The following is a 121896-nucleotide window of genomic DNA, read 5'->3' as shown; positions in this document are numbered from 1 at the left end:
AGGGGATTGAAAAGGCAGCGTGGTCGCTGAAGCTGGGACGAAGGTGCAGGGGGATGTGGGGACACTGAGGAGGAAGGGGGTTTTGGGGGCTGTGGATGTGTGGGCACAGTGAAGGCAGGGGGAATCCTTGGGGCTAATGCCACGGGGGAAGGAGGGTCTGGGGGGCATTGAGAAGGCGGGGTGGTCCCTTAGCGGGGGCTAAGGAGGTGGGGGTCCCTAAGGCTGGGGCAAAGGTGCAGAGAGACGTGGGGAGTTCAGGAAGCAGTACAGGTTTTTGGGGCTGGGGATGTGGCGGCTCTGAGGAGACAGAGGGGTCCTTGGGGCTGGGGATGGAGTGGCACTGAGAGGCACGGAAGTCCTTGGGCCTGGGACAAAGGTACAGGTCGCTGAGGAGGCAGGGGGTTCCGTGGGGCTAAGGAGGTGGAGGGGGCGTCTTTGGAGCTCGAGCAAATGGGCAGGAGGGTCCTCGGAATAGTCTGAGGCTCTTGTGGCTGTCCTCCACCTCCTCGAACCCCCCCCCACCGAAGAGCATACCGGGGTATGTAGTCACAATCCCACTACGCGCATTCTTGTCCTCAAGGTGCAGCCCCGGACAGCTTCGCGGCCCCTCAATCAGCAACTCGAGCACCCTGAGCTCTGAAGCCTGATTGAGAACATCCATCCCTACCTGGGGACTTCTAAGGCGACCTGCCATAACAACTACAACTCCCAGCATGCCTCCAGCTTCCGTTCTGGCCTACCCGCCCCCCCAGCTTTCTGGGGCTTGTAGTCTCGGCGCGCGATTCACAGAGCCGCTTTCGCTCCCGGCGCGCCGTAGCTGCCGAACCCCTTATGGAGGGCTACGCTACGGAGACGGCGTAAGGCCGGGTTTCTGGACTCCCGAGCGCGCTCGGCTGGGCTCCTCAGGCTGAGGCAGAGGAAACAGTTTCCAAAGCGGCCGGGCGAGCGGTACCGAGCCGAGCCGAGCCGAGTTGCGGCGCGGGGAGGGAGGAGGGCGGGCGGGCGGCCGGCAGGGGCGGCGCTGCTCTCCCGGCTCTCTCCGGAGGCAGAAGTTGTGGCGCGGCGCCCGATCGCTGGTGGAGGGAGGCCCGGGGCCGGGGCCGGGCCCGGCTGGGCTGGGGGGCCCGGGGCCGCGGGGCGTCTGCAGGCGCCTCCGGACTGCGCGGGTGAGTGCGTCCCGGAGCCGGGGCTCTGAGGGCTCCAGGCAGGGCCTTCGCCGCCCGCCTCGGCCCCCCCAGGGGCCCCCACGCCGGGCCGCCGGGCCCACCGAGCCCAGCCTTGTCCGCCGCCGCGCGCCGGGGCCGGGCCGGGGAGGAGGGAGGGAGGGAAGGAGGGAGGGGATCCGCACCGCAGCCAGGCCCCTCCCCTCCGCACCCCCTCCCCGCCCCCGGCCCTCCCTCCGGCCGCCAGAGCTCTGGACCTGGGACCAGGAGGAAACGCGGGCTAAGTGAAACTGTTGCAGTCCCGGCCCCGGTCAGCCCCGCCCGGCGCGAGCTCTGTCCGTCCGTCCGTCCCGCCGCTGCCGGCACTCCTGGGCATCCCGAAAAGTCGGCAGGAGGTAGTGCTAATTTATTTATGACGGGAGCCTGTTGTTACTGTTGCTGTCGTCTTACTGAACTTGCCCGTCTTCTCCGGAGGGAGAGGAGAGGAGAGGACGGGAGGGGACGAGGATGCCCCGGAGATGGTGGCCGGGAGCAGCTGGTCTCCGCGGCCAAGGGCAGGCAGGTGTGGGCTCCTGATTCAGCTTCGGGGACTTGGGTCCTTGGAGGATGGAGCAGACGCTTGGGCGACCGTGGGGTGGGCAGAGCAGCCTCGGAGGAGAGCAGGGCAGGCGGCCAGCCCGCCCTTTGGTAACCCTGGAGCTTCCAGGGCAGGGAGCTGGGGGGAGATGTTTTTGAGCCCAGGCCAGACCAAATGGCCAGAGGGAGGATCTCTGTGGCCTCTGGCCAGATGTCACCTGGAAAGCTCCGGGGGCTAGCCAGAAGGTGTTCCTCTTACAGGGTGCTCTCACCTCTTGCCTGTCCTTGGTTGTCCTTATTCCTCAAATACTGTTTTTATTTATTAATTTAATTTTTGGAGGAGGGGGGAGGGGAACCAATCAATCTAGATTTATAGTTCCCCAAGTCAACATAAGAGGAAGTTTCAGCCTTCCTTACACTTCCATACCCTGTGACTCCAGGAACTACCGGAGGCCCCACAGATTAGGGGGCCCATCCTGTGTGGTGGCTTCCAGTTCTTCCTCTTTTATTTCCTGGTTTGTCTTTGGGGACGAAGGGCACCTTGCAATGTTTCTGAAGAACTTACTATTGATTAAAACAACATTTACCAGGGTCATGGGGGTAATGCCATAGGCCCTTGGGCTTCAGAGTCCTTCCGGGATAGGAGTATAAAGAGACCATTCTAGTGGCAACGGGGAGAGAATGAACTATCTTTGTTTTAGGAAGGGTAAATCAGGCCTGAGCCTGACCAGATCTGGGAATCTAACTACAGTAGTGAGGTCCATTGGTTTTTACTGCAGACAGTAGGACTAGGTAAGTGATTTATAGGGACCCCAAAATGAACTCTTGGTCTATAATGGATTTACCTGGAAGTGTTAGGAGTTTTAGTGACTTGAACTAGTAAGTTTTTATGTAGAGATCTGTGCTAGGCAAGGTGAAGAAAAATACTCTGTGATCTGGGTCATTGATCTCTATGAAACTGGGTCTCTACTCAGAATATCTCATTTGTGGAACCTCAGAAGCAATTTATTTAGCTGCTTCCTCTGAGTGGTGTGGTGGAAAGAACACTGGATTGGGAGTCAAGAGACTTGTGTGCAAGTCTCTCTTCTACTCCTAACCATCCAGGTGACTTTGGGTGAGTCATTTGACCTCTTTGAGACTCCGTGTTCTTATCTCTGAAAGGTGCCCTACCTGGATCACAGGGTGTTTGTTTGTTTGTTTGTTTTGGGGAGGGGTAAGTAAAGTATTTAATAAACCATGGAGTCTTGTATAAATGTTTGTTGTTGTAGCCAAAGTTGACCATTCCCTCGAAAGTATGGAAATTGCTCCTATACAATACCTGCTTAGGGTATTAAGCCAGTTTGCATTGTGTGGAGGAGAGTGTACAGGAGAGAAGTGGGGGTAATTTTATCTTTCTTCTTTTTTTTCAGTTCTAAGTGACTCAGATGGGAACAGAGTAGAGAACAATATTATTTTTTAGTGCCTGAGTCAGTAGAAAGAGTGAACCCATCACCCAATAGGTGTGGTTAAGATGACTCCATAATGAACAGATACCTGGTGGAAGCTGATATTTCAAGAAGCCAACTTAAAAATCAGGTCTTAGGGTCATGTGGCACTTTGTGCTTCATTTATCTAAAATTCATTCTCTTTTTTCTCTTCCAAGACTGAGAATCCCCCAAGCTGCTTATATTTCCAACTTTCTTATTGTTGAGAAGACTGGATTGTATTATATTGTTGTGTGTGACCTAATGGAAGATGGGTTCTTTGTGGAGAAGCAGGATGTCTTCGATTCCTAGATCCAAGATTCAGTGGCTACATGATTTTATGCAAGAAAAACATGACCTCTGTGTTCTTCAGCTTCTCTGTAAAGTGGAGATTCTAGTACCTGCTTTTATTCTTCTAAGACTCAGAGTTTTAGCGATCCAAATCCACCCATTTTACAGAGGAGCAGACTGAGGCCTGGAGAGATAAAATGAAATGTCAGTGGTGGCAGAGCTGGGACTAAGAATCATGTCTCTCAAATCCCAGCCTAAAGATCTGTTCCACTATACCTTGCTGTCTTCTTAATAGGGATGCAGAGATGTTAGAAAGACAAATGAGGTCAAGTTAAAGTAATTTGAATTCACAGAAAAAAAGTTTTTATATTAATGCAAGGTAGTAGTAATGTTACTGACAGGAGCCTGTTAAACATCATACCTATAGTTTAACTCTCTTCTGACCTTGATATGGCTAAGATTGCTGGAAGGTAATAGGTTCAGTGATATAATGGCAGGAATAATATGTGCTTCCAAATTTCCAGTACCTATTACAGGCACATAGTGAATCTTAACTGAGATTTGTTGAATGAACTATTCACTTCTTGGCCCCTGTTATCTATTAGTCTGGTTATCTATTAAGTCAGAGGGAATTATTCTTTGGCAAGTATGAATTATCTATGAATAATTAGTTCCTCCTCCTCCTCATCTAGGGCACTTGGAATCCCTAACTCCTACCTCTTACACAAAATCTGTTGTGATCCCCTCCCACTGAAATTACTTTGTATATGTTTTTGTATTTACTTAAAACACATCATGGTGTAGTGAAAAGAGGAGAACTTAGAAGTCAGGAAATCAGGAAGAACTGAGTTTGAATCTTTCCTTTGATGTTTAATAGCAGTGTGACCCTGAGCAAGTCACTTAACCTGTCAGTGTCAGAGTTGAAGTGGATGGTTCCCTTTTAGCTCTCAATCTATGATCCTATGGTTTTTGGACATATTCTATGTTCCATTAGAATGGAAACTCCATGAGGGAAGTTGTGTTTTGTCTTGGTATCCCTAGTGTCCGATACTGCAGCTGGAACTGTAGGCCCTTAATTTGTGAAATTGGCTTAGAATTTGTGGAAGGTGTGGTTCCAGGGAAAGAGCTTAGGACTAGTATTCATAAGACCCAGTTTCTAGTCCTGGTCACGTCATTAATTGTGTAATGTTGGGCAAGTTAGGTCACCATTTGGAACTTCTGTTTATTTCTTCACCTATCCAAATGAGGTTGCTTCTAGCTTTAATGATCAGTGAACTTGTATGAATATGTTAAGCATTTCTAGATTGTAGTAAATTGTTGGGGGGTCTGTGGATAACTGATTTTTAAGTGATTTGGAATGTTAGCTTTCTTATTCTTTTGGGATGGCCATCTCTCTTTTAGAACTCAGGGCAGATCTGGGCCAAGCAGTAGGCCATTCTTTTTAGCATCATTAGCTGGCGTGAGAGTAGATGGGTAGAAGACCCCTTTCTTTGCTCTGAGAGAAATAATGGAATGTGCCTTCCTTTTCATCTCCTGGGATAGGCTGGACGTGTCTGAGTTGACTTTGCCCTGCCCACCTTCTGTCCTTCCTACTTTATTGTGCAGTTATTTCTAGGTCACTTGTCTTACTTGCTCTATTGATTGGAGCCTCAAAGTAAATGCAGTAGATGATGGACAAGAACACAGTCTTGCCCCCTACATTTGTAGACATCAGGCTACCCCTTTTTATTCTTTTCAGGGAATTGCTGTGTATCGCTTTTTTACTTCTTGAAGCAGTCAACCAAGTTCTAGACCTGGAGTTGGAAGGGCTTGATTTTTCATTCTGGATTCACCCCTTACTGGCTGTGTAACCCCTTAGGCAAGACATTTGATCTTTCCAAGGCTCAGTTTGCTCATCTGTAAAATGAAGATAATACCGATCTCAGAAGCTTGTTGTATGGATCAAATGAGAAAGTGCTTTATAATCATAAAGTGCAACATAAAAATCAGCTGCTACTATTGTAGTGCTGGACATGGCACTCTAGGTCAACCACCTTTTTAGTTTATAGTTGTTTCTTGGGTTCTTCCAGTTAGAGTTGAGATGCCTTAGGTATTAAATAGGGTTATTGTTTGTTCTTAGTTCTTGAAGAGAATCATGACATCAGGAAGATGATGCTATGATTTGCAGGTGAATTAGATTTAAGTGAGAGAGGGTTGTGCACGGTCACCAGGCTCCCTTCCTCCTCTGGAGCCATCTGGGTCCAGTGGCAAGATATAGATCAGGATGACTGGAGATGGCCCCCTGGATTCAGTGGGAGACCTTGGCCTTTTTAAGCTAAGGTCTTTCTAAGTTCTCACTTTGAGTGTTAAATAGGGTGCTGAATGTGGAGAAGCAAGGTCAGACAGAGGAGGGCCCTCCAGTGTAGAGGTTTTGCTTGTAGTATTTCATTGTCTTTGACCTAAAGCTTTTACATGATAGCTTCTAGAACTCCCTGTGTTGTTTTAGGAAAAAATGTAGACCTTTCCCATGTATGAGGGTATTGCTATTGGTCAGCTGCAATAATGGTGTGTTTGGGGGAAAGGGGGAATTTAATCTGAAATTACTGGAGTAACATATTTAGGAACCTTGTAATGCTGTTAACAAAGATATGCCCAGGAGAAACATCAGAGTTTGGGTCTATTAAAGGATAAATCTTAAATGTTGAGTTAAGACTTCTTGCTGTCTTCTCACCATGCTGACCACTCCATGGCCATCATCCTTATCCCCTCCTCTCCTCCATACCTGGGAGTCCTCCACACCAAAGTCCTCCACACAATCCTGATAGGTGAACTTCTGCCTTATTTTATCAAGGCCTAGGCTTTCATGTTACTTTCTGCTGTCTCTTCATTATGCCTCCTCTCCAAGGTCATTTCCTCAGCCTTCCCAATACTCCTCTGTGTGTCTGTCTGTCTGTCTATCTATATCTAATTTTTATAAGATTGAATGAAAATTTGCAAACTATCTTATTCCCTCTGTGACTGTTAATTGTCTGGCAATTTTATCCAGTTTGGTAGACTTCTCTAACTCCCCAGCAGTTGAGAGGAAGGTTTGGTGGTTGCTGTCCCACCAACTCTTTCCCCAGAGTCTAGGACTTGGATGTTGGTTGTTAGTAAGACAGTCAGCCTGGAAGACATGCTTTTGAATGGGGGCTGGAAGATATCACAAGGAAAACAAGTCGATACCAGTTGTTTTAAAATGGCACTGGTGTGTCTGCACCCGATCGAAAATAATCGTTTGCAGGCTTCCTGATTCCTCTGCCTTTATGACTCCTATAGAGAATGGCTGAGTGGTCAGTTGCTAAGGGAACTTTTCCTTCTCTTTCCCTTTTTCCACATTTCTCAGACATATTGTCAATTCCCGTCTTCACCCTGAAATCCCTTACTGCCATGTTTCTTGAGCTTTGAGTTACTTTTAAGATATTATTTTCTTTTGGGGGTTAAATGGAAAAGCTAATCAGGTTTTAGAACTTGATCTGGAGACATAATGGGAGGAGCCCTGGACTTGGAACCAGTGGACCCAATCCAAATTTGAGGCCTGGCTATTAAAGCTCACTACACTATCCTATTGAGGTAATAGAAAAGCACTGGACTTGAAGCCTGGAGAGCTTGTACTTCATTTTTCTTCTTTCTTTAAATTGTGTGGCCCTCCCTGTATTGGACCACTCTATGGGATGAGGCAGAAACCTCAAGTTCTGTCTCCTACCAGGGTTGGGGAAGCCTTGGCCTTGAGGCCACTTGTGGCCTTCTGGGTCCTTAGGGTGACCTTTTATTAAGATCTGACCTATACCTTCCTCTAACTGCTTGTTGTGTGAGAGGAATTGTAGATTGGTCCTATCTGTGTTGTAGATTTTTTTTGGTCATTACCAATTCTAGACCGGTAAAGCAAAACTTCTGTCAGCTCCTCTGTGTCTTCCTTCACAACTTAGGACTAGGTTTCAGGTTTCATTTTTGAGTTTCTGAGAATGCTTTCCCTGCCATTGTACCTATTACTTCAAAGAGACCTATTTCCTCTTGCTTCCCCAGCACATAAATCCAGATGACTCAGTGAATGAATTGAGAATCCCCTGCCAACAGACGTTGCCTGTGGGCTAACCATAACCAAGAGAAATCTCAGGCTTAAAGAAATACTTTGAATAGAATTATTTTAGTACTGCAAAGAATAGTAATTTTATCGGCATGGATTCTCTCATCGATAAGGTCCTCACCTTAGTAGATAATTTTGGTAAGTTGCTGTGGCCAAAAATATCATGATCACCCTCTTGCCAGTCTCTCCAAAAGAAATTGACTTGTTCTCAGACAATAGATATAGCCTTTCCATCTTGGTAGGACCTACTGGCGTAGCCTGTAAGAGCTCTGGGTCACCTCTTCTTTGTGCCACAAAGCACCAGAGTGGACTTGAGTGGAGGTTAAAGATGATTAGAAGGTTGAAAATGAATTCTGAGGAGGTAAGTTGAATGTAAGGAAACTTTGAACCTAATTTTGAATACTTTGAGTCTGGCTTAACTCAGGCTCAAAGATTTGGGACAAGTTCTAGTTTGACCCTTTACCTTAAAAGACATTGTGACTCACGGCACTAAGTCTTAGAGTGTTTCTGGGTCTCAGTTTCCCCATCTGAAAAATGAGGTCAGATAGCACTGATCTGCCTCATGTGTTTGCAAGGAGATGCTAATGATTGTAAAATGCCAGGCCAATAAAGAGAGCTATAGAAATGCCAGATAACAATGGTGATTGTCTTGTAATTTGTTTTAGCCCCACTACCATCTCTGAATCTCAAGAATTTGAGGGATTGGATGCTTCCATTCAGGTTTGTTAACATAAAGTGCTAATTAGTTGTGTTTTTCAAAACCACAGCCATCAGCTTTTATTCTTTCGTTTTGATCTTGGGTAGCTGGTTTTCAGTTTTCAGCAAAACCTCTGCAATTCATTCTCCAGAGGTCAGAAGTTGTCAGATGGTGTTATCTTTCTGGCATTATAAATAAACCATTAATGAGCAATACTTCCTCGTAATGATAGTCTGTCTGATTTATCATTGGTGTTTTTGTATCTCTAATCATTCCTGTATAGTCTTGCGCCATCCTGCCTTAGAGTTTGTCGTGATTTGCCTAGAGAGAAGTATATGTGGCATAAAATGAAGAAATGGGTTTGAGGTGCCTTTTTTTTTTTTTTTTTTTTGGAAGAAGGAAGTGGATCAGGAACATAGTAAGGAGCGGTGTATCCTCTTCCAAACTGAGAATGAAGTCATTTATGCTTTTGTTTTGTTCAATGTGGTTTAAAGACCCAAATAAAAGAAAAGCCACCCTCATCCATGAAGTACCACTTATCATAATCAACAATGTAACATGGGGAAAATCTTTGACCCCAGCCAAGATAAAGTTATGTTTTATGACAGCATCAGCATCAGCAAGCAATATTTTTCCCTTTATCTACAGCACGCAGTTAAGTTTTATTGATACCCTTTTTTTTACATCACATTACTTCTAGATATTCTAAAACCACCATTAAGCACTCTTTTGTAATAAAGAAAAACAGTTAGCAAAAACCAACTAACACAGTGACCTTATCTGAAAATGTCTGCCACATTCTTCACGCATAGTCCCAGACTTCTCCAACAAGGAGAGAATGGTGTGTTTCATCGTCTACTATGCAGTTCCAAGATTGGTAATTATGATTATCTAGAGTTAAGCCACTTTTTATTGTTCTTTTTGTTTACGTAATTGTAGCTGTTACGTGTGTTATTTTTCTGGTTCTGCCTACTCCTCTCAACATCAGTTTATTTAGGATTTCCCTTGTTTCTCAGAATTACTTATTTATGTTTGTTATTTCTTATGATGCAATAACATACTGTTACACTCATATGCCACATTTTGTTCAGCCATGCCCCACTCATTGGATACCCATTTTGTTTCCAGTTTGGGAATATTTCCCATTTCCATATTTTGGGAATAGTTTCCTATTTTTCTTCCTTTTTGTCCTTCACCTGGAACCCATAGTGCAATCACCACTGGTACAGTTCTTTTGATCCTCATGGGCTTTGTCCATTGATGCCTTACTTGGCTTCTGGGGATGGTTTGTAGAACTGGCGAACCAATTCTGTTGGTGTTCATCGACCTTAGATTCAGAGGTCATCTAGTCCAATCCACATCCAAATCATAAATCCTATTACAGGGACTCTGACAAGTACTCACCTAGCCTCTGCTTGAAGACCTCAAAATGATTTGGACCTGACTACTTTTAGTGCTAGATAGCATTAATTGAGTGGATTTGTTGTCTGAGGCCCGTGCCTCTTTTTTTTTTTTTTAAATTAAAAATTTTTTTCAATTATCAAGCATTTATTTTTTCTCTCTCCTCCCTCCCTTCCCCAAACTCTCTCTCCTTTTCCCCCAACCATAAAGGGGGAAAAAAAGAACAAATATGCATATTCAAACAAAACAAATTCCTATATTAGTTAGCCATGTTATGGCTCTGCTTCCTGTAGAAAGAGTAAAGGGTACAGCCCTATTCCCTTGTTGTTTATGAGACCCATCATATCTTAGAAACTCTTACTAAGCCCTTTGTACTAATTTAGAACCTTGCCCTTGATCTTTTTGGCCTGGGACACTGAAATAGTGTGAGGATAGAACCAAGGTAGTCTATTTGGCTCTCAAACAGGGGCAGCTGTGTTTTCTTGGACTGGTTAAGACAAGTGCTGCTCTTCCTAACTCCTTTGTGTTCCCCTTGGCCTTCTAGTCCTCTCTGGTTGGCTGAGGACAGATTGAACTTCAAAAGACAAAGTCCCCAGGAGGGCATGTTCAGCTTTAGTATTGCATATCTTACTGTTGCTCCTTCCTTTTCATTAGGGTCATTTACAATGCCACCCTCCCCAAAATGGGTATGAGTGAACTGATTAGTTTTTTTTTTTTAAAAACACATATTGTATCAAATCTTTAGATTTTTCTGAAGAAGGATCTCCTTATTCAGCGTGCTAGCTTGTTCCACTAGTTGAACACTCCATCTCCTAGTGTCTCTGCACTGGCCCTGCACATCCCTTCTCCTCCCAGAGTCCTTTTCTTCCTTTAAAATGCAGCACAGGCATCTCCATGAGGTCTTTCCTGATCCCACAATTGCTAGGGCCCACTCCAGGACTACTTATATTCAACTACTTGTATTTATTCACTTTATATTCATGCCTTTTGTGTATATATTTTATATGTATTTTTTATCTCTCGCATTAGAATATAAGCTTATTGTGAGTAGGTATTGTTTAATTTTTTGCACTTGTATCCTCAGAATCTAGCACAGTGCCTGGCATATAGTCGGTGCTTAATAAATTCCTGTTGATTAATACTTAAAAAATTATGGAAAGCTGATGAATAATGTGCTGGGGTTTGTGCTTTGCACTTTTGGTCATTTCGATGGGATTGGAGGGGTGCTCCCACAGGACCCTTTCTCCCTCTGATTTGGATCCTACAGCATTGTTTTGCTGACAGTGAAATTTACTTTAAAACATTTACTAACTTTTAAAGAATGCACTTGTTAAGAATGATTAACCTGGGAGTTTAGTGTGTTTCTGTCCAGAGCCAACCCTGTTTCTAGAATAGGTAGTTGCTTGCTAAGGTGTTCCATGCCCATTCCCTTAAGTAAATATGGTATATATTAGGGGGTACAGAAAAAATTATTATATGCCTTATAGTATGTATAGTATGCAAAAAATTACAACCTTCAATACATAAATACAAGATGATTCTTCGTATTGCAAAATAATTAGTTCCAGTTTTTTTACTCAGTTCCTTAGTGCATTTCAAGTGTTTTGATTTACAAAAATACCAATTTCAGAGTGGTCCAGGTAGTATAAAATTGGCTATTACAACAGTCACCTAACCATTCTACTTGCTTCTAACTTCCTTCTCTTGTAACCTGTTATATTGATACCAAATTCGTCTTCTTAAAGTGCAGGTCTGATTTTTGACACTCCCCTGTTTAAAGCACCTCAGGGGCTCAGAGGTTGCCTGCTATATTAAGACCATACTCCTTTACCTGATATCCCAGGACCACTTATAGTTTGACTCTAACCTAGTTTTGCAATTTTATCTCATACCATTCACCTTCATTTACTACATACTTCTTCCAAACTGAATTGCTTATTGTTCTAAGGACACATTCTGCACTTTCCTGTCCCTGAAATTCTACTAGACTCTCCTTCATGTACTTCTATTGTAATTTCATCTATCCATCCTTTAAGACAGAGATGAAATGACACTTCCTCAGTGGACTCTCTCCTCATCCTCCCTACGTCAGAAATAATCTTTTCTTCTTCCTTGGAACTATCATAGCATTGTTATTTTCTTTTATATTTATGTATATCTCTTCTCTTTCCTATTATCAGCTCGTTGGGGGCAGGCACTGTGTTTTGTTCATCTGTCTCCCCTAGTAACTGACAATGCTATGTGCTAGAGGTGTCACACACATGTGCCATGTGGCTCATAACACTCCTTAGTGCTGTAGGAACCAATTATAATATAATTGGGAAATATTTAACAAAATAAATAGAAATACAATAAAACATGGATAATATTAGATTTTAAAAGTAAGTCAATAAAGTGGCCTGGGGGGATTCTGTGTACAGATTAGTGACCCTGTTTCTGTTTGAGTTTGACACCACTGCTCTGCACTATACAGTTAATGTATTTATTGTTTAGTTGATAGGAATTACACCCTGATAACCTGCTTTAGGATTTAATGAAAACTTAAACATCAATATCAGGTATCTTCTTGACTGCTCTGCTGTTGAGAAACTTTACAGGTAGCTTATTCTGGATTAACTTTCAGTAACAAACAGAGAGGTAGTGAAACCTCATTCATTTACTAAGATTTCTCAATTCACCTTTTCTTTTTTCCCCCTTAAGTTTTTCTCCTCTTTGTATCACACAGTTAGTACATGTTTAACTCTGCATGATATCTCTAGCATTTTCAACAGATAGTTGTTTCCCTCTGCACCTTTCTACTTCAGAATGCCCCAACTGGGCCCCATTCCTTGTTTGCCAGATTCCTTTCCAGCTGTTACAGTTTTTAAGACCCCCAAGTGAATGACAACAGATGGAGCCCCCCAGCCAACTTTAAGAAACAGGTCTCATTGAGTACAGGCAAGTAAGTCAAGGAACCTTGACTTCTATTCCTTACTCTGCCACTGACTTTCTGGGTGGCTTTGGACCAGACGTTATAACCTTTTGGTACCTTGGTTTTTCCATTTGTAGAATGCAGATTCTACTTGTATCCTGTTTCATAGGGGTTCTGGAAGAAATAATTAACTGAGAAGTGCATTGAAACAAAGTACTAAGTTACCCCCTGTGGCCCTGCCTCTATCCTCTCCTGCTGGTTGACTGTGTACGTACAATCCCTTCTTTCTCACTCCATTACCTTTCTTTGTCAGGTCTGACAGCTTGCATCTCCAACCAGAAAGCTAGACTCTCTTGGGGTGGGGTTGTAAAACCTCTGGTCTAGGTGGCATCAGCCAGCTCTCTAACAACAAGTTCTTGCCTTCTCAGTCAGTATTAACATCTTCCCAGAAGAACATGTATTTTGGGGATGTGATTTGGATCAGAGGAATTGGGGCTCAGTTGGCATGTCCCCAGCCTTCCTTTTTTCCAAAGGTGCCTCTTGGCTGTGATTGGTTGTTAGCACATTGGGAGGAGGGGGAATGCTTTAAATAAGTAGGTTTTCTGACCCTAATTATGTGTGATGCCTATTGATAATGGGTAGAAAAACCCTAAGGAGGGGTTCTAGGAAAGTATAAGATTATGAACTGGGTAAAATGTGATGAATTGAACAAGACTCTGTGGTTTGACCTCAGACGGAAGCATGGCATGTGTTAATTGGGCCAATAAGGGAGGATGTTAGCAGGATCCCTGGAGAAGACCTGAATAAATTCTAAAGTTCTATCAATATAATGCAAGGGAGAGGACTTAGAAAGTTCCCTTTCCTGTGAATGTTGTCCTGATGTTTCTGGTTCCTTTGAGGCCAGCTGAATTTAGGGCAGAACTTGAGGGTCAGTCCATATGGTGATAAGAAAAGTACAATTTTAGAATTCTCTTGGCTCTCACACCAATAGTACATAATTATAATAGCTTCATACTTCCAAAGCTCTTTCCACACAGCAAGCAACCCTGTGAGGTGAGTAGTATAAGTAATACTGTTGCCATTTTTTTGTCTGTGAGGAAACTGAGGCTTAGAAAGGTGAAGTAATTTTCCCAAGGTTACACACTTGATAAGTGTTATAGCTGAAACTTGAACTCTGCTAATTAGCACACTAGTGCTCAGTCCCCTACGCTGGACTGCCTTCCTATACAATTATAATGACTCACAGGACATATATCATTGGAAAATTTACAAACTATTATTCCCAAACTATTCTTAGGGTCTTGGCCTACATCTTTTCCCATCACAGTCTGAAAAAAATCTAGTTAGAGCATGTTGAGGGTACTGTGAATTTGGCAGAGAGGAAATGGGCATTTTTGGCCGGGACTGAGACCCTAGGGCTGAAGGGAAGAACTTTGAGCTTGAAGTTTGCTCTTGGCAACCCAAGTAAGGCACATTTTATCCTTCTATAGCTTCTCTCTTTCTCCAAAGTGGAACTTTGTGTGGGATGGTGAAAGCTTCATTAGTATTCCTGAAGCCATTTGAAAACATAAATGTGATTACTAATTATTGTTGTTGTGACATTAGCAGTGGGCTTGTTATTTGTAATGATAAGATTTGCTTTTTTTAAGATCCTTGGAGAGGCAGTGTGTACATACAGTGTCATTGTTGTGGTTGTCATCCTCATTATCTCTTCTCTTTGATTTCTAGGTGGGTTAACAAAATAATAATAACAACAACAACAACAACCAGCATTTATATAGACTCGAAGGTTTGCAAAATTCTTTACATATATTGTCACATTTGTTCCTCATAACCACCCTGGGAGGCTGGTGCTATTACTATTCCCATTTTACAGTTAAGGAAAGCAGACCGAGGTTAAGTGACTTACCTAGGGTCACAAAGCTAGTGAGTATCTGAGCCTGAATTTGAATTTAGGTCTTCCTGACTCCAGGTTCAGTACTTTATCCATTGATGTACCTGCCTTAATTACCTTAATTAAGGCAGTAATTAAATATGACTAGGCACACCAAGTGCCTATCATTATGCTTGGTAGGTCCCTAGTAGAGATTCATTCTGCTGTATCTATATTTGTGAGTTAGCTTAAAATCAAAAATGCATTTATGTGAAACCCTGTGTATCTGAAGATGACCTGCTGACCACCTTCAGTAGAGCTTGTGCTTCAGGTTGGATTTTTAGTAATATGGTTTTGTTATGTCACATCTCTCAGGAGCTAGAACCCAGGATAAAAAGGGGGCCTTCTCCTAGAACAATACTTAAGAATCATTGGATAGAGTCATTTCTTTCAAAGCCACCTATCTATACACTCAACAACTTAGGCACAGTTAGAGAATAGTACCATGGTGTTATCTATAGGGTTATGGGTTCATTTTCCATGCTGACTAGTTAAGTTTATACTGAAAATTCTGTTTTGTGGCTTCAGATTATATGCATGGTCCTAGCAAGAAAGCCAAGAATGGATTGTTGGCTCAATACAACTTGTAGCAGTTCCTAATAGTAATGACAATAATCCCTGACATTTATATTGCTCTTTAAGGTTTGAAAGGTGCTGTATGTACTCAGTCTCATTTGATTAGGGAAGTAGCTTATAGTGTGTACCTATGGACAATAGATGACATGTTTTGAGATTACAGAGCTGTGCTGCCAAAAATTTTTGGAGAAGGTCATGACCTTGATGTCATAGACAAACTTCTTGTGGTGAGATTTGGTGTTAGATACTAGTGGTGATTATAGGTATTTAATAGGAGCACCTTTATACTACCATCCTTGAGTGAATTAGAAATAGCATGCGGGTCCCAGCTTCAGTTCATTTAGAATCTGCATACTTGATAATGTCTCTTTTTTTTCCATGAACAGCTGTTCTTCAGGTGGGTTATATTTCTACTTTCATGACAAAGTATTTGATTCTTTAAAGGTACTGAGGTATCAATGAGTTCTCATCTTCTTCTTGGATCCACTTTAATTAACACCTTGAACGTATGCCACAATGACTGGCCTACCTCTGCATTTACTTTAGTCCAAATCTAGGCCACTGGTCCTATGAAAAACTAGGGCAATGGCTCCAGAATGAGGGCGTGAAGAATAGCATTTCAGGGAAGCACCAGATTCCATGGCAATGAAGAGACTTTTCTATAATTTGAAAACTCAGGATGCTATGTAAGTCATAGCTTCTGGCCAGTAGTTGAGCCTCTCCTAAGGCAGCCAGAGCTGTTGACTTTGGCAGCACAAAAGGCTGCTAATTACAGTTTGAGTGATGGAGCACAGACCTGAACATTGACAGCCCTGTAGAGAAGAGAAGAGTGTATCTTTTGGGTAAGAAGTGTTGTGCAGTGATCTTCTAGCCCAAGTGGTTAGTGCCACAACTCCTGAAAACTCATTTCTGCCTAACAAGACTTTCTCATGTGGGAGTTGTGGGTATTGAGTGAACTACACTGACTCCGTCTTGTGACTCAGTTCTGGATCTAGCTCAGTTTCTTTTGTGTTCAATTACGGGTCCAATCCAATTTCTGTCTTTTGAGAAGACTTTATTCAATTATGGGAATTGTGAGAAAACTTTGTCGCATTGTTTGAACCTGTGTGTCTGGGAAGCTGGACCACCTGTTGCTTCGAGACCCCTAACCAAGGACCTAGACTGTGCTGACCAGAAACCCAGTCATATCTGAAGATTGATCCAGGGAATTTTCTCACAATTATACATCTCAAGTGACACATATAAGTGTCTTACCTGAAAACTGGCCCCATTCTGGTCAATCAATTACTGTTTCCTTGTATCTTTGATTGAATATAGACAACTTGGGGGGACACCTCTTTTTCTGATTTCAGAGAATTGCACCTGTTTGCTCTCCCCGTCCCAGTTTGGAAAGTCTCTAATCTTTCCTCCAATTAGAAATCAGATGACCTAATCTTGTATCCTGGTTTATATCCTGTTAATTATTTTCCTTCAATGCATAAAAATCTGTCTTCACCTATATTCGGGGCCCAGTTCCAAGCCGAGGAGTCCTGGTCTTGATTTGTTATGCAGTTGGCATGCATTGCTTAATAAATCAGTATGCTTGGAAACCTGAAACTTTGATTCCTCAGTCATTTTAATCATTCGTCACACTAAACTTTGCATTTGAGTGGTGGTTGGCTGTCACGCTTTCATTTCTGTGAGCTGATGTGAAAGGGACCAAAGTCAATCTGAAGAATAGAAGTGGATATATACACACATCAAACCATTTCCCAACTGTGCCTTCCAGGTAAGGGGCAGCTTCAGGAGATTTTGTTTCTTAATTGGGTTTTCTTAGGTAAGTAAAACTTCTTAAGAAATAGAATTGAGTGGTATTAAGGATCTTCTCTTTGAGAGACATTGTGCTGGACATTGAGAGAAATACAAAGATAAGGCATAGTCCTTTTCTCAAAAAGCTTACAGTTGGTAAGACATGCACTCAGATAAATATTTGCAGTTGTAATGTAGTTTGGCTTCTGGAGGGTTTCCTCTGCATATTGGTCTACAAAGGATATTAGTAACTATATGTTTGCTGAGAGCTGATGACAGCACCTCACCCTGCTGGATGATGAGAGCTGTGTCTTTGGAGGAGAATTCATATTGATAGGCTTGGAGATAAAACCCTTGTTGGATAAAATTACAACATAAATGTTTTATTTTTCCATATACACACACTTAATTTCATTTAATATTTGTACTAAAGCATGTGTATAATGTGTGTGTTTTTTTAAGTGTCCCTTGTGTATTGATTGCTTTGCTAAAGTTCATTGTATATAGAAGTGACTGAATTCTCAAAGTTTACCAGCACAGAGAACCTTCTGGTAAATCTTAACAAGCTTGAAAGGCTTGAACTATGTTTATCAGGGGTTGGCCCAGAGAAGTTAAGAAAGGCTTGTCAGCAGAAGGTTGGCCAAGCAGTAATGATTTTTTCCCACCACAGCCCTTCATGAAGATGCCAGGCTAATAAGGTATAGATGGGCTCTAATCCATATCAGCAGAGTGAATACTTACATCATTGAAATAATGATTCCATTAAGTATCAAATTCTGTCTTAGGTTAGGTCACTATTAGTAGAGTTGTGTCTGTAGGTCAAAGGCTTATTCTCGGTCTGGGATTATGTGCTTAAGGTTAACATGGACTGTTTCTTAAACATATGCTTGTGGATATTGAATCCTTTTTGATAATGATTCCATGACCCTTAGTCAAAGATGCCTTCTGAAGCTTTGTGAGATAGATATGAGGCTATGTGAGAGTGCTGTTTGGTTAGATAGGGAATAGGAATGACTTCCTATTGGTACAATTTTTGTAAAGTAATAGGATTGTTTGTACATAGTTATTTGCATGTTGTCTTCCCCATTAGACTGTGAGCTCCTCAAGAACAGGCCCTCTCTTTTACCTTTCTTTCTATTGCCAGTGTTTAGCACAGTGCATGGCGCGTGGTAGGTACTTAATAAATGTTTATTGGCTGACTAATGGATAATATTTTGAAAGAGTATTCTAGTCAGCTTGTTTTCCAGTAACATTCCATCTAAATTATCTTTTTTTTGCATTTTTTATTAATTTATTTTGATTTATCAGTAATCATTTCCATATGCTTTTGAGTTTAAAATTTTTCTCCCCCTTCCCACCACTCTCCCCAGGACGGTGCAAAATCTGATATAGGCTATACATTTACATTCATATTAAACATATTTTCACATTAGTGATGTTGTAAGTAAAAATTAAAACCAGTAGGAGGAACCATCAGAAAGAGGAAACAAAACTCAACAGAAGAGAAGAAAAAAAATAGCAATGCAACTTCATAGTTCTTTCTTTGGATGTGGATAGCATTTTCCATCACAAAGGCCTCTGGAGATGTCTTAGATCCTTGTATTGCCAGGAAAGTTTAAGTTTATCAATATTAGTCATCACACAACGTGGCTGTTATTGTGTACAACGTTCTCTTGGTTCTGCTCACTTCACTCCGCATCAGACCGTACAAGTCCTTCCAGGTTTTTCTGAAGTCAGCCTGTTCATCATTTCTTATAGCACAATAGTATTTCATCACATTCATATACCACAACTTGCTCAGCCATTCCCCAATTGATGGGCTTTCTCTCAATTTCCAATTCTTTGCCACCACAAAAAGAGCTGCTATGAATATTTTTGTATATGTGAGTCCTTTTCCCATTTGTATGATGTCTTTGGGATATAGCCCTAGAAGTGCTGTTGCTGGGTCAAAAGGGTATGCACATTTTTATAGCCTTTTGGGCATAGTTCCAAATTGCTCTCCAAAATGGTTGGATCATTTCACAACTCCACCAGCAATGCATTAGTGTTCCAATTTTCCCACACCTTCTCTAACATTTATCATTTTCCGGTTTTGTCATGTTGGCCAATCTGATAGGTGTGACGTGGTACCTCAGAGTTGTTTTGATTAGCATTTCTCTAATCAATAGTGATTTAGAGCATTTTTTCGTATGACTATAGATGGCTTTAATTTCTTCATCTGAGAAATGTCTGTTCGTATCCTTTGACCATTTATCAATTGGGGACCATCTAAATTATCTTGACCAATGTGTTTTTATCTTATTTGTAAAGAATCCTTAGAAGATTCCACCATGACCCCTCATAACCTGCTACAGTATTGAATAATTTTCTCTGTCAGTTTTCCATTATATCTATTCTAAAGAAGTACATCTTGCTCTGTATGCTGTGCTACATAAGCCTGTTTTCTTTGTTTTTTTAGTGGATATGGAGAACAATTGATTTCTATTTCTGCATGAAAATCCTTCTGAGACGTAGGACAGTTAAACTTTTCCACTTCTCTTTTTCTAGTAAAATAATCTCAAGTCCTTTCCTCTTTCCCCAGAGGTCTTACTTTGCAACTCTTTAATCATCTTTATGACCTTTCTCTGAAGCCTTGCCAAATTTTCCTTTTCACTTATTGTAGATGTCTCTAGCTTGCTCAGAATAGGTTAGATTCTGGGATACCAATCTTTTTTAGGCTAAGTCTCTTCTCAAATGTATGTATTAAACCCTGACTAAATAATGGTTATTTTGATTCTGAAGTAAGACATGTCTATGAATGGTCTGAGAGGTAGACCAGAGGAGAGATTGTAGAAGAAAGGAGGTTTTCTTAGCATGGCATAATAAAGTACACATTTCTGTGGCACTTATTAAATGCTTATTAATTGTTGTAGAGGAGGCTAAAAAAAGTGGATTATTCTTTCAAGAGTTTGTACAAACAAAACTTTTCACACATCACACCACTCATATACTATATGGTTGGGGACCAATTACATAGTAGAAGGTTGCCTGCTTTCTCTGATGTATGTTATTGAGGCTACTCTGCAGCCACATTCAGCAGGCATTTGGCTTCTTTAAAGCACAAAATCAACATCTACTCAGCTTATGACCCTCCTGTTCTGCCAACTGGATGTCCAGACTTTAGGCACTTGTAGTTAAAGAGCATTGAGCAGTCATCCTTTCTTAGGTAGCCATAAGCTCACATTCTCTTTTGGAACACCTCATTGCACAGTATGGACTGCAGTATTCCCAGTTTTGTTCCTCTTAGCTAATTTCCTGTATTTTGGATCTGATCTTTAAACCCACTTAAACCGTGTGGCCGAAGACCATGCTACCTGCACTTCAGTCATTTTCCCTCCCACTGGACACTTGGACTCTGCCCCTGGGATCTGTTAAGTGAATTTTTGCTTTATCTTGCCTAGAACTGGGCTATAATACTACTTTCCACACATTTTCAAATGATGCCACTGCATGTGTACCTCCCCCACCTTTCTAGTTTCTCTTTGTTGTTCCCTGCCCTTGGTACCATTAGAATGTAAGCTCCTTGAGTACAGGGGCTGCCTTGATAGATTGTATTTATATCCTCAATGCTTAGCACATAATAAGCCCTTGCGCTTTGTTGTAATCGCCATCACCATCATCATGTGAAGAAAGCTACAAGAAGCCTGAATGGGGAGAGTCCTCAGTGAGATTGTTGTCTTGTTTTCCCTGAGCCCTAGGAGCATTTCCTTGCGCTTCCATTTTTAAGAGACACTTCAAAGCCCAATTCTCTAATTCAAGCCTTTTTCTGAAATATGAGCAGGATAAAAGCTCTCTTTTTGCCTCTCCACTCAGCAATTGAATGACTTGAGGGGAAAAAATTTTATTTGTTGTTTTAAAAATTGTTTTGAGGGATTCTTAGGCTTATTACTTGAGTATAACCATAAACTTCTCAGAATCAGTACCATGCTTTTTATTTACACGTTAATGATTAGTATTAGGCTATATTGCACAAAGGTTTTTGCTTGATTAGCATGATAGAATTAGATGTGAAGTGACAATTGACTTTTCTCCTGTAATTTTCAGTAGGCAAAAGTTTTATAAATCTTTATTTCCAATATTGGAAAAAGAAAAAAAGATTCTTTTTCCATCTTCCTCTTCTCTTAGGTAGCCTTCAAAGCTCTCTTCTTGGGGCAGCTAGGTGGCACAGTAGATAGAGCACTGGCCCAGGATTCAGGAAGATATGAGTTCAAATGTGGACTCAGACATTTAACGCTTACTCGCTGTGTGACCCTGGGCAAGTCACTTCACCCCAATTCCTCACAAAAAAAAGAAAGAAAGAAAGAAAAAAAAACAGAATAAAACAAAGCTCTCCTTTTTTTAAGCCACTTAAAAGTGGCTGCTCCATAGAAGGACAGTGGTGATGTCAGTTATCCAACTATAGTCAATTTAGAAAGAACAGGAGGATAGAGCTGGCCTCCCACATGTACTAGGCATAAAAACATACATGTTCTAGGAAGAAGATGAGTAAAACAAATTGAAGGAATTCATTATGGAACTTAAACACCTATGTATTTTGTTTCACTATTGAACCCTGCTTCCTGACTCTAGAACGAAGGGTTTTTAACCTTTTTTTTTTTTTTTTTTTTGTATCATGGTCCTCTTTAGCAGTCTGATGAAACCTGTGGATCCCATCTCAGAATAATGTTTTTAAATAATTGTGAAGGAAATGCTAAATTTCAGTTAGAAGTTTGTGAAAATAGATATCATTTTTTCCATCCGAGTTAATAAACATCTATTCATGGAGCTCCTCTCCTCCAATCCCAAGTTAAGAATCCCTGCTCTGCATCATGTTTATTTGCTTGCCTCTTGAATCTGTTTTTGGTCCTGCCCCTGACAGCTTCTAGTCCTGACAGTACTTTTTGCCTTTGATGACTCAGCTCAGCTCGCTATATCCCAGTTACTGATTCTAACTTATTGAATATGTATCTGGGCTTTACTTGCACTGAAACTTCCTGACTATGGCCTTTACATGGTCTCCAACCAGAAGTTTCAACTTGTGCCACTGAAAATTCTCAATTTTAGTTCATGGTAGGTTATGGGCATCTAGGGGCAAGTTGGAAGGAATAATATCTTGCACATAATTGGATTGAATATGCTGGTCCTATTTAGGTGTTACCCTATTATGACTAGGGCAGAGGACTTCCTTTCCAATATATAGTGCTGTAGGATGAGAGGAGGAATTTGATAACAGTTCATCAGAGATGGTTGGCAGCTTGGATATGAAGAAACTCATGCTATGATCTAACAATGAAACATCTGGATCACAGTCATAGAAGGTGTTCACTTGCTGACCTGGCCCAAAGCAGGAAATGCAATTGAATTACACCTTACCAGCACCTGTCACCAAGAGAGATAAATTCTTTAGCAGCAGAAAAGGAGAACAAGGCTCTTATGTCATGGAAAACATGTGAAAACTCCTTTTTTCTTATAACAGGCTAATTATTGCTAAATTATAATTATTTCGTGTAACACATTATAATGATTATAATTCATAATAATTTCCTGGATTGGGACTACTTAGTGATAGCATGGAAAAGAATACTGGACTTGAAGTTAGGAGAATGGCGTTTCAATCTTTATTCTGACATTTACTACCCTTATGATAAATGTGGATGAGTCATTTAACTTCCCCAGGCTCAGTTTCTTAATCTGTAAAATGGGAATAATAATAATGGTTAATAATGTTTGCAGCTCTTTACTTCAATAGAGTTTTTATGAGGAAAGCACTTTATAGAAATATGAGCTGGATTATTATTGGAGCACTAGGTGGGATGATGTGTATGAGATCAGATTAATTCCCCAAATTTATCAATTTTCTGTTGCTCTTCCCACGGAGCAATGACATAGAAATTAGTAGTTGTAAACTTCTTGGGCAGAGACTATATTTTCTATCCTGCTAAGTGCTTAGGACAGTGTCTTGCATATGGTAGATAACCTGTAACTATTTGTTAAATGGATGTAATGATGCAAATCAGCGAACACCTTTTCAACTCTGGTTTTCCTGGTATTTGGCCACCGTATTAACCAAGACTTTGTAATGTCTTTGACTTTTCTTTCTTTGGCTACGTGTTTGGTCTAATTATTGGTCAAGCTTTGGTTTGTGGTTTGCACTAGTCCTAGATTATTTGCAGCAAATCCCTGAGACGTGCCATCTTGGCTGGTCCAGCTGGTTTATCAGTTGTTTCAGCTTTGATTTAGGAAGTAGGACCCTCCATAATTCAGTCCATAGTACCTATTACCTCTCGGATGTACTTATCACATTTTAACTTGTATTATTAGTGTGTATTTTATCTTCCCTATCAGATTGTAAGTTGTTTGAGGTCTTTTTTTTTTTTAACTTTTTCCCGTCTTTGTAATCACAATACTTATCACTGTGCACATAGTTGAATTGAATATGCTGGTCATATTTAGGTGTTACTTTATTTTGACTCGGGCAGAGGAGTTCTTTTCCAACAGAATGCTATAAGATGAGAGGAGAAATTTGATAACAATTCATCAGAGGTGATTGGCAGCATGGATATGAAGATACTCATGAAATGATCTAACAATGAAACATCTGGAGAAAAACAAAACAAGACAAAACTCCTCTGTGGCTACAGAATGCACCCTTTGATGCAGGCCAGCTGTCTGTGAAGAGGATGAAACTGTAGTATGCAAGTGCATCATCATTACTGGAAAAAGACATCTGAGAAGGAGCACTGATCTGGAGGCTATAAGACCGAAGTTTCAGTTCTGGCTCTGAAGCCAACTAGTAGTATGACCTTGGTTAAGTCACTTCCCCTAAATCTTAGCTTTACTTCCCTCATTTGCAAAACAAGAGAGTTGGACTAGATGATCTTCAAGGCTCCTTTCTATTATAACAGCCTATGATCTTAATCAAAATTTTCATCCATTTATGAGGCACGGAGTTTTGAAACCCAGCTGGCCCATCTTTTTGACCATGAGTTAGTAGTATCATCTTATAGAAAGGACAACACATTTTTTTTTTAGTGCTTGCCTGTATGGAGAAGGTTATCTATATTTGTAGACATATCTATATAATTTATTTTATTTTGCAATTATACTTTTATTGATTGACAACTAATTAACAACAAAAGATATTTTCATAGGACAGAAAAACACAGATAGTATGAAAAATAACATAAATTAATATTTCTCACGTTCATCTTCCCCTTCAGTAGTGTCTGCTCCAACTTCTTCAGAATCCTTTATAGGACAACCATGTCCTTATGTGCTTCAGAGACCTTTCTCCTTTCTGTCCCCTCCTCTACATGCTGTTGAACAATGGTATGCTTGGCATACATCAAGTTAAACTTGTAGTCCAAGAAAGCTCAGGCCTCAGCAGCTGAAGAGTGTTGTTCAGCATGCACCCATCCCTGATGTAGCTTGGCCAGGTCTTCCCAGGAAACCTAGTGCAAAGCTGGTCATCAATGCCAACCTTGAAGCCAGTTGAGCACCAGTCCACGAACTGGATGCCATACCTTGCCTTGATGGTGACAGTAACATTTTTGGGAACCACATCACCACAGTACAACAGTCAGTAAGCCATATATTTTCTGTGGTGACGGTCATACTTCACCATTTGGTTAGCTGACTCAGAGAAAGCATTGGTGATCTCTGCTACAGTCTGCTGCTCATAGGAGACGTTCTTAGCAGAAATGATTGAGGCTTCTGTGGCCAGAAAAAAGTGAATCTTGGGATATGGTATGAGGTTGGTCTGGAATTCTGTCAAATTGAGATTCAGGACACAAAAATCAAAGAGAAGCAGTAATAGAAGACAAAATTTGATTAAGGTGATTCAGGTTTGTGTAGGTTGAGTGTTTAATGTCTAAGGTAGCGTGATCATCTGCCATGAAGGCACAATCAATGCCTCTGGTTGGTGTGAGTGATCAGTGTCGTTGATGGGCTTAACTATAGCTGTGGAAACCTGGGTAAATGGAGAACTCTAGCTTTCACTTCTTGCCATAATCAAGGGACACACAGCAGACGGCTGAAATCAGACCCAGTCCTACCTTCAAAACTCTGGAAAACAAAGAAGGCTTGAAGACCTATGCACAGATTAGCAAGCTCCTGTATCCTTTCCAGAACTGGATCAATGATGCTGATAGTGGAAGGATCTCAGGTATGGTCATTAGCAGAATCTTCCTTGTTGTTGATCAGCTGCTCAGAGTGGAAACTGGCAGTTTATCAATGACATTTGGTTCTATTTCTGCAAATACTGTTCTGGGGACCTGTTTACCAGAGCCTGTTTCACTGACGATGTTGAAGGAATTATCTTCTTCCTCAGTGGTACCTCACTTGGTATCTGACCATTAGACTGGATATCATTTTCCAGGCAATACAGCTTCCAGCAGGCATCACCAATCAGCACAGCAGCTGGTCCGTATATAGAGATAGTCTCATACATGGCCTTTGTCAAGTGAGCAGGGGGGCTTCTGGAACAAGAAGAAATGGAAGGGAAAAGCCACAAGTTTCTCACTGGCCAACCCTTGTTGGGGGAGGGGGTCCTTAGGAGAGCCAGCTATATTTCTCTTTCTTCCTCTCTGTCCTTCTTGTTTTTATTTCTCCCTCCCTCCATATATGTGTATGTATATTTGCATATACATATACATATACACATAGGCCCCATTGAGAAACCTATAAATGCTGCCTATAAATTACATATATATATATATATATATATATATATACACATATATATTTTGTGAGGGAGGGTGGCGGTGTTGGTGAAGACCTGTGATTCCATTGATGTGGGGAATTCCTAGAGAAGGAGACTCCCTCTATCTATGCTGATTGGCAAGTACTTTGCAGCTTATAATTAGAGGAGTTTCAGTGCTCACAGAGAAATTGATTGATTTGCCCAGAATCACATGGCCATTTTATGGCAGAGATGATAACGTGAACTCAAGTCTTCTTGATTCTGTTGCTGGTTGGCCATTCTGCCAGCTGCTACCCTAACTTGTTATATGCTTGCAAACACTTGAGTATATATCTTCATTCTAAATGCAAGTGAACTATAATAGGTATTCATAAGGTACTATGTGGTAGGATTTTGTGAGGGTGTCATGCAGTTGAAACTGGCTTTAGTAACTGGGGAAAAACATAAGGGTTCTGCTCAGCTGTCTGTAAGATGTAGAAATTGAATTGATAAGTATTTGGAAATTAGAAACCTAGGTGAAAGTTTATGGTAATTAGAGCACTGTTGCCTGGTGTATTGGGTTTTTTCCTCCTTTTTTGTGATAGCTTTTATGATATTTAGATCTTCCTAATGAGGCACATCATACCAACCCACGCTTGTTTTTGTTAGTACTTTATACAATATTCAAATGCTGTAGGTTGACATTAGAAATACCAGTATCCTTTTTATGTTAGTATTTTCTCTTGATGATCCAAGTGTTGACCAGGTTTTTGAAGTTGGTCTTTTAGGTCAGATGCAGTTGCCACTGGTTAAACTCATCTGGCCAAACCATGGTAACTTTGTGTTCACCACAGGGAAGAAACTTTAATATTGTTATTCTTAGTAGAGAGGGTCTTTTATATTTCTAGGAACACTGATTTGTGTGAATTTGCAAGATACATAATTTTCTCTTTAGGTTTCTCCTAGGAGTGGTCTTCAGGGCTTCATTCCAGACCTTACTTTTAGTGTCATTGGGTAGTAAGGAATATCAAGCTAAGGTGTATACTTCCAAATCTTTATTGGCCTTTTTGGAAGGGAACACCTAATTGTCCTTTATACACTCTGGATATCTATCATGTCCATGAATTTGTTTGAATGGTGATTCCAGAGAAGTCCTCAATTTTAATTACTTTTCTGCTTTGTGCTCTTGTAGAGGATATCAGACTGTCAACCAGGCATATAAACCTGGTCATAACATAGAGAAAGAAGTTGCTATGAGCATCTAAGAAATCTCTAGTTCAAAATTAAAAGTTGGTGATTTAGCACTGATCTTGCTATTTTTTTTTTTTAAGAGCAGGAGAAGTCAGTTTGTACATACTTTGATCCTCAACCCCACTGTCTTTGGCCTGAAGTGTGTTGGAACAATAACTTTCTTCTTTGGCTGTTCCTGGTTCTCCACCGCTTACTCCTGTGATTTTAAGCAACTTTTTCCTCCTCCCTTCTCCAATGACATTTAGTGTCATTTTGTGTCTACCCTTTGTATCCTCAAGATTTGCAACACAGGGTATTTGCTACTATGGATATTGTGTGGGTGGGGATATGTAGACTTTGTGGACACTTCATAGAGTATGTTCATGGACTGAATTCTCTAGCCCTAAGGTTAGAATTTTGTTGTTAGAGGCATCCAGGAGAGAGAGTGTATGGATGAAGGAGTGCCTCATCTCCCTTCAGACAATGGATTTCCTCAGCAGTCTCTCTTCAGAAGATATATACTCAACTGTTTGCAAGCATATAACAAGTTAGGGAAGCCCCTGGCAGAATGGCCAGCCAGCATCAGAATCAAGAAGACTTGAATTCACGTATCATCTCTGCCATATAATGGCCATGTGATTCTGGGCAAATCAATCAACTTCTCTGTGACCACTGAAACTCCTCTAAACTAGATGAAACTAGAAAAATAGGAAGTGAGTATGATTCAATCTCTAAATAGGCAGTGTGGGGCTGATGAGGGCTCCAGTCCTTCACCATTTCCAGACCTCTTAAGCCTTATTTGTATGTTCCTTTTCTCCTCAAAGCCCTTCTCTGCTTAATCAAGCAACTTTTACCTCTGATCTGCTTGCCGAGAAGGGAACTGGTGGGGCAAATCTGTGGGTCTCCTGTAGCTCTAGCTGTGTGATTGTGCAAAGCAAGTGCCCTCTCCTGGAGGTGACAGGTCACATTACAGAAAGGGTTGGTGAGAAAGACCCACACCTCCCTTTTGGGGCAGAATCTTCTTACCAAATGAAAAGCCTTCTATGAAAGGATTGTGGGATTGGTTGCATCATGGTGTAGCTGCCTTAAATTTGTCATACCTTCTTTGTGGGCATAGGCTCTCCTTATCTCTTAGAGGTAGTGAATGTCTGTCTGGAGAGGGGAGGATTTCCCCTTCACTTTTTCTAAGAGAGATAGTGAAGTGTCCATAGTAGGGAGCTCTATTGCTTGGCTTCTGCTATCACCACAAACCAGATTTTTGAGATGACAGTTGTGTTTGCGTGTATATTTTTTAGCTTCTCAAGGAAAGGGCTTTGTAAGTATCTCTAATTGGATATTTTTTCCTCCCATATTTCTGACTAGCACATGTCCCTCCTCTGCTTTCTTAACCAAAATCTCCTTTCCCATATCTCTCCTCTGAGTTCTGGTAGAAGGTATTTGGTTAAATCTGCAGCCTCAGAGAAAGCTTAGCTGGTATGGCGCCACTTAAACCATTTCTCCCCTGGGAAGTGGATTTAGGAAGATTAAGCATCAATGTTATTCATAATAATAGTAATAACCCAGATGTCCATAAAGCTTCACAAAGCACTTTCCTCACAGCAACCTTGTGAGGTAGATAGTTCAAGAGTAGCATTCCCATTTTATGCATGAAGCAACTGAACCTCAGAGAGATTAAATAACTTGTGTAGTCCTAAAGGGTTGGAACTGGGATGCAAATCCAGTCTTCTGACTCCACTGCTCTTTCTCCTCCACCAGCTTCAGGGGAAAGGCTTTGTGTTTCACTGGTTTCCTGGAAAAGTGGGCTGTGGAGGTGGAAGGGGCATGAGGACCTGGTGAAAGAACTAGAAGCAGCTATTGAAGTCTGCCAGAGGGCAGAGAACATTCCCCTCCCTGAGACACCTTTTTTGCTTCCCACTTCCCTCCTCCCACTGAAAAATGGGTCTACGGTTCAATTTTTTTCTCTTAAGGAGGAAGAGGGAGAAAAAGAAGTGGCAAATTACTGGGGGCTTGGAAGTGGGGGAGGGATAAAATCAATTTCTTACTTGGAAAATAACATTTCAGAAGCAATTAATGAGAACCTGTGAAAACCAGTCATCATTGTGTTTAGAAATAATAAAAGAAAGGAACTCTCCCTGTTGGTCTGTTGTTCCCCCTCCCCCCCGCCCATTCATCTCTTCCACTTTCCAGCCCTCCTAGAGCCTTCTTCCTGCTGCCTCCAGCCAGGGATCCTGCCAAGTCAGGGCATTTTGCTATTCACCATTTATCTGGTGATTTGTTGGAGGAGGTGGAATGGAAACTGGGAACGTGCCCACCTCGAACCTTGCCTCTCACTCTTTCTTTCCCACTCCATTTCTGCTCTGAGAAAGCAGTTCTACTCAGATTTCTGCATCCTCTCTTGTTAAAACATAGCAGTGCTGTTTGTCTCTGTTGGGAGCAACCCTTTGGTTCATACAGGGAGGGAGGTGAGTGGGAGAAGAGATGCTTACTGATTTGGGAATCTTACAAACCAGTGAATGTGAGGTGCTTCAGCACAAACACTGCCTCGATTTTGCTTTGTGAGAGGCAGATTCAGGTGATGAGTTATTCTTTCTGGTTCGATTTTATTTTAACCCATTATTGTCCAGCAGCCTTAGGCATAGAGAATAACTGTGAATTCTGTGCAGTCACCATTTTGTGGAACAATTTGGCTCATTTATTTGTAAATTTGAATTATTTTCCTCCTGAAATAGGCCTCATTCATTCAGTAAATATTTTTATTAAGCATCTATTATGTCTAACATGTTGTTCTGGGGATAGGAAGGTTACAAAGAAAAACAAGGATATCTTGAGATTAGGGAACATACAGTTTGTCAGCTTACTAGAACAGTCTTGTTGCAGGATTCTAGACTAACCAGAGATAAGTTTTACTGACCAGAGAGCAGTCTCTGTTTCACAGAACAATTGCTGGTGTGAAACTAAATCTGTCCCAAGAGTAACTCCAGCTTAGCTTGGGTTATCCTGTATCTATTTATAGCTCTCTTTCCACACCCAGCACTACCACAAGCAGAATTTTGTTCCTAAGCAGCCTTAAAGCAGGCCTCCTGGCCAAAGTCTCTTTCTTGGCTGGAGTGACTGACTTTTTTTTTCCCTCTTGGACTGACTTTGTAAAACCTGATGGTCAAGAAAGGCAAGGAGCAGGTGAACAGCAGGTGTAGAGAAAGGGAGCAAAGGAAGATGAGAGTCAGAGAGGAGGTCCCAGCAGTGTGTTTGCCAGCAGTGGCCTCAGTGAATCAACTTGACTTTCACATCTATTCAAGAGATCTTTATCACAGGGGAGCCCTTCTCTTTCCCTATTCCTCAGCTTTGCAGTGTGATTCCTGCAATGTGATACTACTAAATAGAGTGCCTAGAGTTCGAAGTATAGCAGTAATCTTATATTCCTAATTTTCAGTCCAATTCAACAAACATTTATTAAATTCTGCTAAAGTGTATATGCTCAAAGATGAAACAAGGCAGCCATTCTCAAGGAGTTTACAGTCTATTACAAGGGAAATAGGACATGTCTTTGGATAGCTGCAATACAAATTAGAATGTGGTAAGGGCAAAGGACAAGTTCAGACAAAGTATTAGGAGAGATCACTCCCCACTGCAGGGATGAAGAAAGCTTTCTGCAGGAAGTTACCTGGGTTGGTCATTGGAGGAAGGAAGGGATTTCAAGGGGGGTTGAGAGCTGGAAGCAGAGATGTGAAATGGAGGAGGTCCATTTTTAGGCCTAAGGGATGTCATTAACCACGAGGCACAGAGATGGTCAGAGAGCAAGAGGGACAGCCAGAAATTCAGTTGGAATGTAGAATACTCAAAAAGGTATAGATAGATAAGGCTATCAGAGGTTAGAGGTAGGCTGGAAAGAACTTTGAATGCCAGCTGAAGGATTCTCATTAAGGGAATAACATAAGGGCAGTGTATTGGGAGGGGCTAAGAATTGGCTTCATTTTCAAGAGGGAAACCTCAAGGTACCAAATAGGATGATACTCTCCTCAAATTGTATAGTAATGAGAACTACTGGGTTTTCTCACTTTGGTCAGCTATGCTGCTAGAAATCCAACTCCTTTCTACTGTAGGAAAGGTGACTAATATGGTGCTTTTCTTGAAGAGAAGGATGTGGTCCTTTTCTTACTGGCCTGTAATGTTGTACCATCTTTGATTAGAATTTTTGCCTCAGAGGTGTATGTGTGATGTGAGTTAGTGTATGTTTTCAAAGAGGAAAGGACACAATTACCTTCAGTTCTTTTACTTTTGAATGAAGAGTCCCTTCTGTTTGCTATCAAGAGTGAGCTGGAGTAGTCTCCTTTGTCACTTTCCAGAATTGGGCAGCTTTACCTGAGAAGTCAAAGGCATTTGCAAGCCTGCCTCCTCTGCTTAAGTCTGTTATCTTTCTTTAAATCTATCTGGCTTTGAGTTTATTTCTATCCCTTCCTTACATGTAAGTAAGCTTTCCCCACTCATTAGTCCCAGGTGGGTTAGAAGTTGCCAGACTTGATGATTAAATGTTTCCTGGGCCTTGAGGCACCAGGACTACTGGAGGTTTGGGTAATTTGGGCTGCATGAATGTTGTCAAAATTGTACGGAAACAATCGATAGCTCCTAAAGTATGTTCTGTTCCAAATTTTATTCTTAAGTTATGTCATTTGGATGTAAGACGCTCTGTTGAGTCAGTTAATTTTGAAGGAATAATAAATCCCCTTCCTTACTTTATTCAGTTTCTGGTTCTAGCACATGGATTTTAGCATTTACTAAATAGGGAGGGGGAATCTGGGGAGAAGAAATTGCTTTCTAGTTGTTTGAGAAGTTGAGGTGGATATTGTCCATGAACCTTATCTGAATACGTTGGCCACTAAGCAGCATGATTTATTGGGATGTATGCTGGGAGGAGAAGGCAGGAGTCCTGGGTTTGATTCCTTGATCTGATAATTTATTAGCTTCGTAATCGTGGGTAGGTCACCTACTTCTCTGGACCTCAGTTTCGTCACTTGTAAAGTGGTGATAACAGGTTGTTGTCAAGAAAATGCTTTGTAAAATATAAAGCACTCTATGAATGGAAGTTGCTGCTGTTAGTCACCCTGGTAATAATCTGTCAGCCATGGCTACCTCTCATGCCAGATGCAAGAGAATAGGCTGGGACACCCTTCAGAGTTCTCACTTGATACTCTCAAGCACTGCATTTTCCAGGTTCTTTGTCTCTTTGATTGCATTAAATAGCTTCTTCATAAAGGTCTTTCTGAATTATGGTGGGCAGTTGGATAAGCTCAGCTGTGCTAATTTTTTCCTTTGTTTCTCCTTTTTAGCTCAGTTATATGTTCCCTTGATCCTTTTATTCTGTCATAAATCTAAATGATATGATTCCTTTTCCTCCAATCAGAAAAAAAGTGTTGGTTTATTTATTTATTCAAACTCTTTGTATTTACCTATTCAGGAAATGTGACGCATGGCTGTATTAGAATGACAGTAAGAGATGACACTATGTAGTTCATTTAAGGTTTGCAAAGTACTTTATCTAGATCATTCATGTACAACTGGACAAGACCTTTGAGTTCAGTCCTCTAGTTTTATAGATGAGAAAAGTGAGGCCTAGAAAGGGGAAGTGACTTACAAGGATCTGAATTAGAGTTTCTAAAGCTAGCACCCTTTCCACAGTACCACACATAGACTGTATTATCTAATTTGGTTCTCACAACTATTCTTTGGAGAAGCAGCATGGCATAAAGAAAGCTGGCCTCAGTGTCAGGGAAGTCTGGATTCAGATCCTGTCTCTGAACCATGCTGGCTGTGTGACCTGAATGAGTCACAACCTCTCAGTGCCACAGGCAACACTCTAAGACTATGAGTTACAAACCAGTTGCTGGTCTCTGTTGGTAGAATGAGTTTACTCACTCTCCCTACAAGGATGAAATCATAGGTCTGGTAAAATAAACACTGTCTCTCACTCACACACAGATATATACACATACATCAAAACCCTCAAAACCTCCCTGTGAGGTAGGTACTATAGGTATTATTTCCCCAGTTTTACAGATGCAGAAATTCAAACTTAGTGAGCTTAAGTGACTTGTTTGTCTGTTGTCTGTCATGTAGCTGGTAAGTATCTGAGCCAGGATTGAAACCCAGGTCTTCAAGTTCTAAACCCTGGGCTCTTCCCACTACACCATGCTACCTCACTTCCAAACAGAGAATGAGAGGATTGGGTCATATTTTTATGGGAAAGGGTAGAGCAGGGGGATGGAGAAATTAACGTTCTTGTAATTTTGACTTTTCCTGGAGATGAAGGCAGTGTTTTCAGTGAGTTGGAAGCATTGTGTAAAATGCCAGGTTGAGTTTGGTTGGAAGAATTTACATTCTCCATGAGTCACCCAATTTACCTTGGGCTGATCTTGCAGTCCATAAGACCTTCTTTGGATCCTGCTACCTGTCTGCTTTCAACATTTAATACCCTACTTTTGCTAGAGAGCTGGCTGCCCTTGGGTTTGGAATGGTTTTAGTTTGAAGTTAGTTATAGGAGATGTGGGTTGATGGGCTTGGTAAATTGGGGAAAATATATGTGTGTATATATATGTGTGTGTGTGTATATATATATATATATACACACACACATAAATGCATGTATACATATAGGTATACACACATACACATGTACTCATATGCACATACATGTATGAACATGCATATACATATACATATATGTGTATATTATGTACTAAGTAAATATATGTTGAATTGAAATAATAGTCTCATTGCATTGGTCCTACTGCCTGTACCACTGCTGGTATTAGTCATAGGAACTAGTAGTGTGGAGGCCTATTGCACTGGGGTATGACTTATTGACTCTTCAGGACCCCTGTGCCCACTGTTTCAGTCACATGCCTTTATCTTCACTACTCCAAATCTTAAAACTTTGACTTATTTAGTCACCTTAGTATGCAAGCATGATCCCTTCAGAGAATTCTTCATGAAGCTTCTGAAAACTTTATTCATTTAAATCATACTTTGTTTCTTTTTTCTTTTTTTTCTTCTTTTTGTTTCTTTTCTCTTTTTTTTTTACTTTAATCAGAATCGACCTCCCTTTCTCCAGTGTTGGGAACTTTCTGCCTGTCCATGCCTCCAATCCTCACCCTTTCCACCCGACTACACGCGCCTGGACCTAATCTGGGATAATTCTTGGCTGGGCCCAGGTTGGGGGTGACATGGGGAGCTCAGCTTCCTCGTTGGCTGCAGAGACGGAATCAGACCACGGCTTCACTAGCCCATCCTATCCCGGGCACCCGGCTACAGGCTGGTATAGGAGTAGCCACAGTGGTCCTGTGTGGGAAAGTGCCCTAATAACTCGGCAGCATCAGCACTTACATCCCAGGGCACGAAGGTAAGAAAGTAGGGGAAGGAGGCTTGTGGCATACCTCTCAACTGGCCCCTGGCCCCCAAGATAGTGGGACAGCAGGGCTGGAATCAGCTTCAGCCCTGGGGGGAGGGGGTCTGTTCCAAAAAGGAGATCATTAAAAAAAAGATAGAAGAGGAGAGATTCCTCAGAACAAACCCCTCACAAAGGAAGTTTTTGTATTTTCCTTTGTGCTTCTTTTTTCTTCCTTGTCATCAAAGTATCTGTAGATAAATAGTATTGAGTTATTTTCAGGCACCAAGATCACTGATGCATAGTTCTCCGTTGTTATCTCCATCTTGCCCAAAGGTAGTCTGGGAACTCCCTAAGAAATACCCATGCTACTTTTTCACTGGCTATTTTCTTAGGATTTTCCCACCAGAGATGCATTTCAAGTCTTACCTTCCATTAGCTGACTGGCTCTTTTAAGCCTTCCCTGCTTCCCTCTTTCCCCAAACTATGTCATTTGGGGAAATTGGTTCCTAGAGGTTGTCCAGCCCTCTATTTCATCCCTGGCTAGTTGAGAGGTATGTTGAAGGCATCTTGATATGCTGGCCCTTGCTGATGAGGCTGCCATGTTTGTGCTCACCATCTGTGGGGGCTCGAATAAATGCCTGCTTTTTTATAGTTGCTTACTTCAAGAGAGAAGACTGGTTCTACTTAGATCTGAATAGTGGGAATGCTTTTTAGAAATAGCAGCTTGCTTTATCCAGTGTTTGGGCACTGGTGTGGCCTTATGTTGAGACTGCTTACTGTTGCTGTGTGAGCATTCTGGCTGGACTTGTCTCGTTGATGTAGCTGTTTTGCCTTTCCTCTCAGCTGCTGAGATCATTGCATGCTAGAGCCTCTTCAAGAGTTAACTGTTTGGACTTGATCGAATCTGTCTCTACCTTGTTTCCATGAAGAAATATTTTATTCAGTAATGGTTAGAGCCTTACATATCCCACTTTCTCTTTTAATTGGTAACTTATGCCATTCATTCTCATCTGTTTACTTCTTTGTAAGGATGGCTGGATTTATGCTCTTCTAAATTCTGAGGTTTTATTTCAAACCTTGGAAAGAAGCACAAACTATTAGCCCTCACCCCATTTCAGATGTCCGGTAACTGAGCAGCACCACGCCCACAAACCAGGCCTGGGACCAAGTAAAAATTGCCGAGATGAATGTCCCCGCAGCTGGAATCAATCAGATACTCAACAAGCATTTATTAAGTGCCCACTATGTGACAGGCACTGTTGTAGGTGCTAGGGATGCAAAGACATAAATAAAACAGTCCTTGCCCTCAAGGAGCTTATGGTTTATGGGGAGAGAGAACACATACCCATATAAGTATATATACAAAGTAACTGAGGGGTAGGGTTGCTAGCAACTGAGAGGATCCCAAAAGGCCTCAGGTAGTGGTTGGTATTTGAGCTGAGCTTTGAGGCAGAGGTGAGGAGAGAGTCCATCAGGGCCTCTGAGCAATGTTTTTGGGGAAGTTTCCCCTGAGCTTGATCTTATACTTGGAGACCATCTAAATTAGACTGTGTTAAAGAGAAGAGTGATGTTGATTGGGGCTTCTTAGAATTTCAGAAGAGGGCTCAACTTTACTTCTTTGAAATAAGGAGTTCTGGATTTCTGGGTAAAACTAACCCAAGAGAGGCTTGACCAGAAGTTCCTCGCTGTAATCAGGAGAAGAGAAGATACCACTGGATTGTGTATTATTTTAGAACTCCAGAGAAATCTAGTGGCTTTTTGTTGAAGAGTATATTATTCTCAGCTGTTATCTCATCAGCGTTGAACCCCAATGTATCAGAACTGGCCCTGTGGTCCCACTGCGGACATTGAAGATCTTAGACAAGTGAGGGGCAGAAACAGAACAAATAGCCCCTGAGTTTCTTATCCTGTTTAGCCCACTGAGCTTTATTGCTGATATCCGACTTCTCTTTGGAGCAAAGGATACAGAGTGACTTTTAGAGACATCTGCAGTGCATGTCATCTTTTCAGCCCATCTATCAAAGAACTTGCCGTTCCCAGGTGAAACAATGCAGAATGAAGTTTCAGCCAAACCTGTATTCTGTATTTGGAAATAAGTGGTTCTGGGGTTTTTTTAAGTTAATAGAAAGAGAAATGTTCAGCTCTGTTGGTTCTTGTTAGCTTGGCCCTGTATCCTGCTGGTCCCTGGGGCCCATCGAACAAGAAGGAAATAGAGTAAGGTACAGTCAATTTGAGAGTGCTGCAGTGTTCAGGGATTGATTTGGCTTTTCCTGCTGATTTCATGTCTGTACACCCAGCCCCCAAGATAACAGTCCTGCTGATCTTTCAAATGGTTCTCTAACAAATTAAGTACAAGCTTTTTAGCCTGGCATTCAAGGCCCTTGACATTCTGACCCTAACCTACCTTTCCTCATCTACTACTCCTTTTCACGTACTGTGTGATGTAACCAAGCTAGACTACTCACTATTTTATTGATGTTGCCTGCTTTTTGACCTCTGTGCTGTTACCCATACCATTCCTTGTGCTTGAAGTTCCTTCTCTCCTCTGCCTATTGAAATCTTCCCTTATTCTTCAAGGTGCATCTCAGATACTACCTCTTCCATGAGACTTTCTCTGATCCCCTCCTAACTGGAAGTAATCTCTCTTGTCTTTAAACTATTTTCTTACGTACCTAGTTGTTAGTACTAGTTACTGGGTCCTAATACCTCATTTACTCATTTGTCTTATAGTCTGCTCAAAGGACCTGAGTTTAAATCCTGGGTCTGATGTTTACTAGCTGTGATCCTGGATAAATCACTTAACCTTTCTGGGCCTTGGTTTCTGCCTTTGTCAAATAAAGAGACTGGAGTAGGTGCCTTCAGTGGTTTCTATCTCTAAATCCTGTGATCCTACTTTGTTATGTTTATTATCTATATGTATTATTTCTCTATTAGATTGGATATCCTTGAACACAGGAACTGTGTCTTCCTAAAAGAGTTATCTAAAATTAGAATGGTATGCCTTTGGAGATAGTAGATTTCCTTTCCCTGGTAGTCTTCAGACAAAGGCTGGGTGACCACTTGTTGTGTCTGATGTAGAGGAGATCTTTGGCTGGATACTCTTGGATACTCTTTGGTTTAGATGGCTTCCAAGGTGCCTTCCATTGCTGATATTCTGTGATTCTCATTCATCCTGTCTCCTTCAGAATACCTTACTTGGATGAAATAGATACTGGGTAAATGTTAAATGTTTTTTGAATGAGTGAATGCCATGTTTCAGTCTAGAGTCCACATCTCTTATGGAATACAATTTAGGGATCTTTGGCAACATTGATAGTCTTAGCTATATTTGTATATGTATTCCACTTAGCATGCTCATGTGTGTATTCCTATTGGCCTTGTATAACCTTGTCCTTTGGACACAAAGTGAAATAAATTGGTGATTGCATGGTAATGGAATGTTCTTAGAAGGGAGGAACATTTAGTCAAAAGTCAGTATATTTCATAGTGTCAAGCTAGCAAACAGATTCCGTGTCCTCCCTGGAGTCAAATTTTGCTCCCCTTGATATATTGATATGCCCAGGACTTTATACAGGGCTGCAACTGTTTATTTTCTCTTAGTCAAAACCAAGTGGATTGGGTGGCTACTGATCCTTAAGTGGGAGACTGGTAGGAAGAAGGATGGTATTTAATCAGAGCAGTGGTTTTTGATTCCAGATTCTTTGACCTATATTCTTTCATAAACTTGGACAGTTTTTGAAAGAACTTAGATGTATCCAGCCAGTTATACCCAGTAACCTTAATGTGCTTTGGTACCGGCTGAGTAATGAATATTAGCTCAGTTGTTATGATAGGCAAGAGCCAGGAAATTTCACCTCAGCCGTCCAAACCATACTGCAGAATGCATCTTTACTTGACTTATGACAAAGATTTTTGTTGGGAAAACAAGGAAAGAGGTTGGTCGTGTGTCCACTTATTGGCTTTATTTTGGTCTTTGGGACAGAATATTTGAGGAGGAAAGAATTCATGGTTCCAGTGTCCTGAAGATGTTCCAGGGTGTTCAGTTTCTTATCCTCTTTGCCGAATACCTGAGCAGCTGCCTTCTCAGAAAAGGAAGGAGAAAAAGAATACTCCCCCATTAAAAGGGAGAACATCAGGATTCAGGCAGCCCCTTATAGGCCCTGTCCAGTTCTTTGACAAGGCATTGGTCAGAGAATATAAGGCCACTGTAATTCTTGCCTCTTTCCGTAAAAACTTTCTGGACAAAACTGAAAAGGTGACATGGTGGTGCTTGGATTCTGCATTGCCCTCTGGCTCCTCTTCCCTCTGTCACTTGCTACTTTCCTGAGCATCTTTGAGCCAGTAAGATCCCTTACCTTACTCTGTGGTTGCAGAAAGCAGGTTATAAAGGGAGGGATACTGGCCATGCTTAGGCCACTTTTCAGTGTCAGGACTGGGACCTATGCTCAAAGGAGTCCCCACTTGGTATCATTGTGTCCTAGGCTGAGCAAAGTTTACCAAGCTGGATGATGATGATGAGGATGATGATGACGACGACGACAACGATGATAACATATTTGTTGCTTTCTTTACAACAGTCCTGTGAGAAAAAATAGCATAAGTATCATTAACCCCATTTTATAGATGAGGAAACTTTGAAAAGTAAAGTGACTTGCCTATAATCACAAAACTGTCTAAGATATGATTCACATCCAAGTCTTCTGACTCTGTTATGTCATATTGTCCCAGGCTGAAGGCTAAATTGAGTCACAGTAAAGGAGTAGGAAATACCCTCTCAATTTAGATAAACATCTGATCATGTATTCATTGAGATATTATTGGATATTGATGAAGATGCTATTACAGGAAACTTCTCTTGTCACTGAAAAAACATGAGATCTAGGGCTTCCTCTGTACATGTGAGAGTAGAGATTAGATTGAATCTAGTCACTTTTTCTGTGTGGAACCAAAAGTCAACATGGCTTATTACATTGAATGCTGCTTTTGTAATCAAAAGATCTGGGTTCAAATCCCACTCCAGACAATTAATCCTAATGTAGTCATGGACAAATCACTTGAACCTCAAAGACCTTACTTGTAAAATAGGTATGTAATAATACTTATACTCTATATAGAGTGCAAGCTCTGTAAGGTTAGAGACTTGTGTTTTTGTCTTTTTATCCTCATAGATATTTGTTGAATTTTTAAATATCTGAACTTCACAGGGTTGTTGTGAAGAATGCACTTTTTAATTCTTAAAGTGCTATATAAATATGAGTTATAATTAATGGAGATAGGGAACTGTTTCTGCTTGAGGCATCTCACTGTAGTCCTGAGGTATTCATTCAGAGACTGTACCAGTCTGTAGATAGACTGCAGGATGCTGGGGGAGGGGGGTCTGGAAGGAAAGGAGCTCATCTCTTGCCTTAGAGCTAATCTTGGATTTGAGGAATAACCCAGATTAAGGCAGAGAGTGTGGAAGGGGTAATCTAGGATTTTCATTCCAGTTGGAGGGTCAATTTAGGTCAGAAAATAGGTCTTTTTTTTATATCAGAACTGAGACAGATTTTCAGATAAGAGCTTTCAGATAACTATGACTTTTCACCGGTAAGATTTCTCTTGTTACTTGTGGCTTGGTTTGTTAAATCTTAATTTAGGTTTCTAAAGTAACAGGTAGAATCACCTTTGATTCCTGAAAGCATTTATTTGGTACTTGAAATAAAAGTGTTCTACACGCACACATGCACACATACGCACACATGCGCACACACTGTATACACACATATGTATGTATTTTATATGTATAATATATATACACATACATGTGTATGAGCTATATATATTTAACAGTAAACAAACAAGCATCCATTACATGTGGTGTTGAGAAGCCATCAGTACTAAAGAGGAGGGTCACAATAAAATAACTATATAGCCATTGTGGCTTTTGTAATGTTGAGAAGCTATCAATACAAAGGGTGCCATAGTAAATGTGTAGCCTCTTAATAATGAAAAGATCTTGCTCATGGGGGCATATTTTTTTTTATATATCTTCCACAAGATTTTGAGTTTCAAATTTTCTCCCTATCTCATCCCTCCCCCCACCCCAAGATGGCATGCATTCTGTATACCCCTTCCTCTAATCTGCCCTCCTTTCTATCTCTCCTCCCCTTCTCTTATCCCCTTCCCCTTCTATTTTCCTGTAGGGCAGGATAGATTTCTATATGCCATTTCCTGTATCTTATTTCCCAGTTGTATGTGAAAACAATTTTTTAACATGTGTTTTTAAAACTTTGGGTTCCAAATTTTCTCCCTTCCTCCCTCCCACCCTCATTGAAAAGGCAAGCAACTTGTTACAGGTTATAAATGTGTAGTCATGCAAAACACTTCCATAGTAGTCATGTTGTGAAAAACTAAGTATATTTACCTTCATCCTATCTTACCACCCCCCTTTATTCTATTCTCTCTTTTGACCCCGTCCCTCCTCAGAAGTGTTTGCTTCTGATTACCCCCTCCCCCAATCTGCCCTCCCCTCTATCATCCCCCTGCTCATGGGGGCATATTAAGGTGGGTGGTTTTATGTCTGGGCAGATGATCTCTCTTTCTCTGTCTTCCTCTCTGTCTCTTCCCCTTTTTTCTGTCACCGTATGTCTCTGTCTGTCTGAATCCTTCCCCCCCCGGCTTTCATAAGTATCACATCTCTGACTTAAGTCCAGGTATCACATAGGCCAGTGACAGCTCACCAAGCATGTCTGCCAGGTTGCTGTTCTCCTGGAGGTCATGGTAGCACCAGTTGTGCCTTTCAGAGATTCATTTACCCATATTTGGCACAGTTCAACATAACTTTGTGGAATATCCTAATTAGGGCATTTCTGGCCAGTCAGCTGATGGAACTCCAGGTGGTAGGCCCTGACCAATCAAGCAGGGGATGAGAGAGGCAAATGCCAGAATTCTCCCATTGGCTAAATTGAGTGTGAACATCAAAAACGATGAAGTAATAAAATTCATATGATAAGCATTGAGTATGTGAGACCCACTTAGTTTATCTGTCTAGTACAACTTCCCAGCTTGTTAACATGTTAAAAGTGGATTCCCTAAAATGATTCAAGCACTTTAAGATGCCTTTCTAGGGCAGACCACCTGGATTCTACTTTAGACTGCCTCCATGACTTTGAAAGAAGCCTCTGTTTCTGGGCTCTTTTTTTTTTTTTTTTTTGAGTAGGACTTCCTAAGAAGCTAGCTAGCCTTTCCATTCCTTTTCCTTTGGTGATGAAGTCTAACATGAAAGTTAGTTTTAGTCCCAGCTCTGCCACCAAACACTGGACCTCAATTTTCTCCTCTCCAGGATGATGATAGCATGTCATTTAAAGCTCCCTGCCTGCCACAACAGTAAAGGCAGCTTTTCCAGGCTGCTTACTGGAGTTCTCTGCTGCCAGGGGTCAGATAGGATATAAAATAGGAAGAAAACACATCTTTCTTAGTGCTTGAGAGAGACTGAAGTTGTGGATTTTAGGCCAGGTAAAGAAAGGTTTTGTGAAAGAAATAGAAGGGAACTTTCAGGGCCCCACTGGATATGAAGGAGCCACCTTTAGAAACATGGCTTGATGGGACCTTCTTTCCACAGCGTTTCTGTTGCATTTCAGATTAGTAGAGTGATTTGAATCCTGAATGAGTAGGGATACAGGCTCGTAATCATGTGCCAAGTCCTCATTCCACTGGGAAACGTGAGCTGGGAGCATCATTTTACCTGTCATACATTTTCGGAGACTGGATTATCTTAGGAACATGTGTCATTTAACCAGTGATACAATTCAGTCTCTGACTTCTCACTCCTAGACTAGTACCTAGGTCCTTGCACCATGTAATTGTGACTTACCTTCTTGGGCAATAAAGCCAAGAGAGATCATAAACAAAGCAGAACTGGGTGAGTATATGGGAACCTTTTGTTATCACACTCCCTCAGTGCTGTGGGAAGTCACAGTGAGTAGTAGAGACTTCTGGTAGAACCATGGCCTAAGGATGTATAGAGATAGAGAGACTGTTCCCTCTGAGCACATGCCATGCACCTAAGTGCTGATGCCCATGTGGGTACGTGGGCAGCTAATGATAGTGAGTACTGGGTAGATGGTGATCCCTGCTTTGCATCCTGTCCAACTGAAAGGGAACCAGAGCAAGGTGAGCCTGTGGTATTTTAGAGAGATTGGTGACTGGCTCATATCATCCTGCCTGCTGCTCCCTGATGGGATGTTGGATGATGGGCCGGTGTCGTGATAGGAGTCCAATAGTATGAAATCCAGAATGAGTCTGGAAACCTAGGCCTCTTGGTGCCAGGTCTAAACAGCCTATCAGTCCCTTCTCCCTTCCACCTGGGGTAAGCAATAGGCTTTTAGTTCATATTCTTTTTTCCTTGCATGCTGACAGCTGATGTCAATGTAAATGACAGTGTAACTGGAATTCTTTTTTAGGGACAGTAGGGTTATCCTCTTTGGTTCAAAGTGCCCTAGGCATGTGTCATGTGAAGTAGAAGCAGGTCTGAGTGGGATACAGGAAAGATAAGTAGCTAGAAATGTCTGTGGGTTATTAGGTAGAGTCCTGAGTGATTGGAGCAGACATTTGAAGAGTTATGCAGCTACCAGCGACCCCTTTTCCCTTGCAAATTTTGTTTAGCAACATGACACATTTCTTCTTTAGCCCCAGCAGAGCTAGAAATAGTCATCAAGGATAGCCCATGTCCTTGTTGCCCTCTTCCTTGTGGCAGAAGCCCTAGAGCCAATATATGGTTCTCCTTCTTGGACTGAAGCCAAAAAGTACCTGGTTATTCCTCTCTGTCTTTTGGGAGACTCTGCCTCCTGTGGTCTCAGATCTTCTGACCTTTCCTCCTGCTTTGACTTGGGAGAGCAACACCACCGGGTCTGTTTTGCTGAGCTTTGATGGCCACACATCTATAACCTGCCTATCACTTCTGGCCCTGACCAACTCAACAAGTGATATTTTCTGCCTCAATTTCTTCCAGTTTCTTCAGTTGTGGTACTGTCTCCATTACTTTCTCACCATTCAGATGTTGAGTAGACATGCAAATGGACTGGGAAAAGTAAGAAGGGGGAGGCTTTGGGGAGTCACAGATCCAGAGATTTAAGTCAGCCTCATCCCAGAGACTGATTGCCTTAAGATCAAATTTTTAGCTGATGTCCACTGATGCAGGGGTAATGAAGGTTCTCCATCACTGGAAATTTTCAAGCAGAGGTTGGTCACCTGTCAGGAATGTTGTAGATGAGATTCATGTTTCTGGTAGGGGCTTGGACTTAGGTGACTTCTGAGGTCTTTTCAAGCTCTGAGAACAAAGATGGCTCAACCCTGGTCCTTCTCATGGGCTGCTTCTCTGTTTGTTTCAACTTGGGCCAGTCATTTAATTCTCCCCATTCATAAAAAAGAGCTAGAAGTATGGCCCTCTCCTTTGTAGGCATAGTATGAAAAAAAAAAACTACAGAGCAATATGCAGAAGATAATGGACTGCTTATTAGCAGCTTTGGTAATAGTGCAACAAAATAACCAGTAATGTGGGCTAGCAGGAGTGGTTCTGGGCAAGGAACATTGGCCAATGGGATGCAGTGACTCATGGGAAAGGGTTGTCATTAGGTCTCTTAAAGCTTTTTCCCCTTTCCATTTAATTGTGGCAATAAACTATATGTCCATGTTATTTAAATAAAATAAATAAAGCTAAAGGAGCTTCCTTGGAGTTCCTGGGACTTCACTCACCATAAAAAATGAGTGATAAAAGCAGGCTTGTGTAATATAGGGGGAGGGGAGGAGACTAATGCTCGGTTTGTGCCCCTTTAGCTTGGATCCAGAGGGAGCTTAGATGGTGCTAGCCACCTGGCTGAGCAGTGGTCTGTCTAGAAGCTGTGGCCTTGATAAGACACGGGAAGGACTGACTTTCTTTGGCAAGTACTTTTTGAAAATATCCCATCATGGCTGGTGGCACATAACCCAAACCTGCAACATGGTCTATAGGGAAAAATCTGTTATAGGCTCAATGGCCTATTATAGAGGAAAGAATAGAGGGAGTAACAACTCATAAAGGCCAGGTGATTGGTCAGGCCCGTCTGATGTTCAGGCCCTAAGATCTTGTCAAGTCTAATGAGAGTGAAGCCTAATCGAACATAGCACTGGTTGAGGATGGGGGGAGGAGGTCATTTTGAACATAAATGTGATTTTACCTGACCTGAAACCTCTGATATTGCAGTGGTACTGCCAAGTGACCTGGAAATATTGCTTCTTTTCCAACTTATGTTTGAAGAATTTGGGGCTATTAAGAGGCCAGGCATATTCTGCTAACATGTTCCCTCCCCTTCCAGAAATAGTCATTGATTGGCTTTCTTACTTTCTAGCCTTTTTCATGCAGTTGTTAAGACAGGTGTCATGGCCTACACCACAGATGGTGGCATCCTGGGAAAGCTAATCAGTATAGACAGGTGGCTCCTGATAGATGCCTCTCTGACAGGTGCTGTCCTTCAATATGTATCAAGTGCCCACTGCTGGCAAGACGTGGTAGAGGGTCGGGAGGAATGGGTTGGGCAGGGAATCTTCTGGGGACTGCAGATTTAAACAGAAAGCCCAATTTATGACCTTGAGCAGACTACTTGAATGAAACTCACCAGTACTGTTAAAGATGAGTAAAAGAGCTAGGAGAGGATGGAGGGCAAAGGGGTACATGACAGAAAGCAGAGAATTGGAATGTGTAAGGGTGGGGGGATGGGGAATCTGTTACAGTTCTCTAGCTTCCTGGTCCACCTGGTTTATTTCCATCATATTTTGGGTAGCCTGTGCTCCAGAGTATAATGACCCCTGGCTTTTCTTTTAACCACGCTTTCCTCCACCAAACCTCTGGCCTGTCCACTGAGTTGAGTCAGAAGGAATTACCAGTGTTTTAGAAGTTTATTTGTTTGAATATCCTTTTGCCTGTGCCTAATCCTGCAGTATGAATCTGGAGGCTTTGGGTTCTTCGAGCTTCCTTACAACAATGTGGTTTGTACTCTGAGACTCTATTCATTAAATTTTGATGTGTTAGGTCCTTAGCTATTTTTCTGCCACCTTTGTGAGATGAATTAGAAAAGGTGAAAAAACTCCTTGGAGAATGGCCATGTGTAAGTACATACTGCTCTGCCTTCTTCTATCTTTCTTGATTCTTTTTCCAGAGCTTTATTATCTGCTGTCTCACTTCTTCTGCCCCTCCTCGAGGGCCCCCCCCCCCCAAGCAGTAATTGCTATGTGAGCAGAGCTGTCTGTGGGGTCTTGTGCCTATTGTAGCCTCGCTGCACACTCTGCAGAAACCCAAGAGTATCTCCCCCATGAGGCTGGGGGGTGGCTCTTGACTCTCTCTTCCCCAGGATCGGAGGCTCACTCGTTATGCCCCACCATTCCTCTAGTCTGGCTGAGCTTCACTGCTCTTGCCACACAGAGTGCTAGGTTAATTTTTTAGTCACTGCCTTGCTGTCCCAGGCCTTAACGTCCGTCCTGTTTGCTTCCAGCTTCTGCTGTAGTCTCACCTCCACTTAGTTGTTTTCTTCTATTCCTCTTAGCCCTTAGTGGTTTTGAAAGTTGGTTAGTGGTCACCTCCTCTCTGTAGGCCTCACTTTCCTCCTATGTACAATCAGAGAGTTGGCACAGAGCACTTTCAGTCCAGTCCATCTGACATTTATTAATCACTACCATGTGCCAGACAATGTGGGCAAACACTGGGGATACAGAGACAAAGTTTATAGTCCTCACAACAACCTGTAATGGAGGTATAGGAGGAAACTGAGTCTCAGATATTAAGCCTGTGGTCACACAACTAATTAGTAAGTTTTTGGGATAGGACTAAATCCAATTCTTCTCTCACTCCAAGGGCTGAAATACACTATCCAAATTCTCTAATGACACTTCCAAGTGCATAGGTCTGATATAACTACTTGTTTTCCTTCTTTCTGCCATGTCCAGAGCTCTCTTTCCTTTGAGCTCTGAGTACCACTGTAGAAATTCGTGGTTTACTGGAAAGACTTATATGAACTGATGCAAAGTGAAGTGAGCAGAGCCAAGAGAACATTATATACAGTAACAGCAATATAGTATGATGATCAACTGTGAATGACTTAGCTGTTCTCAGCAATACAACAATCTAAGACAATTCCAAAGGACTCATGATGAAAAATGCTCTCCACTTCCAGAGAAAGAACTAATGGAGTCTGAATGCAGATCAAAGCATGCCTTTTTTCACTTTGGTTTTGTGTGTGTGTGTGTGTGTTGTTTTTGGGGGTGTGGGAGGGGTCTGTGTTTTCTTTCATCACACCATGATTTAATATGGAAATGTTTTGCATGATTGTACATGTATAATCTGTACCCAAATTGCTTACTGTCTCAGGGAGGGGGGAAGGAAGAGAAGAAGGGAAAGAATTTGGAACTCAAAATTTTTAAAAATGAATGTTTAAAATTGTTTTTACATGTGATTGGGAAAAATGAAATAGTATTTTTTAAAAATTCATAATTTAGTGGAACGAACGTAAAACATGGAGCTAGTTGTCATGCATTCAGATCTTAGTGCTACCACTTCTTAAATCATGGGGTAGCTAGGTTGTGTAGTGAAGAGAGTGCTGGACTTGGAGCCAGGATGACATACTTTGAATCCTGCCTCAGACACTTACAAGCTCTGTGAATCTGGACAAGTCACATAACCTTGCAGCCTCAGTGTCCTCATCTCTAAAACAGGTTAATAGCAGCTACTTCGTAGGGTTGTTGTGAGGATTAAATGAGATTAAAAAAAATGCTTTGCATGCCTTTTGGCATTGTATAAATGTTAGCTGTAGCATATTTTTGTTGTTACATCATTTCACTGCTCTTAGCTTTAGTTTCCTCATCTTTAAAATGGAGATAATACTTATACAGCTTTACTGACATCACCAGCTCTGTTGTAAGGGCAGTGTTCCATGAGCTATGAAGCATTATGGCCAAGTGGACGGAGCTGTGGGCTTGAGGGAAGCTTGGGAATCCAGTCCCATTTCCAATCCTTCCTCTCTTGTACCACCTGACAAAGTGGTTCTGATGAAAGCATTCTGGAAATTGTCAAGTACTATGTGAATGTGTGTACCAGGCACCAACAAAGACAAGTCAGATTGGTCTTTAAAAAAAGTGTTTGTTGGAGAGATAGAAGATAAACCAGCACGCTCTTTAATTTTAAGACTTTTTGGAACACAACTGCTATTCTTTCTTGGATTAGCTCAAATTAATACATATGAAAGTATTTTGGAAACTAAAAGACTCTAAAAAAGTAAAAGGCATTAAAGGGATTAAGGAGTAAGGGAAGGAAACAGAGTAGCCAAAGACACAGCTGTGAAATGTTTCAGTGAAGTGAGGAGATGGGACCAACTCAGTAAAGCCAGATTTCGTCAGTTTGCGTGCTTTCTGCAGCTGCTGATTATGGAAAACCACGGGCGTAGGGTTGACTCCTCACTAGAAGGAAAATTGTCACGGGTTGTTGAGGCCAGAAAAAAATATAATAAAATTCAGTGGACAAAATGTGCTTCTCAGGTGATGAGCAGGGGCTCAGAGGCACCTGTGTCTCTTGATAGGGCACTGCTCTGCCTTTTTCTGGATCCAGACCAAGTTATAGAAGTCCCTGGCATTTCATTTTTTGAGTAGTGACTCAATTTCAGAAACTTGAGCTTTTTTTCATACAGATCTAAAGGTCAAGACAACAGTTTAATGACTTTGTTGCCCTTTGAGGCAAGTTGAAGGCACGAGATCTGGTTTTTTTAAACTAGGATGGCGTGAGGATGCACACATTGGGGAAGATGGGGATGGTAAGGCCAAGAGAAATGAGAGCAGACTGCTTGTTGTATCTGTTATAGTTGCTAGATCCTCTCCACAGCACTTAGAAAAGTCTCAGACGCCTCACTCTTAGGAATTGGAACTGAATGTTACCAACTCCCAAGCAGTTGAGGGGAAATCAGATGTTTTCTGCCCAAATTTTCTGATCTGATATTTCTTTGTCCTTTTCCACCTCTGCAGCTGTATGCATGCTGTCTCCTGTGCCTGGAATGGTTTTCCCCCAACATCTTTCTGCCTATTGAAAGCCATTCTTTCCTTACAAGATTAACTCAGGTGCTGTCTCTAATAATGCCTTCCCTGATCCAAGCCCTCCTCTGCTCCCACTTGTCCTCCATTGCATGTAATAATTTATTCTAACTCGCCTTGTATTTATTTCTGTACATATCTCATACACTTATTAGATTGTAAGCTCCTTGCGGGCGGGAACTGTCTTGTTTCATCTTTGTTATCCCCATTACCTAATGCCCAGTGTATTGAACAAGGTACCAAATAAATGTTTATTAAATTGAGTAATTGCCTCAATTTTCCATTTGGCTTAGCCTTTGTTTTCAAGGAGACACAGACCAGTTTCCTTTTGAAGTGTGTTTCTGTGTCCTGAAAAACCTCATGACTCACAACTGATCTGATTTTTTTTTGTAGTATCAGCATATGAATGTACCATTTCAGAGCCTTGCATCAAAAATTCTGTAAGCGTATTCGCTGACTCTTCTGTAATGTTGATATGTATGTTGTCCAGGTTCCTGACACAGCATTTTCATCGCCAGACTTCTACAGCTTCATTTTCTAGTCTGACCTCAAACGTAGACCTGTGAATGCTTCAAGGAATTTCACTTCTCAGTGCTCCAGCCAAATGTCTCCAAAGTCCCCCCAGCTTCCACATTTTATCAGAGAGACAAAATGAGAATTTATAGGATTTGAAGCAAATTCATTATGGAAGATGGCAGGAGACGTAAGTTGGAGAACAGTAATGTGATGTTTCCTGAAGATTCGGGGGGGGAGCTGATTTGGTAGTAACTTAGTTCTATAGAACTCCCTCATGTTACTTTGTTTGGGAAAGCAAACTCTTTCTAAGACTTAGAATTGTGGTGTTTCTGTCTTTTCCTTTTCCTTTTGTGTCAGTCATATAGTCACCTGACACATCTGATTGAAAAACTTAGCTGTAAGTCCCTTAGTATACTTTATTTCATCTGTCCCAGTGATGTGGATGGTATGATTAAACCAGAAAGCTTTCTGAGGTATAAACCTTATTATCACAACTTATTTATTGATAATTGTGGTAATTGCTGCTTAAAAATTGTGAATTGAATCTAATCCAGTTATTAAACTCTTCAGGCCTTTCTCATCTGTAGGGTCACATATGTGCTTGCATCCGTGCCTGTCTTTATTTGTAAGCCATTATGGAAACCTTCTGAAATCTTTGTGGTTTGATGAGAAGGAGATTTCCTTCTACTTAAAGCACGCTTCATTAGCCATATTTCTCTACTCTCCTACTGCCAAATTTGATTTCTTAGACTATTTTTTTCATTCTTATTCTTCCTACCTCATACCATTTTAATTTATTTTTTAAAATAAATTTTTATTGATATCCTCTGTGTCTTACATCATTATAATTATTCTAGTATCTGTTTTCCTTCCACCCCTAGCAAACCATCTTATGTAACAAACAGTATTTTTAAAGAGGATAAAACGTCAGCACAATTTGCCAACACATTGAAAAGATCTGAAAATATGTGCATTTTATAACACCTGTTCTCTTCCCACCTCCCCCAAAAAGGTGTGGTGAGTTAGGAGTGTCCTATCCTATCTGTTCTTTTGAGTCCTGCTTGATCTTTATAATTTTGTTACATTCACTTTTGATTTTTGTGTGTGTGGTAGTTCTTTCCATTAACGTTGTGTTTACTGTGTGTATTGTTTTCTTGGTTCTGCTTTCTTCACTCTGTACCAGTTTATATAAATCTTTCCATGCTTCTCTGTATTCATCACACACATCATTTCTTATAGCACAGTTACGTTAATGTATCACAGTATGTTTAACCATTTCCCAGTTAGTGGACATCCACTTTGTTTCCAATTCTTTGCTATCACAAAAAGTGCTACTATGAATATTTTAGTGTATATGGGGACTTCTTATCAATGGCTTTCTTGGGGTATAAGCCCAGTAATGGAGTCTCTAGTTCAGAGAGTATGGAATTTTAGTCTCTTTACTTGCATAATTCCAAATTGCTTTCCAAAATGATTGTACCATTTCATAGCTCCACCAACAGTGTATTAGTGTATCTGTCATTCCGTAACTCCTCCAACATTGGCTATTGCCAGTTTTTGTCATCTTTGCCAGTTTGCAAGTTGTGAGGTGAAACCTCAGAGTTGTTTTGATTTGCATTTATCTTATCATTAGTGATTTAGAGAATTCTTTCATGTGGTCATGAATACTTTGCAGCTCTTTCCAGAACTGTTTTTCATATCCTTTGACCACTTATCTTTGAGAGAATGACTGTTAGTTTTATACATTTTTGTTAATTGTTTATATATATCGGATAACAAACCCTTGTCAGAGAAATTTGACACAAAATTTTTTCCTCATTTAACCACTTCCCTTACTATCCTAGATGTATTAATGTCTTTGCAGAAGCTTTTCAGTTTCATGTAATCAAAGTTATCTGTTTTATCTTTTGTAATTGCTTCTATCTCTTGATCTCCTATCCATAACTGTGATCTACTTCTGTTCTAATTTTTTTTATGATATGATATTTAATATTAAGGTCACATCCATTTGGAATGTGGTACAAGGTGTTGATCTAAGCCTAATTTCTGCTAGACTATTTTCTAATTTTCCCAGCACTTTTTATCAGATAAAGAGTTTTTCCCTAGTCAATTTGTTTTCCACTTGTATCAGCTTTTTCTATAGGGTTATTGAGTTTCATTGTTACTGATTCTCCCTTGTCTAGTTCATTGATCTCTCTTTTAACCAATACCAGATGGTTTTGATGACTTTATAATATAGTTGCTTTATAATATATACTTTATATTATAGCTGCCTTATAATGTAGTTTGAGGTCTGGAAATGCTGTTCTCCCTTCTTCCTTACTTCTTTTCATCATTTCCCTTGATATTCTAGATCTTTTGCTTTTCCAAATGAATTTTGTTATTATTTTATGAAGTTCTATAAAGTATCCCCTTGGTAATTTAATTGATATAGCATTAAAAATGAAAATTATCTTTGGTAGTATTGTCATCCTCTAGCCATGAGCGTTTAATGTTCCTCCAGTTATTTAAGTTGTCTTTTATTTTTTAAAGAGCACTTTGTAATTGAATATATACAAATCTTTTGTGTGTTGTGGTAGATTGATCCCCAGAAATTTTATGCATTTTGTAGTTCTTTGGAATGAGGTTCACCTTCTATTATTGCTTCTTGTGTTTTTCACGTAGAAAAGCAATTGATTTTTTTAGTTATAAAATAACTTGCAACTTTGCTGAAATTTTCTCAGTTGGGGAAAGGGAATAAGCATTTTTATAATACCTACTATATGCCAGACACTATGCTAAGCACTTTTTATGAATGTAATCTCATCTGATCCTCACAGCAACTCTGAGAGGTAGGTACTATTATTATACCCATTTTACAATTGAGGAAACTGAGGCAAACAGGTTAAGTGACTTGCCTGGGGTCACACAACTAGTAAGTGTCTCAGGTCAGATTTGAACTCAGGTCTTCCTGACTTCAGGTCCAGCACTCCATCCGTTGCTCTACCTAACTGCATCAATGGCATTAGTATTTTGCTGATTCCTTAGGATTTTCCAAGTATGCTGTCATATCATCAACAAATAGAGATAGTTTTATCTCATCTTGATTTATCTTTATGCTTTTGATTTTTTTCTTTTGTTTCATTGTTGTTGCTAGCATCTCCAAAACTATATTAAATAATAGTGAGGAAAGTAGAGATTCTTGTTTCATTCCTGTATTTATTGTGAAAGGTTCTGGTGTATCCGCATTGCATATGATGCTTGTTTTGGGTTTTAGATAGATGCTTTTTATTTTATGCCTATACTTTGTAAGGTTTTTAGCATGAAACAGTGCTATATTTTGTCAAAGATTTTTTTCAGCATCTTTTGAGATAATCATGTAGATTGGGATGTTTTGTTATTAATATTGTTTTAATATTTAATATTTAATTATGTTGATTGGTTTCCTAATGTTTAACTTGCGTTTCTGATATAAATCCCATTTGGTCATAATGAGTAATTTCTTGGATAAATCACTGTTTGACAGGATTTTGTTTAAAATTTTTGAGTCAAATATGAAAATATGTTTTGCATGGCTGCACATGTATAACCTGTGTCAAATTGCTTGCCTTCTTAATGAGGGGGGACAGGACAAAGGAAGAGAATTGGGGCTCAGAATTTTAAAAAAAGAATGTTAAAAATTGTTTTTACATGTAGATTGGGGAAAATAAAATATTAAATACAAAGGGGAAAAAAATAAATTTTTGAGTCAATATTCATTAGTGATATTGGCCTATCATTTTCCTTCTGTGTTTTTTCTTTCCCTGATTTGAGTGTTAGGACTATATTTGTCTCATAAAAGGATTCTATTAGGGTGCTTTTTTTTTCAATTTTTTTATGATAATTTGTGAAGTATGGGCACTAATTATTCTTCAAAAGTTGGATAGAATTCTCCTGTGAATTCATCAGGACCAAAAGTTTTTTTATTTGGTACATCCTTTACAGCTAGATCTATTTCCTTTTCTAAGATTGGGTTAAGATCTCTTTCTGTGTCTCCTCATAGTTTGGATACTATATAATTTTGAAGGTAATCCTCTATTTCTTTTGTGTTCTCAATTTTGTTAGCATATAACTGCACTTGATATATTCTGAACATTTTTATTTCTCCTAGTTTTATTGAGATTTCACCTTACTCATTTACTGTTTAATTGATTTAATTTTCTGCCCTCTTCTTTTTAATCACATTAATAGGTTGATTGATTATTTAATTAATTAATAGGTTTATCAAAATTTTTGGTCTTTTCAAAGAACCAGCTTTTACTTTTATTTATTATTTCTATTTTTTAAAATTTCCAGTTTATTTCTATACTTTCAAATAACTCCTCTTGTGCCTATTTTAGGTTTATTTGTTGGCTTTCTAATTTTTAAAATGCTTATTCAGTTAATTAATTCTCTCTTTTTCTATTTTCTTAATGTATATTTGTAGGAATATAATTTTTTTCCCCCTGAGGACTGCTTTAGCTGCAACCCAGAAATTTTGGTATGTTATTTCATCATTATAATTTTCTTTGGCTTAATTATTAATTGTTCCCATGATTTGTTTTTTGACCCACTCATTATTAATATTTCATTTTAAAGTCACCACTTGCTTCTGTGTCTTTTGTTTGTGGTCCCTGACTGTTTTTTTTATTGTGTTATATAAATATATTCTATAAAGAATATATTTAATATTCCTACTTTTTTACATCTGTTTGCAATCTCTGTGCCCTAATACATGCTCTTTTTTTTAGTTACACGTAGTGCTGAGAAATACGTATATTCTTTTGCAATCGCATTTAGAAGACATCATAAGTCTTTTACCTCTAGTTTTGCCAACAGTTTGTTCAGTTCCATATTTTCCCTTTTCTTTATCTTACTGCTAGACTTCATCCCAAACTGAGAGCAAGATTGTCACTGTTGTGTTGTCTTTGTCCTCTTGTAGATCGGTTAATGTTTCCTTCATGAATTTGGGTGCTAAGACGTTTGGAGCATATAAGTTTTTTTTTTTTTTTTTTTACTGATAGCTGTGGTTCCTTTTAGCATAGTGTAGTTTCTTGTTTATGCCTTCTGATTTTTGAATGTTTTTACTTTGTGAGATAGCGAGATTGCAGCTCCTGCATTTTTTAATTCACTTGATGCATAGTAAATATTTTTCCATTCCTTCAGTCTTATTTTGCTTATGTCTTTGTTTGTTAGATGTTTCTTATAAGCAGCAAATTTCAGGGTTTTCTTTTCTTATCCAATCTGTTATTCTTTTTCATTTTGTTGAATTGTTTAATCTAGTCACATTTAAAGTTATGAGAGTTAGGTTTACATTTTCCTCCGTTTATCTCTAATATTTGGGCTGTTTCAAGTTAAGACCCCCCCCCCACTTCCATTGTAAACACAGTCTTGTTTCTCCAGTTATTTTAGCTTAATCTTTTTTTTTTTTTTTTTTTTAGTATGGCTGTATGCCTACTAATTATCTTCCCCTCACCCCCAATCCTCTCCTCCTGCTTTTTTTACTCTTTTCCCTTTGGAGTTTTTTTTCTTAATTCCTTTTTATTTCCTGCTTTTATCTAGTTATTTAATTCTTCCCTTTTTTTCTCATTTAGTCAGGTAGATTTCCTTTCCTTCTCTTTCTCTTCAATTCCTGTTCATTAGGTTTTTTTTTAAAAATTTCATTTTTTTCACCCCTTTCCAGAGAAGAGTTCTCTAACTTAATTATCAATCCTCTCATTCTATCTATTCTGGAACCTTATTCTTTGTTTCATGACCCCAATAATCATCTAGTCCCTCTCTCTTCTTCATATTCTTCATGGAATAAAACTTGCAGAGTTGTCTATTCTGGGCTGTCCCCTCTATGTAGTTTCTGCCACTTAGAGAGCTTGTTGTCTCTTGGATTCCCTTTTCATTGTTCCTTACTCTTAAAACAAAGCCAGACTCACACACCCCACCCTCATCCCTGATTATACAGCATATCACTGATTTATACTTTGCCCTTGGTTACTTTTTTTCCCCATTTGCCTCAAAATCTCCTCCCTGGGTCCATGCCCTCCCACTCCCCCAGATATCACTTGCTTCCAGAAGTTCCAACTCACCCTCTTCCAAGGTAGGATAAATTGTCTTTTCAAGCACCAAATCTCCCAGACATCACCCAACACAAGGTCCACATCTCCTTTCACAACATATTACTCTTCTCCCATAGGAATACTCTTCAATGGAATCCCCTTCTACCACCAAGGCAAGTCCTTTTTCCCTCTTTTCAGTCTTTCCTCTTTCTCCTCTGCAAGATCTTTTCCTCAGATACAATAGGGGTCACCTTCTCATTGATAGCCTTTGATTTGATCTGGGCACCTCACACACTCCCCTCTATGCCCCTATCTCCTTTCCCCTTTGTACCCACTCCCATTTTATAATGTAGTCCTACAAAAAACCATCGATTCTGTCTGTAGGCAGGGTGTCACCAGATTCTGTTCACTGTTCCCTCTTCCTGACTTCTACCTTCATCCTTGTCTCATGTACATTTAGAAAGAAGTCTCTTACTGTTCTCTGCTGTTACTCTGTTGCTGTTGCTGTCCTTGGATTCAGCATTCATTCACTCCTACAATTCTGTGTTTGGGGTGTTCAAAAAGCAAATAACCTCTTTGGTTTTGGTTTTCTTTCTAAGAATGTTTCAAACACCTCTCTATTATTAAATGTCCATCCTTTTTCATTTATGGTTCAGCTGAAATTTTCAGGGTAGAGCACACTGGGCTTAGTTTGGAAGTATTTATTCTTAGATGCCTGAACTCATTTACTAGATCTGCAGACAATATTTCCTTGTGCTGTTGAGTTTACCTATTGATTGAAGCAGTTCAAGGTTTTTGATTTTTCTTCTTCCTAAGACCGTTGGTAATTCAGCCTTTCCTCCCTATTTTTCCTTCTTGCTCACTTTCTGACTCTTTCCTCTCTGATGGTGGGTTCCCTGGGGGCTGGATCCAGAAGGTCTCAGCCTCCTGTAACAATGAGCAATTCATGGTTCACCAGCCTCAGTTTCTGTCCCACATGACTTGTGGTAGGGTGGAAGGGAGTCCAAATTGGCCCCAGCTGGATGCTTGGCTCTTACCTCAGGCTAGATAAAGCACCACACAGTCCTCTCTCACCCAGTGTCCTGTTCCAGGGTCTTCTCCCACACTTTCTGTTCCCCAGTTCTCTAACCTGTCCCCAGCTGGTAAGAATGCTGCCTTGCTGGTTCTATGGGGTTGGTTTCTATAGTTTAGGTCTCACTGGCTTTAGAACAAAGTTGGGCCCTATTTCAAGTGCCCAGCCCCTTTCCCTCCATTGTCCTGCAATGGAGAATGATACTGTCATAGCTGTCAGCCCAGATCTCCATGGCCTTGGAAAGAGGGTGGGGGGATCAGGCTGTAGGCATGGGTTCTGTTGCAAACCTGTTGATCTGATCTTTGGGTCACTTAGTGTGACCTTACTGCTCATCACATGTTGAGTGGTCAGGTAGGGGGTGTGAAATGAATTTAAAGGAGGAATCTTTTTTTTTTCACCTTCTTTTGGATTCTGGGTGTCCCAGACCAGGGAGACAGCTGACATTGCTTTATTTTTGGCACGTAATTTCTGTTTTAGAGAGGTTTGGGAGGTCATGGGCATGAGAGAAAATACCTCATCCACTATCTTGTTGCTCACATGGCCAGGAGTCTCTTCCCCCACCTCCCACACTACTTGTAAAAACTGTGTGGATCTTCTTGTACTTCAACACAACCACAAACTATTACCATTTTATAATATGATTTCACATTTAAACTCTTACAGTAGATCAGTAAACGCACTATGCCTTGAATTCAGCTACATCCTGGGAATGGACCTTGTTATGGTGTTGATTGCCAAGAACTAATGAATAGGTTCCCAGGCTTCCCATGCTCTCAGAGGTCTTGTGGGCACTATTGGCCAATTTGTCCTGCACTGACTTGCACACAGTGGGCCATGTAGCATTAGTGCATTTAAGTTGATAACTTAATAGTGAATACCATATGTTGCATGGTAGCTGAGGGAGCCTACTTTGCATTCCCTGTCTTCACATTGCTTTCACGTGACAGATTTGCATGCTTTTTAAGTGTTCTCCTTTTAAGATATTTTACCAAAGTTGTCCAGTTCATTTTCCCTACACATTTAAGAACCTCAACCTATTCTCCCATCCTTATTGATCAGGTTAATGGGTGACAATGATCATTTAAAGCCACAAATACTTCAAAAGTCTTGCTTTATCCCATAGTGTCAACTTTTTCTTTCTTCTAACTTATTCAAGACAGCAGATTGTGGAAAGAGCAGTAATCTTGATGCCAGAAGATCTGAGTTCAATCCTAGATCCACCACCTAAAAGCCATATGACTAATCAAATAAGTTCCTTAATCTCTCTGAGCCTCAACATTCTGTTCTGTAAAATGATGAAAATAGCAAATTACATACACTCCAGGGGAATCAAATGAAGCACTTCATAAAGTGCTTCTAGAAATTTGAGACAGTTTTTTTGCTTTTTTACTTACCAGGAGCGGAATTGAACTTTCATTTACCTCCTCTACCCTCCCTACCTTCTGGTAAAGATGGCAAATGGTGGCCAAAAATGATGGGAAGAACTAATAATAACCCACATTTATATGGCACTTTAAGATTTACAAAACATTTTGGAAAGAGTCTTGGGACGTTGATAAACTGGATTGTGAGTCCTGAGGCAATTGAAAGTTGGCATTAGTTAGAATGAAGGCTGGTAAAACTGAATCCTACTGAAGAAAATGACTTGGCAGCCATTGGCTGAAGCCTAAGATACAACAGGAAGAGCAGCCATTCTAGTGTCTCGGTCTCTCTCCTGGGTCCCTAGGTCCCCTCCTGGTCTTCTGCATTCAGGTTTTGCAAACCATTACTGGGCCTCATTCAGTGTAACCACTGTTGTTCCAGAGGACTAGAACCTATGTCTCCTGACTCCTGAAGTCAGTATATATGCAGCACCAAACTTAGAACATGGTTCTTCCATTTCTTCATATAAGGATGCTCAGTTCTTTCAGGAAGGGCATGGTGGAGAGGAAAGAGGATGATTTTGGTGTTTCTTTTCTTTGCCCAATTTCTGCCTAACCTGAAATTGGCTCCCGGGAAGCGGGAATCTGAAAGGCAATGGTTCTGTCTTAGAACTTTATAATCTGTGGGGTTGACCACCAAGATCTTTTGTTTGACCACAGGGAGGGAAGTCATGCTAGTCCTATAATCAATAGTCCCTGTTCTTCCTGTTTTCATCTCATTTCTCTTGGGACTCTCCTGACCCTTGTGGGAATTGTGGGAAGGCCCCAACTGCCACTGCTGTTTTTGCTAAGCTGATAGTTTCCCAGCGCTTTTTATTATGCAAACATAAATCACATCTTCTTCCCGTGGTGTGGTAGGTTTTCAGTGAAATTTGGCTGTGATGACTGAGCATCAAATGGCCTACACCTGAGGACTGGAGACCACTAGTTCACAATTGATCTTAGCCACAATTTCCAGGAAGATAAGTGATGTCCTTTGAAAGCTTGGGATCCTTTTTGTGTTCTCCCCGGGGAGATACTGAGTGCCTTTTAAACTCAGTTTGATTCATATTTATTGAATGCCCTTGGGACACATAGCATTTTACAGTATTGGGTGGTGGAAAAGGAAATCAATTTTAATTCCAAGCTAAAGAAGAGAAGGTTACTGGGAAAATCTAATTTTCCTTTAGTATAGAATCCAGTGTTGTGGCTGGATTTTTTGTTGTAAGAGGTATGCTTAAGAGGTTGAGACTTCCACCGGGGATCATAATGAGACTGCCCATGCCATAGCCCCTAGAGGATTTGCTATGTCCATAGGCTGTACCAGGTAAAGGATCTTTCAGGATTAATTCCTTTTTTATTTTATTTTTTGTCTATAATGCTACTGGGAAAATTTATTGGCATTTAGGAAAGTCATCCAGGTAAAGCCCATGGAGAGTTATTCACCTAGACCAGATGTATTTCTAGTTCTGTTCCAGATTAATAATGATGTTATTTCCATAGACATGGTCCAAAAGTAAATTGTTGAACTAACCAAAATAGCACATTATAACATTTCAGCACTAGAGGCTTTTGCTACAGTATAATAATAAGGACGTTAGTTATAAAGTTATGATCCTTCTTGTTAGGGTAATTTGGTGGTGAGGAAGTAGAACACCTTCCATGTAGACAGCCAAAGTCAGATGTTGCATATTTCGCATGAGCCATAGCTGTCTATTTCCTGTTGAAGATCTCAGGAGAGTTGTGGATTTGTATTTTTGGGGTGAACTTGTCTTGCTATGTAGTTTAGTGTGAGGAAATATTTGTTGTCTTTTTTTTTTTTTAAGTCTTTTTGCTCTGAAGATTATTTCCTGATTTTTTTTTTTCTTTGCTGTCTTTCCTCCTACCTTTTTGTCCATTTACTGAGTCTCTAGCCCATGTTCCAGAAATGTATAGCAGAGAAGAGAGTGACTCAGAACTCGGACATGAGGGATGCCAAGGCCCGTCCATAACTTTACCAATCCTACAAACATCCTGGAGTCACAGTCTGGAAAGAGATTTGCACACCTGCCTCCCAGGACTTGAGTGCCAAGGAGTGCATCTTGGCCTAATTGGGGAGCCTGAAATTTGGGCTTGGGGAGGTTTATCACAGCTGGTGGTCTGTCACAGCTGTGCACTTCATTCTGGCCCCACACACAGTTCTGCCTCTGTCCAATCGAAGTTTTCCCCATCCTCCCTGTGAGAGGATGGTGGTTACACTGAATGAGGCCCAGTAATGGTTTGCAAAGCCTGCATGCAGAAACTAGGGACCCAGGGGAGAGACCTAGACACCAGAATGGCTGCTCTTCCTGTTGTATCTTAGGCTCCAGCAAAAAAGGGATTATCACAGAAGTTTGGTCTGGAGCACTGGGAAATAGTAAAGTGTTGCTTGAGGGAAAAGCAAATGAGATTAAAAAAAAAAAAAGATAAGTTTTCTGCCTTTGTGAACCAGAAGGATTTGGCTGGAATGTATTGTGTTAGACAATTCAGTCTTCATACCTTGTTAAGAAGAACAATTGATTTTTCCACCAGAGAGAGTGACTACAACAGATTTAAAGGATGTTTTGAGGTATGGAAGGCCTTTTTCTCTCCTTTCTCCTCTTACCTGGATTTTACCATTGAAAATAACACAGAGAATAATCTAGCAAAGTCTGCCTTGCTCTCTAGGCAACCACACATTTTGATATTGAAGGTGGGAATGCCCAGATTTTGGATTCCCTCCACCCACCCCCCTGCAGTTCTTTCATGTTTCACCCTTTTCTCACTCAGGTTATAAAGCTAACATCCTGTGAAAATCTATCATGTTCCAGAACTGCCTTGGCAAAAAGTGTATTTGGCCACCTGGTCTCCCTGTAAATTGTCCTTATCTATAAAGAAGTCATGCAGTGTGAAGCTCCAGCCCCAGGGGAGAACTTTGCCCTCAGGTCCTAGTGGGTGAAGATGGCGTGAGTAAAGGAAAGCATGCTCCTTGCTTAACAGGGAGAAATTACTTTACCTTTTCTTGTCTCTGAAACAAGAAAAGCAAAATTCCCAAGAGTTGGACCAAAGGGCACAGCATGCCCCCAAACTCTGCCCATAGTTCCCCTATTCTCCCAGACATTTGAGACCCTCTGGAGCCAGCCAGAAGGTCTTAATTAAATATTATGGTATGCTTGTGTTGAGTCCCTGTTAACAATACAGCTGACCTTAATATTATTTTATTTTCCCTTGGGAGGTGAAACCAGGTCTGCCCTTCTGTTGCTTTACTTCTGGCACCTCCTCATCCTATCCTCTCACGTGGAGGTAATCTGCTCTGATGAAGCCAAAGGGTATTTGTGGGTCTTAACTTGATTTCTATTTTTGTGCTATGTTTTTCTATCCTCCCCCACATCCTGCTTTTGTTAGATTTTCCTGATGTGTGGCAATGCTCTAGAGTTGGGTGGCATTCCTGTTGAAATCTACATTTTAGCTTGTCATTTCCCCATACTGGTAATTGTTTTAGTCAAAATAAAGTTGCCCTCTGAAGTCTCTGTGGGGTCTAAGCCAGAATGACCAGGACAGCTCTCAGCCAGAGATCCAGGAGTATCTAAGAGAGAATGTGGTCTTAGCTAGATTGAGCTGTTTGTTGTCACATCATAATATTATTTCATTTACTCTAGGACATGGCCCCTATTGAGGCTTTGTCTTTCCTTGTTTACTCAAAAGTTTCTCTGATTACAGTACACTAACACTAGCCTGGATCTCCCGTGACCTCTGAGACCACAAGGAAGAAATATAGTTTCAGGGGAAATTTAATCTTAATTCCCCAGAAAATTCATTCTAGCCCCCATCTCCCATTGGATCAGTATGAGCAGAGAGGTCTTGCTCCTTCTCGTTTTCTCCTGCTTTCTAAGTGACTTTTGTAACCAAGTGCTTAGGGCCTGAACAAGCACTAAGTCTCATTCAAAGAAGGAGATAGTTTGAGCTGTGGATGCCTTCTGGAGTTGTATTGAAGCTGTTACACATGGCTTCATGGCTTCCACCCCCAGATCTGTAGTGTGTCCCCTTAGCAGCTTCCCTTCTGCATTCCCAGCCTTCTCACTGCCTCAGAACCAGAATATATATAGCCTCTTGGACACAGCTACAGAGACCTATGGAATTCAGAAAGTATTGGTGAATTAGACTGGCTCCTTGGGCCCTGGAAGCTAGCTTACCTGTAAGGTCCGAAGTAGGCATTAGCCATATGGCACTCACCCCAGTACCTCCCTTCAGACTGAAGCCCTGTGAGGATGAGGGGGACGTGGCTTCATAGAGTGGCAGCCAGACATAAAACAATCCAAATCCTGCTACTAATTTCCAGTGAGGCTTTGAACAAATGATTTGATTTCTCATGGTTCAGTTTCTTCCTATGTAAAATGAGGCTAATAATCCTTATGTTATTTGCAGAAGTGTTGGACTCCAGTGGCTGTGACCTCACCAATGTGCACTTCTTTCACTAGTTCAGATTGCAGCTCATCCATGCCTTCTTCTCTCATGTGATGTTTGTCTTTTGTTGTTTCATAGATCCTGCAGCGAGAAACCAACCACCTTATGTATCAGAGGTTTTTTTCTACATCTTTTGTCATTTGACAAATGGAGCATTTGGGCTAGACATCCGTTATCCTTCACTTGTATTTCATGACTGTCTCACCTCCTTTTCTAACTGCACATTTTTTAGACCTAGATGATATATCACTTAGACATGAGAGGCAATATAGCACAGTGGTTACAGAGTAGGCCTCAAAGTCAAGAAGACCCAGGTTCTAGGCCATCTTTGACATGCTAGTTCTATGACTTGAAGCAAGTCATTCTACCTCTCAGTAACCCCTAGGTAATTCCATTAAGGCTACAAACTCTAGAACAGTTGCCATTGGTAGTGATAAGTTTCCCCCTTGGGTGCTCTCTGCACCAATGAAATTATAGATCCTGGAGGAAAAAAAAAATCCCTCATTCCATTTGTGGATTGTAGGCGATCACTGAAAATATTCTGTAGTACCATGTTTTACACGTACACACATAATTATTATAAGTACTGTGCAATTTCCTAAATGCTAGCCTACTCTCTTTCTGCTGTTCAGTTCATTGATTATCTGTAATGCATCTGTCTGCTGCCCAGCTATGCACTGATGTCTTGATTCAACAAGCTGACCGCTCATAGGTATGTCACAATTTAGTCAATAGGCATTTTACATCCATTCAATTGGTTCTATATAGATTATTGGGTAATCTTATATTTCATCATGGGGATCCTTTCATGTTCTGGAGCTCAGTGCCATCCGAACAGTATTCACAAACAAGAAGATCTAAAAGTCACGTAAGGGTCATCATCCTCTTCCTTTTGGATGTTTGTAAGACATCATTCATGACAGAAGCAAATACCTTTGATAAATATACATATCTCCATTTTATGCCTTCTTGATGTTAAAGTGGGTCACTGAACAGAGGCTATGATGATCTTCCTCTGTGTCCTGTATGAATCAAATGTTCCAAGAACCTTGAGAGGGAATGAACTTTCTTGTGAGGCTGGATGTGGTAGAGGATACAGGTTGTACTCTTCTGAGGTCCTTCCCAACTCTGAGATTCATCCTGCTTACCACTTCTAGGTGATAGGCAAGTCTGGTTTCCCTAATAATAATTCTCTTTTTATTTTACAATAGATCTACTATCTCTAAGAGTTCCTGCCTCATCATATATCTCTGGGCTTTCATGTCTATCTGCTCCCTTGTAGCCATTCCTTGACCCTAGGACTATAATAGTTCCCTATCCTTTGCCCATAGCTTTTTCAACTCATTCTCCCATATATTCAGCTCTACTGACCTTGTCCCCCATGCCAACCCATTCTCTTCATATTCCCTTTCAGTCTTCTCTCTGGTGGAAGAAGTGGAGAGTGGGAGAATCTTTTCTGCGTCTTTGACAGTGGTAATTCTCCCACTCCACAGCTTCATCAGAGCTCATTCCCCATTAGCGTGGAGTTGTGATTTAGATCAGAATTTTTGCAGTAGACTATATATTGTTTATTGTGTGAGTGGCCAATACCTCAAGTCACAAAGGCATATAAAAAGCCAGCATCCAGAGTAATCACAATAATAACACTGGTCACTGGCCAGGGGATTTTCTTTACTTTGAATATTTGTTTCAAGTGCCAAGAAATAAAGGAAATTCTTTGGTTCCACTAACCAGAAGTACTTGAAGTGAGTAGCCTTCCTATGGGGTTGCTAAGCAGCATACTTGTGTTCTTGGAGAGAATAGAAGTGGTGAATTTTGTTTTCCCTCATTCTGTCCTGAAGAAGAGACTAATCAGTTTTTCCAAGTTTGCCCAGTTAAGAAGCACTCTTGAAATATATATATACTCAGTAAATGGGCTCATATAAGGAACTGAGTCTTAAAATATTTTTATTTTATATTTCTACAAGGAGTGAACCCTCATTTGTCTCTCTCAATCTCTCTCTAAAGAAGTGCGTATTATTGAAAAATTAAAAATCCATTTTGTCACTCCCGTCCATTAAAGTCTTATTCCCTTGCTTCATCGTGGTATAAAGGCAATCGTGGGTTCTTAAAGGCTATGCCAATGGAACACTAGTTCTGGAAAAGCTCAGGGTACAGATTGGGCAGTAAATAGTGTGTCAGTCATTTGAGGACTAGTCTAAGTTCGTTCCCAAATGCACCATTGGGACAATGAGATTCTTCTGCCACAACATTATCAAACAGTTATCAAAGACTATCTCCAATATTATAGATAGCTTACAGTCTGCAGAAGTTCAGGCAATACCCACAACAATGAAATCCTGGATCCCTAAATTACTAAAATTTCTACACACTCTGTGATAAGGATCAGAATAGAACCATACAAACTCCATTATGTTCCAGGTTTGGAAAGAGGACGTGATAAAATCTCTTTGTTATGATGTGACCAGTACTGATACCACACTGGACATTTCTATCTCTGTTCAAATAGCCATACCACTGGTTCACTCCATCAAGTCTTCTGTCCATTCCCAGTTAGCTGTTTGTGGTCTTATGAGATCCAGTCTTTAGGCTGAACATTTCATCATCCTTTTTACGTGCCCCACTCAACCTCTTTTTGAATGAAAGGCATTCTGAAATATATTTGACGTGCCTCATTTGCAAGTGGTCCTACATGTCATTTTTTCTGCTGTGTGCTCTCTGACTTCAGGATTCTGCATTTCCTATTTTACAAAAGTGGATATGGAGCAAGGTACCTTAGACTCTAACTCTTAGAGCTGTCCATGACCTTTGGCCATAGAATGTCAGAGCTGGCCATGACTGTAGAAGATCAAAGCTAGAAGGGACCTTAGAAATTATCTAGTTCAACTTACTCATTTTACTGATGAGAAAACTGAGACACAGAGAGGGGAAAGGATTGTGTTGAGAGCTTCGTTCTTTGGGGACAGTGCAGTGACAGTTGGGCTTTGTCGTGTTGGTGCAGCAGGAATATTACCCTGCCAAGAAAAGCAGAACCAGCCAGGAGGTCATTACTTTTGCTGTTGTGTTGTTTTTGTTTATAGTTAAACATTTGTTGAACATCAGTAGTCAGCTAACTGCTGTGTAGAATACAGAATCAGACATATCCCCTGCCCAGGGGGGCGTTCATGGGACATATCATTGACAAGGACCTCAGAATTCATCTAGCCCAATGTCCTTATTTTATACATGGAAAGCGAGGCCCAGAGACATTAAGTAACTCGCCCAATGCCACGCAGGCAATAAGTAGTTAAATCAGGATTCAAACCCACATACTCTGACTCCAAATCCAGTGCTCTTTCCACTCTGCCATGTCAGTGGGAAGATCCAGGGAAAGAAAAACAAAGGAGGAGGAGAAAAGTGGAATGGGACACCAGCAGAATCCGAGAAAGGCAGCACGATTTGATGCAAAGAGCACAGAATACGGAGTTAGAAGACCTAGGTTTGAGCTTTAGCTCCGCCACTTATTGTATGACCTTGGGTAAATTATTTCACCTTACTGAGTCTCAGTTTCTTTATTTGTAAAGTGGGAGGAAATACTTTCACTTTTCCTGCTTCATTGGTTTGTTCTGAGGAAATCAGTTTTTAAATGTAAAATTATTGACATTATCCTTGTGACTCTGGGGTTGGTTGTGACATTGTAGTCACCCAGCTCACCCAGGTAGAAACCTTGAAGTTGTCCCCTGGGGCACGGGTTTGAGTAAGAAGGAACTGGGAAAGGCCAGGTTAGAAACCTCTTGGCCTTCAGTGAAGCATCAAGCAAGAACATATGTGTAGGAATGGGAGGAATGGGCTTCTCCTCAGGGTGGCAGCTATGGCACCCCTATCTCTTTCTCTGACTCCTCTTTTCCTTTTTTTTTTTCTTTTTCCTTTCTTGTTGCCCCACTTTGGGTTTCTCTAGTTGTACTTTCTCTTTGATGTCTCCCCCTTTCTTTGCCTATTCCTACACAAATTCACCTTCTGCTCATTGCTTCAATGTACTTTGGTCTGTGAGTCAGGCACAGGACCTTCCTTTTTCCTATCTCTATCACCTCTAGAAAAACGTGCTAGGACCCACAGTGAGGGCATCATAGACTTTCTTCAGGGGCAAAGGAAGTGAGGATACTAGAGAAAGAACAAATGACTGCAACTTTGGTGAGGCTGATTGACCTCGGGTGAGAGTGTGGAAATGCTCTTCAGCCCCTGGTAGCTTTAGAACAATTATACGGCTTCTCAAGAGTGGGAAAATCATAGATGTATAGCTAGAAGGGACCATAGAGGCCGTCAAATTCAACTCCCTCATTTTACAGATGAGGAAACTGAGGCACAGAGAGGTTGTGACTTGTTCAGGTTCAAACAGCTAGTAAGTGTCTGAGGTGGAGGAAAATGGGTAGTTGAATTGATTCTTAGTAGAGTCAAACAATTTAATCACAAAGTTGGAAGGGAACTTAGAAATCATTTAGTCAGTAATCTCCCTTCTCCTCCCCCTATACCTGGAAAATGATCATTCATCTTTTCAACAATCCTGATATCTAGTAAGCACTTAATAAATGCCTGCAAATTAATTGATTCTTGAAGACCTCCAGTGACCAGGGAATCACAGTCTCATTGAAGCAGCCTGTTCTGCTTTTAGACTGGAGGCTTTTCCTTAGGTTGACCTGCCTCTCCCCTTCTGCTTGTTGACCTTAGAGTTTCCCTTGGGTACCGAGCAGCATGAGGGCAAACTTCCCCCGGTTCTCTTCATCTTATTGGTCCCTGTCTTCCTGCTGATGTGAGTCAGGTCTCCTCAACTTTCCCATTCCTAAAGCATGAACTGAGTTGAGGACAACTTGGACACATGTGGATTCCCATACCCTCAGCATCTTGTGATTGGAGGGCAGCAATAGGCCGGGACCTAAGTCCTTCACATTCACACCAGACACTTACGGGCTGGAAATGACACCTGTCCCTTCTTTTGCAGCCACACCCATTCGCCTGGTTCTATGGCCGCAGTCCGGGAGTGGTCCTGTACCCGGTGCACTTTCCTGAACCCTGCCGGCCAACGCCAGTGTTCCATCTGTGAGGCCCCCCGACAGAAGCCTGACCTTAACCACATACTGAGGCTCAGCGTGGAAGAGCAGAAATGGCCCTGTGCCCGCTGCACCTTCAGAAACTTTCTGGGCAAAGAGAACTGCGAGGTATGCGGCTTTACTCCAGACGCTCTGCCAGGAACGTCCCCACTACCCGTCATCAATGGGGTACTCCCTAAACCCCCCACAATCTTAGTGGAGCCCAAGGGGAGCTGCAAAGAGGAGGCAGTGCTAAAGGTGGAGGCTGGCGAATCAGGAGGAAAAAGCCCTGAGGAAGTGGAGCCACAGAACGGGTGGGCCTGTCAGCGATGCACCCTCCACAACACTCCCGTCGCCAACTCCTGCTCTGCCTGCGGAGGCCCACGAAAACTCTCGCTGCCCAAGATCCCCCCAGAGGCCCTGGTGGTCCCTGAGGTCATCACTCCTGCCGGCTTCCATGTTGCCCCTTCCACTCCACAACCCAGCCTGCCCACAGATCTCCCTGAGGCTGACCCCACCTCAGCTAACCAAGATCCAGCCGCTGCAGAGCAAGAGCTCCCCAAAATGCCGCCATTCAGTCCCTTTTCCCCTACCCTGCAGAACAATCCAGTCCCTAGAAGCCGCCGGGAGGTGCCTCCCCAGCTACAGCCACCGGTGCCTGAGGCTTCCCAGCCCACAGCAACCCCTGGCCCCAAGGGATCCCCCCAGGGGCAAGTCCGAGCACCCACCACCACCCGCTTCCAAGAAATCCTGTCTGCGAAGAGGCTGAGCGTGCTGGAGGAGGAGGCAGAAGCCAGCCCACCTCTTTGGAGCTGTAGCGCCTGCTCCCTGCGTAATCCTTCAGGCACCTCTAGGTGCGAGAACTGTGGTGCCCTTCAGGGCAGTGACGTCATTGACCTGACTGGGGACACTGTCCGGTTCACCCCTGCTAGCCCCTCCAGCCCTGACTTCACCACCTGGTCGTGCGCCAGATGCACCCTCAAGAACCCCACCGTGGCCCAGAAGTGCAAGGTCTGTGGCTCCTCCAAGCTGCATGGCTTCCAGGAGCACGGCAGCGGGGCCTGCGCAGCGGAGCCGGCTGCCCGCTGCCCAGACTGCAGCGCCGACAAGCCTGGGGACTGCTGCTGTAGCCGGGCCCCCTCTGCTCATAAGGCCGCCCGGCTCTTCCCCTCACAGCCCCCTCCGCTCCCTGAGTGGGCCTGCCCGGCCTGCACCCTCCTCAACGAGGTGAAGGCCAAGAACTGTGCTGCCTGCCACACCCCACAGGGCTGCGTGACCCAGCGCAAAGGAGCCAAGCCCCTGACGCGCAGGGAGAGCATGCACGTGGAGAAGCGGAGACAGACGGACGAAGGCGAGGCCAAGGCTCTGTGGGAAAACATCGTTACCTTCTGCCAGGAGGCAAGTATGGGGTGGGGGGCAGCCAGGGGGCTGTGGGCTAGACAGGGGAGGGGAGCATCCTCAGTGGGGACTCCAGGGCCCCAGAAACTCTGCTGGAGTTTCTCAGTTCTTCCATCTCCCTAGAGACAGGCCAGAGTTTGGTGTAACCTTCTCAAGACCCTTTTTTTTTTTTTTTTTTCAGTCTTTCAGCTTTGCCTTGGACATTACCCTGGTTGTTTCCTCCTTTTTAGCTTTTCCTTTGTCCTTCCTTCCCCCTGCTTCCTCTTTCCTTCCTCTGACTCTTCTCTCTCTCTTGCTTCTTCCGCCCCCGTCCTCTTCCTCACTACAGCCTCTTCCATCTCTGCCACTTCTGCCCCTTCCTCACTTTTCTCTCTCTGTCTTCTTGGGTGCTGGTATTTGAGGCCATAGGATGGGACTTTGCCTTTGTCATTTCACCACATTGTAGTTTTCAGTAGGTGCCCATCTTTTCTTCCTTTGGCTCAGAGCTTTGACAGAGTCATAAAGAAATGCCTGAGGTGCTGAGCTGGCTCAGGTGCCACTTTCCAAAAGGCGTAGCAATTCTGCATGTCAGGGAAGCTGAGGGACAGACCCTCATGTTATTCATAATAGATACAAGCAGCATGTTTACTTTTTTATCTGGACTGAATGTTCGGTGTTGATTTCCCTGTCTGAAAGGTCAGCTTTGAGTTCCTCTAGGGCTTTTCCTTTCAGGTGCCCACAACTCACCTCAGGCATGTAATGTCTTCCCTTAACCCCTGGGGATTATGGGGGAAACCTGATTTAGTCCCCTAATCTCCCCAATCTCCAGTCACATGGAATCAGAAACAGAATCATGAGATCAAAAGAAATTTAGGATGGAGTGGCCTCAAGGTCATTTTAGGCAGCCAACCCTCAGCCTTCAGGATGGGGGTCTTTAAATTTCCCTAAAAGTCAGCCCATGTAATAATTGCCAAGCCCTGCCAATCATTCATTTTCAAGTCATGAAGCTGCAGCAGAGTTGTTTTGACTGCAAAGTCTGCATTGGATTCCGCTTTCCCCCTCCTGGTCACCACTGCCACCTCCTCTTACGGGGATGAATCTGAGAGAACAGAAGCATCTGTGGCAACGCACATGCTCAGAATCCCTCCTCACACCCTGACTCACATTTCCATGGAAACAAAACCGAAGGGAAGCCAAAGGGAGCTGCAGAGTGTGCTTTTCATGAAGTCCAGTGACTGATTTTTCGTGAGGCTGGCTGCTTAATTTCCACTGGGCTTAAACCAGCTATCCCCTTAGGCCCAAAGCATGTCTGCCAGAACTCAGTGCAATGGCTGGTCTGCTCTCTGGGTGAAGTCCACTGTGAGTCCCCAAAGTCTCTCCCATAAACATCCTGGACAAGAAGTGACCTGACTGCCAATCACTGGGAAATTGGTTTTAACAGGAACCTCCAGTGACGGAGCCTGCCCTGTTCCTCTGACTGTTTGGCAGGTGCAGTTTTGCTCCTCTGCAGCCTAAACATCGTTCCCTAAAAAGCTGATCATTGCAGTGACTATATCAGGTAGGGCTGTTTCAGAAAGAGTTGTGGGATTTAACACCAACAGCTGTTGGAATCAGAATGAGCCACTAAGCTTGGTTATTCTTTCCTTACCATCGCTCAAACATCAAAAGGCTTTTTTGTTTTGTTTTGTGTTTTTTTTTTTTCTGATGGTACTTAATGACTAATTTCAGATGGTCATATTGCCACCCCGTTGGTAAGTCAAACTAATTGCCAAGAAAAAGAGCTTTGAGGAATCAGGATGCAGTGTCAGGCAAAGCCCCGAGGGGAGAGCATGGGCACCTGGTGTGACTGAAGGGCTTTGGCCAAGGTAGAAACCACTTAGGAAGCCTGGCAGCAAAGCAATTAGAATCCTCTCAGTTGGCCTATGACTTTGTTATTGTGCTGAGAAGGGAGTCTGGGGAGATAATTTGACTTGTGAGACCTGTGGGTGTGGGCAGCTTCACTCTCCTCCTGACCCAAGACCAATGTAACCTGGCTCTCGTGCGTCTTGGGCATTCATGGCTGACTTGAAATGAGGCCTGGAATGGGCTCGGCTTTGACAAAAGGTAGGTTTTGTTTTTCTTTTAAAGCTGTATTGGAGAGAGAGAGGAAAATCAAAGACGAAGACTGTGGTTCAACAAGATGAGACTATGATAATAGAAAAAAGGCAGACTTGTTCAGCTCTTACTTTCCTTGTGTATTCTATGCCCAGGACGGTGATCTTCGGACTGGAAAGGTTAAAACAAAGATGGCTAATAGGAAATTGGCCCCAACATAAGTATAGATTAAGGCCCAAAGGAACTACATCCCAGGGGATGAAAAAAAACTGGAGGATATGATTGGTGACTCCATCTTGAAAAGGTCATGGGAGGGAGGTACTACAGGACTGAAGAAAGGCAAATGATATCCTGATTTTAAAAAAAAAAAAAGTAGGGGGAAGGGAAGAGATCTATCTGTAAACTCTAGGTTATTGAGGCTGACTTCAATTCCTGACAAAATTCTAGTATGTTTTATTAAGGGGATGATTAGTAAACTTACGGAAAAGTATATGGTGATCAGTAAGTCACCATAACTTCAAGAATAGATCACATGCCAAGCATCTCCTTTCCTTTTCTTTTCTTTTTTAAACAAGGTTACTCCACTAGGCTTTGGCAAAGAATTTGACAAGGTCTCCTGGGAAAAGTTGGAGAGATGTGGATTAGATGATAGCACCTTTAGGTAGATTTGGAATTAACCGAATGACTGGACACAAAGACTAATCATAATGATTCAGTGTAATTTTGAAATGGGGGTCTCTAGTGAAGTGCCTCAAGGACGTATGGTTGGCCCCTGCAGTTGAAAATGTTTGTCACTGATTTGGATAAAGGAATATTTGGCATGCTTATAAAATTTGTAGAATACAAAGCTAGGAGGGCAAGTTATCACATATTGAATGGTGGAGTCAGAATCCAAAAGATCTTTAGAGACTAGAACGCTGGAATGAATCTAATAGAATTAAAGCAGCACGAAGGTGGGAAAGGTGTTTGACTTGGAGGAGTTAAGAAGACCAGGCTTAAAATCCTGCCTCAGATACTTAACTATGTGACCTCAGGCAAGTCCCTGACCTTGAGCAAGTCAGCCTCAGTTTCCTCTTCTATAAAATGGAAATAATAATAATAATAATAGTACCTCTCATAGGAGTTGTTTTGAAGATCAAATAAAATGTGTAAATTGGTCTGAGCACCTTAAAGCACTATATAAATGTCAGCTATTTAAAATTAATACCAATAAATATAAAGTCTTACACTAGGGTTCAAAAAGGCAACTTCACAAGTACAAGATGGGAAGGCTTGACTAGAAAATAGTCCATCTAGGAAAATCTGGGTTAGTTGATTGTAAGTTTGATATGTCAACAGTGTAATAAAAATCCAGAAAAAGTGAATGCAATCTTAGGCTGCATTGAGGAGAAGTGATCACAAGGGAGGTGATAGTTCTGCCCCATACCTCTCTGATCAGACTCTTATCTAGTGTGTTGTGCTAAGTTCTATGTACCCCATTTGAGAAAGGATATTGGCACCCTGGAGAATGTCCAGAAGAGAGTGACTGTGTTGGCAAGTGCCTTAACATCCTGCCATATGAGAATCCACTGAAAGAGTTGAAGATGATTTCCCTGGAAAAGAGAAGAGTTAGGGACAGGTAGGTGGTGCAGTGAATAGAGCACCAGCCCTGGAGTCAGGAGGACCTGCGTTCAAATCCAGCCTCAGACACTTGACACTAGCTGTGTGACCCTGGGCAAGTCACTTAACCCCATTGTGTAGCAAAAAAAGAAAGAAAAGAGAAGACTTAGCTAGAAATAGGATAGCTGTCTTCAAGTGTCAGAAAGAAAGGCTGTGATGTAGAAAAGATATTAAATGTGTTCTGTTTGGCCCCAGAAGGCAGAACTAGGAGCATTAGTTTGAATTTACTAAGAGGCAAATTTAGACATGGTATGAGGTAAACTTTCCCAACAATTAAACCTGTTATAAAATGGAAGAGGCTGCTTTGGGAGGTTGTGGGCTCCCTCTCATTAAAGGTGTTCAAACAAAGATCAGATGGCCACTTACCATGTATGTTGTACAGAGGATTCATGTTCAGACACAGTTTGAACTAGATTGCCTGCTGAGCCCCTTCCAACTTTGAAATTGTGTTTCTTTGGAATACCACATCTGAGATTTTGTTCTTCTCAGAAGAAAGTGGATGGTAGGTTTTGCTTGAGAGTGTGGGGAAACCAGAACTCATCAGGCTACAGAGTATTGTTGACCCATGTGTGGCAAGATCACCTGGACTCTGAGTTTCATCACTCAGCCATAATGCCAGGCATGAAGGGTTTGGTGTGTAAGGGCCCGTCATCTATGGAATGATTTCTCCCACCCTCCGAAGAACCTATCGAAAGAGGATCCTACCGTTATCGGTCTGACTTTTGCCGAGGCACCCTTTCCTCTGCTCCCAGGCAGCTGCCCCTGCGGCATGTGACCTTGCTTTGGGAATTGGAAGTCCAGTAATAGAGCCCTTCAGTTATTCTGTTCTGTAGTAGAGAGGAGATAGTTACCTCAAGCAGTAGAACAGGGAGGATAGGGAATGGTTTGTGACGGCTAGCTGATGGTGAGGAGATTCCTAAAGGATTTCTCAGCTTCTTGTGTCTCACTGTTTGCTGTTTGATCAATCTTATTGGAATCATATTGGATTATTGGAATGATTGGAATGATTCTGGGCATGATATTATACTTCCAAAACACCAGCAGTGCCTTAGTTCAGGGTACGGCAGCCCTTTTAGCTTTAAAAGCCTCTAGAGAGGCTAAGCAGGACCCATAGGGACCAGTGTGATGAGGATGTTGTAGGCAGGGAATAAGAGAAAGAGCAGAAGGAAACAGCAGAGAAGCAGGAGACGCAGAGATTCTGAGAGAGGAGAGGAGAGGAGAGGAGGAGAGACAGGGCAAGGGAAGGCAGGGAAGGACAGAAGCAGCATGTGGCAGGGGATAGAAGTGCCAGTTGCCTCAGAGGCCCCAAGTGGATCACTTAATTCAATCTAGTAAGCATTTATTAGATGCCTACTGTATTCAAGTTGTTGTGCTAAACACTGAGCATTAAAAGACAAAAATGAAACAGTCCCTATTCTCCATTCGAGGAACTTATTTTCTGCAGGAGATGTTACATTTGTACAGATGTGTAAATACAGATTAATTTTAGAAGAGGAGATTGTGTTCAAGAGGTTGAAGAGGGATTGGGTTCTTAAAAACTACTCTGAGAGGACGTGACTGCATTTTTGCCTGTGGATGTCTACGGTAGCAGTCCATGTTGGGGGGAAAGAATGAAGGGATTCCTGTTTGTTTGTTATCTTGTGCTGTATGAATGTCAACAAAATGTCCCAGATAATAGAAAAAAAAATTTCAGCCTTATCTGAGTGGTGGCACCTGATCTGTGCTTTGAGGAAGCTAGAAATTTTTTAAGAGGCAAAGGGGCGTAGGGCAGCTAGGTGGCACAGTGGGTAGAGCACCAGCCCTGGAATTGTGTGACCCTGGGCAAGTCACTTAACCTCATTGCCTAGCAAAAAACAAACAAAACAAGAGGTACGAGGAAAGGAAGGAGTACATTCCAGACATGGGGAACCACTTCTGCAAAAGGAATGGAGGTAAGAAACAGATTGCTATGTAAATTAGGGAACACCTAGCAGCCCTCTTTGACTGGAATGGAGGAGTAGATTAACAACAGCAACAACAACAACAATAATAATGATGATGATGATAGTTGACATTTATATAGTGCTTACTATGTGCCAGGCACCTTGCTAAGCGCTTTACAATTATAATCTCCTTTGACACTCACAATAATCCTGTGAGGTAGGTGCTATTATTTTTCCCATTTTACGAATAAGGCAAAGAGAGGTGAAATGACTTGCCCATAGTCACACAGCTTGTAAATTTCTGAGGCCGGATTTGAACTCAGATCTTGCTGACTCCAGGCCCAGCTCTCCATCTACTGTACCACATAGCTGCTCCATAAAGAGGAATCATATGGCCTAAGACTGGAATTGGTAGTTGGGTGTCATATTAAATGCCAGGCTAAGAAATGAGTATTTTGTACTCGAGATATTAAGGAACCGGTGAATATTTTTTGTATAGGGAAGATGACACGGTCATATTTATGGTTTCGGAGGATTGATTTGACAGTTGTGTGGAGGATTAAGTGGACAAAGACAAGATTAGGTGCAAGGAGTTAGTAGGCTAATGCAGTAGTCCAAGCAAGTGGTAATGAGTTAATGAGGTACCTGGGTGAAGACAATCTGAGTGGAGAGAAGGGGATATATATATGAGAGATGTCATGGAGATGGATCATTAAGACTTGGCAATTGTTTGGATGTGGGCCCGAGATTGAAGGAAGAAACAGAGGTAATTCCAAGTTTGGGATAAATAGAATCGAGTTTAGTTTTAGAGCTGCTGAGTTTGAGATGCTTTTGTGACATTCAGGTATAGATGTCCAACAGGCAGTTGGTAATGGAGGACTAAAGTTCAGGAGAGAAATTAGGGCTGGATAGTTTGGGGAGTCACCTTCATGGAGGTAATAATTGAATCCATGAGACCTGATCAGGTCACCAAGACAGAGGATGTAGAGAGAGAAGAATGCCCAAGATAGAGACTTGGGGGAAAGCCTTAGTCAGGAGGGGACACATGGATATTCCGACAAAGAAGACTGGAAGAGGAGCAGTCAGATAGATAGGAGGAGAACCATTGGAGAAATATCACAAAAGTATCCCAAGAACCCAGACGAAAGGCTGTTCGGGAGGAAGGTGTAGTCAGCAACGTCAAGTGCTGCAGAAAGTTCGAGAAAGATGAGGACAGAGAATTGTCATCGAATTTGACATGTACGAGAACATTGGTAACCTTGGAAAAAGTGGTTTCAGTTGAGTGGTGGGGTTGGAAACTAGACTGCATGCTACTCAGATAATAGACAGTCCACGGGGCAGGTCTGTGTTAAATAATTTCTTTATACCTCTGCTATAGGTGATCAAAGTCCTAAGGGTTTGTCCAGATAGAGCACAGGTTGGGGACAGATACTTGGTATTTGAAAAGGGCTTCCCAGATATCCTGGCAACAAAGGCTAGCAAAGAGCACTAGCATTGCTGGAGTTACGGAAGCTGGGTTCAAACCCTATTCTGCTACTTAATATATTGCTATATTACTGCTGCCCCTCCTAACCTAAAACAAGCCACTTTACTTCTCTGGGCCTCAGTTTCCTCGTATCTAAATTGAGGAGAATTGAACTAGATAATCTCTAAAGTCTTGTCTAGCTCTTGAGACAAATGAAAAACCCAAGAGACAGAGTTTCTGGGTGATTAATAATTAATTTATTAATTAGGCAGCTGGTAATCAATAAATTGATGGTCAGTGGTTTCTCTCAGTAACCAAAGACAAAACTGTGGAGATCACTGAATGCTTTGGAAAAGGAGATGCCCGTGACAGGTGAAAATCAACCCTGTTTAGTGAACAGTTAATAAGAAAGTCTTCAGTTTCTCCTGCTGAGAATGTGGTTTGATTATGAGACTCAGCTGCCTTCAGCAATCTGGACAAAGGAATCCATCTCTACCCAGACCACTCGGGTTGGTTTTTTTCCTTCATAAGTTAAATTACCCTCAACTCTGATAGAGGGCTACAGTGACATAGGTTTATTTCCTAAGGGCAAGAATTCACCTAGATAAGATACTGTTTACACTCTAAACAAATGTAAGGTCTGGGTGGGGTCCCAACACAAGATCCACAGAGCATGTACCCAGGGGATTTGGGCAATCTCATCTTTCAGTAAAGTCCTTTAGACTGACTGGCCTAGCGGGGCTGGTCCCTGAATGAGGAAATAAAGGGGGAAAGCCTTCATCCTAATTTAATGATTAGTTAGTAATATAATAAAAAATAATAATTTCTCACTCTAAATCCTATTAACGATCTTGAAGTTTGGGGACCACAGTAATTCAGTTATTGAAATAATGTTATGAGAACTTGGAAAATCTTCATCAGACTTACACAAGAATATTTGAGTTCCATTTAAAGTGGGGAGATTGATAGTCTTTGTTCTTGCTCATCGTTTAATTCACCAAGCTCTAGGGCTCTATGTTCCAGTGGTCGGTGCTCTCCCGATAAATTAGTCTCCTTGTGCCTCACCTTTTTTCCACTTGCAAAATGCAGCTGACACACAGGAGGGTTGTGAGGAATTATCAATAATAAGAGGGCTAAAGTCCTTTGCCGTTACCGAGTGCTCTAGATATGCTGAAAAATAACAACATCTTCATGTTCAAGAGGCGCTTCTGCAGAAGTGGCTACTAAGAGCCTACATGAAGTATTCCTCGCAGGGTGGGGAAGAACTCCCTGCCAATATTTGGCCTACATATGACAAACACAGACTAATCCAAGGAGTTTCAGCAGCATGGCTCTCTTGAGACTTCTGTCTCTTGGAGGAGCTTTCTTGTGAAACTGAATACTCCACCCTTGTTCACCCCCAGAATCCTAACAGGAAGCTGCACATTCATCATCACACCCCCATGAGCCCAGGGGTGACTCATGTTTCAAGGCCCGTTTTACATGTAAGTAACCTGACACCTGCTGAGGGAAGGTGACCGACTCTGGAAGAGATGGCGACAGAGGTTGAAATGGAGCACAGGTATCCCAGTTCTGAGACACATAAACTTAAACCCTGAGGTCACTCCTCCACCTAGCTAGGGTCCCCTGTAGGGCTGTGGCCCCACTCTAAGAGGTTCATGATCAACTAATCACAGGCTTGGATGATGGGTCACATTCTCCCCTCTCCAGGAAAACTAATTGTGTTGTTGGTCTCCAACACTGCCACGCCTGTTCTTTTCTCCTCCAGTACTTCGTCACTCTGCCCCGTCTCTCCATTATGCAAGTTTTCAACCTCCCCACTTATGAACCAGTTTGCCCCTCAGGACAATTACAGTCTGACCACAACAGCCGCTGTTCAGGTGCCATTAAGAAAATCCCCCGAACCCCCAGCAGACCTGTCCCCGACCTTCCAGATTACCTTGCTCATGACTCCTCAGAGGACAGTGGGCTTTGGCTTCAGGGCAGTGACTAAACAGCTCAATCTTCCCACTTTTTATTTGGGGTGGGAAAATGAATTGTAGAAGATAAGCAGACATGGATATGTGGAGTTTAGAAGACATTGCAGCTCTTACTACATTATCTTTAATTTTTTCTTCTAAATTTCTCTATTTCTGCGAAGGGCACCACCATCCTTCTGGGCACCCAAGTTCTCAAGGTGCCATCTTTAATTCACTCTCTTTCATATTGTACACACAGTCAGTTGCCAAATCTTGTCATTTCAACTTTCATGGCATCTTCTACATCCATCCTTTTTTGTACACTCTCACAGCCATCCAGTCAGTTCAGGCCTTATCACTTCTCATATGGACTGTTGCAATAACCTCCTAATTGTTCCTCCTGCCTCGTGTCTCTCCCCTCCACATGGCTACCAAAGTGATTTTCCTAAAGCTCAAATCTGTTTTCCCCCTACTCATTAATTTTTTCTTATTGTTTCAGTCCAGTCTGACTTTTCCTGGCCCCATTTGGGGCAAAGGTACTGGGGTGGTTTGCCATTTCCTTCTCCATTTCCATTTGCCATTTCCAGCTCATTTTATAGATGAGGAACTGAGGCAGAGTTAGGTGACTTGCCCCTGATCATATAGCTAGTAAGTGTCTGAGGCCAGATTTTGAGGTCCTCCTGACTCCAGGTGGGCACTCCATCTGCTGTAACACCTAGCTGCCCCATTAAACTCTAGTGACTCCTTATTGCATCCAGGATCAAGTATTTCATATGTATGCCATCCTTTTATAATTTCTATTTTTAAAGTTTTATATGCACATGATATGGACTAGAACAGTAGTACATGTCTATAATTATAAACAAGTAAATATACATATTGGGAGTTTTTACTAAAAATTTTTTATTGATAGGAGTATACAGTCAGCAAGTTTGGAGAGCACTGCTCCAAAGCATCAGCTAAAGTTCTGGTGACCACTGTGAAGCATAGTGCTTAATGCGGAGGAAATGAAGACCCTTCTGAACCAGAGACCCTAAAATTGTGTCTGGTTTGGGGGAAAACTGTGCTCAGAATAATAATGGGCAATATCAGTGGTTTCAGCCCTCAGGACTACAGTATATTTCTTGAGTGATCCTCATCTCCTGCTCTAGTCCCTTTTTTGTATCGAGTATCTGCCATCTAGCTCTCTGTGAAGGCAGTAGCACGCCAGTCCAGGTTGGTGTCAGAGAACGCGCGCTGGTTTGAAGCCGTCTGAGATCATATCCTGTCACCATTCCCACCAGTGTGACTTAACCTCTCTGGGTCTTCATCTCTAAATGTCGAAAGTTGAGTTAAATGGTCTCTCGGTTCCCTTGGAGCTCTAAGGCTAGAAGCCCATGTTAAGGATTGACTGGTGTTTTCTTAGTCACTATGTATGAGAGGGCAGGATGAACAAATCTGTGGTCATGGTGTTTTGTTTTTTGTTTTTTCCCCCTAACCCTCACCCCAGCCAGGGAGAGAGAGGGTAAAATGTTAATAATAGCCTTGGGGTTGAAAGCATCCGCTAGTCTACCAAGTTTTATAGTAAGAGGTGGCATTGAGCGTATGTAACTTAAAGAAATATACTGTAGTCCTGAGGGCTGAAACTATCGATATTGCCCATTTTTATTCTGAGCATAGTTTTGCCCCAAACCTTAGGGTCTCTGGTTCAGAAGGGTCTTTATTTCCACTGCATTAAGCACTATGCTTCACACGTGGTAGACACTTAATAAATGTTACTATTTGCTCCTTAAGAAACAGAAAAGGTTGTAATGAGTCTTTATTGATGGCTCTGTTCTTAAGGGTACTTAAGAACAAGGGCTGTTGCCTTTGTACTGAGCCATTAGCCATTTGGGGCCTTCTAGAGACAAGGGCTTTCTCAGAATCTAATGATCCAAAAGGGCCCAGCATGAGAGACAGTGTACCTGGCACTGACCCTTAAAACTGAAACTGAAAACAGTCCCTGAAGTCCATTTGGTATAAGGAGCAGTTTCTTTCCAATCCCTGAAGAAGCTTTAAAGGCTTCTTTAGAAGAGATGAGGCTTAGGAAATGTTTGGGAAGGGCAGGTGCCTGTGTCTGCTCACACATACACACTCACTTGGATGTATGTGTCACTGTTTGAGATGAGAAACTCTTTAGCTCCTACAGACCCCAAAGGGAGTCTGGAAAGTCTGAGAGAGAGAGAGAGATTTCCTTGCAGTATTGAAAAAATAAATGATGAAAACAGATTTGAAGGTTTGCTTTTCAGTGCCAAGTTCCTCCTAGTGTGTTGGCGATAAGGGACAGTGAGATTTAAGAAAAATCAAACAATGTTACCGTCCCCTGAATGAGACCAAATCCAGTTTCCAAACTACTGTGATTTCTTTAGCTGGCAATTGACCTCAAATGCATCCCCTCAAGGGCAGTTCTCTTAATAGCTAGCATTTATGTATACCTAACATTTCTATAGCACTTTAAGATTTGCAAAATGCTTTCTAAATACCTCATTTTATGTGCATACCCTTTGACCCAGCAATAGTACTTCTAGGGCTATATCCCAGAGAGATCATACAAATGGGAAAAGGACCCACATGTACAAAAAAATTTATAGCAGCTCTTTTTGTGGTGGCAAAGAATTGGAAATTGAGAGGATGCCCATCAATTGGGGAATGGCTGAACAAGTTGTGGTATATGAATGGAATGGAATACTATTGTGCTATAAGAAATGATGAGCAGGCTGACGTCAGAAAAACCTAGAAAGACTTGTATGGACTGATGCTGAGTGAAGTGAGCAGAACCAGGAGAACGATGTACACATAACAGCCACATTGTGCGATGACTAATAGTGATAGGCTTAACCCTTCTCAGCAATACAAGCATCTAAGACATCTCCAAAGGCCTCATGATGGAAAATGCTATCCACATCCAAAGAAAGAACTATGGGGTTTGAATACAGATTGAAGCATACTATTTGCTATTTTTTTTTCTTCTGCTGTGTTTTGTTTCCTCCTTCTGCTGGTTCCTCCTATTGGTTCTGATTCTTACCTACAACATCACTTTTGTGAAGATATGTTTAATAGGAATATATATGTATAGCCTATATCAGATTGCATGCTGTCTTGGGGAGGGAAGGGGAGAAAAATTTAAAACTCAGAAGCTTATGGAAGTGATTGTTGATAATTCAAAATAAATTAATTAAAAATGTAATAAATAAATATCTCATTTTATCCTCACAGCAACCCTGTGAGGTGGGTGCTATTGTTGCCCTCATTTATAGATGGGGAAACTGAGGCATACAGAGATTAAGTGACTTGCTTGCCTAGAGTCATACAGCTGGTAAGTGTCTGAGATCAGATCTGAACTCAGGCCTTCTTGATTCCAGGCCCCAAGCTCTCTCCACTGTACCACCAGCTTTGGATACTCCTCCATATATGTTGTCTTCCCCTAATAGGATGTGAGCTCCTTGAATATGGGGATTGTCTGGTTTTTTTTTTTTTTTTTTGGTTTTTTTTTTGGACAACATATATGGAGGAGCAGTGGCCAGGGAAGGGAGTTTTAATCTTGGAGAGTCACAGAGATGGTGAGTTCATTTATTCATATGACAGAGTCATAATACTATTGATTTAATTACTGTTTCCAGAGCAAGAAGTGGAAAGGGTGGGGAGTGGCAAGATGGTACATATGTGGTGATGGGTCAGTTCTGGATGGCTGAATGGGATAAGAAGATAAAATGTGGGCTAGTATCCCAAGCCAGCCCCGAGATACAGTTGGCTGAAAGGACTAGCTCACATTTTGCACCAGTCATCTGGGTTAGAACTCCAGAGATGAATGAACCACTTCCCTAGGGACTGGGGACACGGACTCTGGAGAGTCAGGGTGTTGTGTTCTAGGTCCGCGTTAAGGATGCTGGTCTAGATAGGGAGGTTCAGAGCAGCAGAGACATGCACGTGGTGGGGTGGCCTGGGTGGGTGGGAGGCCGAAGTACATAGTCTCTGTCTTCAAATATCTGAAAAGTTATCATAATAGCCCGTGTGTTTATCACCCTCTATGGATTACAATTCAGGTTAGCAAGGCAGGGAGAAGTGGGGGGTGGGGGAGAAAAATAAGTACATGTTACTGAAAAGAACATTTTACTGAGTGCCTTTACTCAGTGTTTTTACGTGCCCAGGACTTTGCTCTGTAGTGAGGACATAAGAACAAATAGAATAACTCTTGCCCTCGGGGAGCTTCCCTCTGCTCCTCAGTAAATGCAGAGTGACCTGAGGAGGGAGAGAGCTCTAATCCCTTGAAGGATCTGAGAAGCGAGCAGGTGGTATCTGACCTGATCTTGAAGAAAGTGAGGAGAGGTGGGCAAGAAGTGGATGCTGGAGATGGGGACAGCCCCACAAAGTGGCCTAAATATTTGATATCTTTTTCCAGAAAGATAAGACTTGCTCTGCTTTTCCCGAAGAACAGAACTAGAGTAGAACAAGAAACAGTTTTCTGCTTGATAGGAGGAAGAACTTAGAGGGATATCCAAAAATAGACTGGCCTGCCTCGGAAGGAGAATAGTAAATTCCCTGTGTCTGGAGGTATTCAAACAGAGGCCAGATGACGACTTTCAGGAGACATTTTAGACAGGCTTCCTTATTTGGTTGAGACAACCTCTCATGTCGTCTTACAACTCTTTAAGATTCGATGATGTTAAGGAAGTTTTTGAGCGTATCTAGTTTTATAGCAAACTTTTTTTTTCTCCCTTGAGGACAGAACAAGCGAACAGGTTTAAATTGCGGTAGTGTAGGATTTTGATTTAAACATTAGAAACATTGTTATGAAGAGGCAAACACCAGAATATATTCCTAAGGAAGGTTGTGGTGATTCCAGAAAATGTTCAGGGCAGACAGTTTGCTTGAGGAGACATTTTGAGTGAGCTTTTACCCTAAGTTGACCAGATCGCCTAGGTGACCTCCCAAGTCTGAATTTTCTTTCATCCCTTTCCCCGTTCCATGTCTTCAGGTGCTTTGACTATGTTCTGTGCACTAAAGGTTGAAGAGGCAGATTAAGCGAGAGTAGGTAGAGTTCAGACCTAGCTTCCCAGGGCAAGCAAAGCCTCTTTAAGCCCAGAATCTTATACTTTTCTCTGCCTCTTCCTGTAGAGCAGTCATCATGCCTGCTGTAGCTTCGCTCCCTTCTGGATGAGGGAAGACTCAGCAAAGCTGGGAGCGTTATTCTAACTTTATGAATCAGCTTTCACCAGGGAGCAGCCCCAACCCCTGTCATCTCAGAAAGCTCTCTTTGAAGAACGTCAGGCAGCAAAGGAAAGAATGTCCTCAGAGTCAGGGTTGGTAGCTGCTGGAGCCAAAGACCAAAGGAAAGTATGTAAGTGCCTTTGCAAATCTATACAAAACAAGAATGAATTTCATCTCTTTTAAGTATGGCCTTGCTAGGAGACCAATGATGTGAAATTACTTAAAAAGGTCCTTCTAGGGATTTTGAATCTGTGACCCTTACCTCCGAGTTCTTTGAGGTAGAAGCTTCCTTGGAAGCCGGAAGATTAGGGAACAAATGGGTAGGATGGAGTGAGGCCCAGGGATGCCTTCTTCCTTGTCAGTAGGAAGCAGTCTATTGCTGGAGTCCCCTAGCTCAGGCTAGGAAAATAGGATGTGACCTTAACAATTGTTATCCCCTAGTAGGCTGTTGACTGTGGCTAGTCTAGCCTGTGTTGAAGCTATTGGTCAAGCCACAGGAAATGAAATTATTTCCGTAGTGACAGATTTGGAAATTTTCATTTGGATTTTATGCAGAAATATCGTCTTCTTTTTTCTCCCTGCCATTTGATTTCAGGCTCCCATCTTTGTACTGATCACCCCTTGAGTCATACATTGCAGCTGCAAAGAGAACTCATCTTCATCTGATCACCTGTGTCCAGATTCTCAATTTCTGGCATATGATATTGTGGCATAAAGGATAGAGAGCTGGCCTTGAGGCCAAGAAATCCAAGGTTCAGTCATACCTCTGGCAACTACTGGCCGTGTGACCCAAACAAATCATTTATCCGCTCAGTGCCCTTTTAAGGTATAGTTTGCAGAGAAGTTGCTGGCCTACACTGGGAGTTTCCTTGTCACTAAAATCACAGGTCCCATTCCTGTCCCCGTCCCCATCCTATACTTCTCTTTCTTCAGGCCTCCCATTTGGTCCTTAGCATTGAGGAGCAGGCGTGAATGAAAGTAAGGTGAAATAAGCCAGGGAAAATAGGTTGTGCCAGATTGTAAATGGCTTTGAAAACCAAACAGAGGGCTTTTGCATTTTATCCTGGAGGAAGAAAAGAGTCACTGAAGCTTCTTAAGGATATGGGGAAATTAGAAAGAGGGAAAAGCAGGAAATTAGGTTAGTTTTGGACATGTTGCAATGACTATGGAAGATCAATTGAAGAAATCCATCAGGCATTTGGAGATCTGGGACTAAGGTTTGGGAGAAACTGTGGGAGGATAGACAGACAGATAGATCTGGCAATCACTTGCGTAGAGATGATAGGTGAACCCATGATGATAGTTGAAGCTAATGAGATCACTAGTAGTGTTATAAAACCCCAGGAAGAAGAGAGTATCTAGGGGAAGGAGGTAGTCAGCAGTATCAGATGCTTCAGGAAGGTCAAGAAGGATGAGGACTGAGAAGAGATCATTGGATTTGGCAATTAAGGGATCATTTTTAACCTTGGAGGGAGCAAATTTGGTTGCATGGTGTAGGAAGACATTGCAAGGAGTTGAGAAGTTTGTGGAAGGTGAGAAAGTGAAGGTAATAAGTGTAGACTCTTGTTTCCAGAAGGTCTGTTCAAGAGAATGGTCCTATAAGGCATCTTCTGCTCCAGCCCCATTGCTGCTGCCTTCTCCCCATTTCTTGCATTGTCTAAGGAAGGAGAGGTCTTTAGGACAGTAGTTTAAAGAGATGGTAAGAACACGTGGATTTATGTATTTTTTTTTTAAGGATGAAGGAGATTAGAGTATGTGTGTAAGCATCAGGGAAGGAGCCAGTGGATGAGGAGAGACTGAAAATTAATGAGGAAGTAGATGATTGATTGAAGTTGTCTGTGCGCGCTTGTCAGCTGAGGGAGGAGCAGCAGGGATAAAGAAGCAGGGGGTAGCGTGGAGGACTTGGTATTTGCAAAGAGAAGGCTCACTTTTTCCTCTGAGCTTGAAGCAAAGGAGGAGAGAATGAGAGTTGATATAGAAGTGATTTGAATTGTAGAGTTAAAGAGAAACGTGATCTTCAGACACATGGCTTCAATATTTTCAGGGAAATGTAAGACCTATGGGAGAGGCAGGGAGAGGGAGTGGTTTAAGTAGATTGGGAGAAAAGAGTATCAAGAACAAATGCTGAATATCAAAGTCTTTTTCTACCAGTATTCCCTCTATGAAATGGAGATGTGACTTCTCCACACATAAGGAAAATTACAGTTTAGGGCAAGGCCTGCTGGAAGGCCTCCAAGATTACTTTGTACCAGAGATAAGAATTTAACAAGTATCAAAGTAGCCACCCCCTGAGTCTTTGCAAGGGGAAAAATACTAAACTACCACTGCTAACTCTATGTGTAACTTCAGGCAAGTCATTTAATGTTTCTGCATCTTGTTCCCCATCTGAAAAATAGAAATAATATTTGCAGTATGGTTATGCTTAGATGGAATTTTGGATATGACACTGCTTTGGAAAGTATAAAGCTGTATAAATACAAGTGATTATTATTTTGAACCGTACCACAGCCATTTTTTGATTCAAAGTTTTTATTGACTGCTTCTCAGGTGGTAAGTCCTGGCAACCTCCTCAGGACATCAAGCAGCTCTGAGCTGGGAAGCCTGCTTCCTCTCTGTCCCACCTCCCCTTCCCCCCCCACTATCCCAGGGCAGAGATGATGCCTAAACAATGGAGGAAATGTATTCAAGATGTTGTTTGTGACAGGGGCTGCTTTGTTTTCCAGGGCATGACTGCTAGTGTCAGGTCTTCCTTGGGATTCTGGTACCCAATCCTGCCAGCCCCTGAGTGTAGTTGTGTTTGGACTTTGTTTTTTTTTTCTTCTCAGAACAAAGTGAACTTTGTGGATGACAGCTTTCCCCCTGGTCCTCAGTCTGTGGGCTTCCCTGAAGGGGACAGTGTCCAGCAGCGGGTAAAGCAGTGGTTACGACCTCATGAAATCAACTGTAGCATTTTCAAGGACCAGACAGTCGGATGGTCAGTGTTCCGGACACCTCGGCCCTCCGACATCCTGCAGGGGCTCCTAGGGAACTGTTGGTAAGGGATCATGTTACCAGATGGTCCTTGGCATTGGAAAGGGATACTAGTGCTACTGTTCCCACCACTCAAGGCAAAACAGATCTTTCTTACCACATTAGCCTCAAGGTTGGTCAGGGTTTGTGATCCTGTGAGATGAATTATCAAGTGGTAAAGAAGCCAGGAAATTAAGATAGCTTTTGCTGGGAATCTGGAATCTCCCATGCTGGCAGTGATCTTCCTGCTGGTACTCCAGAGTGAGGGATTCACTTCTGCTACATTGCAATGAAGAAGATTAAGTCACACTCACCAGTAATCTGACTCCTGCCCAGCTCACCCAGCCACACACTCCCATTAGGAGGAGCCAGCTTCGTAGGGCCTTAGTCTTGAAGTAGTGTGGGATAAAAAGCACTTGGGAGACCTGGCTTCTAGTTCTGGCTCTGGGACCGTAGCAAGTTATTTGCTCACTCTAGGCCACAGTTTCCCTCTATAAAGTGAGGGGAATTGGATGATCTTGAACATCTCTTCTGCTTCTGGCACGTTAGGAGTCTGCAAGCTGCGGGGTGCTCTTCCTGGAGCCGGTTGTCCTCTCACCCCTAAAGACTTGCTTGAAAAAGACCCAGAGACGCTGCCTTGGTCTGGAATGACTGTGGCCCTAGAGGCTGTGTTTAGTTCCACATCCTCTGGAGTTCAGTTGGCTCTGAAGAGGAAGGGGTTCTTAACCTGTGGTCTATGAACCTAAGGGGTCTGTGGAAAGTAGATTTCAGAGGGTCCCTGAATTTGGTTGGGAAAACAATGACATCTTTATTTCTACTAACCTCTAACTGAAATTTAGCACTTCAATTAAAAATATCTTTTAAAAAATCTTATTCTAAGTAGAGGTCCTCCATAGGTTTCACCAGGCAACCAAAGGGGTCCATGATGCAAGATTAAGAACTCCCAGACTAGGGAGTGAAAGAGGAGATGCTGTAGTTTGATCTGAAGAGTCCAGGGCCTCCTTGCCACCTTCTTCTCCATAACCTACCCACTTAGACACTGGGGAGGGGGTATGTGCCTGAGGCTGGAATAGTCAGGGCTCTGCATCTATTCTGAGGGACAAGGGAGTGGGCTGGACAGGGTGTGGTGGCTCAGGGGTGATCTGGCTTGAGCCATCCCCTTTTGACAGGTTTCTCAGTGCCCTGGCAGTGTTGGCTGAGCGCCCAGAGCTGGTGGAGCGGGTGATGATCACCCGTACTCTCTGTCCAGAAGGGGCATACCAGGTTCGGCTATGCAAGGATGGCACATGGACCACAGTGCTGGTTGATGATATGCTGCCCTGTGACGAGTGTGGGTACCTTCTCTTCTCTCAGGTCAGTGCTCCCTCCTTTCCATTTCCTGCCAGGCCACTGGGCTTCTACAAGCAGAGAGGGCTTCAGAGGTCAAGATACTAAGCATAAAGAAACTCAAAGGGCCACCAACAGGGGCCTATCACTCACTGGGCAGGAGGTCGCAGGAAGGGCAGGTGAACTTAATCTTTTGAGGCAAGCAGTGGGAGTCTCATGGCTGCCCATTGGGGGTGGATTCTTTGGGGTTAGGGGAGCATGGTTGATAGAGGGGAAGCCAACACTTTGGCCCCTGCTCCGTTATTGAAGTGCCTTCACTCTCATCTTTCCATTCAGGCCCAGCGGAAACAGTTGTGGGTTGCTCTCATGGAGAAGGCTCTGGCCAAGCTGCATGGCTCGTACTTTGCCCTCCAAGCGGGGCGTGCCATCGAAGGCCTGGCCACACTCACTGGTGCCCCCTGCGAGAGTCTGATGCTGCAGGTCAGCTCCACTAACCCCCGGGAGGAGCCCATTGACACTGACCTCATCTGGGCCAAAATGCTGAGTTCTAAGGAGGCTGGGTAAGAGGAGGTGGGAGGGGCTGGGTCTCAGCAGTCAGAAAAGTTGGGAGGAGAGGAAAAGGGACACAGGACAGTAGGCCCTCCTTGACTCTGAAAAGCTAGAGTGACTACTCCCAAGATCTAGAAATCTGGACTTGACAGACATTTTATGAACCTTGGCAAGATACCCCTTGGACCTAGGGTTTTTTGGGTTTTGTTTTGTTTTTGTTTTTTTGAGGAGAGTTACTTTGCTTTGTGTTCTTAACACATTAATGATATTTTTCCAACTACACTGAAGAAACAGGTCCAGGGGAAGTTTTAGAAAGAGCCAGTAGTACATACCCAGGAGTCAAAATGAGGGTTTCCCCAGCTGGAAGATCATCCTCCCATCTGAGGGTGGGCTTGACAAAGCCCCTAGACTGGAGGTGGGGGGTGGGGTGGGGAACTGGCATTGCTTTAAAACCATTGATGGTGCCCCCCAAGTGGACAGAGGTCAGGTACCTCACTGGAGACTATGAGACTGAGGCTTTGCCAGGGCAGCACGAAGGACACAGACTGATGCCATGAAGGGATGGGATCAACAGGAAGGAATAGACATCTTCCCCCATTCAAGAGGCTTCTCTTCCACGGAGCAGCGGGGATTTGTGGTCTTTATGCCCACTCCAGCCTGTGAAACCTCAAGACAAAATGCAGAAAGTTTGCAAAAAGGGAAGAGCAGAGTCAAACATTCCCCTCAGCACAGAGGGGCTGCCCTGGGGCAGCCATCCACCCATTGTAGGAAGCACCTAATTTGTCAGGCAGTTGAGACACTTGGATTGAATTTAGTTCCTTTCCCTCCTGGTGATATATAGGGAGTTAGTTCTTCTCTCCCTCAGGGCCTCAGTTCTGCCATCTGCAAAGTGTTGAGGGGAGCAGTCTCTGACTCCTTGCTTGAGGAGTCCTGGGAGGCTGCAGCCCTTCCTGCTGCCTAGGAAAGAGTTGGAGACTGGATTTCTGATCCTCCCTGTAATGTTTCCTGTGTGAGCCAGAACAAATTACACAGCTTCTCCAGCATTTGACTTTCTTTGGCTATAAAATGAAGAGGAACTAGCGAAGGCCTTCAGAGACGGATATTTGTACCAGTCCACACAGAGCCAGGGAGAACGGTCCACAGGGCTTGTTTTACTTGAGTACCACCACTGTTGCTGTTTGCCGCTTTCTTGCTTTGTGCCCTTCCCAAACAGGCTTGGACTTGGAATTGTGTAGCCCTGGGAAGTGTCCTGGGCATGAAACTAGTTTCATGGCTACAATATAATTAGTGCTACCTGCCGGACTGGGGATGAGGGACCTGAACAGAGATGACTCTCTGGGAATCTATGGGGACCACCTCTTCGTCCCAGGGTTGGAGCCTATATAAAAGGACTCCTGAGAGTTCTCCTGCCTCTAAGTCTGGAGGTTGGCAGTCTCCATTCTGGAAACTCTATGGGGGTTAACAGTAAATCTTAGAAAACCGTCTGAGAGGGTTGGGAAAATGCCAGCTCTTATCATGCCCAGCCTATCTTGTAGAGGTTAGAGGAGTGTGTATTAAATATCTAGGTTGCCTTTTTGGAACTTGTGCCCCTATCCGTAGACCACTGAGTACTATCTCAGTGTTGAGATTACCTGTACAAATGGCTATATCTTATGGAACAGTACAGCCTCAGGAGGCCTTCTTTTTGGTGCCTTCTAGGTTTGAAGGAAGGTAGAACAACTCCTACTTTTGGGATGAGAGAGCACTTGGTCTAAGGGCCTGCAGTCCCACCTATTCCCCAAAATGCTGCAATGGGGCAGTGGACTTGGCACTCTCAGCTGCCCTGTCCTGGCTGAATCTGGCACTGCCCCGTCAGCATGGGCTGTGCTGTGTCCTTGCTTATAGGTTCCTTATGGGTGCTTCTTGCGGAGGGGGTAACATGAAGGTAGATGATGCAGCCTACGAGAGCATGGGACTCCGCCCCCGCCATGCCTACTCCATTCTGGATGTCCGAGATGTCCAAGGCTTCAGGTGAGCACATCAGGGGACCCTGACCCTGCCTCATGAGGAAAGAAATGGCAAAAACCCACGAGCCTAAGTCTCCAGAGGGTGCCTGAAGGGGCTAGAGTTTCTGGGGTACTGAAGGCCTCCTGAATTCCATCACCAAGCAGCAGGGAGGGAGAGAGGAGCTCACTATCCAAACTGTTCTGAAGACCAGAGGGTACAAATGTGCTCTCTGAAATAGCTTGTCTCTAGAGCACAGGACTTTAATAACTGATGACAGCTTCTTGAGACCTGCTGCCAGGGGGTGAGTGTCTCAGGTGGCTAACAGTTCAGCAGCCTTCATCTGTCACACTCTGCTTGCTACAGGCTTCTCCGACTTCGGAACCCTTGGGGACGATTCTCCTGGAATGGCAGCTGGTCAGATGAATGGCCTCACTGGCCTGGGCACCTGCGCCATGATCTGATGCCCCATGGCAGCAGTGAGGGGGTCTTCTGGATGGAGTACAGTGACTTCATGAGGTAAATGAGTGGCTGGGATAGAGGAAATGTATGGCAGACTGAGCTGGATGACACGAAGGTGCCATAGAGCTTGGGAATCGTTACCTTGAGAATAGGTGAGCAAATCTCCATTACTTGTGAACTGGACTGAACACTCAGCAGCTGCAGCTTTGGGCGAGACTTGAACTGCCATTCAGGATGGGCATGGCTACCAGTCTTCCTATTTGCCCAATGAAAATAACACTTCCTGTCCTTTTCCTTCTGCCTGCCCTCAGAGCCTTGTGAAGGAGTGAATACCCAGAGAGCTTATTAGAGCCCTTTGTGAAAGGTTGGCTGGTGCAGAGGACGCCAGAGAATGGATGTACCCTCTCCGAAGGCTGTCCTTAGGTGAATTCGGACTGGGAGCGGCACCTCACCGGATAATTTGGGGACATTGGTCTCCGTGGGGCATCTCCCAGTCAGAGCAGCAGGTCCAAGGCTCCCTGCCTCATATCCCTTTGGAGTTTTGTGAATTCCGTGGGCCCATGCTGTTTACTCTGAGAGTTCATCTTCGCACAGCATACTGGTGCTAATACAAATGTTGAGTTGCTGAGAGCAATTCCTCCCTCCAAGAGAGTTAAGTAAGGTCATCAGTGCCACAGGGCGAACCAGGCAAGCCACGGTAGCCCCTATTTCTTTTGGGCAAAAGCTGATAGCTGGAGTGGGAAGTCCAGGCGTTTAAGGTCTGGGACAAAGAAGGGAGTAGTGGGCCTTCTGGGGGTGGGAGAGGGTCAGAGGACTTAATCTGTGTGGAAGGCTGGGTGCTTGCTAGCCAAAGGCCAGTTCATAAGACTGGGTGGGGCCTGTTGGCACCCACACAGCAGTGATGTTGAAGGAGTGAGTTGAGACCCTGGATCCATTGGGGCCCGGCAGTAGATTCCAGATTGGAGTGACTGGATTATCATGTTTCCAGTTCATGGGATCTCTGACTCAATCAGACACGGGAGTGAAGAACGAGAGCTTCACATTCCCAGTGTGGGGAGAGGGGAACAAGGGACCATTAGGCTGCTTCTTGATCCATCCAAGTGAGGAGCTCTGTTTTCCCTGGGGTAGGAAAACATGGGCCTCTGAACTGCAGGCCACCTGATGGGTAAGTCTAGATAATGTATCAGGAGCACCTGGCAGAAGTTCTCCCCCTGCCCATCCCCCATGAGGCTTATCCCTGGGATCCTTGCACCACCTGGTGGGGAATGGCAGCGTCTGCAAGAGGCGAGAAAGATTTCTTGGGCACCCGTTCTCTACAGGAGCCTAGGCCTGGAGCTGGTGGGATGGCGAACAGACAGGAATGTGGCATAGCTCCTGCCTTCCTGCAGCTTGCAGTCTATTCCCCACCTTGGCATTTAATGTTTTTTACAGCCTGGTTTTAAGCTATCTTTCCAGACCTATTTCATATTGTTCTTGTCCATTTGTTCCGGATTCCAGGCAAAGTGTTCTACCTGCTGTTTCTTAAACCCTTAACATTCTGTCTCTAGCCCCCATGCCTGGGATGCACTCTTTCCTCTACCTCTTTTGATCCCTAAATTTCCTTAAAGGATCAGCTCCTGAGACCCCTCCTTTTCCTCATCTCCCAGTTATTGCCCTTCTCCCCATTACCTTGTGTTTACTTATCTGTGCAGGCTACAGATCCCATTATAAGCGTAAGCACCTCGAGGGCAAGAGCCGGTTTTCATTTTTGTTTGGAGAGCTCCAGGCCCTAGCATAGCGTCTGTACTTAATTAATGCTTATTGAAATAGATTAAGAGAGAGAGTTCTAGGCCTAGCTTCTTACCAATGCCCAGCAGGGTTAGATGCTTTTGAGAAGACAGGAGGGAAGAAAGGGACATGATCCCTTCCATGAGAAAGCTGAGAGCCTGCTTGGGGAGTGGAAGCAAAAGCATAGAAACAGAAATTAGCCTGACATATTCAAGAAGCAAGGCAGGCAATGGTGGGAGTGGGGAGGAGACAGAGAGAGAGAGAGAAGAGAAGAGAAGATAGGTTGGCTGGGTTGTGGAAGCTGGAGGGAAGAATTTTGCATCTGGAATCCCAAGACGTGAGGGAGTTTGAATTCTACCTCTGCCATTTCCTAAGTGCGTGACTGCAAGTGACTTGTTTTTCCGGTCTGAGTTGGACTGAATGGCTACCCAGGTTCCTACCAACTTTGAAATTCTGGGGGGATGGAGATTCTTATTCTTTTACTAGCAAGTCCCTTAACTTCCTCCTGCCTGTTTCTTCATCTGCAAAATCGAGGTTGGACTACCCAACTGACAGGGTTATGGAAGAAAAAGTGCTTTGTAAACCTTAAAATACTATACAAACGTGAATCAGGATAGGTGGGGAGGGCTTGGTTCTAAAGGGTCTTGAAAGCTAGGTTGAGGAATTTGCACTGGGAAAGCCATTGAATGTTTAAGTACAGTGAATAAGTGAGTGAATGAATGAAAAAGCATTTATTAAGTGTTTAGTATACACAAAGCATTGTGCCAAGCCCTGGGAGTACAAATTTAAAAAATGGGACAGTCCTGGCCCTCAAGAACCTTACTTTCCAATAGGAAGATACAACACATGTAAGAAAGTGCTATCCAAGAAGGGGTTTTTTGGTTTGGAAAATCATAAGAACACCTTTTGGAGCCTTTGGGGAATAGATTGACATGCTCTTTCTAGTAGAAAGAGCTGTATTGATTTGATTGCTTACAGAACTAGAAAGGGGATGGGGGAGGGGCGCAGGAACTGAAGGTATGCATGAGAAATTAAATTGGTAATGTGTGCAAGATTGATTGGAGACCTATTCACTAGCTAGGAGGCTGTTATTATCCTGGTGTGAAGTGAGAAAGACTTGGATTAGACTGGTAGCAGGTGGAATGGAAAAGAAAGGGCAAATCTAAGGCCTCAGTATTATGGGGGCTCCTGCTTCCCAGGAATAAGGGGCCTGGGATGGCATTGTCAAGAACCTCTAGGCTGCCCTCTCTCTCTTCAGACTTTCTGAAGAGCCTGAGCTGAGACTCCAAAGGGAAAAGAAACTCAGATGGGGAGCCTAGAACCCAGAGAAGTGAACTCTAGCCATCATCCCCATGGAGGAAAGGCCAAGGATCTTTGTGGTTTTACTGTCAACGCTGTACAGTGAGGTGTATGGTCAACAGAGTAGCCCCCAGATGATTTGGCCTTCTAATTTCACCCTCCTTCCTGCAGGTACTTTGATTCTGTTGATATTTGCAAGATCCACTCAGACTGGCATGAAGTACGGGTGCAGGGTATCTTCCCCAATAAGGCAAGCAGGCCTATCATGGTGACCTCCCTGACTGTGCTAGAACGAGCCACCCTGGAGTTTGCTCTCTTCCAGGAGGGGAGCAGGTAAGTGCCAGACCAGGTAGTGTGGAGATAGTTCAAGAGTCACCAGGGAACTGCTCTGGAGGTATTCTATACTCCTGCTTCTGTTAACACTACTTACCCCTCTCCAAGGTAGAGCTTAAGGGCAGGGTGACTATGGCCCCAGGCCACTTCCCACCCTTAATCCTATCTAGGCTCCATCCTCCCTTGGCCACGTGGTCCAGGTCCCTGGAATTCCATTACCTCATAGACTACTTGGCTACTCCTAGATCCCTCCCATAGTCTTTCTAAGGTCCATCTTGTCTCCATCAAGATGCTCAGATTCTTACAATCTAGCCACTGCTCAGATTCCTTAAGAGTCTGCCCAATATGACAGATGTTCTAATAAACCTTGTCTTTGTCTGGAAAAAAAAAAAGAGTAGGGTGAGGATATAGGAAAGTGGAAAGACTTCTGATCTTGGCCACCTTTGATTTGACTTTTGTATGAAAGTTTGGGAGATAAGAGTTAGTGTATCTAGGAAAACTTCAGAATAGGAGAGAATATTAAGAGTAGCCAGCAGACAGTAGAATGAGCTCTGCCCTGGGCTCCTGTGACATACTAAGATGCCTCCAAGGCACAGCAAACCCTGTTTGGTGAGGCATTCTGGGTGGATTTCTTCCTCAGGGTGGGTGACATCATTACAACCATCCCCACATGGTGACCATTTAGTCAGCCCCTAAGCCTGGGAGCATGGCATTCTCCCCAGGACAGAGGGGGTTTAGGATCCTGACCAGAGCCTCCCCTCCCCGTCCCGTTCCAGACGGTCAGACACTGTTGACAGCCATCTCCTGGACCTCTGCATCATGGTGTTCCGAGCAACCTTCAGCAGCGGGAATAAGCTGAGCCTGGGCCGACTGCTGGCCCACAGCAAACGGGCAGTGAAGAAGTTTGTGAACTGTGACGTGATGCTGGAGCCAGGGGAGTATGCCGTTGTGTGCTGTGCCTTCAACCACTGGAGCCCCGCCTCAACCGCTCAGGGTAAGGACTGGCTGTGTGCAGCTTCCCAACCCATCAGGAACAGCAGCTGCGCTTCGGACGTGACCTGGGCAGCCAGGGAGAGGGCACTGGCTGATGCAGGCGAGAGAACAGAGGAGACAAGACAAAAATTTGTCAGTCAGGGATACAGATGTAGTGACTGGGTGACCTTGGTCAAATTACTTAACTCACCTGGGACTCAGTTTTCTCTTTTGTAAAATAAAGTAGTTAGACCACTTGGTCTCATAAGGTCCCTTCTAGTTTGAAAATTCTGTGATTTTTGAGGAGGTTCCCATGGCTTTGAATCTAGCTATGCTTCTCACCAGCATTATGCCCTTGGGCAAATTATAGCCTCTTGAGTCCGTAAAACAAAAATCTTAACATTTTTGCTACCTCTCTTGCTCCATAAACGATAAAGTGCTATGTAAATGTGAGCTGAAATCATGGTGATATAATGAGCATCTCCTAGGTGTCCGATCCTATGTTGAATGCTATCTGAAGATTCAAAGGATGGTAAAAACCCATCTTAGCCCACAAAGGGGACCCTGGTTAGGCCAGGGGACATAGAATGTGTGAAAATATCTGCTGGTTCAAATAACAGAATTTTGAAACTGCCACATTGCCAGCCATCCTTATATCTATCTGCCTGGATCAAAGCCAAAGACCCAGAGCAGAACCTCTTAGCATAGACAGCCTTCCTCAAGGAAATGTAGGTGAGCTCCAGGGTCCTTTCTAAGCCTTAATCTGTGATTGGAGGTGGTTGAGATCAGGAGTTCTAGTTTTGTCTGAGAAGCCTGATAAGTGTCTAAGAAAGGTGTCCTCTGCAGTGTAGGATGGATTAGGCTCAAGGTCCCAGCTGGGATGGGCCAAGGTGGAAAGAAATCCTTTGGGAGAGTCTGTGATCTCTCTTTCTTTTTAGAGACACTATTCCCTTTGCTTCCCTTTTATTCCATCAGAGTAGGTGGACTTAGGGAATGGGGTCAAGGAGACCTTGTCCATGAGAACGGGATATATCCCCAGCAGTAGATGGGGAAGGTCTGCAGGGGATGGAGAAGCTGAAATGTCTGCCTGCACTCAGGCCTCTCCCATCACTGCTTTGCCCCTGCCCAGTTTCCAGCCCGACAGGAGGAGTAGGGCGCAGTGCCCCAGAACCTCCTGGGCACATATTGGCTATCTACAGCTCGAGACTGGTCATGGTGGAGCAGATTGAAGCCCAGCCCACCACTCTGGCCGACGCCATCATCCTCCTGACTGAGAACAAGGGCGAAAGGCATGAGGTAGGTGCTGGGTGCAGGGAGGGAAAGAGGAGGAGCTCCAGAGCTGGCCCAGGGCTGCCGGTCCTTCCCCCAGTTAATGGTGGACTTCCCTGCTTCTCTTCATGCTTCAGTAAGCCAGAGGACCAGCTCTGTCACAGGACCTCAGGGGGGTTGTCTGTGATGAGCACTGGGATGTGGATGGACTTGTTTCAGATCCAGGCTCTGCTCCCTCCGAGTGTGTCACTCCCTTCTTTGGACCTCAGTTTACTTATCTGGGGAGTTAGGAAGTTGGACAAGACGGTCCTTGCTTTCTCTGGTTCCTCTCTGGTTCTGCTCTCCTCGAATGCAGCTCTTCAGAAGGCCAGTAGAGGGCACCAGCTGAAAAGCTGTGGACTTGGGTGGTCCCTGCTGAGCCAGAGCTGTCCAGGCACCCCCTTCTTCCCATCAGAAAACTGCTCATCTGTCATTTGTTTGGGGATGGGGATGGGGATGGGGATGGGGCATAGGGAGGAAAGGAGGACTTACTGACATGGGAGAAATGCCATCCCCCTTCGCCCTAGGGCCGGGAGGGCATGACCTGCTACTACCTGACACACGGCTGGGCAGGCCTGATTGTGGTCGTAGAGAACCGTCATCCCAAGTCCTACCTGCACGTGCAATGTGACTGTACCGACAGCTTCAATGTAGTCTCCACCCGAGGCAGCCTCAAGACCCAGGACAGCGTCCCACCCCTGCACAGGTGAGGCCCTGCTGGCTGCCAGCGTCCTGTTAAACCTTGGCCCCTTCCCTGAACAGGAGCCCTCATGGGGAGAGAGATTGTGGATGATGACGAGGAGGGCGCTTTCCTGGCACGTGTCCTAGTATCCTCAGTGGGTTGCTTTTCATAGCCGCTCATCTTCAAAGCAACCTCTGGGCGGTGTCAGCCCCTGGTGCCAACATGACGAGGATGAGGGCAGGAATTTCCTCCGTTCTGTCTAGCTCCATCACCTGGTCCTTCTCCTTCAGGCAGGTGCTGGTGATCCTATCCCAGCTGGAGGGGAACGCCGGCTTCTCCATCACACACCGCCTGGCTCATCGAAAGGCTGCCCAGGCCTTCCTCAACGATTGGATGTCCACCAAAGGGACCCACAATCCTCTGCTCACACCTGAGGTTGCTGGGCTCCACGGTCCCCGGCCCCTATGACCCATGTTCTGCCCTTCTAGGGGCATCTCACTTTCCTCTCCCCATCCCAGCCTCTCCTCGCTTCATGCCTTCCCAGTTTGTTGAGGTTCTCAGCCCCTTCTGCTCTTCAGGGTAGCAGAACCCACCAATCTCCTGACCTCTCTCTGTGTTCCCGTTCCCTCACCCACAGCCACTCCCTCGTCTTCTTGATTACTCTAAGGGTTCTTCTGGAGTCTCTGCCTTGGAGCCAGCACACCTGAAGTGAAGTCCCATGCCCTGGGTCTTTCTTTCCTATTTCTGCCCTAGGGTGGATTGGGAAAGATCAGACTAACTGGGCTTGGGATTCCTATCACTTCCCCTCCCCCTAGTTGCATGCACTTTATGAGGGAGACTCGGAAGATGTAGGGGGCAGGGACTTAACAATGCTTGAACCTTAGAAATCTCAGGATCCCCACCCAAGGGACATAGTCCTGTAGCCTGAAGTGGGCATTACCAGCCTCCTGATTCTGACATCCTCCTGCTTATCGAGTGGAGAGCTGAAGGTGGCTGGCCCCAGCGGCGTGACGTGGTGGTGAGCCCTCATGGTCCAGGATCCAGCCGTGGCATCAGCTTCTGCAAAACAAAATACCTCTCACGAAGACTCTGCTTGTCTCCACTGTGGCCAGTCCCTGGGACGCTGCTGGAGATCCAGATAGGGGCAGAAAAGAGGGTATAAGGGTTGGGGATCAAGAGTGGGTTGGAGGAATATCCCTCCGAGCCCTTCTTCTAGTTTCTTCTATCATGGGAATTTGGGGGTCCTTCCCCTTGAAAATTTTAGCCAGGATTTCAAACCACAAAAACCAAAATAACTCTTGGGGGCAGGATTGGAGGCATTTCAGTGTTTATGGAAGGAAGGCTTCCAGTGGAGCTACCTGGCTCAGAGCTTTCAGGTCCAAGTTCACCTCTTCCTTCCTCTTCCCTGGTTCATCTCCTTTCAGGGATACAGCAGCCATCTCCTTCTTCCCACTTGCCAGCCTTACCCAGGTAATAGGGACCCAGTTTGAGGGACTAGGGTCCTGAAGGATCCTGGTTTTTCACATGCTCTGTGAGGAAGGTTTGTCAGCAGCTGAGCAGGAAGACAAGCTAGGCCCAGAACTGTGTTGTGGAGCTTTTAGTAAAACAGAACAAAATTATGTCTAAAGGAGATGGGAATAAAAATGGGGAGTCCAAAGGCCTGGATTTCAACAGAAGGTCCTCTCTCGCCTCTCCTCATGACCCCTTCCCCTCCCATTCCCACCAATGATACTATGCAACTCCTGGAGAGAGCAGTGCTAGGATAGAAGCCATGCCCTGAGGGTGGAGAGACAGGGCCTCCCTTCTGCTCCCACTTTCCCTGGGGTGGGAAGAGGCTGCAATGGCAGGGAATTTCACTTTGGCCCCTTTGTGGTAGTTTTAACTATTCTGTGTCCAGTGTGGCCTAGGATAGGAGTAGGAGGGAAAATGCCCATAGGATCCCTAAGTGGCCACCTTGCCAATGGCAGATCATTTTGTTTTTAATGAAATTCCTTCTCGAACCTTTAAGCAAACTCTTCTGCCTTGTGAGCTCAGGATGTTAGGGCTGACAAGTTTGTTCTGACCTCCTGGGGAAAGGGTTGGGATGGAGTGGGAGATCTGTCTCGTTTGGGGAGGAGACCAGTAGTCTCACTTCTCTTGCCCCAGAGGCTCTTGATGTGATGGATACCTGTTCAGTGTGGCCCTGGGAACTCAACTGGGATCAGTGAGTTCCAGCCCATCCCAGGCTTTCCCTCCCAGCCCCCAGCATTGGCTGCCCAGGCCTGCAGCCACTAGTGCCCGGCCTGTCTCCAACTCAGAACAACCTACCATCCCAGAGTATCAGGGCCATCATTGTCCTAACCCCCATTCTGGTTCCTAGAGGGTTTAGAGGGCTCTAGAAACCCATCTCCCTTTTAGAAACACAAAACAGATAGGGCCACCAGTCCCATGAGGTTTAAAGTTTTGTACTAAGTAAAACTAGCACTTGTGAAAACTAGGATCCCTCCCCTCCATGACTCCATAGGTGCTAAGTTTTTAAACCCAGGGCCCGCTCTGGGCATTGTACCCCAGCAGCAGGGGTAAGGGAAAGTCCAGTTTGAGTCATTGTTCCCACTTGGCTCTGGCTCCAACTGAGACCAGCCAGCCTGGCGTCCTGTTGGGCAGGGGCCTGATTTAGTGCCAGGCTCAACAAAGACTTCAGAATAATAATTCAGGTTTCAGAAAAGTACTAAATAGAAGCATGTCACAGTGTAGCATAGCTCCCAGCTTCACGCATTTGGATATCCCCCAGATCAAATCCCAATCCCATCTTCACCAGCTAGCCACTCCCAGCAGCCAATCCCAATGTCAGGTGGTTAGCCTGGTACACACGTTAGTCTCGTCCCCAGCATCCATTTTGCAGAGGGCCTCTTGCTATCATTAGGTTGCCAAAATCCTCTTTCATATATTCAAGCCCCAGCTCTTTTCGGAAGCGCAGGGTGAAAATCCAGCCTCTGGGGTGGGAGTGGGGATAGAGCCTCAGACTCGGGGCCCAGGTGGTTGGTAGTGCCCCAGCAATTGCTTTCCCCACCACCCTCCCTATTCCTGTCCCCCCCCAGATGTACCCTTTCCCTCCAGCATTCCCTGTGCCCCCAGTACCAGAGTGGGGTGCAGCAGTGGGATGTTGAATTCTTTGGTGTCTGTTTTGTGAATGTCTGAGCCCGGGCTCCCTGCAGGAGGGAAGAATGGGAAGGAAGCTCACCAATCCCAGGTGCTCCTGCCCCCGGCCCTCCCGCAGGACCCCACCTCTGCACTGCCTCATCAGACCTGCTGCCCCCGTCCCCTGGCAGCGGGGAGCCAAGCTCATCCAACCCTTTGTTTCTGTGGTTCCCTTTTTTTAAAAAAAATCTGTCAAAAATACCTAAAACACTATAATCTGCCCTTCCTTTTCTCCTTTTTATTTCCTTTTATTCTGTCTGAGCTGTGAATATTTTTAACCCTGTAAATACTGTCCAGCTCTTATGAAACATAGGCTATTTTGTCAATTGTAAATCAGAACTGTAATCCCTGTATGATACGAATTCTCCATGGGTGGTTTTCAGACTCAGGCTCCAATGGACCAAATAAAAAGTTTTGTTTTTTAATGAACTTCCGGAGTCCACTCTTGTCTTCACCCCCACCCCAACTCCAGGTTTCCTCCTAACACTAGCTCTGGACAGAACAGCCTGTGTGGTGAGAAGGAAAGAGACAAGAGTTGCTCAGAGCTCTCCTGTAGCCCATTTCTGCCTGGGATATCTCAGCCCCTTGGAGAAAGCTCCCTGAGGCAGGCCTCCTGCTCTGGAGATTGGACCTAAGAACCTCTCACATCACAGCCAGGGCCTCTGGGTACCCTCGTGGCCTGAACTGGGAATCAGCACGACTGGCTTTGAGTCCCACCTGTGACACTGGCCGTATGACCCTGGGCGAGTCTCAGTCTTTCTCAGTCTCGGTTTTCTCACTCGGGGTATTTCTCAGGGTTCCAGTGAGATAACGTATGTAAAACACTGCGATCCTTGGAGCACTCCATAAATGTCAGTGGTGATTATCATCACTGGCCTGGCCTCGCGGAAGCTCCAGCTGTGGGGAGTGACCCTGCAGCTACCATCCTAGATGCAGTCGCCCCAAGCTAAGCTCCCGGTGCTTTCTATACCAGGGAACACCTCACCCTCTTCTCCGCTGCTGGCTGAGGTCTGAGAAGAAGCGTCATGGTGCTTTGGGAAGAGCACTCAACGGGGAGCCAGAAGTCCTAGCTCTGAGTCAAGCTCAGACGCGACCCAGACTCAATCCACTCAAGTCCGCTTAATGCCTATGTGACTTTGGGCATGTCATCTCATATCCGTGGGCCTCAGTTTCCTTATCTGTGAAAGAAGAGAATTGGACCAGGCAATGGCTAAGGTCCCTTCCAACTCTAACTCTGATCCTGTGATTCACTAGTTGTGTGAGCCATGAGTCCGAGTTCCCTCCTCCATATAGTGCCCGCCTCACAGGATTGTCAGGAGCTGCTGTCAGACCCAAGGGCACGGGGGGGCATTCTGTCCTCTGAACGGCTGTGGTTCTTAGCTCGGCTCCCCACAATGCAGAGCCACTCTGGAGAGGGAACTTGCTCCATCAAGACTGGGAGAATCAAGGCCTTTGGGGCCCCAGAGAAGACGGTGCCAGACCTCGGGGGCATTGCTGAGGAATGGCAGTGGCATCCAGAGACCTGGATGTTTGGGGCTGAGCATAGGTATCCCGTGGGAGGCTGCCTGCTTGTGCTTCCTAACTAGAAGCTGTGTGGCTAGTTCAGGCTTCTTGGCCCTGGGAAACCCTGACAGCCCTAAGGGGACTGTTTTTCCCAGCAGAGAAGTGGAGGGGAAGAAAGTACCCATCTCTTTTGGCTACACGAGACAGTTCTACCAATTACGTGGAAGGCACAGGGTAGTGCCCTTGCAGAACAAAGGCTGTCCAGAAAGGCCAGTGCTGGCTTTGGTTACCTAGTAGACAAGAGAAAGCAGGAGTTGGGGGGAAGGGGAAAGGAGGGGATGGTGATGAGGGAGGGAAGGAGTCAGAAGGGCTGGCCTTGGCCTGCCCCTTGACTGGCCTGGAGCAGGAACCTCAAGAGACCAGCACAAAGAGACAGAAGGAGAAAATTTCTGTCTTTCTCATAGCAACTTGTAATAGATTTTTCCAGGCAAAACATCTTTGCATTCAGGAGGCCTTGTCTAAACCTATCAGAATCACCCAGTAAGGAACAGATGGAAGTGAGGGGGGAGATGAGGGTGGAGAAAAGTTTTCCTCTTTATCTCCACCCCCATTCCTCCACCCCCAGCCCCCTTCACTCCTGTTTTCCTTGGGAATTCAGTATTATTTCTCTAGTGGAAGAACCGTGGTAACAGAAGAATGTACCTAATTCCCCTTGTTCTCCTGCCCTTTATTAGGGGTAGGTACTGTTAACTAGGTAGCTCCACAGTTGGCATTATTAAGCTGTCCTTCCCATGCTGGCTTCCTTCTGAATGAATTCTTGGTGGGCAGGACGTGTCCCCAGTCTGTGGGCTGCTCAGGAGGCAGAGAGGGAGGTGTTATTTTGTCCAATGTGTCTTCCCTGCCCCAGGACCCCTGGGATGGGGGGCGCAGATAGGAAACTAGCAAGATTCACCTGGTACTTTGTGCCCTAGGACTAAAGGAGATTCTGCTGAACCCTAAAGAGGCAACTTCCATCTAATGAGATCTTTCCCCCTTGCCCCTCCCCTACATGCACATGGTTCTGTGGCCACCTGTAGCACACTCCATGGCCCAGACACTGAGCAGTACCCAGATCAAGTGAACACCACCACACTCCCTAATCAAGGTATTTTCATTGGTCTGAGAGCTCCCTTCATTGGGACTCAAAAGGTGACTTTATCTGATCTCTCCATGAGGGTTGGGGCTTCAGGCTTGAGAAGGGGAAAGCAAGGGTCAGGCAGTTCATTTGGAGATACTGAGTCTTAGACATCCTTGATTCCCTAGGTCCTGTCTCTACTCTAGCTACCCTTCCCCAACTCAGACCGTCATCCCACCACCACAGCATGCCTCAGAGACTTCTGCTATAGTCTACCCATGGTCCTGAGGTCTCCTCACCTGGCAGTCCTGTCAGGGCGGGAGTGGGGGGGTGGACAAATAGAAGGATGACTAATGACAGAAGTATGGGGGTCTGAGCTCCCAGTTCAGTGCTGAGAAGGTGTGGGCAGGTGTGTGTGTGTGAGGTCTGGGTCCTTGGGGAGTGGGAGTGGGGTGTGTTAATGTCAGGGTGTTAGGACATGCTCGGTAGAGGGGGAGGTGAGCTAAGTTGGTGGGGGGAAGTATGGTGTCTGGGCTTTAAGGAAAGGATCTGTGTGAGGAAGCTAGGCAAAGAGCAAGGTACTAGATAGAGGAAAGGTAATTGGGGAGAGGGATAGGAAGTGGTGGGCTCTGGGCTCTGGCAGGAGTGGGGGGTTCAGGGTCCAGTTCAGGAAGGGAGGGGGCTGAAGGCCAGTGGGCTCCTCTACAGCTGCTCAGCGGGTGGCACCGTGGAGCCTGTCACAGGCTGGGCTATCGAATCTGAAAGCAATTAAAGCCATCAGCAGTGTTCGCTTCGGGCTGGCTCCAGGCAGCGGGGGACCTGCCATAACATATCAGGCCCTGTCTGCTCCCCTCCCGAGGACCCAGGCACAACCACACGCCCTGAGTCCCCCATCCTCCCCCTGGCCCAGGCTTCTAGGGCCACCTGGACTTCTGCTGCCCCAGCCCCCCCCCCGCCTCCTGACACCTGGCACCCATGTCCCCTGAGTGAGCAGGCAAGCAATCCCTGGGGATGCCCAGGCCAGGATGGCAGCTCCTAGGGCCTTCAGGCTGTGCAGGGGCCTTTCACCCCTTAGTTCCCAGGCTGCCTCAGGCTTACTCTCTGCCCACCTGTCTTTCTTGGGGCAGCCACTAAGCCCCTTTAGCATGGTCTGCCATGGAATTTCCCTTCACTCCCCCACAAGTCCCATAAGCCTCTAGCACTCCTTGGTTTCCTCTTTATTTTCCATCATCCTGTATCCCTCTCCTCCCATTTCAGGTTTGTCCTGTTTAAAGGCATCAATGTCCAGCCCATTCTGAGCCCACCTGACTCCAAGTCCTTGAGTGGAGACCACCCAGCCTAGCTCTTGAAGAAGGGATTCATTGCATCCCCAACATTTTGGCAGAGGCCAGCCCAGGGGGTCAGAACCCTAACCAGGCTTGGTCCAGCTGCACAGCTGGCCCATTTGAGGAGCTTGGCTGTTCACAGTGCTGGCTCCCTGGGGAGCTTGTCATTGGCTAAGCTGGGTAAGAGACCTCACTCAGACCCGTGGAGTTCTAATGTCCTCTCACCCGACCCCTGTCTGCACATGGCACTCTCCTCCTGTTCTCTGGCCCTTCTTCCTGATTCGGGATGTCCTGCCTGAAATCTCTCCCTACTAGGCCTTTGTCAAACCTCCTTACACCTACACAGAGTACCTCCTTTCCTGCTTCCTTCTTGGGGAGCCCCAAGACTTTAGTCAAAAATCACACTAACCCCAAATGGGGGTATTAGTGAGCCAAAGAATATGAAAACGGGGAGCCTGCTTCCTCTCTTTAGAAGATCTTGTTCAGTTATTTCAGTCGTCTCCAACTGTCCGTGACCCCATTTGGGGTTTTCTTGGCAAAAACGCTGGAGTGGTTTGCCATTCCCTTCTCCAGCTCATTTTACAGATGAGGAAACTGAGGCAAACAGGGTTAAGTTACTTGCCCAGGGTCACACAGCTACTAAGTGTCTGAAGCCAGATTTAAACTCAGGAAGATGAGTCTTCCTGACTCCAGGCCTGGTGCTTTGTGCACTATAACGCCACCTGGCTGCCCCCAAGCATTGCCATTAATGAATAGGACCTCACGTCTGGGTACAGGGTAGGGAGTAGAGTGGAACTTCTTCCCCTGAACATCCAGTACTGGGTCCTCTATGTTAGATGTAAATTTTTATAGTGTAAATAAACCTTTTTTTCCTATGTTTAATACTTTTGTTAACCTGAGTACTTGCTAAAAGCTAAATGCCCTTTTGGGGAAATAAAATGAACCAGAGAATGAAGTTCTCATGTTTCCCAGAACTGGGGCATGAACAGTGATATATTGGTAAATGTTTAACAACCGGCTGGGGGCGGGGGGAATATACACACGATACACTTTTAGTTTAATGTTCATTATTAACATTTTCTCCATCGTTTTCTTAAGTCTTGACAATTATGAAAACCATAAATCAAGCCTTAAGGTGTATGTGATGTTTGCCAATTTCTGAGCTACAAAGCTCACACTGAAAATTTAACAATCAGCTCTCAGAAGTTGGTTCAGGCCAGCTCCAACATACCCCTGGCATGAGCCAGAGATTTTCAGTATGAAACAGATATTGAAGTTCTCAGGGTCTTCATGAGTGGGCACATGATCCAGAGAGATTTCAGTGAAAAGGCACAGCCAACTCTGTACTCATATCCTCTGGTCAGGTGGGATTTACAGATACCTAGGTTTTATATCTAGGTACAGAGTCCCAGCTCTATGTTCCTATGGGCAGGTCACTTAATTTTTTTTCCAGGTAGTTTATCCCAGAAGGATGGGAAACTCTTAAGAATGGAATTCTCAAGTTATAAACACAAATGACTGATTTCAATGAGGAGGAAAAGAAGAATTGCTTAAAGAGACTAATATGGCTTAAAATATATGATAGACTCTTGGCAAGGGATGGAACGCACCTAACAAGAGCACTTAAAAATGTCTGTCTGCAGTCTTGCAAAATTTAATCAAGCAGGATTTAAGCTGAAAAGGAGGGGGAGGAAGAAAACTGCATGTGTAGACCTAACAAGACTGGTACCACATAGAGAGTAGCAGATACAGTATAGAAGGGAAAATAGAAATAGAGAGGAATAGGGAGTTAGATGGTAGAGTAAATACTCTTGAAATTGGAAGTCAGGATTAAATCTGGCCTATGAAACTTACTAACTGTGTGACCCTGGGCAAGTCACTTAACCTCTGTCTACCTCAATTTCCTTATCTATAAAATGGGAATAATAATAGAACCTTCCTCCCAGAGTTGTTGTAAGGATACAGTGAGATGATATTTGCAAGGTGTTTTGTAAACCTTGAAGGGCTATATCAGTGCTAGATGTTATTATAATTATTGTTATTGATGTTCATAGACAATATCAAAGAAGAGAGGCATCACTGAAACCAATGGCCTCATGTCCATATATATAAATGTACAAAGTATTGATAAGAGCAACTACGTGGCACAGTGGATAGAGCACCGGCCCTGAAGTCAGAAGGACCTGAGTTCAAATCCAGCTTCAGACACTTGACACTTACTAGCTGTGTGACCTTGGGCAAGTCACTTAGCCCCATTGCCTAGCCCCCCACCCCCCAAAAAAAGTATTGGTAAGGAATAGCATGGGCCTAATGCAAGAAAGCAAATTTGACTTCCGAAGTATCACTGAGACTGTGGGAAGGAACCAATAACTCAAATTTGGCTCAGAAAAGGGGTAATTAATTCAAAAGGAGTATGAAGCAACTAAGTGAGGAGTGGATAAGAGCCCTGGACTTAGAGTCAGGAAGATATGAGTTCAAGTCCTATCTGACTCTGGACAAGTCACCTAATCTCTTTTAGCCTCTATTTATTCAGCTGTAAAATCAGGATAATGATTACACCTCCCTCACAGGGTTGTGAGGATTACATGAAATAACATGTAGAGATTTGTAAACTTCGAGGTACAATATAGAAGGTGCAGTCTATTAAAAGGAACAGAACATAGAAGGGGAGGGGGTGGCATTATATAACAAGATTACCAAACAACATTTTTTTAAGGTAACTAAAGTATCAGAACCCTTGGATCCAGAAATCCCACTGCTAGGCATATACCTCAAGACAGTTCAAGACTCCCATCTAGATGAAAATATTCATGGTGGTGCTTTTTGTGGTAACAAAGACTAGAAACAAAGTATATTCCCATTGGCTGGAGACTAGCTGAACAAATCGTGGTATATGAATGTGCTGGAATATAACTACGACATAAAAAATTCCAAATATGAAAAATTCAGGGAAGCACGGGAAGATTATATGAACTGGTAAAGGGTAAAGTACATAGAATTAGAAAAATGATATGCACAATACTACAATAGTGTGCACAGAAAGAACAAAAACCAGAAACTAGATGCTGCCTAATGTACTTTTCTCCCTTTGGTGCTGAGGTAGGAGAACATGAATGTTGAATATTACCTATACTGTTAGACATAGCTGATGTGTTAATTTTGCTGAACTGCCTTTCTTTCTTTTTTTTTCTTTCAACTTTATTATAAGGGATGATTTGTTGAGGAAAGGAAGGGAGGAATATATTTAAAAATGAAGGTGATATAAAAACAAATGGTATCAATAAAAATAAGATTTAAAAATAAGATTATATTCATAATAATAACTAGCATTCGTATAGCATTTTAAGGTCTGGAAGTTATTTTTTTTAAACAAATATTACCTTGTTTTGTCCTTATAACAATTCTGGGAAGAAGGTGCTTTTATTATCCCCATTTTCCAGATGGGGAAACTGGGGGAAACAGAGATCAAGTGATTTGCCGAGGGTCATATAGCTAGTAAATGGCTATTTGAACAGGATTTGAACTGAGGTCTTCCCTGACTCTATATTCATGAAGGTAAATCCAGGAACGTGGGAGAGAGGGAGAAACAAAGAAGACAAATAGAGACAGACTAGTAGAAACAGAAGTAATGTTTAGGGATAGATTAGAAACTACCTGGACAGAACAAAGAATTAGATAGAGTGTTTTTTGTTTTTTTGTTTTTTTTTTTTTTTTTGTGAGGCAATTGGGGTTAAGTGACTTGCCCAAGGTCACATAGCTAGTACGTGTCAAGTGTTTGTTCTGAGGCCTCATTTGAACTCAAGTTCTCCTGACTTCAGGGCCAGTGCTCTATCCACTGCGCCACCTAGCTGCCCCTGATAGAGTGTTTTTTAAACAGATTCTTTAAACAAATCCGGTGGAGAAGAATGATATTGTAGTGATGGGAAGACTTCAACTATCCAGACAACTGCTGGTACTTGCTCCACCAAAATCAGAGAAGCTGGTAGATCCATGATTTGCCTTCATAATTCCATCTTTAAAGGATGGAGAAAGTAACAAGGGAAATTGGACTTAATTCTAACTAACAAGGAGAAGCTAGTTGCCAAAGTAAAAATGATAGGACCTTTGAGGGCAAATGACCACTCCATCATGGAGTTCGTGACAGAAAAAAAGAGGAAAAACCAAGCATAGTCTGACGTGATCCTCTGTACCCTGAATTTGAGGAAAGTGAATTTCAAAAGGGTTTAGAAGTCTGCTGGGGGGCCAGCTCGGTGGCGCAGTAGATAGAGATACAGCCTTGGAGTCAGGAGGACCTGTGTTCAAATGTGACCTCAGACATTTGAAACTTACCAGCTGTATGACCCTGGGCAAGTCACTTAACCCCAATTGCCTCACCAAAAATAAAATTTTAAAAAAAAGTGTGCTGGAGCCAGCTCTAACCTGCTTACTAGAACTCATTGTTAAATTTTCAACTTAAGCATTCACACCTCAGAAATCTCTGCAGATCAGGGTTTGATTTATTATTTTGTTGATTGTCTAGACTTAAGAAAATATTCATAATGCAGATTAAACTGAAAAGTGTGTGTACACACATTCCTTTTCTCCAGAGCCCTATTGTTAACAGTTACCAGTACAACCTTCTGTTGCATTGTAAACCTTGCTTGAGGTCAGCAGGAATGTAGTAGAAGGGTCAGAGAATAAAATCATTAACAGACTGGAGACCTGATGACCTAAGGATAATAAATAAGGATTATAATAATATTAATACCAATCAGCCTTTATATAGCACTTTAAGGTTTACATAGTGCTTTGTGTCCATTAAGTCATTTGAGCCTGATAACAACCCTGGCCTTAATCCTGTGCAGGCCTCTTCCATGTCTGCAATGAGGAGTAAAAGGTACTAAGAATCACAGTTTTTAGATCCTTTGTCAGCATTAACTTAGCTGATAATGCTTTCTGTAAGAGAGCTTCATCCAATGACCACTGAGTAGATCTTCCACTAGATCATATCTTGACGTTCTTTATAACTAAGAGACAAAAGATAGTTGAAGCTGAAGGTTGTCGTTGTTACAAATAAAAGAGTCAGCAGAGTTGGTTTTATCTTGCATCTTGAGTCTTGACAATTATGAAAACAATAACTCAAGCCCTGAGGTATGTAATATTTGCCAATTTCTGAAGTGTAAAGCCCACACTGAAAATTTAACAATCAGCTCTCAGAAGTTGGTTCAGACTGGCTCCAACATACCCCTGGCATGAGCCAGAGATTTTCAACATGACACAGGGAGGGAGATGGAAAATTCATTTGGTGTGTCCCCTGGTCATCTCATATTGCAGTGATCATAATGAATATCTGAAAAAAGACCATTGTGTATATAATTCCAATAGAATGTAAGCTCCTGGAGAGCAGAGGCTGTTTCATTTTTGTCTTTATACCAGGGACCTAGCACATAATAGGTGCTTAATGAATGCTTGTTCATTGATTGAATTAATTGATAATCGCAACCTATGCACCAAAGTCTATTGCTGAGGATAAAGGGACATTGCAATATATGAAGAATTTAGTAAGACCCTCTAACATATACTTTAGTACTTGGTGACTCTAATGAATAAATGGGCATAGAGAAGACAGATCTAGATACAGATACACACATACATATGTACACACACATGTGTTTGTGTATGCATAGGTATGAAATGAGAGACCAAAGGTTTTTTACAGTATCAGAAGCTTCAATCTTGTATGTCAGGGATACTTTTTTCAAAAAGGAAATCAACATGACTTTACATGAAAATGTATTTTGCATGACTGCACATGTATAACCTATGTCAAATTGCTTGCCTTCTCAATGGGGGAGGGGGAAGGAGGGAGAGAATTTGGAACTCAAAATTGGGGGGGAGAAGAATGTTAAAACTGTTTTTACGTGTAACTGGGGAAAAATAAAATATTCAATCAAAAAGAGAGCCAAAAGGCCCTAGATATAATGACCATTGAATAGCCTTCAAAAAACCGAAATTGATTCTATTTTTACAGACAGAAGATGACTGGATACTATTTTCTGAATGGGCTGTCTGTGTATAGTCAGAGCTTGTTAGAGCGAAAACCAAAATCAATACCCAATTAGAAGAAAGAATAAAATGAGATGATAGAGTTCCATTAAGGCAACTCCAATCTGATCTTTTTAAACATGATATTGATGCTGAAAAATGGGAAATGGATAAAAGAGAACTCATCATTACAGACTATCACCATTTCCTAAGGAAGTTTAACCAGTATAAATCAGTCAACACTGTAACAATCCCCAAAGAGTCTAGAAACTGCTTTAGCCAGCAAACATTTGGTTTCCCTGCCAAATGGAGGTATCTCCCTCCTTCCCCCTCCCCCATTGAGAAGACAACCCAGTGCAACACCAATTTAGAATAGAAACTTGTTTATCAAACCTTATGGAGGAGGATGGTGGAAGGTTATCACCAGTGTTGTAAATAAAACAGCAGGAAGAGGTAGGAGGAAGAACAAATTTGCAGAAAAAGACCTAATTAAACCAGAGCATCCTGAAAGCATTTAAGGATGAAGTTGGAAGAAGGACAGCAAACAGGAGGAAAACAGAAACAATCTGTCAAGATTATTATAACTAACTCTTCTCTCCATCGGTGACAGCAGAGCCATCAGATTTGGATTCTCCATCTCAGTCCCTAGTGTGCCACCTGAGGAAGCAGGGATGACACTAATGAAAATGGAGATAGAAAGTCAGTCAACAAGCTTTGGTTAATAAGCACCTACTATGTGCCAGGCGCTATCCTAAGGGCTGAGGAAAGAAAAAAAAAACCAATCATTGCTTTCTAGGAGCTTACATTCTAACAAGAGAGACAACATGTGATGAACTAGGTAAATGCAAGATAAGTATGAGAGTAGATGGAGAGGCATCTGAGAGGGGAAGGCACCAGCAACTGGGGAGATTAGGGAAGGCCTTCTGCAAAAGGGGAAATTTGAGTTAAGTCTTGAAGGAAGCTGAAGAAACTAAGAAATATAAGTAAGGGGAGCAGAGCCTTCCAGGCATGGGTGAGAGGCAAAAGAACAGCTAGGCTAGCCTGGACCATCTCCTCATGGAGGAAGTCTATGCTGAAGGTGAGATCATTTTGAGGCTACTGAGAGATCCCATCTCAAAGCCTCTTAAAGTGGGGGGTATACCAAATGCTTAAAAAATATCAGATGCTATTACTGTCCCCAAAAGGACAATTGAGAAAACAACAGTAATTAGCAACCTATATGCCTACTTTCCCATCTCTACAAAAATTTTTATGCCCATGTATCTATTGAGGATGTGCCTGGTCACTGTGGCAGCTGTGTAGAGGATGGTTTGAAGGGACTTGAGACAAGGCAAAAAATTGGAGGCTATTGCAATAGTTCAAACAAGAGATGATGAGGATCTGAACTAGGGTGATGGTGATATGAGTGGAGAAATGGGGATGTATGAAGAGATGGAGCTAAGAATGACAAGAACTGGAAACCAATTGGCTATGTGGGGTGAGAGTGTAGGAGTCAAGGATGACATTGAGGTTGCAGACCTGAGTGACAAGTAGGATGGTGGTACCTTTGACAGAGACGAGGAAGAAGGGGGAATTTGGGGGGAAAGATAATGATATCTGTTCTGGACATGTTGAGTTTGAGATGCCTATGAGACATCCAATTTGAAATGTTTAATAGAAAATCAGACATTGAATAAACAACTTCTATGTGCCAGGCACTCTGCTAAGTTCTAGAGATATAAAGAGAGGCAAAACAAACAAACAAAAATTAAATAAAAAAGAGAAAAGCAAGAGATAGTCCCTGCCCTTGAGGAGCTCAATGGGGGAGACATTTGCTTATACAAGACAAGTTATATACAGGGTAAATAGGAAATCAATAGAGGGAAGGGACTAGTATTTTTTTAATTAATAAATTTATTTATTTTTAGTTTTCAACATTTACTTCCACCAGATTTTGAGTTCCAAATTTTCACCCCATCTCGCCCCTCCCCCACCTCATGATGGCATGCATTCTGAATACCCCTTCCCCTAGTCTGCCTTCCCTTCTATTACTTCCCCCCTTCTCTTATCCCCTTCCTCTTCTATTTTCCCGTATGGCAGGATAGATTTCTGTATCCCATTTCCTGTATTTCTTATTTCCCAGTTGCGTGTGAAAACATTTTTTTAAACATGTGTTTTTAAAACTTTGGGTTCCAAATTTTCTCCTTTCCTCCCTCCCCACCCACCATCACTGCAAAGGCAAGCAACTCAATATAGGTTATACATGTGCAGTTACGCAAAACACTTCCATAGTAGACATGCTGTGAAAAACTAACTCTATTTTCCTTAATCCTATCCTGCCCCCCCATTTATTCTATTTTTTCTTTTGACCCTGGGGAAGGGACTAGTATTAAGAGAGATTGGGAAAGTCTTTCTATAGAAGATGAGTTCTTAGCTCGAATTTGAAAGAAGTCAGGGAAGTTAGGAGGTAGAATTGAGGAGGGAGAACATTCCATGCATGAGGGATAGGCAGTGAAAATGCCCAGAATTGGGAGATGGAGATGCGTTGTTCAAGGAAGAGCAAAGAGGCCAATGTCATTGCATCAACAAGTAAATAGGGTAGGGGGAGGGGTGTAAGGTGTAAGGAGACTAGAAGGGGTGGGTTAGGTTATATGGGGCTGTGTATGCCAAACAGAGAATTTTATATTTGATCCTGGAGATGACAGGGAGCCACTGGAGTGTACTTGGTAGGTGTTTGTCATGGTCAGCCCTGTGCTCTAGGAAAATCAATTTGGTAGCTGAACAGAGGATGGACTGGAGCAGGGAAACTTGAGGCAGGCAGACCCACCAGCAGGCTGTTCCTGTAGTCCAGACATGAGGCGATGAGGGCTTGTACCAAGGTGGAAGCAGCGTCAGAGGCGAGAAGGGGCCGTATTTAAGAGACGTTACAAAGGTGAAATCAATAGACCTTGGCACCAGTTGGATATGGGAAGTGAGAGGGAGTGAGGAGTCAAGGATCACACCTGGGTTGTGAGCCTGGAGAACTAGGAATGTCATGGTTCCCTCAACAGTGACAGGGAAGTTTGGAAGAAAGGAGGGTTTCGGGTGGTGGAAGATTTTGAATTGTTTTTGGATATGTTAAGTTTGAAATGTCTACTGGACATCAGGTTTGCGATTCATAATAGGTAGTTGGAAATGTGAGACTGGAGGTCAGCTGAGAAGTTAAAGCTGGATAATTAGATTCAAGAATCATTAGCATAGTGGTGTGGTAGTGAAGCTCAGGAGGGAGACTAAGGATAGATATATAGAGCTGGGAGCCACCAACATAGAGAGGATAATTGAACCTATGGGAGCTGATTAGATCAGTTAGTGACATGGTAGAGAAGAAAAAAGAAGGCCCGGGACAGAGCCTCGGAGGCTACCTGTGGTTAGTGGAAGAAATCTAGCAATTTAGATATTGAGGAGTTGTCAGAAAGGTGGCAGAACCTAAGAGAGAGCAGTGCCATAAAATCCAAAGAGGAGAGAATACTCAGGAGGAAAAAGTAGTTAACAGGGTCAAATGCTACAGAGAGGTCAAGAAGGATAAGGATGGAGAAAAAGCCATTAGATTTGGCAATTAAGAGATCATTAGTAACTTTGGAGAGTGCAGTTTCAGTTGAATGATAAGGTCGGGAGACCAAATGCAAAAGATTTAGGAGTGAATGGATCGGGCAGGAAATGGAAGTATGAAGTGTAGGCAGCTTTTTCAAGGAGTTTAGCTGAAGAGAGGAGGGATACATATATACATATAATGATAGCTAGGGGGCATGGGAGGCTCCAGTAGAGTTTTTTAAGGATGGTGAAGACTTGGGCATGTCTGTAGGCAGCAGGGATGGAACCGGTATAGGTTAAAAAAAATTTTTTTTAAAGAGAATAGGAATGATAGTGGGGGAAATCTGCTGGAGGAAAGATGGTGGCAATGAGACGATGGATCCAGGGAAGTTATTAGTGGGTCAGGGGGATGCTATAGACCTAGCTTATATGCTTTGATTTCAACACTTGCATTTCACAAAGTCTCTCATGCTGCACTTGTGTGTAAGATGGAGGTAGGGGCTATAGTAGTACAGTTAGCTGCCCTTGGAAATCATTAAGTGACCAAACCCAAAGAATCATCCTTAATGGGTCATTGTCAACTTGGTCTCTAGTGCAACTTCTCAGGAATCAATCTTTGGCAGTGTTTTTCAAAAATAAATTTTTGTTGATCACCTACATTTCTCAATGGAATACACCCTCCTGTTCCTTCCAGAGAGACATTTCTTATAACAAAGAATAAAAAAGAAGGGGGAAGACAGTGCAGCAAAACAAGGCAATGTATCAGACACATCTGGCATTGTGTGCAATATTCCACACCCCTAGTCTCCCGCCTCTGCAAAGAAGCTGGGGTGATACCTTGTGTATGATAGCTCTTCTTTGGGGTCAAGCTCAGTCATTGTAATTTCACATTCAACCTTGATTGTTTTGTTGTTCTTTCTGTTTACATTGTTATAGTGACAATATATATTGTCATCATGGTGACATCATTGTTATAGTTACATCCGTTCATATGACTTCTCATGCTTCTCTGTATTCATCATATTTGTTTCTTACCACACAATAATATTCCATTAAATTCATGTGCCACAACTTATTTAGCCATTTCCCTAATTGACAAGCATCCATTTTGGCTCTTTTTCTTTGCTGTTGCAAAGAGTGTCGCTATGAATATTTTGGTGTAGATGGAGCCTTTCTTTTTGTCATTGACCTCAGAGTATGTGCCGAGGAGTGGCATCTCTGGGGTAAAGGGTATGGACATTATGGTCACTTCCTTTGCGTAATTCTAGATTATTTCACACGATGGTTGGACCAATTCTCAGCTCCACAGCAGTGCACTCGTTTACTGCTCTTTCCATAGTTCCTCCAGCATTGACTATTCCCATCTTCTATCAACTTTGCCAATTTAGTAGATGTGAAGTAAAACCTAGGAATTGTTTTGATTTGTATTTCTCTAATTATTTGTCCTTGGATCAGAGGTTTCAGTCTCAGGTGTAGGCCAGAAAAACTCCCTAGTGGGACCAAAAACATATTAAATGAAATTAGAAAGTGTTTAACAAAAGAAATAGAATACATTACGACATAGGTAATGTCAATGTGTGGTTTTCTAAGTCAATATGGAGGGGTAGGGAGCAGGGATCCATTTCTATTTGAGTTTGACACCACTATTTTGGAGCACTCTTTCATAAGGTTGTTAATGGTTTGTAGTTCTTTTGAGAATTATTTGTTCATATCCTCTGACCACTTATCTACTAGAATCCTTGGGAATATGTAACATGTAGTAAGTGACTTGGATAAAGGCATAAATGGCACACACTAGAAAACCTTGTGAACTCCACAAGACTGAGAAGGATAACTAACTTTTTAAATAACATTTAGGTACCAAAAGATCTCAAGAGGCAAACAAGAGCTCTGAACATCTGCGAATTTTCTGAGCATCAGTTTCATCTATAAAATGAGGATAATATTTGTCTTGCAGTGTTTTTTTTTTCCTTTTTTCCCAATGGTGGTGGATGAGCAAGAGAGAAAGAAAATCAATTTCTGTTAATTGAAGATGAAAATTTAATTTAAAAAAGAAAATCATACACCTAGACTTTTAGTAGTAGTACAAGAAGAGAAAAGAGAAGAAGGAAGAAGAATTTGCAGATATATAGTATTTGATTGTTACAAAGTACTTTCAAACTAAAAGTAAATAAATAGATAGATAAAAAGAAAATGAAGGACAAACAATGAGAACAGCAGCTGTGTGACCTTAAGCATATCACCTTATTTCTCCAAATTTCAGTTTTCTCATTTGTAATTAAACGTGCATTATCTCCCTCATAAAAAACTAAAAATAAAAAAATAAAGCAAACTTTTATCCAGTGCCTGACCTAATTTTTGTACCAAGTGTGGGATTCTTTTTTTATAAAAAGTCCTTTATATCACTTAAAATTTAAAAAATTATTTGTAAATGTAGCTACCCAATAATATCAGTTGAAATCAGCTAAATAAACCCAATGTTATGTACGCGTTTAAAAAAGTACTTGCAATAATAATAATTACATTTATTATTAGCCATGAGAGTGGATGAGATCATGTCAAGAGAGGGAGAGAAAGAAAGAAAAAGAGAGAGAGGAGAAACCAAAGAAAGATGAGAAAGAGAGAAAAAAAGAGATGAGCAAGAGAGATAAGGTGAAGAGAGAGAAAGAGAAAGATGAGAGAATGAGAAAGCTAAATGAGAAAGAGAGAGAGAAAGGAGGGAGGGGAGAAGGGAGAAAGAATAAGTGAGAAAGAGAAAAAATGGATGAGAGAGAAAAGAAAACTGAAGGGTGAAGTTTGGGGAGCAGCCAAAATTTGTGTGGGGACAGGAAGAAGACAGAGAAGGAGCTGTCCAAGAGGCAAAAGAGAAAGCAGGAGAGCAGTTTCATAAAAGTTGAATGAGAAGAATGTCAAATAGGAGGGGATGATTAACACTGTCAAATAATGCAAGGTCAAGGAAAATGAGGCCTAGAAAAGGGCCCATGGATTTGGGGAATAAATGTTTCAGAGGATTTTAGGTCTAAGACACCTTAAAAATCAGAGTGTCACAGTGGACAGAGTGCTGGCCCTGAAATTAGGAAGGCTAGAGTTCAAATCCAACCTCAGATATTTACTGGCCATGTGACCTGGGGCAAGGCCCTTAGCTGCTGTCTGCTTCAGTTTCCTTGCCTGTAAAATGGAATAATAATAGTGCCTCCCTCCTTCAGTTGTTGTGTTCAAATGAGATAACACATGTATAGAACTTTTTTTCATTAATTTTTTTTTCAAATGAAGATCTGCCTGTCTCTCCTATCTCCTTCCCTTTTCTCAGTTGAGAAAGCAAGAAAAACAAAACCTCTGTTCCAAACATGTATAAGCAAGCAAGACAAATTCCTATGTTGGCCTTGTCAAAAAAAAAATGATGTTTCAATCTGCACCCAATCTGTGAACTTAAAGGAAAAAAACTACTTTGGGGTTTTGTGGAGGGGTCAAGGACTTACTGGAAGAGGTAGAACATTAGCTGGGCCTTGAAGGATGGACAGGATTTAGATAGGAAGAAAGGAGATGGATTGTTTGAGGTCAAGGGGGATGGATAATTGAGAACCACAGAGAATTTCTAAAACTCTTAGGGCTGTCTTCCTTACCCCATGGAAAAAACAAGGAACCTTAATCCAAGGAACAGCCTGACCAGCCAGATGGTTCTGACACTGCTCATATCATCTCATTGACAATGCTTCTTAGTCTGTAGGTCAAATCAACAAGCATTTATTAAATACCTGCTATGTACCGGACCCTGTGCTAAGCACTGTGATGCAAAGAAAGGCAAAAACAGTTTTGACTTCAAAGAGCTCACTATCTAAGGGGGAGAGACAACTATATACAAAGAAGGCATGTAAAAGATAAATTGGAGGTGATCACAGAGGGAAGGTGCCAGCATTAAGGAGGAGTGGGAAAGACTTTTTGAAGAAGGTTGGGTTTTGGCTAAGATGTAAAAGAAGCCAGGAGGTAGAGATGAAGAGGGAGGGAATTCCAAACATGGGGGGCAGCCAGAGAAAAATGCATGGAGTCAGGAGTTGGAGTGTTTTGTAAAATGAGTCAGAGAGTTGTATAGAGGGAACTGAGGTGTAAGAACACCCGACAGGTAGGAAGTAGACCAGGTTATGACGGGCTTGAAAAGCCAAATATAGGATTTTACATTTGATCCTGTAGGTAACAGGGAGCCAACCACTGGAGTTTTCTGAATGGAGGGTGAGAGTAGGGAAAGACACAGTCAAATTTGTGCTTGAGGGAGATCACTTTGATAGCCAAGTGGAGGGTGGGCTAGAATGAGGAAAGATTTGGGACAAGGAAATCAACCAGAAGGACTGGACTGCAATAATCCAAACGTGAAATACACTGAGATTGTGAAGGTATTGAAAAGAAAGGAGTGTAGACAAGAGATGGTGCAAAGGAGAATCAATAGAATTTGGCATAGATCAGATATGAGGGGTGAGAGAGAGTGAGGAGTTAAGGATGGCACCTAGGTTTCAAGCCTAGGTGCCTGGAAAGATGGCATTGCTCTCAACAATAATAAGGAAGTTAGGAAGAGGGGATGCTTTGAGGTAAAAGATAATGAGTTCCGTTGTAGACAAGTTTAAGATATCTATGGGTTCAAGATGCCCAGTAGGCAATTGGAGATGCAACTTTAGAAGTCAGGAAAGAGGTTAGGGGCTGGATAAATAGATCGGAGAATTATCTGCATAGAGATCATTATTGAATCCATGGAAGACGATGAAATCACCCAGCAAAACAGCGTAAGGAGAGAAGAGAAGGAGAAGAGAGCCCAAAACAGAGCCTTAGGGAACACTCATGGTTAGCAGCCATGACCTGGATGAAAATCTGGATCTCTCTGTCTGCCCACCTGCCAAAGAGGTCTACAGCGTTTATGGTACTGAGGGCCCCTGGCTGGGGAAGTGAGACACAGGCAGAGGGAGCAGATACAGAAGAGAGGGAAAAGAAAAGGGATGGAAAATGAGCCAAGAGTCCCTTGGGGATCACCGTCATACCACTACTTCATCTCTTGCCTGTGTATTAATGGTGATAACAATAGCTGACATACGTATATACATAGATATAGATATATATATATTATATATATATATATGTGTATATATTTTTGTTGTTTAGTCTTTTCAGTTGTGTCCAACTCTTTGGGACCCCGTGGTGGGGGGATTTTTTGGCAAAAATAGTGGAGTGGTTTACCATTTCCTTTTCCAGCTCATTTTACAGATGAGGAAACTGAAGCAAACAGGGTCAAGTGACTCGCCCAGAGTCACACAGCTAGTAAGTGTCTGAGGTCATATTTGAACTCATGAAGATGAGTCTTCCTGATTCTAAGCCCGGTGCTCTGTGCACTATGGTGCCACCTAGCTGCCCTGTGTGTAAACATAAATATATATAAAAAATACATAGGTATATATGTGAATGTACATACGTATGTGTATGTGTATATGTGTTGTGTGTATACATACATGCATATATATATGTAATGTGTGTATATGTTGTCCTCTAAGGTTTGCAAAGTGCTTTACAAACACTATCTCATTTGACCTCACAATGATCAATGAGCATTTATTATTATTAATAATAATAATAAAAGCTAACATTTATATATTGCTTTCAGATTTGCAAAGCACTTTACATATGTTATTTCATTTTATCCTCACAACAACCAGGTGTTGGTTATTATCCCCACTTTACAGATGAGGAACTTGGGGCTGAAAAGTTAAGTGACTTGTCCAGGGTCACACAACTAGTGAGTAGCTGACCCAGGATTCAAACTCAGGTCTTCCTAACTCCAAATGCAACACTCTATCTGCTGAACCATGTAGCTGCCACAATGTTTACCCTGTGCCAGGCACTGTGCTAAGAACTGGGGATCCAAAGATAAAAATACAATCATCTCTGCCCTCAAAGAGCATACATTCTAACAATCTTGTATGGCAAGGATGGTGGCCCTGGCTGGGGAGAGGCCCCTCCCCCATGCTGCCCCTTTGGTGCAGTGAAGAGAGCCCTGGTCCTGGAGTCAGGAAGACCTGAGTTCAAATCCAACCTCATACACTTAATAGCTATGTGACTCCAGGCAAGTCACTACACCTCTGTCTGCCTCACTTTCCTCAACTGTAAAAATGGGGAAAACAATAGCACCTACCTCCAAGGGTAATTGTGAGGATCAAATGAGATAATATTTGGAAAGCCTGGCACACAATAGGCACTTAGTAAATGCTTACTCCTCACTCCATCCCCCTTTCTCACTCCCCTCTTTCCTTCAAACCAAACCTATCTAAAAAATAACTCTTTAATGGGACTTTTCTTATCTTGACATTCTGTGGTGGTAAATGAAACACAGATCCTGGATCTGACATTTGCCTATCAATTAACACAGACATCCTGAGTCAGGGTTTAAATGTCCTGCTAAAATTGCTTGATTCAGTCAGAGTTAAAGCTCTGCCTCCATGTAACATGTTACATGCTGCAATAAAACAATATGAATTTTTTTTAAATAAAATAAAAAAATAAAAAATAACTCTTCAAGAAGGAATGTGGATGGGGATGAGGAGGAAAAGAGTCCCAACAAGAGGGACTGAAGGGTCAACACTGGGAGGGGAGGAAGGACAGGGAGAAGAATGGAGAGTGTATCATTGGTTTGTCTTACTGTATTGGGATTTTACCTAGTTGAGGACTGTGATACTCTTATCACCTTCTCTCTTAAAACCTCCCTCCTCCTGCACTTTTTTCCTCTAAGTTGTCTTGTCCCTTCCTCTTTCTCCTTTTTCCCTCTCTTCTTCCTCCCCTCAACCTAACCCACCACCAGAGTTCCATCGTTTCCTCCTTTTTTCCCCTTGAGGTTTTCTCTTTGGTCTCAGCTTTTTCTCCCTTTCTTAGTGTCTCCTTTGTCTCTCTGGCTCTGTCTACCTTTTCTGTTTCTGCACCTCTACATTTCCTCATCTCCGTCATTAACACTCCTTATGTTTCTCCTTGTTACCTTCTTTTTCCAACTCCCCATGTCACTTTTTCCATGTCTTCACTGCTCCCCTCTAATTCTATCTCTCCATCTCCCTTTGTCTCCCCATCTCTCTCCCTGTCTCTTCTCTTCTCTTCTCTTCTCCTCTCTTCTCTTCTCTTCTCTTCTCTTCTCTTCTCTTCTCTTCTCTTCTCTTCTCTTCTCTTCTCTTCTCTTCTCTTCTCTTCTCCTCTCCTCTCCTCTCCTCTCCTCTCTCTCTCTCTCTCTCTCTCTCTCGCTCTCTCTCTCTCTCTCCCCTTTATATCTCTTTCTCGTATTTTTTCCTCATCTTCCCCTCTCTAACTCTTTGGAGTCATTTCCTACCCCATCTCTTTTCCCTATATTTCCCCATTTCTCTCTCTTCCTCATCCCTGTTTTCCTTTCCCTATTTCTTACCCTCATCTCTCTCCCTATTTTTCTCTTTCCCACATCTCTTCCCATGTTTCTCTCTCCCCGTCTTGCTGTCTTTATTTTCTCCTCCATCTTTCTCTTTCCCCACCTCTTTGTCTTCCCTATGACTCTCCCCATCTGTCTTCTTGTCTCTCTTCCCACCTCTTCCTCACCCCTGTCTTCTATCTCTCTTCCCTCTTTGCCTGTCTCTCCTCTCAATCTCTCTCAAATCCCCCATTTCTCTCACTGCCCCATCTCTATTTCTCTAATAGCTTTCTCTGTTCTTATTCCTCTCTCCATTTTCACTCATTCATCTCTCATTTACCAATCTCTTTTCCCCACTATCTCTTTACTCATCTCACTCCCCATTTTCCTTCATCTACCTCTTCCACTCACCCATCTCTCTCTCCTATCTTTCTCCCACACTTCTTTCCCTTAACCTCAACCCCATCTTTTCCCCCTCTATTTCTCTCCCCATCTTTTTCTCTTTTCCCCCATCTCTATCCCTTCATCTCTCAATCTCTGTTCCCTAACAGCCTTCCTCCCCCACATTTCCCCCTGTTCACTGTCACTAGGTCTCTCCCCTGTCTCCGCCTTTCTTCCCCACACAGTGACACACCAGTTGGGCGGCCTGGTTGCTGAGTGTTTTCTCCAGGCACAGTTTCTGTGTTTTCACTTGTGAAATATTTCTGTCAGAACCAGTTAATGTACAAATTAGCCGCGGTGGCCTCCCTTACAGCTCTGGGCTCGCTAATTTGACAGGGGCGGTGTGTCTGGGTAGCAAACTCTTGACAGGCAAATAGCTGGTTGGTCATCGGCTCTTACCAGCCCGGCCGCAGGTTAGAAGCACTGGAGGCTGCCGAGGGGCTGGAGGGGCACTCTCCAGGCTCCTAGTCCAGCCAGGACAATTAAGGAACCTGCCCTGAGGGTGGGGGTAGGGAGAGAATTCTAGGCAAGAGGGACTTTTGGGGGATGGGAAACCTGCCATCTCCAGGTCAGTAAGGATTGACCTTTGAGAGACTCCAGCCTGGAATGTTACATCCCCCTCTTCACTGTAACACACATTTCCCCTTCCGAGCTATCCCTCCCAGGATGAGGACAGAAGGGAATGGATGACTGACAGGGATCCTCCAGTCAGAGAAAGGAGATAGCAATGGGAGGGAGAGGCAGAACCAGCCCTGTCACAGTCCTTGGCATCGCAAAACCAAGCAGTCATTTTGCTAATGGCCACAGAGAGATGGCGTCTACTTTTACAGATGTAGAAACTGAGGCCTCAAGGAATCCAGATAACTGTCTCTGTTTATGCAGTCTTTGCTTTCTTCGCCAGAGACACTACAGAGTCCTTGCTCTTGTTGGAGTTTGAGGAGGAGGTCTGGGTCAGAGAGGGGAGTTTGGAAGGTTAAGGAGAAAGTTTGAAGGAATGAAGGGAGGGAAAATTTGGGGGGAGGAGGAGTTCGGAAGTCTTGATGAGGTTATATCTGGAAGAATCTAGGGGCTCAGAGAGTTTGGGGGATCAGAAGTAAGGAAAGTTTGAGATGGTCTAATGAG

The 121896-nt window shown here is 43.0% G+C and overlaps 1 protein-coding gene and 1 pseudogene across 5 annotated transcripts; one reads left to right on the top strand and one right to left on the bottom strand.

Annotated features, from left to right (window-relative positions):
- Positions 1-1415: 1415 nt before the first annotated feature.
- Positions 1416-99851, top strand: LOC114043737 (calpain-15-like). 5 transcript variants are annotated; one of them, XM_027862899.1, is made up of 13 exons: positions 1416-1558; positions 33914-34222; positions 66767-68252; positions 85381-85589; positions 86734-86917; positions 87227-87450; positions 89324-89449; positions 89789-89941; positions 93122-93283; positions 94060-94277; positions 95385-95551; positions 96091-96269; positions 96536-99851. In XM_027862899.1, the coding sequence occupies exons 2-13, from the start codon at positions 34047-34049 to the stop codon at positions 96711-96713; spliced, it is 3462 nt and encodes a 1153-aa protein (XP_027718700.1). In that variant the 5' UTR covers positions 1416-1558; positions 33914-34046; the 3' UTR covers positions 96714-99851. The 5 variants fall into 5 exon arrangements, with proteins under 5 accessions (XP_027718700.1, XP_027718701.1, XP_027718703.1 ...); XM_027862900.1 differs by lacking the exon at positions 33914-34222; XM_027862902.1 differs by lacking the exon at positions 96536-99851 and having other exon boundaries at positions 95455-95551; positions 96091-96178.
- Positions 24108-25368, bottom strand: LOC114043738 (annotated as a pseudogene).
- Positions 99852-121896: the final 22045 nt, after the last annotated feature.

This window comes from Vombatus ursinus, unplaced genomic scaffold (genome assembly GCF_900497805.2).
Source record: "Vombatus ursinus unplaced genomic scaffold, bare-nosed wombat genome assembly UNPS02014770.1, whole genome shotgun sequence".
In the NCBI taxonomy this organism is placed as follows: domain Eukaryota; kingdom Metazoa; phylum Chordata; class Mammalia; order Diprotodontia; family Vombatidae; genus Vombatus; species Vombatus ursinus.
This window is presented reverse-complemented; position numbering and strand designations above follow the sequence as displayed.

Coding starts and splice junctions, on each gene's coding strand:
- LOC114043737 (XM_027862899.1), top strand. CDS start 34,047: ATGGGGAGCTCAGCTTCCTCGTTGGCTGCAGAGACGGAATCAGACCAC. Junction 86,918..87,226: donor GGTACCTTCTCTTCTCTCAG/GTCAGTGCTCCC, acceptor CTTTCCATTCAG/GCCCAGCGGAAACAGTTGTG. Junction 89,942..93,121: donor GAGTACAGTGACTTCATGAG/GTAAATGAGTGG, acceptor TCCTTCCTGCAG/GTACTTTGATTCTGTTGATA.